The sequence below is a fragment of the Phalacrocorax aristotelis genome, chromosome 1 (assembly GCF_949628215.1).
Source record: "Phalacrocorax aristotelis chromosome 1, bGulAri2.1, whole genome shotgun sequence".
NCBI lineage: Eukaryota > Metazoa > Chordata > Aves > Suliformes > Phalacrocoracidae > Phalacrocorax > Phalacrocorax aristotelis.
Window position 1 is genome coordinate 24,413,493 of NC_134276.1, and position 144,179 is coordinate 24,557,671.

A 144,179-nucleotide genomic window follows, 5' to 3' on the forward strand; every position below is an offset into this window, starting at 1 on the left:
AGCAGTGACATGGTCTTCTCTCTGTGAATAGTAGGGAAAGCCTTTCTTAAGTCTGATGAGGGTGTCCCTGGAGTATGTAGCATAGTGGCTGTGCTTGGAGAGGGAGAAAGAGCCTCTGCTAGCACAGGAGGTAGGGTCAGCAAACAAAATGATGCCTACCATTTTAGAGGGATGTGAGGGCATTGGGGAAGTGTCTGGAATTGGGAAATGGAAGGGGGAATGGGGAGAGGATGAGGAACATGGATGCCTTTGGTAGCCTGGCCAGAGCAAATGAAGCTGAGGTGTTGCTTTTCCATCAAAGGTGACCACTTTTTTTAGCATGGAGCACAACTCTTCAACTCCCCAGTCCAAATAAAAGGATTCTGAAAGAGCAGAAGTTCAGGATAGTGGCACATTGCATTGGGAGTGGGGCTTTCCTCCTAGCTTTAACCACCTAAAACTCTGATTCCTGCTCCCATGAAGGTGAGACATTGGCTCAGTGCTAGGCCTGGCACTCACAGGGACTTGGTCCCTTCCCAGTGATGTGGAGCCATGTGTCTTCTTAAGATACACCTGAATCAAACACCAAAATGGCTTGTTTCCACTGGCCAAGTCTAAGTTGATTGCCCCTCTAATCTCATGATTAGAGTCCCACTCTGTAGCCAATAAGCAACCAAGCATAGGACTGAGAGCGCCCTTGGTGTCCAGGTTCCCAGAGAACCCAAGCACCAGGGGTCAAAACCCAGCATTGCACCAGCAGGTTAGCACGGAGGAAGGAGACACTTTGTCACCCTTGTGAGTACAGAAGCAGCGCAACAGGGTTTGCAACAGCACAAACTGCCACCTAGGCAAGAAAACTTAGGATGGGATCTGAGCATCTTAGCAGCCCCCAAAACTGTTAAGCCTATTTTACAGATGTAGAAATGAGGAAGAATGAGATTAAGAAATTATCTCACAGAAAGCCTTCAAAGACCAGGAAACTTGACTGCTGGGCACAGGGCACGCCACCCTTGAGCTGCCTCAGGAATCCCTTGGGGGTTTGCTAATCGGGGTCAGGTCACTGTCTCTAACGTAGGAAGATGAGGTTTATGCTGAGGACGTGTACTGAAAATGTATCTGCAAATGACATAATGACTCTGTGTTCAGCAAGTGTCACCAGGCATGGGAATCAGGGAATGTAGGAAAAACCCTCCTGCCTGAGAAAGATTTTGCATGCAGAAGACAAAGAGCATAAAGGGCTGGGAGTTCCTTCATGTATGTGGAGCCCTGATGGCACCACACAGTTTGCAGGGCTGATCTAACAGCACCCAGCTGTGGGATGACCCTGGGAAAGATCAGAGGTTGCCTCACACCTCCACAGAGCCTGGTGGCACGATTTAGCAAGGGTCTTCCAAGGCAGCCGTGCAATTCAGGAGTAACTCTCCCTCTCCGCTGCGCTGCCCCCGGCCCTGGCACATCGACGGGCACCCCGGTGCACAGCCAGCCCGCCACAGAGGAGCCACCATGGCAGTGTAGGCTTGCAATAGGCTCCGAATTGGAAGAAACTGTTTTCTCAGCATTTTATTTCAACTAATGTGTTCAGGCTAGTATCACACTGTGCTATTAATGCTGCCCCGGTTTGTAATTCTGCTTTCATGTTGGCTCCATTTTTCTCTTTTTAATACCACTATCTAGCCTTCTGGTTCTTAAATGTGAGACCTATTTTTCTGTCTGCTGTAGCAGAAAGAGCTAATTTGGTCCTTCTGTGTATAAGCAACAGGACTGTGAAGTGGAATAGAAGGCGATTTTATCTCTGTGTACGCCCTTGGTCAGATTGACACTAGAATACTGCATCCTGCTGAGGTGCCATATTTTAAAGAGGACATCAAAAAATTGGAGTGGGTGAAGAAAAGAGCCATAAAAAATGGTTTGAGAGCTGAAGAAAACCACTTACAGGGAGAGACTTCTAGAGGTCAGCCTCTGTAACTTGTCAGAAGGAAAACCGAGAAGTGATTTGATGATGTGTATAAGTACATGTGTGGAGAGAAAATACAGGATGCTAAGGGGATAGTAAAAATTTAGTCTGAGAAAGGCACACAGATAGACAGTGATGGGCACCAGAGAACACACTGAGCTGAATTAGAAATCAGGAGTACTTTTTAACCATAAGGATGTTAACCCTCAGAAGAAAATTGCAAAGTGAGTGATGGGTAGTGCTTTCCTTGAGGTGTTTGAGACATGTTTGGGCGCTAATTCTGCATGTCAGGTTAGAGGCAGACATTCCTGGGGGGTGGAAATCAAGGAGAGTTTTTCTGAATACAGCCTGAGAGGTGACAGAATCCAGCTTCACAGAAACAAAATTGCACGTTTAATTTCATATGCCCTTTTTTTCTGGGTGCCCGTCATGTGCTTGGACAAAATCCTTGGGGAAGCAACTCAGTCCCCTAATGTATTAATAAACTATCAGTAATAGTAAGCAAAGTGGTCACTTTTAAGGCTGGGGAGGGAGAACTGGGCTATCGAGGATGAATGCTGTGAGGCTGCTCCCATGTGAACACCTTCAGGACCGTGGAGTGATGCTGGTGCCCCAGCCAGACCTGGTATGTCCGCTCAGCAATGCTCTGGCTGGTATGGTCATACCCAGAGATGCTCATCCTACCTGGTGAGAAAAATGTCATCAGGCTCCTGAAACTGAGCTTTTCCCACTGCCTCTGCTGGTGGTTGCCAGCAGCAGCTCCATAAAGCAGCTCATAAACTCATGTCTTCAGTGTATAGGAGAAGAGGTTAAAGGTTGTAAAGCCCAAATCACAGCACAACTCATCAGGACCAGGTCTGGAAGATCACTTAGTCTATTCCCTTGCTCACAAGTAGAATGGCTCCTCCAGTGCCGTCCACGTGGGACAGTTTGTAGTTCAGACACACCTTGTTGGGATGGGGTCTCCACAACACTTCCAGTTTTTCCTGTGGGGATGTTTGTATTCTTTCGCTTGATATTTAACACATATATCCCATATGTTAATTTGAGCCTGTTTCCCTCTGGCTTACCCACAGCAGACACTGAGAAGGGTATACCTTCTTCCTCTTCACAAATTTTTAGTATACTTTCCTTTTCAGATTTTTTAAGATTTTTTTAGAATTTTTTTTTTAAACTATTAATTTAAACCCCTTTAAAGTTTTCTTCTTTACACTTCTGTAGCTACTCTCATTCTGAGCATCCTCCTCCACAGACCATATTTCTCTGCACCTCTTCTGCTTCTTACTGCCTTTCTGTGGAGACCCTCAGATCCCCCGTGGTCTCTTAACCTCAGTTAAGACTGCGAGGACTGGAGACAGATGCCCAGGGGACAAGGACAAGAGGCCCATTCTTCCACCAGGAGAGCAGGATGCTGTTCCTTCATGCCCAGCTGGTGATGCCCTGAACACCCAGACCCTTTCCTGCACTGCTGCTGCTGCTCCAGTCACTTCCCCATCCTGCAAATGTACACTTAATAAATATATCCCCAATTACACAAGTCCTCATTAGTAAACATGAACGTTTTAAACAGCTCCTACATGTCTGCATCAGAAAAATAACACATCACAAAGCTGCAAAGAGAAACTTCCAATTAAGCTCACTTTGTAAATCATCTGCGGTTTCTAAACAAGCCTGGTGCATACACATTCCTTCCTGGTTTTTCTCCTGGTAGATATTTGCAGTCAGCACTTTGCACACAAACTTTTGCTGTTGCTTTAAAGCTAAAGCTGGTCAGAGCGAGACCTGCGTGCCCTGAACCAAGCCCCAAGGCCAGGAACTGCATCCAGCCCCCAGCTATAGCTGCTAGACACAAACTGCAAGATGCTGGGCCTGTAAAGCAACTATTAAGCTACTTCTATCTCTTAAAACTTCCTCAAGTGCTTATGAATCTCGAAAACAGTTCGAACCCTTTCTTTCCCCGATGATTTCTTGGTCTCTTAAGGACATATTTCTGCAGATGGCCGCGTTTGGGAGGTTTCTTTTGGCTCTAGGAGTTAAGTGGTCTTCAAGACTTCGGAGCTCAGCAGGACTTTGAATCCCTTCCAGCTGAGCTCTTGTGCTCTGCAGCCTCTGCGCAGCTTAGGAAATTTCAATATTTACCAATCTGGTGCAAGCATCATATCCCAAGGAGCCCTAAATCAAAGGGGTTATAAGCTCCACATACATGGTGTAGAAAACCCCATTCAAGGGATTTGTGCTGGCTGAGCAAGCAGGTTCTGCACACTCAAAGAGCTTCATATTCCTCCCTGTACAGGAAAATTACACAGAAAACTCTGAGGTTTAAATAAAAAACAAGGCTTAAATGTAAATTCATAATGAGTCCTGAGAGGCTGGAGGAGATATTGCAACATTTGTTTCATAGCATGCTAAACTCATTCTGAAGGAAAAAAAAATAATTTGTCTCAAGGTAAAGCTGAACGTGAAGAGCTGAGCTTCCCAGAGACACAAGTGGTCCAGCTTTGTGCTGTGTAGCAACAGCAGCTGAAAAAGCCTGGTGGGAGCAGGTGATGCTATGCCCACCAGAAGAACAGTTTTCTTCGCACATGCCTGTAATGGGACCCTCTGTCCTCCCTGCCCTTGAGAAGAGGTTGGTGCATTGTTCCACTGCAGGGCAGACGGGTGGGAGAAGGCAGCCTGGCAAGAAGCATGCAGTCCAGGAGGAGAGTCTGATCGCCAGCAAGTGACAATTTTTCATCTGCCTCGTGTCTCCAACTGCCTGTTATCAGGCAGTGACAGCATTTCCTTTGTGTTCCCCTCTCTCCTTACAGGGAGCAGGCAAAGCTCCTGTGCCACACAGCAGCTGACTGACCCTTGGTCTCCTCATCCACGGCAGGGACTCGGGCAACACGGCAAAGGCACTCCTTGACTAGGGCTTCTGCTGCAGCCCCCCACCATGTGCAGCTCATTCCCCCCTCGGCTTCAGCCTTCCCCTGTATCCTGTGCATTTGGTGCAGGGATCAATCTCATGGGTGACAGCCCTGGTGTTCGAGGTTTCACGGTGAGCTAGAAGAGAGGGCCTGGGAAAATACAAATAATGAGCCTTAAGAAAAGAATCAGTCCGTAGACCATGCAGCATTATTTCATTCCCAGTAGCTCACTTAGCAGCTCCGATGTCTCTGCTGGTGGCCGGCTTTAATTTCCATCTTGGACTTGCTGAACAGAGCCAAAAGGCTGAAAGTCTTCGTACATGGTTTACGGGTATTCGCTGGGCAGGAGCAGAGGATAACAGGCATACAGGATGGAAGGGAAGATACCACATCTCCTTTAAGACGTGTTTGTATTGCCAGAAGACAGATAGGAGCAGGCAGCCTGGCCATAAATATTTAAGCCAGGAGAACAGACCATCGCTGGCCACAAAATGTTTCCAGTACTCTTCTGAATCAGCCTCAAGTCTCTTTTAAGAGACCAAAATCTAGTGTGCTGTAAGGAGAGACAAGGGAGCAACCAATTCTTGGCAGTAGCAGGGGGATTCTTGGAGTGAATCGCCTTACCCCAGCTGCAGGGCACAACCATCTATCCAAGCAGGAGAAGGTGAGGGCATCTGAGTCCTTCTGTGACCCAAATCTATGGATTGGTTTTAGCATGCGCTAGCAAAACTCACCAGCTATGAGAAACCATGGATTAACCACCAAAGCCATATAAACTGTTGTCTCAGCACATAGGCCACAATCAGAGAACAGTTATCATCTCCCTTTTAGTGCATTTGGTGTAACGGTGTTTCTAATCATCTTCTCCAGGAGCACCGGCAGCTCTGTGCAAGGTAGATGTAGCTGGAAATTAGCTTGACCACACCCTGGAGGATGGGGAGACCTGGCTGTCTTCATGCATCTCTGCAAGGGCACCGCTCAGCACCTCCTCTCCTCAGTCTCCACCCCTTTTGCCAGGATGAAGGAGAAGACATGAACCCAAATGATCTTTATGCTGGTTGGAGCACAAATGCCGCCTGCCTATATCCTGCCAAAACTCCACAGCTTGAGAGGAAAGACCCCAAAGTTATATATCAAAGAGGGGAAAAAAGGCTTCCCAGCCTCACAGGCAACCAGAAGAAGCTATGCAGGACAGATTTATAAAATAAAGCATGGTGCAAAGAAACACCTCTTTCCAACACCCCTTTCTCCTTCGTCCTCCCCTCCCAAGGCTCAGATTTGTTAATAAGTTTTGTTATGGAAGGAGCAGACATGGGCAGTGTCCATCTCTTACCACCTCTCCTAACCTGGTTGTTGCACTGCAAGGTACTGTCAGAAAGCCACTTGCTTACTCTGGCTGGACCATGCTACATGTGAAATACATGCTGTCCCTCACCCTTCCCATCGCCAAGGAAACCTGCACAGCAGATCTACTGGCAACTGCTGGGCAGGAGTGATCCGAGGGAAAGGTGACTGTGTTTTGGCATATGAGGGATGCAGTGGTCCGAGGGAAAAATGCTGCAGAAATTATGTGAGGAAGCATCTGTACAACAGTCAGAACTCTGGATGCTCAGCCTTCCCTGGGCCCTTGATAACTTCCAAATTTCCCATTCCTCTCCTGCTAAAGGAAGAATCCCCTTTGCTGTCTCCTGGCAGATCCTGCCTAATTAGTACCAGTATCTACAGCTGCCTGGAAAAATGTCTCTGTCCTGTCTCATCTGCCCCTGCTCATGGTGTTTGCCAGGAGGGGCCAGGAAGAAGGTGCACAGCCTTGGCGTTTCCATGGTACTAACTCAGTCTTACTACTTCGAGTGTGTGCTGGTCCCACTTGGCCAGGCTAGGCTAACCTTGGTTGGGGAAAAACTAAAACCAGGACCCTTGCAGGGAGCGAGGAGGGGGTTTAAGCACCTGCAAAGGAGGACTGCACTGAGACAGAGCTTGGGATCAACTCAGGCTGGTCAAGGGTGCGTGCGCTCTGTGTCTGCACCCAAGCTACTGAGGGACCACAGGACATCTGAAGGTAGGTAACCACCAGGCTGCAGTGCTGGTGGGACAGTGAGGACGAGGGGCATTGAGGAGATACAGACCAACACGGAGAGGTTCTTCTCACCCAATATTCATCATCTAAACTGCTTCCCCTTGATTCCATGTATAATAAATAGCACTCTGGAAGCCCTGCTCATCTGATCCTGGAGAAGGCATCTCAGATGCATTAGATAACTCTCATCCTAAGCTTACCTGTTTCACTCCACCAACTCTACAGGGACTCTGGGTGACCAGCTCAGACACAAATATCTGCAATTGGACAAGAGGAACTCCAAACTCGGCCCCCTAGAGGAGCCATGGATCCTAACTTGGGCAGTTGCATTGTCATCCCAAGTCTCACTCCAGCAGCTGGATCTCCTGCTGCCAGTCTCTTCCCCATCCCACACCACAGTTGTTCCCCAGTTATGTTCAACACCATCTCAAGCAAGTGTGACTCCCCTTTGGGAAGCTGTGTGGTGGGCTCTGTCAGGTGCGTCCAGACATGAGTTTGTTCCCATGCATTACCAAATCCAGCTGAGCGTTTTTTTCTTAAGTGGGAATTTCTTTGATCTCTTAAAACTGCTCTGCACCACTAGAGGAAAATTCTGGCCAGGCAGCCTGCAGGTAACTCCTAGCAGAAGGTCTGAGAGCTGAAACAAGGTATAAAATACCTCTAGTTGGAAGAAGTCTTTGAGATGCAGAGCTGCTGGGACTCTAATGAGAGGCAAAACCTTCATGTTCCCTGGGTCCCCAAACCCTCTGCAGCAAAACTGTGGATGTCTACACACAGCCGCTGTGGGCTGCCGGCACACCCACACACAGTCCCAGCAGAGCAACTTGACCGAAAAACCACAAAACCATCCCTGTCGCTGAGAAGCAGAAGCGCAATAACTTTATTCCCACCTTGGCCGTGACTACCACCACCAGATACGAAAGGAATCTGCTGAACAGACTCAATCTAAGTGGGTTCATTTTTTGCATAATAGGGTTTCTGGTGCCAAATGCTTAACAGCTCCCTTTGGGAGGCCACAGTTTGGTTTTGTTTCTGGGCAGCTCAAGAGGAAGGAGTGTGCCCTGGAGAACCATGTGCCAGCAGGGTCCTACACAGAGCAACAGGGCACTCATGGTAGAGGGGACCTGAGTGCAAGTGCCAGGATAACCCAGGTCTGGATGGCTCTGTGCATACACAGGAGAAAGGCAGAGACAGGGAGACTGGCAGTATGTAGATGTGATCCATCCCGTCACTCCACACTTACACTCATCCCTGGTTACTGGTGGCTGTGCTACCCCCCGAGCTTGTTAGCTGGTCCCAAATCTCTTCTTCCCCTTTGGCCAGGCAACATCCAAACATCCCCAGAATGCTGTGGTCTCAAACCCTGTGGGTGCACTTAGCTGCATCCCCTGCAAACACAATACCCAAAGCTTTTCTCCTGCCACCGCCTGTAGAGCTCCTGCATCTTCCCCTCCTTCCCTGTGTATCCTACTGCCTACCATTGTCTCAGTTATCTAATGAGCCCTAGCTGCTGTGCAACAACAGTATACCTAAGCCTTCTGCCCTCCTGTAGGTTATACGACCAAATACTCAGTGTATTTGCTTGATTACAGCAACGCACTGTGATGGCAATTTGTTTTTTTCCTTGCCTTACTGGGTAACCTGCTATGTGCAGCTTACGGACCCATCGTGTACACTTCTGGTGATGTGTGTTAAAAAACCGAACAGGCTCAGGTGGAAAGAAAGGCTGGTGAAGAGGATCCATCTTATAAAAGAGACCAAAGTAGCTTGTACTGTCTAACAAAGCACAAGGTGTTGCTTTATATGATGATTCTATAAATACCTTCAGGGATGTAGGATAAATATCAGGGAGTAAGAACTATTTGTTAGAACATGACATTAGCACAAGATTAGATGGATACAAATCAAGTGTGAACTTATTTAGATTGGAAACTAGTAGGCTTCCAAATCGTCTGTGAGAACACAAAACATCTGGATATGCCACAGAGCGGGAAAAGGCCTCCTGGGTCACTGGCTGTGGTGGGCTCTGCTCCATCTTAAAGCTGTTTAGTTTTCCATTTGTTCCTTTGTTTTAAAATAAGTTTCCTGCTCTTCTCCCATCCATGTCCATATTGCATACCTGGGGGAGTGATTTTCCTCTCCTCACCATTGATTTCCCTTGCCCAGTCCAGGTAGGCATGTGGGGATGCAGCCCAGCGTGCCGTCCTACCCAGCCACTGCCCGACCTCTTCCTCAAGCACCTCCCAGCCGAAGCTGTTTGCTCTCACACATTTCACTTGGGGTTGTGTCTTGCAAAAGCACAGCTGCCTTGGTGGGTGAAGGAGGTGAGTGTGGACAGGGTGCCAAGCGTTTTTTTAAGCTGGGCAGGTTCCCGTTTTAAATAAATCTAGATTCCCAGGATCTAGAGAGGGAGGCTGACCGGGCAGTGCTGCCGGTGTGCTGCTGGCAGCCCCGCCAGCGGAGGGGCAGCCGCCTGCTCTGCTCCCCCACAGCTGAGGCATGCGGCTCCATCACGCAGGGGAGGAACACATGAATCACAGCTCTCAGCTCCTCGGTGAGGGGGAAAGAGCCTGATCCCCCAGCACCGTGGTAGAAATGTCTAATTAGATATGACAGAGGGATAGATATGCATACTCAGGGACCTTTCTACATCGGCATAAATTAAGGAAAGCCAAATATTTATTTTAAATGGCTCTGCCATATGCTGATGAAATGTTAATCAGCACAGGAAAAACCACACTGTAAATAAACTCACTAGAAGCACCTCACATTCACTGAGCTTCACCTTTCTGAGCAAACTAAGAAGAAAATAAAATCAACAGCATCCATTATAGACTCCCTTCCATAAGAAATTCAGGCAAGTTTAGGGTGACATGGGCCGGTGCTCGTCAAACTGTCATTTGCAGCCCCCCCGGAGAACCACAGGCGATTCATTAAGGGCCTGCAGAAGGTATTTAAGAAAAACAAACTTGCTGTGTTTAATTCACAATACAGGGATCTTTGGCCTCAGTAGAAAAAAATGCTAGGGGGCTGCAAATCAAAAGCAACTGAAAAACACTATTGTATGCTTTAGGATCAGGAACTGGAAGTCAGAGGGACAGTTTTGTCTCCTCCACTGACCCCAGGACCTTGGGTGAATGACTTCACCTCCACCTCTCTCCTCATCCTTCTACCACCTCAACTCATCATAAGCATTTGCAGCATCTCTTCTCGTGCAGCCGAACGGCACCCAGCACAGCAGAGCCCCAGGACGCTACAGAAACACATCACTATTAACACCCCCTTATTCTCTAGCCTTCCAAAACCACTCTGGCCCCAGCATATCCCAAACTTTGAAGACATTTCAGGATGGGAAGCAAGCTATTAGGAAGTCAAATTTGATTACATAAACGGAAGTTTTTGTAGTGGCCGTAACAAGCCGGCCCTGGAGGTTGGCACGTTTTTAAGCAGCAAGACTGGGCGACGAAACCTATCGGCAGCGCCTGCAGGTGGCTTCCTTTGTTCACCGAGCCACTTCCACCCTCTTACGTACATTCTCCTCACTGGCAAAGACGCAAAGAGCACCGTTTTTATCAACACGCATATTGCAATGTTGTCAGCAGCTCCTTAAGGTTATTCCCTTTTTCTTCTCCATTATATTTATAAACGGGTGCAGAGTTGCTATGGTTGCTGTTACCGCCAGCCCGATTACTATTCAGTGCAGTTCCCCTCACCTTCACCATTTGGGTGACCTTTACTTCACAAGGAAGATCTCATGCCATCAGCCCATTCAATTAGATGTCACACAACATGCTGTGCAAGAACACCAACGGCTAAGCAAAAGAGGGCTCTGTGGAACCAATTCATCTGCAAAGGCTGTCTGAGAGACGGATAAACAATGGTAATTATTTCAAAACAAATTGGAACCAGAAAGTGCAACTCAGCAGTGTAACTGCTAGACAAAAAGGAAAGCCACAAAAAGAAGACATTTCAGCTCCCAGCATCTTGCTCTAGGCAAATATTTTTCTACCTTTCTTGCTCTCCAGGCAAGTTCAAGAAACTCTTACTTTCAAGACAGTTTCTTTTACATCAGTTGAACAACTTATGCATGGGACTGCTCACGAATGGGAGCCACACGGTTGTAATCTGGTGGTAAGAATTTCTCTCTTTGCCAAACTAATATTCTAAATATTAGATTTAAGTGACTTTGCACAAAGCTACGCTACTTACCAGACAGCCAAGGAGAACACATGATGCTTTCCTCCAAAAGTAAGCATGCTGGGAATGGGCTCAGCAGCTTCATGTACCAACCAGATCATGGGATCACTAAAACCCTAACCCAGATACTGAACAAAAAACCCACGGCTTCCCGCTAACTCAGAGAAAAATATTCCTACTACAACAAAGAAGTCACAAACACACAAGAGCCAGAAAATTGAGCTTGGGCATGATACAACCCTAGCTCTGCCTGTGCAGTAGGAATGGGAACACTTTGCCTCTTCGTAACAAAGCCAGAACTTCCCTTGTGGCGCTTCCTTGCCTGTTGAGGTAAGTGTTCTTGCAGCAGGCAACCAGGCCAGAGAAGACATCTCATCCCATACGATTTTAATGCTAGTTGGGGCCTTCTAAAGAAGCAGAAAATTGCCTGGATCTTTCCAAGACACCGAGGTGCAGACATGGGGGAGCATGGCGCTTTAGCTGATCAGAAGACAGCTCTGCACTGCACAAAAGGAACTCCTCTGTTATAGGTACTGAATAACCGTATATGTGGTAAGTGGGTCAGAAGAACAGGTCACAACCAGCGTACAAAGCCCGGCTGGCTTAGAAAGCAGAGAGGGCCAAATGCCCCTGTGCTGGGGGAGGTGGGAGCATCGCTTGCTGCTGCTGCAGCTCTCTTAGCTAAGGTTTGTGTGGAAGTCGGGCCCTGAAACACCAGTGATTGATGCATCCGCAGCCACAGCCAAGCTTTTGCACAGCACTCTCATGAAACACTTAACATGAGCAGGCAAAAGACCGTGTGCCACATTCTCTGCATTGAAGCATCTCTCTGCTTTTGTTATCACCAACATGGGTGGCTTCATGCAGCCTGCGTTATTCTGTCAGACGGCTACCGAGGCTACTCCTGCCTGGCTTGGCTGCAGCCTGCAGCGACAGCGCTGCTCGGTGGGAGGCTGACACAGAGCTGGCCCCAGCTGCCACCACGGTGCTCACACCCACTTCACACCAGTGTGTTGCTCTGTGCTCCCAGGCTCCCTGCTTGCTCCTGGTAGCACTTTCACCTGCATGTTCATCATGTTCTTATCTGTCACTATAGATCAAAAAAAATTCTCAGGCCATGAACTGAATCAGGGTATTTATTCGAAAAACAGGCAAAAAAAATCTTCACTATTTCCTCTGCTGCTTCCACCTCCTTGTGCCTGGACTTACAGCTAAGTCTTTGCTCGCTTGCTGGAGGGCTTCTTTACAGCACACAAGCTCTTTCATCTTTATCATGATCAGAACAAGTCAGTGCACCTTTGCTATTTCACAGTCTCTTTTAAACTGGGGTGAGCTGAACTTCCTATGCAAAGATTTGACCTCTCCTGAAATCCCTTGATCAGCAATTTCCCTTGCTCGCTCTTTCATGCTGGAGGCATTATGAAACACTGGAAACTACACATACTTTCATAAGGAAGTTAGTGAGAAAATTCAAATAATCAACTCAGTCCCAAGAGACTTGGGGTCTCTCTCCAAGGTTGAAAGTTCTTTCCTAACAGAAGTTTTGCTCTTGAAAGGTGTCTGGTTAGCAGGCAGCTGATGATAGAGCTTCTCTGGAACCTGATTATACTTCCAGCCCAGGGGCAAGTAATAAAAAAGCCTGCCCGGCTCTGTGAGGTCTGAATCAGGTGCTAACAATGAACATCTGCTGGGGCCTCTGCTCTCCTCTCCCCCACCCTCCTTCCATGTGCTGGGCATCACAGCGTTCCCCATTTTATAGCTTGTGGCAATGAAAGGCCAATTTAAAAGGGAAAACAGCATTATCCAAAAAAAAAACCAACAAACCAGACTCTGCTTTAACTGCTCTTTGTCCAGGGCTTCAGTGAATCCAACACCACCGTGACATGCTGAAAAAATCTGCATTGTGTGGCAGCCTTTGGCAACAGTTACCAGCAAAGCACTCGCAGCCCAACTCGAGCGAGACAGACAGACTCTACACGTACGTTTATTACTTCATACAACCAGATTGCTTACTGTACAAAAATCAACAGTGCCACCCAAGAAGGCGTTCACAGATGTTTAGAAAGAGACACATAAACACAGCTTTAAAACATGTTTTTTATGTCATTTAGGTACAAACTACTGAAGCGCCACATGTGAACGTATACGTACACACACACGCGTGTGCACGTGTAGCTCTGTACAGGCACAGGCTGAACAAATTGTCGCAGCGGCTGCAATATGCTCGTAGCTTGCTCTCTGAGGAATCCAACATCCCTACACAAGTGTTTCCCCCAGTGGGACACAAACTGGATTTATGCTGAGCCGTAAGCTCACCCTTAAGGCCTCGAGCTGCTGCCACTCTTTGCCCAGCCTTCATTCCCTGGTTGCTCCTTGCTGCACCCCACTGCTGGCTCCTCTCTTGCGTTAATAACCCAAGCTCCAAGCCCACCTAGGTGACTGCACCAGAGTGACTTGGTAAAGATGTGAAGGTCAGAACACAGGGTCAGATCCCTATCCTGAAAAGTCTCAGCAGGGAAGAAATGGTCTCCATCTTGCAGGGTGCCTGACCTAGTGGGGCCCAACTCACAGGTGGTGTGCTTGGGCACAACCATCGTACATCTAAACATCTACAGCCTGGGAACTTTCACTTTTCTGTTCTGCAGCAGTAAAGGATGAACAGACCTGTACAGGAAAAACATATTTGGGGTAGAAATCATGACCTTTACAGAAAAAGACCACAGCACCTGAATAATTCCTACTAGATGGAATGCCCAATACAGTGAACTTCCCTCTTGGATGTTAAGCAAAATTAAACACCTTAAGACAGAACGTTCATCAAAGAGCTAAGGAACATCATTTTTGCGAAACGCTGTGCTTTTGTCAGCAGGAACAGCACTGCCGCTTGCAATATGAAACTGAGAAGACTGGTACATAAACCTTTCTAAGCAGCAGCTGCTGAATCCCAGCACTGCTCTTGGGCCGCTGAACAGGGCAAGTTATTGGCATTCAAGTCTATTCCCTTCTAGATCTTGCTTGTGTAGACTAAGCTCCTTGGGCAGCAATGGCGTCTCCAGTGAGGCACCCTGAAGTGCTAATCTGGCATTGGCCACAACAGATTTGGGTAGCTTTACTAATTTCTGCTGCAGTAAAACAAATAAACAAACAAACAAAAGAGTAACAGCTGCAGCCTACAGCTTTCATAAGGAAGAAATAACAGACTGTAGCAATGTTTTCAAAGCTTTCTCTATATAAAGTCCAGTTATTCCCTGGGAGGCATAGACTAGCCTTGGTAAAAATTTATCCAAAAATTATAGAGTCAACACAGCTTCTACTTGTTCATCTTCCAATGCAGAAGAACTGTTCCTTTTAGTCTGACAGCAGTAGGTATGGTGAATCCCAAGGGCTCTACTGTGCAGTTACTGCAAACCAGTCAGGAAAGAGGCAACTGGAGATTTTATTCAGCCTGTAGGTAAAGGGGGTAAAAGCTGATGTTCTTCCTGCACTAACCTCCCTGTCCAGGAGTGTAACAGGACCTAACGTTGACCAGGAGAGATGCTCTGTCTTTCAAAAGATATCAACAGCAGCTGTGCCTCAACCAGCCTGGGAGCCCTAGAAGGTATTTTTCTGGAGTGCCAAATGGAAACACGTTTCTAAAGCCCCAACTGATTTTCATGTCAAATGCAAGATTGACAGAATCTCCATAGTGTTCCTCCATGCAAATTGGGACAGCTCTTTAAAATGACAGGATCAACCTGAGACGTAGCCTTCACATACAAAGAAAGAAAAAAGGAATACTGACAAGACAAAACAGCAATGGTAAAACAGCTTTGAAAGTTGCTCACATAATCAGATAGATGCTGCAGAGCTGTCAAGTATGTATCCTGACAGTCCTTGCTATTGAACAGTAGACAAGCTTGAGTGGCATTTGCCTTAGTGGTTCACATGTCATGGCCCAAAAGACCAGAGTGCAGAATTACTGACATTATTGGGAACTTCCAAGAACTAGCAAAAAGGAGCAAATAAGGTTAAATTCCCATTCAAGAGGAGGTGTTATCTCTTTCTTACTCCAATTTGCCACATCTGGCTATGCCACTAGGAGTCTCAGCAGAGAGCTGAAGGGCAGAATACCTACCAAACCTGGCGGTGGTAAGCACCTGATAGTGGCGAGCAACTCACATCCACCAAGATACTTCGGGCCTAGCTCACAAAAATCACCAAAAAGTTTGAGAGCTTGCATATTCCCCTATACATTTAACCTCTCCTTCTCATTCCTACCATGGGAAACCTTCATATGTCAGACTCGCAGCCAGAGTCTGTGAAAAGCTCATATAGTCAGCATGACAGTTATACTCTAGAGAGAGGATTTCTCATGCCAGAGTTTATAACCCAACCTGTCTCATCCCTGCACTTGTACGTGGGAAGGGAGGAAACAGATAAGAACATGAATGAGATCGTACAGATTATTTACCCCTAAATCAATAACATTTATACATTTTTAAGAAATCTTCATTAAAAAAAATTAAGCATGAACAGTTCTACAACATAAACAGGTGCAAATTCCATTGCCTAGTAAAGCTAGGAAAGAGTTCATGTCTAATCAGAAGTAGAAGTCCACAGCCATATGTTTTAAGGACAGCCTTGTGTTTTAAAGATGGCCTTGATATTAGTGTCTTTACTGTATTAAACTCTTCGTACTTAAATAACAGTAATAATATCTAAACAGCACACACAAGTATAGGATGATACATAAGCATAAAAGTGCAAGACGTAACTTAAGTCAAAGTGTCTACTGGTCAAACTGGTACAAACTATGTTCAGAGATCAAGCATAAACCAGACTGAGAGCAATAAAGGCCCTTTTCTTTTCCTCTCATTTCCATCAAAAGTCATCGCAGATACATCAATGCAGTCTGAAGTGACATCGATTCCATATGGCTGTACATGAGAGGACAGCTGAGCCCATGCCTTGATGGAGAACTGATCCTCCTCTGCTCTGTGTAATGCCAATTAATCCACAGACTTTGCTCTGAATATCCGAGCAGAGAGAGAGAGAACAGTATCTTCGATGCCACATTCAAGGGAGGCAGAGTCAGCAGCTCAACAGAAAAGAAGCACTTAAGAGCAGGGTTTACAGGAAGCCCTTGTTAGCTCCTCTGGAGTCACACACCCCGGCTGATTTATTGATTCCAGCCATGAAAGATGACTACGAGGAGGTTAAGTAACACTGCTCTTCATGGGGAAAAATAAAAAAATTATCCTCACAAATATAATTTTTCCCTTCCTGTTTGTCTTACTTTACCATTTCAGAGATAAAATATCTTTTACAATATCAGCTCATTATTGTGTTTGTTCCTTTTAAAGGCAAATGGAGTTTAAAAGATCTTGTCACCAGAAGGGGGTGGGATGGGGGCAGAGGCAGACCTTTTATTAAACCTTTAAAAAGATGTCTAACTCATTTTGCAAACGAAAATGACAAAAGCCATAGAACTCTAGCAAAGGAGAGCTGTCGCTGAGATTAAGCAGATCCAAACTCCACCATCCATTTTTCATACTTCTCCAGGTCTGCAGCAGAAACAGATTTGGAGATTTTCTTCAGAGCCAGCTCAAAGTCCCCCTTGGTAACAGGCATCTGAAGCTCCTCTTTAGAAAGTGCACGAATCTCTTCTGGAGTTAAGCCATTAATACGTCGTCTCATTGCCATTAAAGAGGCATCCCTGGAAATACAGGACAATGTATGGGAGCTAATTACTAGCAGCATGTGCTGTAAGCCTATGAATTTTGATTGTATTCTCTTGCTAGAAACCACTGGTAGGAACACTTGAGAGCATTTATTTACCATAGAAAATGCGGTTCACATCTTTCTTAGCTTCCATGTTCCCAGATCACTACATTAATTCAACATAAAGAATGCATTGGCACCAAAACCCATTTAAGCATATGGTAAATGTGCAGAGATAATTAAAACTATAAAACTGAAAACCTTTTACAATGATTCATAGAGATGAAATTTTACAACTTCAGTGCAGGAAAGGGCAGGGTGGGAGAGGAACTGCACTCAAAGACTTTTTTTTTTTTTTAAAGTAGTCTGGATTTTGCACCCCCGTCTCCTTAGATTTCAACCTTCTCCCCACCATGTAGCCCAAAAGGACAGTCAGCAAGTGTTCAGAGTACAGGCCAGCTCTGTTGCCTGCTTGCACGTAGCACCTGAATCTGTAAAGGGCAGAGCAGGAGGCATCAGACACTAGTGTCGCATGGCCCTGCAGAGCTGAGGCCATCGGTGCCTGCGGTTCCTCATGCTCTACCCGCTCCACGACTCCCCCCCCAGCTCAGATGCTGCCAGTGTGGCCCACTGGCACAGAGAACCCTGCTCATTTCTCACACCACAGCCCACAGGCAGTCTGAAACTACATTTTCTCTTTCCCCAGGTTTGTCCCAGCAAGGGATAAAAGAGGCCTCAGGGAGAAAAGGTAATTTAACTGTTGCACTACGTGACACACACCAAGTTTTCAAAACCATGGAGTCGTTTCACAATTTCAGCAAAGCAGCAGGGGAAGAAAAAAAAAAATTAAAATCCCAAGCCATGTTTTAAAGGATCAGTCTCTCTTGGCAGAGATCCCAACATAGTAAGGGATGTAGACTTCCTACCGATAAGTTTTTCCAAATACCTATTCTCCACCAGAAAACCCTCATTTGTCAAAAAAATGAAACAAACTGTGGGAACAGGGTGGAAATAAATTTAATACTAATGCTATAAACTATCTGTATCACCCATGCACCTAGAAAATTCAGGCAGAAAACAAGACCATACTGCAATGGGGGCTGTCCAAACATACAGCATATAGAAGCCCCAAAGACATATTCTGTGAAAGGTTCCTTTGCATCACAGAACTCTAGCTCTTAAACTCATGGGATTTAAAAAAAAAAAAAAATAAATCCAAACCTGTTTTGCACTTCTTTAACAAATATTCAGTAATGCAGACAATGGTAACACGAGATTTGCTCAGAATTTTTTTTTCTCTTCTGAGCCAAGAAAACTTAACCACATCTCATACAAAGACTCCATGGTCTTTAGGCTGCTCCACATGACAGTAACGCATGGTTCCAGGAAATAGACTTGGGCCTTCAAACATAGTCACTGTTAGCATGGCTTCAGCTGTAGCGGGTGTTGCCTTTTATCACATAATGTAAATGATGACTTCCCATGCAGTTCTAGTTGAAAATTAAGGGGGATGGGATACCTGCAAACATTAGTGATGTCAGCACCAGAATAGCCTTCAATCTTCTCAGCAATTTCTTCAAGGCTGATATCAGGATCCAGTTCTACTTCACGAAGGTTAATCTTAAGTAGTTCTGCTCTGCCTTTTGCTACAACATAAAAATACTTGTTTGAAGTCTTGCAAGAGTAACATTAAAAAACAAACAAAAAAAAAAAAAAAACAAAAAGAAAAAACCCACAACTTAGATTTTTCAGTGAAAAGTACAAACAAAAGGGTTTCATATAAGAGACAGAACAAAACATAGTAAATTGTGCAATCAAATACAGCAAAGTATATGGTTAAAAGTAGTATATTAGAACAGCACACCCTTGAGACATTTTCCAAAGCCATACGTCATTAAAAATGTCTGTTATGTCTCAGGTGACGAAGCATTTGGTCACATACTACCCAAGGGCACAAAAGCACAGTCCTACAAATGTCTGCTTCTTCTCACGTCCCTTTGGATTCACTCGCTGTTCAAGTATTTGATTGCATATTATTCACAAAGTTTCATTAGAACCACAATGAGTATTCTATTAACAGAGCTTCAGACAGCACAAACCCCTTAACAATAGGCTGAACTTTAAGCATATGTTTAAGCACTTTACTCGGTTGGGACCCAAGAAAGCTGCTGAAGCCTGACAGCCTCGGTGTTACTCTGCACAAGGGTGGTAAAGAGGAGGACAAATGCTTTCCTGGCTTTTACTGTACAGAAAAATATACCAGCTCAGCATCTTTATTTCCATAGTGACCAATTTTTATGACCTAGAAAAGAGGACTACCACAACAGAAGAAATACCAGTAGGAAAGGTTAAAAGTCTTAAGGAAATATCCACACCTATGTTTTATGTCCCTAATGAAAAAAAAGGAGAGGGGAAATATAAAAGAAAGTAGAAAGCTTGTCTAAAGCTGCTGGTTTTGTGCGCTTTGCAGAACTGTCAAGAATAGAGTTATCAATCACACACAATTCGCACTAGCTATAAATGGGGATTTATTATTTACAAAGCACAATGCACATACAGCATACCTGCAGAGAGTGTCCTGTATCAGAGAACATTCTTCTAATCTTTGCTATGGGGCTAAGCAAGTCCTTGCAGTATTTTGAAAATGAAACATGGTAGAATATATACTTGCATCAAATTCCACAATATACAGGTGTACACATGATGTATCATATCACTTTATAAATTAAAATGCCTGACCACAACAAATCACACAGCACAGTTATAAATGCATCATTTAGACTTGCCCAGAACAGCTCAACATTCTTGTTTACAGAATAGATGAAACAGAACATAAGATTGGAAATAAAACTGGAGCACATCTCATATGTTGTCCAGGGTGTAACACACTGTGCCCAAACCCAGTCTGGTTTAATTAGAAACAAGAGCAAGAGCTGATAGGATTTTAAACTAATTGGTCATAAAGACAGGCATCCTGTTAGGAGTTGTTACCGCCTGTAAGCTGCAAAGACAAGCTGTAGAACTATTAAGTGTCCTTATACCTGCTAAACTCAATCACAACTGCTGTCACCATGAACACACGTCCTCTTATCTTGAGTGCTCATGCAGGGAGATGAGGCATCCACTACACCAACAAGAAACGAGGCTATGCAAACTTCAAGTGATAGGAATCTCAAAATTAATAGGACAGGTGAATGACAGCTAGGAAAGACAATACAAGCCGAGACGTCTTAGGGCAGGAAAGCAATCAGCCTGCTGCATTCTGAGTGACTTGAAGAACAGTCATAAAGGCGAGCAAGCAGTGATTTACAATGAACTAAGCCTGTAAGTGAAAATTCATGGATCCACTTCTTTGCATTTGTCTGCAAGGGCACGGAGTGCATTTGCAATATTTCTGAATATGTCCAAAGGCTGCCTTTGATGATCACTCAAGGACTGACTGTTAAACATTTAAAATAATTCCAGGCTCATTAAAACTAACTCTCTTTCAAAATGTAAGAACCCATCAATGGGCTTGCAATGAAATGCCGCAGCTCTTTGTTTGTAAGCCCCCAAGCAAGTGGTATTTTTTTTTCTTTCTCTCACTCTCTTTGAAAATAAAGCAACCCAGCAAAATGATTAACCCCTGAATTTCACTGCTCATCACAAAAACATCAAGATTCGTCCCAAACCCAACAGTCCCGCACTAGTCCTAAAAGCTTGTCTTGCAAAGACCATTTTAAAGGAAAATGCTCGTAGCAAACATACCTGTGGGCAAAGGTATATAAATCCTCTTCTCCAGCCTCCTTCGAAGAGCTTCATCAATATCCCACGGAAAATTTGTAGCTGCTAATACCATAACCATCTTGGAAGGGTCATCATTTTCCAGAGCACCACCTACCCCTGCAAGCACAACAGTTTAGAAAAATTTCACTCCACAGCTCTTATTGATTGAGATTCTTGCTAAGAAACACTGCCCCAGTATTGCAAAAGCCTGGACAAAGCTAAGCAACAGCTCTGTGTAGTCCTAGTTCTGCTTTCCAAACTCTCCATAGCTTAGGTGTGACAAGACGATCAATGTCACAGAGAAGGGGAAAGTTCATTCTTTTGCTGAGTCAGGGGAGGGCTTTCTTTGACAGTGCTAATAACACAGTCACATGTGAGTGCAGCCCTACTAGACCCACCGAAGTGCTATCTCTGTCATATCAGGCCATAGAAGAAATAGGAATCCCTCCTTAGCCTCCCAAATGAGGACTGCAAAGAAATTATCACTTTGGGGCAAAAAGTTGCCTACTCTGGGTTTACCACAGTGAGCCTGCACAGTTGAGGACATTATAAATAGTAACTACAACTGCAATACAGAGGTGGTTATCAAACTACTACACCATGCAATATTCCTCAGATGGTCATCCTCGTTATGTGCACCTGCACAGAACAGGTACAAAATCTGACTAAAAGGGAATTATTAGTTGCCACCACAGAATACAGCAAAATCAGATCTCACAATGGGATCCCCAAGCTGGAGACTCTAGCAAAGGGGAGAAATTTGTTTAAATTGCATGAAAATTAAAGACCTGTATTAAACTGCACAAATCTCCATTATCTGCTTCTCCCAGAGTCTGTGTCTCTTAAATATGAGTTTTCAATTTACCATCAAAACAGCCATTTTAGACAAAATGAAGTAGAACACCCTTTTCAGGCATCTGCCTTTGAACACTCCAAAAATACTCTACTCTCAAATTCTGCCTTATTTTTCTCCCATCTATAAAGCCAGGTTTTCCTGATCGCTCAAGTTCTTCTATTCCCACCTGTACAGAAACAGCACCCCAGCCCCAAACTCAGATCTAAACATTTGTTACCGTCCATTTGCACAAGCAGCTCTGACTTGACTCTGCGACTCGCCTCATGCTCATCGGATGTGCCTCTGCGGCTGCAGATGGAATCTATCTCATCAATGAAGATTGTTGTTGGAGCATAAAACCTCGCCTTTATTCAAATGAAAACATCACTATTAAGGCTGCAGCAGCAAGCACAGGCCCTCATCAGACCACGACCCAGTCCCACTAGACATAATACATACATCTTCTCCCTGCCTGTCACAAGAAAATAATTCAAGGTCTTGATTTACAAACTGTTTGGCATATGGTTAAGTTTAAATTGTACTCCTCAAGTCAGGGGTCTTTCAGTGTTTGTTGGTTTTCCCCAGCAACTCGTCTTGCAAAGGGCAAAAAGGAATACAATCAAAATACAGGCAGTTTTTCATGCAGGACATGTTTTTTTAAAACATGTCCAGTTTTTTCTGCAGTGAGGGGAAAGCCCAGGGGACAGAAGAGAGCTCAGCCTGTCTCAACAGAGACAGGTTTTAACTGAAAGTATGGTAGAAGTGCAGCAAGGATCCCAAAGAGGTGAATGACCCTTCAGCATAGGTCTGCATGGGCATGCTTTTCACATACCCCACATGATGGATCGCACCCAGAACTTCAGAGAGGCTTGTGTCCATCATTCAGAACAGAAACAGAACCAAAATATGTATTGCTTCTAGACTAACAGTTTGCAATCCCTTCCAATTTCAAAACTACTTCCTATAGGCTTATCCCATAACCAAGCAAGAACTGAATTTCTGTCAAGGTCATGACTCTACATCTAGCCTGGAAGACACTATCCTAAACATGGGTGATGAACCATTTCCTCCTTAATCCTCAATGACATATCAGAAAAGGACATAAAACAGAGACTGTGCTCGGCTATCTGGTTGAGGGCGTGTCAGTGCAATGAAGTAACATGCTTCCAACATGCTACCAGAGGGGCAGGAAACCAAGAGAGACATCCTTTCTCCCCCTAGCAATCCGGATCACATCATTTGAACACATACCATTTCAAACAAGAGGCGGACCAGCTTCTCAGACTCGCCCCTGTATTTAGATGTCAGGGTAGAGGAAGACACATTGAAGAATGTTGTTCCGCATTCTGTAGCAACAGCTTTTGCAAGCATTGTTTTGCCAGTGCCAGGAGGACCAACCATCAGCACACCCTGAAAGGTGAAAACAAAGGTAATGAACAACAAATAAAGAAACTTTGCAATTGGCATTCTACACTATATCTCAATATGATCCAAGATCTGTATTTTAATTGTTTAATAACATGGTTGCCATCAGTGGGAAACAAAAGACAAGAATCCTGCTTTTAAGGACAGCGTGGAGGTGCTCTGGGATTTATTCTTCTTACCACTCCACTGGAATATGAATCACAAAAGCCAGTAACCACTGCCGCACCTATCACCTGGGAAGTAGACAAGAGATTTACAGCCTTGCTCTGAATCAGACAGCGCCTGGACTTGAACTTAGGCCGTTCCCAACTCACGAGGGGCTGTACATGCAGATGAAGAGAGGGAATTCTTAATTTTGAAACAAAGGCCCCTTCATGAAGAAAGTTTCACAGAAACCAAAATACTTTTGCAGAAAGTTGTGTTCCCTCAGTAGAGCATTTTTCTGCATAAAAATATTTTACCAAAAAATCCTGATGATACGTATGTACGAATGTGCTTGATTTTTACATTTAAGTCTGAATAAAAGCATTCACAGAAAACAAGAGTTTGTCACACTGTTTAATCTCTCCATCTCAGTATTTCTATGGCCATACTACTTCATCTTAGCAATTCCTGCATGAAACACCATCCTCACCACACTGTTGGACGGCAGAAGAGCACTGCTATTTCTGTGGCTCATGTGAACTAATGCTCAGTCCCACAAAAACCCTAATAAGAACCTCAGTGATTATTCAAAAAGCTTTAAACTAGAAAACTAAAATTGTTAAGTCTCAGGCTGGCATCCACATCATCAGACTGCCTTTCTATCTGTGGTCTGTCTGAAAGAGAGCGTAAGGAGCACACATCTGTGCAGCTCAGCACATTTACCCGTTATTATGCAAGCAGGTTTTTTGCTTGACACACAGTGCTCTGAGGACCTGTGTTAAGGTTGTAGCACTGAGACTAGTTAATCACTCTTGATAATATTTCTAAATACAGTTAGCTTAATGGACAGTCTTTCCACCCTTTCAGCAGCAGTGCTGGAGAGGGACAACACGATACTCCATCCCTGTACAGCAGCAGAATAAGGCACTGTGATTTTGAGCATAGCGCTATGAAAATGTAGTGCTCAAGGAGCTTGATTTTTTTCCCCCATCTCAACCACAAGATCTTATTACATGCTAACAAGAGTTTCCTAAAGTTGTACTGTGTTGCAAGGGTAATCAAATTAGCTAGAATTAGAATTGCACATCATAATGTGCTTTGCAATTAATAACTTACATAAAATGCCACAGCAATAAAATATCCGTTAAATGCAAGCCACACAGCAAATTAGATTTAATCTGTTCCTCACAAAAATTTACTTCAAAAAGTCCAAAGAATGACATGGAAGAGATCTATAAAAACAAATCAACCGGGAACACAATTATTCAAAAATGTACTATTCAAAAGCAATAGCCCCTCTGTACTCCATTTTCCATTAACTCTTAATACCTTTATTGTCGTTTAACACTTAGCTAGTGCAAGCTCAACATACATTCATTGGTAAATTAAGTCAGAAACGTTCACGCTCCATCCATACAGCTAACAGTCCAATGCCACTCCTCAGGTTGCCCAAGGTTTCGTAAGCTCCAGAGCAGCAAGCATAAAACGCAAATGGACTCTTTTTCTCCCCAAGAACATTCAGACATATACTGTGATTTGAGTTGCTGCACAGTTGTACTGATATTATAATAATATTGCAAGTTCAGTCCTGGAGTAACTGGGTGGAAATTACTCAGCCTGTGATATGTAGGTCAGAGATGACTTACTGTTCTCTCCAAGTTTCACATGTGTTTATTTAATATTTTAAAACAAGCTTCACCTCAATTCAAATCACACTTGACGCCTGTGTTTGACAAACTGCGTTTACTGCAGGACCTGGTTTTTTTGGATATTGCTTTGGTCCTCCATTACTATGGAAGGTCAAATTCTGGCTTCAGCTACACATGCCGCCCACTGCCAGATCGAAGCCCACTGCTTTGCACCTCCAGTATAACTATTACAGTGAACGTTCCCTACCACATGATACTGGTGGCATCATGTATGCCTAACACAGGTGCAAAGCAGCCACACCAGGTGTGAAGCCAGAGTAAAACCAAAGCTCTCTGGGGATAAAGATGATAGAAACATCAGTTAAAAAAAAAAAAAAAAAAGAACTTCAGTTCTCAGCAAAACAAGATGTTCACGGTTTCAAACAGAAATGCATAGGATCAAATTGCTTTCTCTCTGCAAACTAGAAGGCTGCCACTTACTCACTAGTTAAAATCCTTGACAAACACAAAGACTTCTTTATTCTTCCTCTAAGGCTCTGTTAATCCAAAGTATTCCAATAAGAAGCTGAAATGCACCGCAGGGAGTAAGTGTTCTGATGAAATCACTGCAGGGTTACTTCTTGTTGTTGTAACAATCGCTAGCAGAGCAGTGGGAAGCACAGTGAGCAACCAGGCCTTCTTGGCAAAAAACGGTTTGGAGAAAAAGAGCAAACAAGCCCGTGGACACTCAAAAACCCATGGCTGCAAATACACAGCACCTGTGTTGAATCAGGGAAGACAGCTGGCTCCTTCATGCAAGGCTCTGTCCTCTGAATGCAGGCATAAACTGTGAGGGCTGTCTTGGGAATTGTTCTCAGGAGAGTCTGAACATCCAAAAACAGATCTGGCTGCCTTTTCCCTGAATTACTATCCTGAATGCCTAGGCTCAACAAATGCCTGCTGCTACACTGATTACTACAAGAAACAGTCCTCCCTTCAAAACTTCTCATCCTTGTAGCACAGTCAGAGGTCAACAGTAGGGAAAATACATGCTGTTCTGTGTGAAAAATAAATTCAGAAGAGTTACAGCTTCACAAGTCACCAGGGAAAAGGCTAACAATGAAGACTCTTCATGGACTCGTCAGAAATCAATTTGCATTTCAGACTGAAGAGAGGAAATAATCTTAGAATTTTTTTCCTGTCTACAACCACCTAGTTTTCAGCAGTGACGCTGCTCAGTAGGAAAAGATAATCTCATGCAAAGAGATGGAGACTGTAACTCTTTCAAAGACCAAGCTGTTATTTCTTTATCCACTGCCACAATACTTGGAGACAGGGCCAGTGGCACTCTTCGTGTTCCCTGCAGTCTGCTGAGACACCTGCCTTAAAGACAGACAGACACTACATCCTCTAGGCATATTAATAAGTGAAAAAAAGCACAGCAGCTCTTCACTCCCTTAAAAGTTTTTGAGACTGGAAAGATGGGGGCCCTATATCTATAATAAGGGTATGGATCAACTTGCTTATGCCAAGAGGAAAAGAGACAGATTAAGCTGTTCAAAAGACACTAAAGTCTCACCCTACTCTTACAATCCACAATATCTAGGCTCTGTCCAAGCTGATAGCTTGGTTAACCTTGAGGTTAACCTCAAGCCCACCAGTAGTGACCATAAGCACTCTAAACCCCAAAGGCCGTATAGCCTGCGGCTAGGTTTGGGCTGCCACCCTGCAACTCACTAAAACCTCCATGAACAGCCCTCAGGCGCAATCACCAGTTCTCGCTGTCAGCTCCCACTCTTTCCAACTTCCCCGCTTTACTGTCTGTAAACACAAGCCCCAAGAATGACAAGTCTTCCAGTCATCATTTCCCACAGGGCTTTGGTTCATAAATAAGCAGAATAACGGGGATCTAGAACTGGATCAGGCTGGAGGAGGACAGCTTTGAGGGTCAGACCTAAGTATAAGCCAGAGAAGTACAAGGACCAAGCAGGAAAAGGCAGGGCAATTGTTAGTAATACAAGATGTGACATATACTGCTGAACCAGTGTACTAAACTAAACCACAGAAACTACTCATGTACACAGCATTCTCTACACATGCCATTGCCTTGCAGAGTCAGAATAACAGACAATTTGCAGCAGCCTCTTTTCCCTGGTAATCCTTCTCAGTAACCAGAAAGCCCTGGAGTTGTGACTAGTTATTCCCAAAACAAGTGTCAATCCAGCTCACAACAAAAGCAAAATAATTTTCTTTTCTGTTTACAGAAATGCTCAGCAACCTCCTCCCTCCTCTTCCTTTTTAGCTCTAAGCAAGGCCCAGACTGGGCTTACCTCTGGTCCATCAGCCAGGCCAGCACAGTCCTATAGCCTTCCTGTTGCTCCACTTGCAGCTCATTCTCCCACTTTGCATTTCTCCCACTCCAGCAGCAACTATGCCCAGCTGCAAGTGTAACTGCAAAGCTAAATCATCACTCAGATTAGCCCGTTCTCTCCATGCTTCCTTGCAGCATCCAGCCTGCAGTTTGCAGTCTTGAGTGAGAGACAGTTGGCACATGCCGAATAAAACATTCCAAGGACTGCTTTCCTCTGTGAAATGTTGAAGAGTGTCCACCATAATCCTAAGCAGAGCTGTTACGTATTTCTGCTTCTGTCAATACAGTCTATGCTTGCTCACATACACAGGCTGACATATAGAAAGTATTATATAGTCAACAAACTATAACTGAGTAAACACAAAAGAATTATTATTTACTGAAAACCCAACATACAATTCCAGCTGTTTCTTCATTGCATTTTGCATGAATCACTATGACAGGATTTCATTAACAAATACCTCATTTTCCCCATTTGCCTTTTTAGCCTTCTGCTACAGGCATCCGCATGTTACAGCAGCAGAGATATGTAACTACAGCTTGCCATTTACTAAAACACCAGACAAATTCCCACCTTCCAAGGTCTCCTGATCCCTTTGAAAAAATCAGGCATCCACATTGGAAGAACAACAGCTTCTCTTAATAATTTCTTGGCTTCCTCCAAATCCGCTATGTCATCCCTGTGCAAGATGAAGAAACTTGTATAAGAAAGATTCCCATACAACAATATTTCTTCTATTTTTATACAAGAAAAATAGAAAAGTTTTTCACTTAGTACCATCTCTTTTAGCATGCCAGTATATGCCTCATGAGAGCACTCCTATAATCCAGCGACCTAAAATTGAATCCACTTTTGGAAGGTAGGGAAAAATTATTTTCAACTCAAGTTATCCAGAGCTGCTTAATTAAAAATTGGTTTGGACACCAAAGCAGTATCTTTAGAGTTCTCTGGAGTGTACTTTCATTTCAGCAGTACCTGTAATAGATGTACTGCACATAATACCAGTTAGCAACAAAAGCTTAACTGACATCAAATTAATAAACTGTTAAAAACCAAAAGACCTTGTTTTGCTTATCTGTAGAAGGCTATGATGACTCCCTGTTTGAAGAGTTAGAAGGAGAATAATTTCTCTCCTTTTCCACACTAGCAAAAACACTTGAATTGAGAAAATCCTCATACCAGTGAATGCTTGGATTCCTTGATACAATGTCCCTTTCAAGAGCTTCAACCAAGTCTTTGTCGTAACCGGCTCCATCAAATTTTGGTATTTCCCCATCACCAACTTCTTGGGGTATTTTCTTTCCCTAGAAGTGAAAGTCGTACAGGCTCATAAGGACATTATTCTTTCAACATATCCTTTACTAGCAATATATAGCGATATTGTCTGGTTCACCTCTGTGAACCAGAGGCCACAGGAAGGTTAAAGCTTGATACCCAGCTACCTCAGCACCACGATGGCCAGCAAAACCGACATGTTCACACCCTACAGTCCACAAAGAGTCCCCAAATACCTGTGGTTGCTTTCACCACAACAGCACCATACTTCCTTCATAAATGCAGTTCACAGCAATAAAACCCCATCAGAGCTCATTACATATCACAGTGGGGGGGTTGGTTGGTTGATTGGTTTTAAAGCAGCAAACCAGACTCTCTTAATGGTGCTAAACCACTCTTTAGGCAACTGACACACTTCCTGGCCAGCCGAAGGCATGAATGCAGAAACAGCCTCACAAAGCAGGCCTTGTCATGACTTAATGCTACATTAACTCCTGGCTGAAGACCAGAGCATCCAAAGCATATTTTGAACATGCTAGACCTGCCTCACTACCTGCCAAAGCTAAACAACTGGCACCCCATCATCACTGAAAAGGAACACAAAAGCCGTTATACTCATTGTCTCTGATGGAGGAAAGTGAAAAAGATTCTCTCCCCTATTTTAATTAAAGCCTTCCTGCCCAGCAATTTCTTCTTTCCTTGACTGCAAACTATCAATTTCTCTCCTCTCATTCAGAGGCCAGCTCCATAAACAGTTAAAATGCTTTTTAAAGGTCATATTTATTTAAGGGCTGCACCAAAAGCCCTAAAGAAGCTCCCAAGTCACCCAGGCTTCTGTGAACTACAGTAATTTCTGCAGCATGCCGTGCTCATTCCGCTATTCTGCCTCTGCCCAAACGGCCCAGAGTTTCTGGTTAACACTTCCACAGTGCCGTTAAGCTTATGGGGGTGAAGTGACATTTTCCCTTTGAAGCATCAGGGCTCACACTCCTCCTCTCCCACTTCAGAAGGAAACTGCTTCCCCTCCCAGCTCAACGGCAGCCTTCGGCAGAGCCTGAAAAGCAGCTGCACTGTTTTAACGAAGGAGGCTGAGTAGGGAGCTACTTTAGGACACTTAACTCAGCTTCTAAACACTATCAGCAGCAAGTTAAAGAATCCCAGCTGGCTGGACAAAAGCAGCCTAGGCAAAGGCGGGCCGAGAGGCAGCTGGAGACACACAAATAACCTCGCTGTGGAAAAAGAAAAAGGTAGTGATTACACCCCTCCCAGTTGCTGTTTGCCCACGAGGCCTGTGAGGGAGCAGTTTATCTTCCCACTATTTTTATTTCTTGCTTCCAAGTGAACTCTGTGTTGTTTAGCACTCCCAGATCAGGTTGTTGGTTTTTTTTTTTTTTTTTGCAATGGAAATGAAGCTGAAAGTTGTGTTTAGACAAAAAGCTGGTGTCAACAATGTAATGGTCTGGCATAAAAAGGAAAAGGAGAAAAAAAGCCCTGTAGAGTTTGGCATATTTCAGGAGAGAGAAAATGGAAGCTAAATGTAACCATAAAAATAGAAAGAAGTAAAAAGAATGACAATGAAATTAAAAGTATTTGCTGTATGTCTTTGTTACAGACTTGTCTCCTATCCCTCTGCAATGGAGTGGTTTTCCTAGTGGAAGAATTTTTTGGCATATCTCAAAACAAATCTGATGTTTGGGGTTTTTTTCTGGGTAAAACAGTTAAGGCAGGCTTTAAAAAGCAGGAGAATGCAGGGTGGGTGGCTGCAGTGCGCTACAGAGGAAGCTGAAGCAGCAGCTCAAGCCCCTGTACCCAAGCCTGGCTGACAGATCCACGCACAGCCTGCTTGCTGTGTCAGAAGAGTGGTGAACAGGCAAATGGGGCAATGCAGGTGACACTGGTGGCGGGTGCAACACAGCTCAAAGAAGCAGAAAAAAAATTTAAAAAATAAGTGAAAGGGGAAAGCAAGGCCCCGCGGGCAGGAGGGCGCTGGCAGCCGGGTCGCGGCCCCCCAGCCGCACTTGGGCCAGGCCCCAGAACCCCGGTTACTGTTCCCGCCACACTCACCTTTTCCTGGGACTGTTATTTTTCCTGCTCCCTGCGGCGTGGCTTGCCAACAGAGGGAGAAGTGCAGCCAACTGGGAGATGAGCTTGCAGCATCACCTTGGCTATCACTTGAGTGATACTGGATGTTTCGATTTTTTTTTTTTTCCCGGTTCCAGAATTAAACAAAGATTTAAATTATTTACAGTTTTCACATGTAATAAGATTATTAATGCTGGTCCCAAACTGGTCCAATGTGCAATCCTCAGTCAGCAGGTAACTGAACAGAGACTAGAAAAAATAATTTCTAAAAAAAGTCACTGAATCCAGGCAGTAGGAGTAAGCATGATTTTTCCAGTCATATCCTCATCTCTTCTTGTGCAATTACTTTCCCAAAACAGCTTTAATTAAAGCTGCTGCAATGGCTTCTCTCTAAGAATGTATGCCAACAGGCAGAGGTATACAGGACTGCAAGAGACTGCTTCCACCAAGTGCCCTTGGCAATCCCATCACGTAACCTTCTCCTCAGCCAACCAAGTTCTGACTTAAAAATTAAGTTTCAAAATTTTTCTCAGCTTTCCATCATGAAGAGCTGTCAGACCTGCACTAACCCACTGGAACAAAAACCTCATTTCCAAAATGAATGTATTTCTACTCTTGTACTCAGGTTGTGCATTAGTTTCAGCAGTTGCTTGTCGATGTGTCCACCACCCTGATGTACCTGCAGCATGTGTGTGCTCTGCCTTCATTTACCAAACCAAGTAGTCCCCTCTGCCCCTTGCTGCCAAAGCCAAAGGTGGCACCTGGCCGTGCCTCACTCCGGCAGCCAGCCCTTCCCATCACTGCCAGGAAAATGTGATGTGCCAAATGAAAGTTCAGCCTGATCTGATTTCTGCTGATACGTCCAAATCTTTCTTCTCCTCCACTGCTGAGCTCCCAGCTTCTAGCAGAAATTCTTGTTTTATTCCCCAAATACACAGCCTACTGCTCTGCACCGCTGAACATTATCCCATTTCCATGACTCCAGGACAAAGTCATCCAATTCCTTCCACACAACAGCCTCATTTGCCTCTTCTGGTGATGGTGCTTCCCAACTCAGTGTCATCAGCAAATTTAATTAGCAAATCCCTCTTTTTTGTGCCAGGATCATTAATTTAACTATAAAACAAAAGTCAATCCCTACTCTTGAGGATATCCATAAATGGTTTGCCAGTTGACTGATAGTTTTCCTTTCAGTACCACTTGTTTACATTCCCCTTGCTGCCTAATTCATCCCCACCTTACAATTCTTCTACACCACACTTGGCTAGATTAACAATTACTTCCCACTTTCTAAAGTAAGTGCTGGCAAAGGCAACACCTTTGTTTAAGAAATCATATTTCACTTTATTCCACTTTCCAGTTAGTCCCAAGTCTCACTTTTTCCCCCATTCTAAATCTGTTGTAAAACTTTACATGCTGTTTCGGTAAAATTAACAACTCCAATCACCTGGATCACCTTTCATTTCCCCTTCTAAATAGAGACATGTCAAAACAACTCACCATTCACACAAGACAACAGCAGACCCAATAAATTTTACTGGAAATCTCTGCTCCCAGCCCTGCAATCTCACCTACTGGTTCTTTCAGCGTTCTTGGATGCAGTATTCCAGTCACAGTGCATGGAGGTCTATGCCTCCACCTAAATACAACTACCTCATCTCACATCCGTATTCGTGCAATCTACCTTGCCTTTGCTTCTGATGATGCACATCAGAATAATCAAGAAAAAAAAAATTAAATTTGTAAAGTCATATCTTCATCAATTTTAATATTCCCTTCACTGATATGGCAGCACAGCCGTTGGCTATTTCATATCCTTCACAATATCTACCGTCTCATCCACTGGCAATCTAAAATAACCTGAAGAGTACTCCTAAAAAAGTGTTCTAGTGCTTAGATATGGTATTATGTAATTTCTAAAAGCCATACAGGTAGCACTCAGGCTGCCTCTTTAAGCTGAACTACTGAACAGAAACTAAGATTCTTGGCAATGATCCAGCAGAAGGTACCTTGAGAACAAGCCTAATAATTTCCAGTGGAACTAAGAAGGAAAAAGGACTTGAAAGCAGTGTTTTAGAAAAAGGAACACATAAATATAAGGGTTTAGTGGATAAACACCATCCAGTGGGCTGCAGTTCAAAATTATTTTATATAGCACTATAAAGGGTCATTTTACAGGCACAGTCAGGTTAAAACTCCTTATCCCAAGATGTTTACAGTCAGAATGAAAAGATTATATGTCTGGGGAGGAGAAACTGAAAGAAGGCATCACATGTAAAGTGAGACAAACCACTTCTAAAACATATATACTGTAGCTATATTTATCATGAAAAATATTACAAATAAATATGCATATTGCATTGTGATATTACAGTCAGGACAATGTGCAACCTATTACACTGCACTAACAGGAAATGGGCATGGCATCCAAGTTTATTACATGTTCTAAGTAGTCCTAGCCAAGAACCCAAACCCAAGAACTACAGGGCTTAAGCACTTATTATGAGAAAAGGGGTATCTGGTTACCTGGTTTGAAGCTTCAGTTTTGCCTATTATTTTTAACTGAACATGAAGAATTACTGAACCTGTTTGATTCAATATACTAGGCTACAGAGGTAAGCTACTTGTAGCTTTAGTTCAGAAACTGAAGAATAATGCTTGCAAACTAAGAAGGGATAAAACTGAAAGGGATGTTAAACCTATTTTTATGCCTGTGTGTAAAATACGGAAAGTAGCATTAACTTGTCTCAATTCCCATTCCTGGCTACTTTCTCTCTCACTCAAAATATTCTTCAAAAGAAAATCATGGAACCCATACCAAAATCGTCATACAACACATGAGAATTTGTAACCTAGTGTGATTTTTGCATACATACCCCAGACAAAGAAAGTAAAACAACTGCCAAGTAACTAGACAAAGGTGAAAACAAGAGCACAGGTTGGCATTTTTTGAACAGTAGCCATATTTTCCTTCTGCCACCTAGTGACCAATTTATTCAGGTAAGGGTAGCGTTTAAAATATACCATATTAAATGGAACACTTTCACAACTCTTCCTCTACCTCACAGCAGTAGTGCTACTAATCGCATTATTCCCAGAGACAAGTATTGTACAAGTCACGTTGTTGTGGGCTCCTTATAGTAAAGCCCTATAATGCTCATCACCAGAAAGCCTGGAGAGCAGAGTTCACCCTCATTAGAGCTAAGGCTTTGAAGGCTGCCTTACACAAGCACATCTGGTGAACCTGTCACACACCATGACTCCCAATTCCCTGTATAGCGGCCAGAACTGTAAATAATTTCACAGATCTTCAGAAGCTTTTTATAGCTTGCAGGATGCACACTTGTTATTTTAAATCTTATCAATCCAGGGTAGAGAGATTTCTAAAATGATTAAACTTGATCTGTGCAGTCACTCAGTGGCACTGCTGAAAACGTCCCTGGCCCTACCTACTGAGGGCAGGTAGGTAATAAGGGCTGGGATTACTTAATACTTTTCCTGTGTATCAGAAAAGCAATTCGTAATGGGAAAAACGTATCTCTGACTTCTTTCTGAGCTGTGAAGAAGCAACCTGTAATAGAAAGACCATGAAGGGACTAACCAAATTAATTTGGAAGAAAACTGGCCTAAATATTTTCTTATTCATCTGTCAAGATTTGTACAATACTGTGTGCCCCCATAGGAAGAGGCTTCTTGTACCTCTGCCAGGAAAGTAAAGCTGCTTCAGTACACTCTCAACTTGTATCATTTATACGACAGATTCCTTGGGTTCCTGGCACAGACTCCACAGTTAAATTTAAAAATGCAAGTGTCTCAGAAACAGCAATTTGCACCCAGACATTTTTTCAGCCACAAAACAGTCCTACCTTTGACATCACTACTTGATAGTGAATCACTGTTTCTCCTTTTCTTTCACTTCAGCACTGCTTCTTTGTCACGGGTCTTCAGTGGAAAGAATCTCTAACATATTCTAATTTAATCCTTTGGGTTTATTTTTAAAACAAAGCCTTTCCAAGATACATCTTTCTAAACACTATAATAAATGCAAAACCCTTTTCATACACTACAGAAAATGAAAGTGGCCAAGAGTTTGCATTTACTACATTTTCCTCAAATCACATATATAACTTCAAATAATTCAGCACAGATTTACCTAGCATCAATGGATTTACAGAACTGTCCTGGACTTCCAGGCACACCTAAATTTTACTATAGTATGGCAGAAGCAATGGTACTGTGGAACTTCATTCATAATGCTTAAAGTCTAGAGAAGGGCACTGGTCTCACTTTTGCACTTTTTACATGGAAACCTTTACAGAAGACCTAAATTAGATTCCTCTTTTTTTTTTTTCTTTTTAAAAGGGTGGGGGAGAAGGAGGAGAAGTGACTTTATGCCTGATTGACACTGACAGATTAGAGTCAAGCCCATGATCTAACTGAGATAAGAAGAAACACCCAGCAAAAGGCCAACATGCTTCCTCCCTATCAAAAAATCTGAAATCAAGACAGAGCAAACATGACAGAACTTTGCTTAATTTAGTGTCATTATTACTAAATATCCCCACAATACATGCTTTGTCCATGAGTCAATGGGAAAGCACCAATTTTTCTTGCACTGGATTATTGTGGCTTATTACTATCTGTATTAAATAGCTAACACTAAAAATGTTTCCCTTTGCCACCTGCTGCATCGTAACTCCTCCCCGCCATGTTCTTTCCCACTTCTTACCTTGTCATCTCTTCCTCTAGCTCTAGATTCCCTTTCACGACTGCCTGAAGACTTCTCACTCTTGGATACCGCATGTGCTCTGCCTGCAGGCCCACGGGGCTGCAGGCCTGGTGATTCTTTCCTCAAAGGTTTTACATCTCGGTTGGGACGTTTTATCTGAGGTGGAGCCCTAACAACAAGTAACCACAACAAAAGCATGCTAAAAACAGTGAAAAAAGAGCAACAGGAAGAAGAAAGGAGTCTTAATATTTCATAATTTCCCCTAGTGCATTATTCCTAAAGCTGGCAAGCCCCTAAGTCTTATCTACCTATATCTGCAAATCAAACAACATATCAACAATGTCCGGCAACACTGCTGGATGCAAGTGCTACATTTTGCTTTGTATATGTTTTTATCAAACTTAACAGCATGGAAGAGTTGCTGATTTTCCTTACTTATTTGCACAAGATTTAAATTTCAGCTTCAAAAAGCAGATGAACTATTGGGCCTTTATGTCTAAGAAAGATACAAGAATAAATATGTCTTGCACTTCATGTAACATTACGACAAACATTCTGATAATAATTTCTACCACTTACAAAAGTAACCAGCGTTAATATAATTTTACACTTTACATTCTTGGGGTATTTTGAAAAGTGAAGATCCGTTTGTTTGATAATCATAAAGCACATAAATTTACAAATAAACTTGGCACTTCTTTCTGTTAACCAAGATCTCTCATTTTACTTTGTTCCTTTGCTTATGTGAGTATACACACATTAAAATTCTTTGCTATTATAATGTTAGAAAAATGTTGGCATGATAAATGTTATTCTTGACTTTAAATTGCATTTGTTTTTTTCAACAACCTGTGTCAAGCTCTATTAGGGTGAATACAGGGATTTCAGAAAATTCACAAGCATCTATTTTGAGAAAACTATTAGCTAACTAAAGTTACCTTAAAGGTGGTTACAGAAGAGAAACACCATGTATAACAACATGTTTAGCAGTAAAACAAACCAATGGATTAAAGAGAGGTCATATTATCTGTAGCAAGGGAACGATTTCTAACCACCGTGCCCTTCAGGATCCTTCAGTTCCAGCTCCTTACTAACTCCTCAGCCATCAATGAATTCAACTGCTTAAATAAACTGAAATGGAAGAGTTTTCTCCCTGCACACGAGAAAGGCAACTGTCACTAAAAGCCCACTTACCTCTCCAGCAGAGTCTAGTTCCAGGCACTTAGCTAGTCACTCCTCCCAGAATAAAGAAGGGGCTTTCTTTAGAACTTCAGCAATAAATCTGACTGTAGTTCAATTACTTTTTTCCCCAGTTAATTATATTTATTCTTTATTACAGATGTCTAAGGGGTAAATGAAATGTGATTTTCATGTAACAAATGCATTCAAAAAAGAACATAAAATTACGGTGACCCAACTTTCTTCTACCCACTCTCATTACCTGTGTTCAGCTGGAACAGGAGGGGGCCAAACAGCGGGATCTCTAAAAGGCTCATCTTGACAGGATACAGGGATATCTGCAGGTCTGTCCATTTTAAAACTCTCTAAAGTGCTGACAATGCTCTTAACTTGTTCATATTCTTCAACTAATTCTTGTCGGACCTTGAGAAATACATATATTATTTTAAAATTGTTACAATTCAAACTTTTTTAAAAAAAAAAACAAAAAACACAGAAAGTACCTCAAAACATACACTACCCTCAGAAGCTGGGACTCCCAAGCCTTTCCATTCACAAACCCCACACCTATCAGGCTGACAATAGATCTTTAACCACAGCATAAGCAATTGAATCTCTGTTGAGTTTATCTTCCTGCTTGTAAATGTCATGACCAGACATGATTGCTAACGCAGGGATCACTCTTCCATAACACGTGCTGATGCTTAGATTTATGTGTGCATGTTGACATGTATGCACACATACTTCTATACTAATAAGGGTGCCGTTGGCAGTTCTTCAACATATTTGCTACTATTCTGTCATAGAACTTCTCTGATTACAGTCTCAAAGGTCCTAGTTATAAAACTGGCTAATTAATCAAAATATAATATTACAAAATTGACTTTGTGAGGGGCACAACATCACCATACAGTTAAATCACAAGCCAATTCTTTGGCAAATTGCAAAGATTAAAACAGAAGATGGGAACTTTAACACCCATAGCATAAGTTCAAATGGTAAGTAAAGTAAGTGCAATAAAAATGAGAGGAAATTATGTCTCAGAAATAAATCAGGTTGCACAATTATGCAGCTGAATTTTATACTTAAAGTTTCTATTGCCACTAGTCAGGGAATTAGAACTACTGCAATAATTTCAAGATTATTTACTTGGTATTTGTTCATTTCAATTTTTTTCCATGAAGCCTAGGAAAAATAAAAATCTGTTTAGAAATTTTCTAAGTTTTAAGTGATATGGCTTATTACAAGCTCAAGTTTTGTATGCTAAGGTCACTGGTACATACCAGCAGCAAAAACTGCATTGTACTTTCTTACTCAGAAACATAAGCTCTCTGCATTAGCTTAAGATGTGCTAGGATTCACCTGAGTGCACTTGTACTGCATTTTACCAGTCTTCCTCCTACCACTCAACGATGCTTTCCATCCTTTGGGATCAACCTCCATGCTTGCTTTGGTTTTTACTTGCTCAGGGGTCATAATACCCAGATGTCACCTCTTCACTGAGGTGTTGGTGCACAGCTAAAACTAATTCATGCATTGCTGTGAACACCTGGAAATCAGTACTGGCACTCTGCAGCTAGGATTACCTTAGGCCAATGTGAATCTTACCAGTTACAGGCTCACAGCTGGAGCTACAGAGACATCCTGAACCTTTCCATCCACTGGGAAAGTACATAGCCTCTAAAAGCTCTTGTGAAGAAACACTATACTGAGGATATTTACAGGCTGCCACTAGGCACACTACTGAGCAAGGCTACAACTAGCATACGCTGCAAGGCTGAATCAAAAGCCAGAATCTGAAGTGAGCTTACAAGAAAGCCAAGGAAAGACACCAGGCACCCAGCTGCTCTCATGTCATGCGTCCATGTGAAAAAGAGCTGGGAAGAATATTGCCTGGGAATGCTGCAACAAGGCTTCACGTTGTGGCAAACAGATGAAGGCAACTGAGGACAGTATTGACAGATGCCAGTGATGTTCCCTGAAATCCAGACTCTCTTTGCTGTCCAGATTCTGAGTAATCGAGAGGATCCGGAGAATGGAAGTTTGCAAATCCAGCCTGTCTGCTGAGGCTATAACAGCAGCAAATCAGGGAACTAGTACTAAACAGCATTGCATCTTATGACTTTTCTTCCTAATGGTGCTTTCTGGTGAAAAGATGTGGCCACTAGCCTGAGATCTTCCCGTCTTCCTGCATGCTTGCAAAGGAACCATGCTGGGCACATGCAGGGTGCTGTATCTTGTCAGCACACTTTCAGAAGCATGCCTCTTCCAGCCTGATTTTCACCTGCTCATCCCATTTCTCTCTCCCATTCTCATTTCCCCTCTCAGAATGGCATCTTTCCACACCTGCCCCACTCTACATATTCAAAACAGCAGCAGCAGCCCCCCACTTTTGGTGGGGCAACTTCAAGAGAGAAAATGCTATCTGACATAACTGTTTGGTGGGTAAGGTGCATAAAAGAATGAGCGATTAAATCAACAGCACTCAGCAACAAACACACATCACCTCTTTGTGGAAGCTACACTTCTCCTAAAATACTACCAGGTACTTTCCACAGCAACGCATCATTCTGCTCTGTAATATTTTCCAGGAATTTTCCCACTACGGGAACAAATTAGGAGATTTCAGCAGCACAAAGAAATTCTTCTCTGATTTAAAACCCTGTTTAAGAAGAATATATGTGACTGTCATCAGCAAGATACCAGTAAGGACAGAGGCAAAGTGAAGGGTAAATCCCCAGGACCCTGCACAGTTCTTGCAACACTGCATTTACTTCACCAGGAGCTCTATATGCATCTATACAAAAGGAGCCTGAGGTATGGGAAGAGCTTGATGATTTCAGAGGGCAAAGCAGCCTTCTTGCTTGTTCCAGATGGGGTAGCTGTATCTTGCTACAGACACAGGACATCCAGCTCAGGCAGGATTGCTCTAGTAAAGACAGTCAATGCTAGACATGCCAGCCCTGCTTTCCTCTTTTTGCTTTCTCATCACACAATCAGCAGACAAAACCCCCAGTGCAAGAACTTCCAGCTGAGTTACAAAAGTGATTGATTACTAACTTGGTTCCTTCAAACTGTCTAACACACATCCCTCCTGTCCAAAAATAAATCCAGCCAAACAGCTGCTGTGAGGTACAAAGGAATGATCAAGCATAAATCCTCCAGGGCACCACTCCATGAGCAGCAGACGCTTCCTACTCCAGTGCTCCAGGAATACAGACAGGATTCCTCCTATCACCCTTCCAACATATGTGGAAAAGTTGGTGGAAAACAACTTGCCAGCACTGAGGGCTGGAGTGCTGTCTTACAGCTCTCTTAGACCACCAAGGAGGATGGCATCTGAAAATTGAGAGAAAGTGAGTCTTTGATGCCTTGGAAGCTGAAAACAGATGAACGACTGCCGGCCATCTCTTACCCAGACCTGAGCAGCCAAACTCTGAAATACACACCCTTGCCACTTACTCAGTAACTGGCAAACCAACTAACATAAACCCCTCAGTGTACTCAGACAACAGGACCACAAAGGAAAACCAGCTGATAAATTCCTAGAGGCCTTAAAGAAACCAAGTGAGATGAAACAGGTGCAGAAAGAGTTTCTTGCAGCTGAGAAACAAATAAGCCAGACATGAGCCAAGAAGGGCTGTGCCGTAATTATGGAGGTGACTGAGCACTGCCTTTGAGTGATCAGTGCTACTCTGAAGTAACCTCAGAAAGCCACAAACAGGAAAATCTCTGATCTGGACTCACCCAGTCTTTTTGCCCTCCGTCACACCCTTCCCTGGGGTGCCAGAGTCCTCAGGGGGTTCCAGCTCAGGTTCCAGAGAACCTGAAAAAAGCTTTTAGGTTATTCACGTTCAAGCAGTTTCAGAAGATAGCGTGGGCCAAGTTAACAGCTCACCACTGCCAAATTGGAAGATCTTGCTTCTCACTCTTTCTCCCCAACCACACTCTGCCACTGCTCTTTTGGATTCAATTCTGGCATGTCAATACAGTAGCCCAGCTTGTTAAAATGGCAGCAAATTAGCCTAGAAGGGTAAAAAGAAAATAAAGGACACTTTTGTTGGGTTAGCAAGCTGCACTGGCTCGCTACCCTGTGATCAGGTGAATCCCAGGACAAAGAATGGCAGAGTGCAGAAGAGGGAGAGAAGCCGGTACAGCTGGAGGGAAGACTAGGTGGGGAAGAGCTTGGCCTCTCTGGGCATGGCAGGATGTTAACTGGGTTCAGCTACCGTGGGACACTGCCTGCTCCCCAGGGCCACGCTCTGGTCCACCAGCGACCCCTACCAGCCACATCACCTCCTCCACAGAAGCAGCGTCATGGGCACTCGGTGATGATGGTAAGCCTGATAAAAAGCCTTTCAGCCCAGTGGGTGGCTTCACAGCTTTGTTTTGACGTTCCAGCCCTAAGGATTTACAGGAACCAAGCAGAAAACACATCCTAACATATAGGTATAAAACCCAGTGACCAAGAGTTGAGTTCACTCTTTCTTAGTGGTGGTTCCAGAAACCATTTCAGTGAGTTACTCTGTATTTCACAATCTGGCAACTGTTGTACCTTTGGCATCACCAGCTTTTATTTGCTATGCTAGAGCTTGTACTTCTACACAGCTTACCATAGCAATAAGAACGGGTATTTGTACTTTCATAAATACAAATAATGGGGGGTGTGGGGGGGTGGGGGGTGTGTGTGTGTCATGGTTTATTTTTTTGTTTGTTTGTTTTAAATTATACCATGCTGGAACAAAACCAATCAAGTTTCTATAAAGGTGTTTTCCAAACCTGAAATTACTGCCTGCAGTGTGTTAGTTATTCAACAAGCTCCATTTTAAAAAAGTGAAAATAACAATTCCCTAAACCATACCCAAAACGGATGCCTCTTAATACAGTCTGATCCCATGGAGCAAAAGTATAGCTCCTGTAATCCCAGTTCTTTGAGTTACCTGCAGAATATACCTAATTACTCATGAAGTAACCTACAAAGTGTTAATAAAGCAAGCATGAAGCAGAAACAACACAAGTATAGATTGACCGAAACGTGTTTAAAATTAAAAAAGTAAAATGATCCTTTATTCTTTAAGCAAGAATACAGTTCACCTAATCACCTGCTGCAATGACCATGGTCAGTAAGGGTGCCTTTCTGGCTGCTCCAAGCATTCTGAGGATCACTAAACTCCTGCCTCAGCTCTGGCTGAGGCTCCTGTGCTCTCAGATATTGTGCAACACGGAGCACACGGTTATAACATGCAGCAGGTTTTGCTCGACAGCCACTGGCCTTGTCATAAGCCAGTACTATCTCCCGGGGGCATGCTCTGCTGTCATTCTGCAGCTGCTGAACTGTCACTGAAGCAGCTCTTTCCTTCAAGCCAGCTGTCTAGTAAAAAGACTGCCACAGCCAAGAAACTCTCTCAGAATAAACAGGGGGAATGTCAACACAAGTAAAGTTCACAGTAGCGGTCATGAGAATAGACCTACCTTTTACTGTTGTTAAGTAGAAAAAGAGATGAGTTGCTTCTGATTTTGAGTCTTTCCAGTTTCAGCCTGCATTTACATGGATGAATATACCTACATGTCAGCCAAATCTCAAAGCACAACAAAGAAGTAACTTTTTCAAAAGAGCTTGAAGGCCCAGGAGCGAGGATAAGTATGGAGCTACACTCAGCTACCCAAGAGAAAGCTGGGAACTCCCTGGATGCAAATCAAATAAGGGTCTCAAGAGCAGGTCACCCTTGATATCCCCAAGCCAAGCTAGTTACCAGACAATTGATGACAATGAATTTTCCAAAGGGTCACAGGAGTTCTTATGTTGTCACACCGCTGCTTTGGTGGACCCTCCAGGATGCTTCTTTTGCGCTTTTGAAGTTCTTCAGGTTGTGCCAGACTAGTAACACAATCCCTCTCCCCCAATCAGCACTGATTTTGAAGTCCCAGAAGCAGTATTGCAGCAAGTGGAACTGAGCCAGTCAGTTGTTCCCAGGGGAACAGATGATGCACATTTGCATTCTTCCTCCTCACAACTATCAGCACCAAGCAGAAGAAACCCTTGAAACCTGGGTGCCCAGTTGCAAAGCTGAAGCTGTCTGACTGTGCGACATGAAATACAAGTGACCAAATACTTGCACAGAATATCATTCTGTCCAGACCAACCTGTAGAAATTTGAAAACGATGACACCTAAGCAGAGAGAGGTAGATCAAGAGTGTTTGGGAGTCTGACCCAAAATCCCAACCACTTCTGGTTCACCTCTGCTCTACATTGCTCAATAAACTTCTGGAAAAATCCCGTGTAGTATGCAGGCAACAAAACAGATCAACCGAGTGTGAGGCACCTATTTAGGATGGAGCACCCACTGCAGAGAAGTGACCAGATAGAGAGAACAATGGTTCATGTAACAGGTACGAGCTGGTCAGCTGCAGAGCTGTAACTATTCTTTGAGATGGTGCTTGTATGAATGTTCCTGTTTTGAAAGGGAACATGTATGACAACAACTGAAACTGAGTTCACTGCCTCAGAAGTACCAGCAGGACAAACACCTGTTCATGAGCTGTGCACAAACGTAGAGAAAGGAAGGACATGCTTCATACTGCCAGGTCCCCTCAGCAGCAGTGTGCCACGAATCCTTCAGGAGGTTCAAGATTGTGAATGTGCATGCAGACAGTACATCTCAGAGAAAGACTGGTTTAAATAACAACCTTCTCCTCTGAGCACGGACGCTCATGCAGTGGACTGCTCCCAACTGTAAAAGCTCTACCTACACGCTGTCTGCTAGAGATTGCTAAACTCCACCTCCAAAAGGTTCCAGTGCTGGTATCCTCCTCAGAGGGTGGAGAAGCTGAAGAACCTAAAGAACAGGCTAGTTCCATATGCCAGCAGAGGCAGAATTTCATGTAAAAATTAACTGTATTCACCCCCTAACCATGACGTAAGGGCTGCTTTGCTTCTCCTGCCACTAAGAGGCATACAGGTATGGGAATCTTTTGCTTCTGCACATTACTGGTACCAAGTGGGCTAGACCTGAATTTTGCTAAACTTACGTAATGTGTATGGCATAACTCTCTTCATGAGAATGATCTAAGAAGAATATCTAAATATTATTTTAATATTGTGAATGAGTGTTTCTTGTGATCCAACTTTTAGTTTCATTTTTTTCAGAAAAGGCTGTCTCTCAGACAGCTACTGAATGTTACTGACAGTTGGGATGTAGCTACTGTTGGAGCTGGAAAGCAGTGCTAACATCCAGATCATCAGACTTCCTCTTAGTCTGTCTCAAGGAGTGAGAAAGCACAACAATTATTTATCAGGAGTCAGAAAGAAAGCAAGCCTACCTCTATAGGTCTCACCAAACCATTCAGGTGCAGGTATGGAAAAGCTAGTGATTCCAGGGCTGCATTGTTTGCTCTCAGGCCTATATAATTTTGTTCCCAGTGCTAAGGATAGTCCCATAAATGAGCAAGAAGGCAAACAGCCTGGGGATGAAGCACTTGTTTTATTTAATCACGCTTCTTACTTTTTGGTGTTTGTCCCTGAGCTGGGGCTGGCACCAGTAATGGCAAAGCAGTATTCTGACAAAACTCATCTGCCGCTACCGTGTTTGGAAATTTCAGAATTAACATGAGTGCACAGCATGACAGGCACTACCCCACCTCCTGCTGATCTTCCTGGGGACAGTTCTCTAAAGCATTTATGGGACACTGTCAGGGGCCATTCTGTTTTTACCTAAAAGGGATAATATCTGAGAAGGTGCCAACGTCAGATCCTCTGCTAAGGAGCTAGCTGCCTTCCCCAGGGAAAAATCCTGGAAACTGTGTTAATGGTCCTTTTTCATTTGAGGCTGCCTCCAACGTACAGCACACATTCTATGGTGCACAGGCTTCTCCGAAGCAGTTCAAACAACACACAACATGACTAGACTTGAAGTAACCTTCACAAGATAAGAACTGTTAAAAGTTTAATGGAAGAATCAATGTAATCGGAGGAAACACTAGAAGTGAAGGCAATGCAGTGATGCAGCTGCCAAACATGGAAAGCCTCATGTTCTACCTTCACATCAGCTACAAGTTCTGCAGGAACTAAGGACACGCATGGGGAACCAATGCCTCGTATCAGCATCCCCTGGGGTGGGGAAGAGCTTGAATACAAGTACTTGAATGTGAATATCTCCTGTACAACATTCAGCTTATTACATCACCAGGAAAGCTTGGCACTACCACTGCCACTTGTACACGCACATGCTTTGCAGACAAGCTATTAATAAGCAGACAGACTTCTACAGTTCTATGATAAACACCCACGAATAGTATTGTCATTACCAAATGATCGCTGACAGTGTGGTAGCTATCAGGACACAAGATACTCTATGTTAGTGTCAGATGTTTTAAGCACAAAAACATAACCAAAGCACCTGCTGCAATCAAAAGGTAAAATTTGCTTCTGTTTTTAAGTAACATCATTTAAACATATGATATTTAGAAAAACTCTTCTTGAAATAATCTCTTCAGCTACTTACTGCAAAACTACATGTTTTACAGGGGCTATGTTCTTCTTTAGAAGCCTAATATTTATGTAACATGAATCTTTCTTCTGGATTATGCTTTTATATGTTTATCCTCCTTTTTTTTCTTTTTTTTTTTTCGATGGAACACGTTTTGTGCAATGAAAAATGGGACCACAAAATGTAAGGAAGACTTAAATACTGTAAGTGCTAAATGGGGGTTCTTACATTTCACTTGCAGGTTACTTCCTTGGCTTCAACAGTACTCTGCTTAGCAGGGAGATGCAAGACTCCAACTAAGGGTATTACTTGGATTTTTAGAAACGTGATCCAAATTTGCACACTGCAGCACTATAGTTAACCGCTACTCAGACAACCATTCTAGTGATACTAACCCATCCACCCACATCTTAGTTTACGGGACATTAGATGGTCAAAAGATAAAACAGCAAAAGGAAGTTTTCAGCAAAACAGTTTTTCCAAAGTATGCAATCACACACCAACAAACCAGCGATTAACCAGACATCCTAAGTGAAAACAACAAAAAAATTGATTCAATTAGAGCAAAAGGATTCCTTCTGAACGCATCACAAAAATTATTTTCCCATAAATATCAACAAAATATTGTAAAAGAAATGTTGTAAACTTAACTGAAATATACGTCCTCCACATTTTAAAAGGTTTGGGAAACACAGTGTGTTTTTCAAATATCAAGTAATAAAATAAAGACAACCTTATTTCACCCTACCTGTTGCCATTTGCCCTTAATTGCTGGATCTCTGATTGACTGGCAATGTCTCTGGATTTGCTGGATGACACCCTGGTAATACACCATAGAAGAGTCATAATTCCCAAGGAGTGCATATTCTCTTCCTTTTTTGGCATTATCGCAAATCTCTGCTAAATTCATCTTCCCTCAGAAATCTAAAAGAGAACATAATCATCAGAAAAATTAATTTTACATGCTGTAGAATAATTCAGACCATGACACTTTAGTTTTATTTTTTCTCTGATAGCTGAATTGTGTCTTTCCGCTCCCCATTCCCATCCAGTCCCCCTCTTTTTCAACCATTTAGCTCTGGAGCATCTCTTTACTAGCCTAAGGTTTGAGATCATGAATCGTAACTCTTTTATAGTGATAAAAAACACTACTACTTTGCTGCCTTAGGCCCCAGTCCTGTTAAATTAATGCAGGAAAATTAAATGCCCTGCCCACACTGAACCTAACAAGCCAAACTAATTTGTAGATCACCACAATATATTAGCAGCCATCAACCCGTGAATCACAAATCACACGAGGCATTAAATTGCTTTTTATACTGTTGTATTACATACGTGCCTAAATGTGCCAACCAGCATCAGGGAAGTCTGTACTTAGCACTTTCAAGAGCCCTCACCCTAATGAGATTACAATACGGTTGAATGACAGCTCTACTATAGACAAAGTTGAGAGCCTCATTCCGTTTAAATATTCTTTCAAAGTACTCCAACATCCACATGCTGACTTGGATTTTTTTCATTAAATTTAACATGTCACTTTGGGATTTATGGCAGAGTTAGCAATCCAAATTTAAGATTTCTTAAAACAGTGATTCCCAAAGTACAACCTTCCCCCGGTTCCCAAAACGATTTAAGATTTACAAATTTTACTAACTTTTTTATACAAGTAGTAAATCGCAGCATGACTTTAAGGCAAATTCATAGCCCACCTTTTCCCAGTCGCCATTCAAGAAATCAATATTAAACAGCACATTCAAAAGTGAGCTATGCTGTACAGCTAGGTTTGTAGTTAATGTTCAAGATCGAAGCAGTGCCTGCCCCTTTATCTGAACCCCAAATGACCCAAAGTCTAGGTCCTTACCACACAAAAAGAGCATCAGTTCCTTTCCCTTGCACTCTGACTCAGGATGGGTGGGGTCCCTGACATTCACCCAGATAAAAACTTCTGGAAATCAAAAATAAAAAATTATGATTCATAGCTACGCAATGTTGCATCGACCAAGGGGGAAGAAGCCAGCTCGGGAGGGTCGTCCACTAGCTGCATCGAGAGTTTGGCAAGACCAAGGTGGTGGAGAAGAAACAGGGAAGGAGAAATAGAACCAGAGGGGGAGAGAGCAGGGTGCAGGGCCTGGCACAGCACACAGTTCAGTTCAGGCTTGCACAGCTGAAGATAGCCCATGATATGGGGTGTATGCAGTAGCAGCAGGCGGTAGCAGAGAGAAGCCAGAACAGGGAGAAACAACCTTTTACATCCTAGTGAGTTATAAAAATGTTAGTAGTTTTTATAGAACAGATAAGACAAGATCAAGATGGCATTAAGAAGGAGGTAGCTTATGCCCTTGTATTCCCTTGTGCTTCACAAAATTCAAACCTCTGACTATAAGTTAAACATATAACCACATAACCTTCACTCCACCCTACCTGAGCGCTGCCTATAGCACACACTCTGCCTCTCAACTGTGCCAAACTAATGGTCCTCACTGCTGCCTGCAGCTGCACACCAGGTCTGCTCCACCACTTCTTCACTCCCACTCCCTGCAACTAAGCCAAGGAAACCTGCTACCCTCACTTAAACCCACAGGTCACACTGCTTCCACATGGCGGAAGCCTGTGATGGCAAGAACGCGCTGTGACCCCATGGCTGGCACTTCACTGAGCACAGCAAGATGCATGGGGGCTAACTTGCTCTCATGCCGTGCCACACATTTCAGCATGCAGATCATTCTCGTGGGCTGTTATGAACTTCTGGGAAGCAGCAGAACTAAGGTGGAATGGGCTGCCACCCTAATTTTGTTTTCTCTTGGTGCTGAGGAAGGGCAGGATACATCATTGGAAAGCTCTAGCTCTATGGCAATTAAGGTGATTTAATTTTAAAATACAGAAGATGATGACTGATAGGAAAAAATTATATCACTTGCACTGGCCTGGAAATGGATAAAAAGATAGGAACTGAATATAGGTTACAGCCCATTTAGATCTGATGAGTCAACTTATAAATTAACAAAACACCACCTGGGGCAGAATCCATTGCCCTGTCTTCAAACACATCCAAGCTAGGATCTGCTACACAACCAGCTTGTCCCCATAAGGAAAACAGTTCTCAAACCTCTGGAGGTTTTCCCCAGATGTAGCAAAAAAGCGAGTAAATAAAACATTTCTAAGGAACTGCTGCATTCAATTCCTAGAAATCCATTAAACACAACACATACTTACTTCAGCAATCTATTGTATCTGTTTATTACAGCTGGTGCCCACCCTGCAAGTGTGTATTTAACTCCCTTTTGCCTTAAGAGGGCTGAAACTCACATCGAGCTCCCCTTAATCCCCAGAAGAGTGCCCCAATCACCAGAGCAGACAACCCCCTTGTCTCTAGTGGAGGCTGGCCCAACCCATGGGCAGGAGGCAAGGTGCAGCAGCCAGACAAACACATGCTCACTTCAGAAAAGTGGTTAGTGCTGGGAGCTGGGAAGCAGGAGGCAGAAAAATTTACATGGTCTTAAAACTGCAGGGGGAAACCAAATGACAGTCTCCCATTTCCTCCATCAACTGAATCTGGGGGCTTCTGGCCTCATGCTGGTGACACTGATGCGTAAGCAAGAGCTTGATGCCTGGCACGTCACGCTGGAGAGCTTCTAAGCATCAACAGGCACTAAAATTTGGAGCATACAGGGAGGCTGGTGGATGTACGCATATGTACCTACTGAGCGGTCCATGCCACCAGAGCTAGGCTGACAAAAGCCTCTGGATCTTTCTCTTGGATTTAGGCACTTCAATTTTTACTTATCACCTACCCTAGACACCAAAGCAGGTAATATAGCTTGAGAAGGTGAATATAACATTACCCATATGAGACATGTTTGAAACAGCAGCTGTAGACCTCAGTCCTAAATCAGCGCTCCCCCTGACCCCCAGGCAGTTCTTTGAGGTCCTGCCGCAAAAAGACTGGCTATTTTAAACTAATGGCTAAAAATGGTTTAAACAAACTACAAACCTTTTACACACACCAGCGATGGTAACGTTAGTTCAGAATAGCCAAAGCAAGTCAAACCAAATACATCTGAGATTAAGGAAAAAATATTTTTAGGAAGGAATCCCTTCCTGGATTGTTTCCTGGACAACCCCACTCTTCAGCACCAGGGCTGGGGAGGAAGAGGCAGTCACAACTAGGTGGGGGCATTTTCATGTTATGTACTTGTTTTTTATTACCTGGTCTACATTATATTATAGAGTTCATACAACATTGCACACATCCAAGAGAACAGAAATACAGAAGTCATAAATAGTGCTTTTGTTGTTTGGTTTTTGTTGTTTGAGGTTTTGTTTAAATATTTGGTTTCCCTACGTATCACAGCCACATCTTTTAAGTAAATACACAGCCAGGGACAATGGTTGTCAGGTACATTTAGAACAACTTACACATTACTTGTGACACCAGCTCTTCATTCTTTCATTGCATGGTTCTTTCCTGTACTAGACCATAACAGCTCCACAGCACATCAAGATATCCTTGGAGATTCCTTAGTTCACGGATCATTGACATTACAGACATTCATGTCGGCATAGCTGCCACACATGGGGTCTCAAGCCCACTTGTTAAAAACCCTGCAGCAGCTAGGCTAAAAGGTCACAGGGGATATTAATCTCTATTCTTTGGAGCATAAGCTGAGCTGATCCCTATCTGGGGTCAGAAAAGAATTTTTCTCCCAGAACTAAAGCAACACACAATTCAGCAAGATCCAAAAGACAGTCTCTATTTTAACGTTAAAGCATTATACACACACAGACATATCCACAGGCAGTGGCTGTGTGAATGGTAGGCAAAGAGGGACAGCTTGCTAGCGCACTGTTCCAAACTTGTGTGGAGCACCAGCAGGAATGCAGGATAACTGTTCCACTTCAGCCCATCTCCCACTTAACCTCACCCCAGTGCTACCAGAGGCAATAAATGTCCTCCCTTAGAAATGGGGTCTGCAGTAGGGGTTTTCCTATTGCTTGATATTGAACATGCAACTCTGCCAGAACAAAAGGCATCGCTGCCATCTTTAGACATCTCTTTTATGCCTATGTGTTTTGACACCATCAGTACACAACTGCATCCCATTTTCTCCACAGGTACTCAGCTCTTGCACAGGATGGATGACAGTCATTAAATGAGCAGTTACTTATTTTTGCTTTACTCTCATTGTTTCAATAGTCACGTCAAGCCTTACTTACTGCCTGCTAATCAGACTTTTCCTCAAATCAGTTGTTAATTCCTCACTGATAGCGCGATAACATACCTGTTTTTTTCTGGACATGTGTCTTTCTCTGACCAAAATTTTACCCAGGCAGACCAAAAATTTTCCACAGCTCCCTGAGATTGCTGGACATATGGTCTCACGTCATAGCAGCTGTGCAGTATTGCTGACTGGACAGCTGAACATCTGGAAAGGCCTGGGTATACACAGATGAAGACTGGTTACTAATCCTGTTTCTCATTTTCTGTAAATCAGCCCCATCGCATGATGTCAGGCATCCCGAAATGCAGTGTAAGAGCCCCAGCTAATGTCACAAGACAGAGAGCCATGCCATTAGGCACCATCTTCTAACATCCAGTGCTGAGGTACAACTATACATTTTCCACATCTACAAAATAGAGCCAGGATGGCCCTTTGCTGCTGCACAACCCCAGAACAGATCAACTGTCACACAGAGCAAAGCGAGGAAGCAAATTCCAGTGTGAATAGGTTTTGATTTTTTGATTTATGCACTTTCTGTGTGCACCCATTTCTATTACCAGAGCCTAAGCAATGAACTGAAGCTATTCCTTCCTCAAATTCTTCTTACTGCTTGGAAGCTTTTGCTTACAATTAATCTAAACCTGTCCTTCTTCTTTTAAGACCGTATTGTTTTTGTAAGCCAGCTTTGACCAGTTTCGAACAGCTTCCTCTCCCTCGATTATATTTTCCACTTAAAATAGTACTACAATCCTATCTTCCATTTTCTCTTCAAACTTAAAACTATTTTACTATAGAGGCATAAAACAATATGAGAATACCTTACCTGGAAAAGCATAAACTGCAACACTAACTGGAACATTATCAGAGGAAGAAAAAAAAGCAGTTTTCTCCCTTCATATGCCATTCCTACCAGAAGCCTACAGAAGTCTATTTCTGACTGAAATACAGACTGTATTTCTTTTTCATGTGCTTGATGTATTTTATTGGACTTTTAAGATTAAATTATTAAAAATGCAATTATTAAAAAAAAATTTAAATAAGTCTTGCTTGCTCTCTTAGAAAGACTATCCCTTTTATTTTGGACTTGGGTGCAGAAACAACTGGTCTTCATTTCTAATAAACTGTCCCTGTTCAGAAGCAATCGCTGATGCTGCGGACAATTATCAGGCATTACATTCGCATGACAAAAACAACATTTTAACTGATCTTTGTCAGACGAAATACAAACAAACAAAAGCCTTGCCAAGTTCCACAGCCAAATCTCTCTTTCCCTGTTAACTTGGCTTTGTTTAAATTTGCAGCTGTGGTCCTATGGACTGGTGTGGAAGCTAATGATCATTACCTCACAGGATCACAACTCCTGTTAAAAAAAAAATATAAGAATGTGGCTTAGTTCCAGCAGATTTGGATTTAAACTACATTTAAATGGCTTCCTGAATCAAAGACGAGAAGTGTGCTATGCCAGTGCTCTTTTCTATTTTCCTTTTGCTGTGTGCATCAGCAGCGACAAGAACGGCTACAACTGCAGCAGCGGCACAGGGGGTTGCAGCAGGTGTCATTGGAGTGTTCACTCCCCCTTTGACATGTCACTTCAAAGCAGCGCACACACCACATAAAACATACACACACACCGTGGTCCAGGAAACCCAGCACCGTGGGATCTTTCAATTCAGTTAACTGCTTTCTGTTAACTGGTTTTTGGCTTCTTTGCGCTGAAATGCTGTTTGAAATAGCAGACGTGGAGTTAATGGGGAAATGTGTATGGAAGTGGGAAGGAGAAGCAGCACGCACGCGGGCCTCAAACTATTTTTGTGTGGAATCTTCCGAGAGCTAACTTCAAACAAAGAGTTGAAGGTTACTTTAAATGCAAGCAAAAAAAAAATCTTCAAATGAAATAACGACATTCATCACAAGTTAACAGTAAGCACAAATACATAAGAAACCACTAAACAGTTGGTCAGTGTTTTAATTAGAGATAATACACTATTGCACTGAACAGAAAGCAGCCTGGAGAATGAAATGGCCATTTGCAAAGCCTTTGAACTACAATTTTCTGAAGAACTAAAAAAAGGAGAATCAGAGATCGCTGTGCTGTTCCCAAGACTGACTACAAAAATATATTCTTCTCCAGAACACCTCATGTACCAGCTTCAAGCCCATCCATACAATCACATCTCTATTATTTAGGATAACGAGGTGTTCATCAGCTAGGCTGGATAAAAAAATGAAAATAGCTAACGCAAACACTATGGGGCTCTCTAGGGAGTGTAGCTCCATGCACATGCAGTTTAGGCAGCAAGACGCTCTCTAGCGTCTCCTCCATCTTAGCCCTGCTGGATCCAGGCTCGCTCCACACGTCTCTCTCCTCTCCAGCACAGCGTCCAGGGCTTCTGGCATTAGTACCACACCAAACCCAAGCCCATGGCACCAGCCCTGAGGCGACTGATCCCTCCTCTGACAGGATGCAGGGCTGAAAAACCTGAAGGATTCTGCAGGGCCTGCCTGGAGCTCAACAAAGTGGAACTCAGCCCAAATCAATAATCCCCCTGGCCCTTTGTGGAGCCACTTGCTTCTCTGCACATCACACGTGTACGCACTTCTGGTAGAGCAAATGTGCCACCAAAGGCTCCCAAGATGGGTCTGCGCAGAGCCAGCTTGCATTCTAAGTGTTTATTAGGTTGGGCTCTTGCCAAGAAAGGCAGTTAAACTGCTTCTGCACCTGGCCCGGGATACAGCATATCCACATTCCCACAGCGCTGCAGCTCACGGCCCTGCCAGACCATAGTCAGCTCCACAAAGATTCAGTTCTGGTGCTGCTACATTCCTAGCACAGCCAATCTGCAACCCAGATAAACTTTCCATGAATAATTGCAGGTTTAATGGACTCACACATGTGTTTATAACCCTGACTCATAAGGTCAGAATTTAGGCCTGGATACTTTTCCACCTTTAGAATTCCCCTCTGAATTTCAAAGAATTGGCTCTTTAGGACTATGAATGTATGGGGGTTTTTATTAGCATTTTGCTTTTTAAAATTGATCTAAAGAACAGTATCTATTTTTTAAAATATACATTTATATGCATATTGCTGTTAGTGCTACAGACATCAAGTCTTCCAATTTCTCTGCTCATCCCCAGAAGAATCAGCTTGGGTTTTTTTCAATTTTTTACACAGCAAACAAGATAAAGGCCTACTGTTGTGTCCTTGTCTTCCATTTACTTTTCTGACTATCTTGAGATTGTGATTAGCTCAGGGCAGAATCCATTCCTCTCCATTACCTGCTCAAAAGCCCAAATCTCCAAGAACAAAGCACCCTGGAAGCAGCGATGTTCACTTCTGCAGCCTGCTAAGTACCAGGAGCTGCAAGAAGCCTAAGCCTGCCCAGGGTGCGTCTGACATGGGGGTGGGTGGAAAGAACAAAAAGAAACTGCCCAAAAACCTGCAACTGCAATAAAAATCAAACATCCATTGGAAGGGAACCCATCTCTGTGACATTTAAAACTATTAGGAATAGACATTCAATATTCATATACAAGGAGTACTAGTGCACTGATGCTTTTAAGATACAGCTTTTCAGGAAGAAAAAACAACTCCTTCTAATATATCAATCATAAATACTATATGGAGCAGGAACTGTAATTTTACCCACCCCCCCGTGCCTGTTGGAGAATACAAGATAAAGGATAACACTAGAACTGTCATCGAAGGAAATGGAGAGGGAAAAAGAGACCAATACTGACATGAGAGAAACGTGGGCACAATAGAAATGAAACAAAATTATTTTAAAAAGTAACGCTGTGTCTGCTCGTATAAAGATCCCCTAGTGCATCAAGCTCAACAGAGCCTAAGTGTGGTAGGGCACGTGGAAGTGCAGACCATGAAGTTAACTGGGTTGGAGAGGCTTCCCAGGGCCCCTCGCTCCCGGCTCTCTTTGACCGCCGCCTCCTCCGTATCCATTTCCCCAGCCTCCAGCCTACTCTGCCTCCGGCACAGCCCTCCCCTCACATCTGCTCGGCCACTCCTCCTCCAGCACATCTCTCCCCTTTCATCCATCCACCTACGTTCCCAAGTGCCCCTTTCCTCATCCTCCAGCAGAGTCATCCACACGCCATCCATCTCCCCACAACGCACCCCCTAAGTGCACCCACCCACCCGGGTTTCTCCCGCACACCCCCACCCCAGCGCTCGCTCATCCTGCAAGACGCCTCCCCTTCTGCAGCCATTTACCCACCAGCACGCCCCTCCGCCCCGCCACCGAGCCCTGCCTGCCGCATACCCCTCCGCCGGCATACTCCTCCCCCTCCTCCCGCACCCGCCCCTGCGCCCACCCCCTCGCTCCTACCCCCGGCTGCGGTGAAGGGGCACCCGGGACCCCCCTCCACAGCGCTCCGGCCCCGCCATCCCCTTAGAGGAGGTTCGGGGGTGACGAGTCGTCTCCCCCGCCTCATTCAGGGCGAGCCTCCCCCTCCTCACGACGCTCTCCAGCGGGGGCAAAGCCGTGGTGCCCATCTACCCCCTCTCCCCCCCCAGCCGAGCGCACTGGGGTTTGTAGTTCCCACTCGCCGCCCCCCCCCTCAGTGCCCAGCGCCCGGCAGGGACCGCAGGACTACACTTCCCGGCAGGCTCCGCGGGGGGGGGGCCGCCCTCCGCCAGCCTCTCCCGCCGCTAACCCCCCCTCCCCCTCCGCCCCCGCCCCGCCGCCCCCGCCTCCCTCAGCGCGGCGGGATGGGCAAGCGGCGCCGGGGCCGGGAGGGCGGCCGTTGGGTCCGAGCCGCCCGCCCCGGGCAGCGCCGTGAGGGGCCGCGCCTTGTAGCCGGGCCTCTGCCGTTACCTGGGAGAGCCGGGGTGCGTGTCCGCGGACGGGAGCGGCGCGGGGAGGGGGGCGCAGTCCTTCTGCTCCGTCAGACCGGGGAGGAGGGGAGGAGGGGAGGGGGGGGGAGAGAGGCACGGAGGGGGGGTGCGCGCGCGCGGCGACGGGTGGTTGCCATGGCTGCGGCGGCGGCTGCGGCGGGGAGGGGTCGGGGCGGCATCCCGCTACCCCGCCCCCGGCAGGAGGCCGCCGGGTCCCCGGGCCGCGGCCGCCGGAGCGCACCGGGCGCTGCCCTGGCCGGGGGGAAAGGGTGTGGTTTTCCCGGCGGGCTTAACAAAGGGAAACGCCGAGGATGGCCGCGGGCGCCGCCTGCCCCCGCCGCCGCCCAAGCCTTCCTTCTGGCAGTCCTTGGGAGGTCCCGGTATTAAACATCCCGGCTGGAGGCAGGCACGGAGCCTCTCCCCTCCAGCCCGCCACGGCCGGAGCTGAAGTGGCGCAGTCCCCGGCTAGGGAGGAGGGTGTAAGCGCAAGAGCAAACCCCTCCTCGTCCCGGCTGGCTGCCGAGGGCCGGCCGTGCAGCGTCCGCTGGTCCTTGGGGGCTGCCTTTCGTCTGTATTTAGCGTTTAGTGGATGAACACGCTCAGAATACAAACCTCATCTGTTTCCGCTTCAGCTGAGGCTAAAGGTAAAGCTAAGCTTTTCCTAAAGCTAAGGCTAGGAAAGGGAAAATGTGCAGTTGTCCTGCGTGGGCACGCAGAAGGGGGCTCAACACCGTGTTGGCTAGCAGGTTTTATTCCTCTTATATCACAGCGAAGGAACAGATCGGGAGATTTGCCTGTTCCTCGGACCAAAGCGATACCTGGGGATCACTGGCAGCCTCACGGGACGGCACCACCCAGTTTGTATCCTCTGCTGAGGGCAAATGTTACCTAGCATTTCTGAAGCCTGCATCTCAGTTAGTATGAACAGCCTGGTCTCCTGCGAGGGGAGCAATGCGGTTATAAACCTCTGTAAGGATGTCGTTTCACAGTTAATGCAAGCCAGCCTGTGTCTGCATTGCCACCAAAAGGGGCAGTCCTGCCTTCCTCTCTGATCATGGCTTTGCTTTTCTGTCTGTTATTTACACGGCAATAATGCTTATGTTGCCATCTGGCAAGGCAAGCCTGGGCTCTGATCCGGTGAAAAGCCAGTTACGCCCCTCAAAAAAATTACCAGAGTTCAGATGGATCAAGTTCCTGAACTAGGAACTGCTGCAGGCTCAAGAATGCAGAGGAGACACGGAGGCAGGAGCAGCCCATTGAGATCCCAGCGGATCTGAGCTGCGTTTCTGTGTGCAGCTGCACCACTGCAGTGAGTCCTTACTGCTGGAACTGCCTTGTGACAGCTCTGAGTGTCCCACTGATGATGATCTTGTGATTGTTCCTGGTAATGACACGTGATTTCTTCGGAAAATGTCAATTGTAGTTACCCTAAGGTAGCAGCATGAGGTTGTATCTCACAATAAGGTTCTCAGAAATGTTAACTGACACAAGTGAAAGAGCAGGGATTGAAACTAAAAGCTCAGTATGCCTCTTAAACGACACAGCATGTGTGAATGTGTCACTCATATCTACAGATCTTGCTTCCCTCAAAATCATGTGGAGATTTTTATGCCTTTGTGAGTATTTTAGAACTGGGGCCAAAATCGTGATGAATTCATAACAGCTGCAATCCTGGCTTCCCCTTTTTCCAGATTTCTTCAAACTTGCCTGCCCATAACATCAATTCCTGCTGTTTTTTTCACATACCCAAAAGCATAGATGCTGTGCAGACCTTGCAGAGCTCAATGCTTCTTGGGGACAGCAGATTGTAAGCAGCCTGCTCCCAGCACTGCCATAATATCCCTTCTCACAAGACTATATACCCCTTATCACATTAGGCAACATATTAACTGCTTTGCCTGAGGATTGTATCCCCCAGCTAGGAAATGGTGACACAGAGAAGGTTGGTTATTTAGTTGTAATCTCTGCTTGGTTTGGGATATTTTTTCCCCCATCCCCTTTTTGGTAATCCTTGAGTCAAGTGGGGCTGCTTCCTAGTGGCGTAGTATACCCCTACTACTGCTGACCTCCCTTTGAAAAGTAGTTGCTCAACACCAGAGCAATACCAGTGTCACCCTAGTTGGACCCCTCAGAGAGAAAGTTTAGTAAGCATTGGTCTACACAGTTTGCCAGGATTTGTGGAGTGACTGGGCCAGCAGGAAGAGAACCACATCTCTAGGTTCCCAGCCCTGCACACTAGGTATATGTAAGGATCATAGGATAGTTCACATTGGAAGGGACCTCAGGAGATCATCTAGACCAGCCAGACAATCAGAAGTTCATAAACTTGTTAACAAGGCAAAAGAATGGCCGCCATGAGTGTGAACCTTTATAGCCTTTCCTATTGCCGCGGTGACACAAACTCCAGCAAATGTGGCTGGAGTGATGCAAAACATACTGCTTCCTTGACCATCTATTCTGCCTCCTTACTGAAGGTTCCTGCCTCCACAAGTCCTTGGATTGGAAAACACTAATGTTTCTAATCCATTTTAATACAAAATATGACATTAAAGTCATCTTTATCAGCAGTTCAAGCTCATTTGCTGGACCCTGTATTGAAGCAGCTGGGCCTAGTGCATGTGTTTTATTCCACCAGCTGCTGTGAGGCAGTAATCTCAGGCAAGGAGAAGGTAAGAAATTGCTGGGAGGGGGTGTCACACCTTAAGCCACCCAAACTTGTTCTACTGTAAGTATATTCTCACGGCTTACATCTTTCTATTTTTTGATAGAGGCTATAAACCTAGCAGTTCTGGATAAGATGTGATGTCGGCGGCTGTGCTTAGGCGGGCCCCAGCTGTGTTGGTGGAGGAGAGCATTACTCACAGCCAAACCCCAGAGACTTATCGTGCCCCTTTCCAGCGATCTGCAAATCTGCCAGCAGAGCTGATTGTGTGCCCTCTCTCTCTGATTTATTCTAGTCAGTTCCATCAGAAGCAGATATAAATTAATGTAACTCTTTTGCTGTGAACATTTGATTTGGTTCAAAAGCATCTCTTCAGCTAGAGTAATTGCAGACACTGTCAGATAAGTTTAAAGCTATCCACTCTTAGGGTCTGTGTCAGATTAACAAAACCGGTTTCTGAATTGATTTGGTTATCGTTACATAAATTCCATAGACTGTGTCTAACTCAGATGGCTGGCACAGGCTTTCAGCACAGAGTAGCAGAGAGCTTCATTTGTAACCTCCTCCCACACACAAAAGTTCTGCGGGAGGAGGCTGAAAACATATGAGATATGTGTGAATTATGAACTGCCCTTTGCTTTTGTCTTCCCTTCCCCTTGCAAGGATATTTAACTAGACTACAGGATTTATTGTGCCTTCATAATAATCTTTAATGCTCGCATGCAAACATAACCCTTTACCAAAGGTCTTACAGGCTATGTTCAGAAATGCTGTAATAATGGAAGGTGAAAAACAATAGGGAAGCAATAGGGAAAAGAAGGCGCATGTTACATATTCATGGACATTAACCTTCCAAGGGAAGTTATGCACAACGCAGTAAAGGCATCAGTAGACACACACTTAATTTTCATGCACACATAGTAATTGTTCTTCTGCGTAGATATTTTCATGGAATTATATTTATCAGTGTGACACATCCACCAATTTCTTTCCTAGGAGAGAACCTCAGAGTCTGAACCTTGAGAAATTGTGATGGAGTGGCAACACAGAAGGATTTAGTCAACATCTTTCACACAAGGTATATCTCAAAATGCTATTAATTGATAATAGAGAAGAGTTCAAGGGAAGGCACTTGATTTTCAAATGAGATTTCAGTTGAGCCAGAAAGTGAGAGTAAGAATGGACATGTTTGTATTTATCTGGCCAAACGTAGACATCTGTCTTCTAGAGCTTTGCCTCTGAGTTAGCTTTCCTCTAAGTTTTTTCATGGTAGAGAGAGAGGTACTTTGGGGATACAATTCCCACTTCAACGAAGGTGGACTGTGCCCTGAATATGTTTAATTTTTTCCAGTGCTTATAGCAGAGTTAGCTGATCAGCATAAATATAAGTGTTTGCACTGCAGATTCCTAAAGGTAGGTGAGTGGTGTGCCTCCTAATGTGTTTGCTGCATTGTTAGAGCCACAGAGAGATAAAGCTGTCATGGCCGTTATGACTAGATTGATTAAAATTATGAAGAACAAGCCAATGCCAGATCAATGGAAAATACAAGTAGAAGAGAAGGCAGATCTTTGAGATGGGTTGAAGCAAGCCCACAGTAGATTGAAGCAAGCCCACAGTAGGTTAAAAAACCAGTAGTTCTACTTTGAGTCTGTGGACAGAAGTTAGAAGAATTAACAGGAACTAGGCTATTGTGTTTCTTTTCTGTACATGCTTAACGTGCAGAAGCATTTTGCATATGTTGGAGCATTACTCTTTGGAGAAGGAATAACAGTGGAGCTTACAGTAGTCAAAGCAGAGAGGAAGACTTAGAAACCTCAGAAAGGTAGAGTCAGGCCTAGGGAGCTGTGTGTCTGCAACTGTTAAGTGAAAACCAGGACAGGGAAAGAAAAGTTTATTCACATCATCTCAGTCCTGTGGCAGACCACTAGACAAGTATCAAGTGGCAAAGTTCCCTTAATCTGTCTGCTAGGGTTGACAAATGAGAGGAAATCTCCCGTGATGCACAATTAAGCAAAAAAACCCAAAAACGTTGGGCAGTGTAACTCTTTCGTGGTAGGGTGTGAAGTTTAGGCTGGTTTGCTAAAGATGTGACACTTCTGGAATTGCATACTGTCTGTCCTACTGCAGTAATTTGGAACCTCGTTGGCCAATTTCAACTACATTTACAAAAGCCTGGAGGTCTTCAGGGTAACTCAGTTCCTTTTAGTTTTGTAGTAAGTAGCATGGTAGAAAAGGTGGGTTCAGCTGGTGCCCCTACTGAGCACAAGGTAGGCAGAACTTAGCTGTTAAAGATTTCATCTGGCAACAAGCTACCCAGTCTGCATGCATAAAATGACTGATAGCTTCATGCTTACTGCTACTTGCAGCACCCACTTCTGTGCAAAGTTGCAATACCATGTATGACCCATAGGCAGCTGTTTTATTGAAGGGATGAGGGCTAAGTGGAAATGGATACAAAACCATAGGATACTAGGCTCTGATACTTTGAACCAAACAGTTACATCAGTTGATCCTGTTAATTCAGGCATAGCCATTAATTTTAAGTCATGCTGGTATATATTATTCCCTGTAGATATTTCTCTGACTTAAAAGGGCAGCTTTTTGCACACACTGTTTAGATGCCCAAACCACTAGAATAAACAAAGCACAGTCTAATACATATTAATGGCTTGCCCAGTGTTTTTGATTTCTTAGGCATGTTAGTTCCAATTCTGCAGTATGAGATATTAGAAGATGAATTGGCTTTAAAAATCCACTCTTGTAAACACATTCATCCAGGACAGAAGATAGCTATGTTTAAAGAGCATTCTTTAACGTATCGGTAATCCTTTCCAGGACTGTCTCGAACAGTCCTTTGAACAGTGCTGTGATCAATGGCAATGAAGGTGGTTATGTTGGAGAAAGATTCCCTGAAAATTTGTGTTCTGGTTTGTGCCTAAGTATTGAGATTCTGCAGGGCAGGAGGTAAGCACGCCGGAGGCCATGCATCCGCATTGGAAGAACAACTTCTGTAACTTACCGATAACTTCTTAAACCCCCATCACTGAATGTGTAAAAAGTTCTGAGTAGGTAGGAGCAACATAGTAAATGACAAGATGTAATTACAGATTAAAGTTTAGCCAAAGTTCCTAACTGAAAACTTTAAAAAAATGTTTAAGGGGAGCAAGAAAGTTGAATAAGATATGCCGGTGAACATTCTGAAGAATCTCTTTTCCCTTTCCGGTCCCCTGAAGCGATTACTATAGAGAACATGCAGTGGTTTCCATGTGAGCAACTTAATCTGGTTCATATTTTGAAAGTAAAATTTGGAATCTTTTTTTTTAACTTCAAAATTTGGACTATATTTGGATGATGTGTGTTTTGTTAATGCTGTTCATTTATCTAATAAATGAGAAACATGATTGTGTCATTAGAGGTTCAGTGGCACAAAGAACAGTATCTCATAAAAGAACAGACATTGGTATCACAGCTTTGGTTAAACATATTTTAAATTTTTATAACATCCCATTCACATTCTCAGGGGGAATATTCACTGCCTACATTTGAACATCTAACTTAGATGCCTAAATTAGGAGGCTTGTCTCCCTAGATGCCTTGCATAGTTGAAGGAGTGAGAGAGGCTCCTCCAGAGAGCAATTCAGACTGTTAGTTAGGCTTCTGCTCTGAATTATCATCTGGAGGAGCCTCTTAAACTTTGAATGTTGTTCTGTGCTATTCTTTGCATCTTTTTTTGGCAACAAAACTGCCTTAACTGGTCCCACCCCTCAACACTTGTTCTTGCCCTCTGTTTTTGAGTATCACTGTCGCTTGTGCTAGTACAGCTGTTGATGTGGTGGCACTGTCAACTAGGTTGATGAAATCATCTGGGTTAAAAGAAACCATGAGAAAGAACGTGTTACTTTTAATCTAGATCACGTCTCTGATCTGGTTTATTGCATGACCTTGTAAACAGTTAAGCCTGCATACCTGAGGAAGTGATAAGCTTTCGCAGGAGACAGAAATGAGTTGTTGAACTCGGGGACCTGTTTGCCAATTGTGCCACGAAAAAGATAAATTCAACTTCGGGATGTAAGTTAAGGAGATTGAGTCTTGCATCTAAGCAACATTCTGTTCTAGTACATATTTATACCATTACAGTTTCACAAATACCATGGAAATTTATTATGGTTTGCATCACTGTAAGAGATAATCTAGCCTTATATCTCTGTTATCCGTGTAAAAATGGTCATAATTTAAACAAAATAACTTATAGGATTTACAAATGTACTATGAAAAGGTAAGCTAAACTTTATAAATGAACCTAAAATCATGGTGTTTCCACTAACAGAGCAAACGCAATCAAGTTTGAGTAGCTTAAGAAGTTCTCCACCAAAAGCTGCTAATGTTCCAACAGACACACTGAATGCAATTTACCTAATGTGAATGTTTACAGTGCAGACATCTGCACATAAGCTCATTGCCTTAAGATTCTTTTCAAAACCATTGGAAAATCTGGCCTTTTAGATGGTGCTTCATATGAACTGTATGAGGTATTCATATTAGATATGACATTTCTGCATTTGGCCGGCTGAATCCCACCCACAGGCTATGCAGCATACCCTCATTGAAATACTTCTTCATATCACCTTAAAAGAAAAAAAGGGGGAGCAGGGAAGTGTTGCATTTAATTTGCATGCTCGATGCATTTTTAAATGTAATGAAGTTACAAAATGCGTCTGTCATTGTTTAACCCCAGTAGGCAGCTCAGCCCCCCACAGCTGCTTGCTCACTCCCTGCCCAGGGGGAAGGGGGAGAGAATCAGAAGTGTAAAAGTGAGACAAGTCATGCATTGAGATAAAGACAGTTTAACAGGTAAAGCAGAAGCCGCACACGCAAGCAAAGCAAAAAAAGGCATTCATTCCCTACTTCCCATGGGCAGGCAGGTGTTCAGCCATCTCCAGGAAAACAGGGCTCCATCAAACATAACAGTTACTTGGGAAGACAAATGCCATCACTCCAAACATCTCCCCATCTTTATTCCCCCAGCTTTATATGCTGAGCATGACATCATATGGTCTGAAATATCCTTTTGGTCAGTTGGGGTCAGCTGTCCTGGCTGTGTCCCTTCCCAGTCCCTTGTGCACCCCCAGCCCACTCGCTGGCGGGGTGGGGTGAGAAGCAGAAAAGGCCTTGGCTCTGTGTAAGCACTTGCTCAGCAGTAACTAAAACATCCCTATGTTGTCAACACTGTTTCCAGCACAAATCCAAAACACAGCCCCGTACTAGCTGCTATGAGGAGAATTAACTCTATCACAGCCAGAACCAGCACAGAGCCTCAAATCTTCACATCATTTTACAGTGGAGAAATAAATGTATGATGAGGGTATTTGTGCATATGAAGATACAAGATTTAGGTTCCATAATTACAGGTTACAAAAGAAGAACAAAGGTTATTTAAAAAATTGTTCCAAAAGCACAGTAGAATAATAGTCTACAGTTTTCTCAAGATGGAGAAGGTGATCCTGTGCTGTTTCTCCTTGTCACCTTTACCGTTTGTATACTGGTTTTCTGTTTTGCTGAAATACCAAAAAACTCCCCCTCCTACTAAGACAGTCCTTGGGACCTTTCTACGTTACAAAAGCAGCCTCCAGCACCACTGTTCAGTGCAGTGCTGGCTGATATGGGCAGACTCCCTGTGCCATTATTTGCAAGTGGCTCCAAAGACTGTATCCACACAAGAGAGGTAGCAGTTTTCCATCCCAAGGCTCAGTGGTGCACACTGGCTCACACCCAAGCTGCTTCGCGCTACTACAGACTGCTCTGTCCACACCATGCAGCTGTCTACCCTGGATCTCATATGTGCATCTTGTGGTGTCCCCTCTCTGCACTTGAAAGACTGCAGAGCCTGTGGGAATAGCGTGGAAAGACTAACATGGGTCTGAAGGAGCCAAATATAATGTTCTTGGCCTTACTGCCATTTTGGGGGGAATCCTGAGTGTGAACTTATCCAAGATCTGTGCCTTTTCTTGAATCCATAGGATGTACCTAAGCAGGTCCCCAGGAGAGAGCTAACAATTAAGCAGAGAGGGCAACTGGGTCCTCAGGCTTGTTCCCTGGACCTCAGCGTAGGACATAGTGTAGACATGTCTTAAGTGCCCAGTTTTAGTCCTTTGGTGGAGTGAGTACAACATAAACACATTAAGTGCCTACAGATTATTTGAGTACTTATTTTAATTGTATACAGAATTTGAAAACAGAGGTGGTTAATACCATATATCAGAAGCATCTTAGTGTTTCAAACATACTGCTGAAATAAAGCTGCTTACATTCCTAGTTAGTAGCTCTGTACCTGCAACTCAGCAGAGCTTTGGCTGGCTCTTAGATCTAAAAATAAAATTCTCCTTCCTGAGACACCATACAGTTCAGTGATAGTCTCAGTAGGAATAGCATGCAAAAGTGGAATAGATTATATTAATTGTTGTGTACAAGCTTTCCATCCATTGCATAGGAAACCTTCATTACATTCTTCATTGCACCATACGGCATCTAAGTATAATGTGATAAAATTACTAATACAGGACAATAAATAACATTATGATTATGTGTTATGGGTGCCACCTCATACATGCACAAATAATTATAGTTTGAATGAATAATGGAAATTTGAGTGTTATATCTAGGAATATATTAGATTTGTCATTAAGGATGGGAATTGTCTCGTCTGACTTTAAGGATTCAATAAGTAGGTGTCCACATCAAGCCAGTCATCTGTGACTGCATCTGTGATCAGTGGAAAGGAACAGGCACTTCAGAAGATAAACGGCCCCTCTGGTCTTACACAAATATTTCCAGGGGAATGCATCACAAAATCTCACACAAACAGAGAACCTCCAACAATGTCTTCCAGGGGGAAAAAAAGAAAATGCATCCAGCAAAGCCTGGTCACACACTGTAACCTTTATCAGATGAATCTCCAAGTCTGTTCTCCGCCTCAGTGGACGATCAGCAGTAGTGAAACTTTTGATGATGATTATGTAAGCCATTTTTGACACTTTCCAGTGATGAAAGTTTCACCATTTCGCTAAGCAGTCTATACCAATGCTTAATTTTCCTTAATCCTGGACAGTTATCTAGTGGTTTAATGTAAATCTCCTTTGCTGCAATTTATCCCCATTGCTTGTTCTAACAGACACAGACAACAGTTTATTTCGTCTGTCTTTGCAACTACTTTTTACATATTTAAAGATTCCCCCCATTTTCTCTGCTCTTGACATCATTTTTGTCTTGACACAGAACTAAAGTACTAGTAAAGTGATACTAGTAGGGTCTATGTACAGTTAAACCTTCCCTCACCTACCCCTTCACGGCCCCCCATAACCTCAGTGGTCCACTGACTCCATGATGGCATTGATATATCTTGCGTAATGCTGTTAGTCTGTCACCCCTGGCTAACTTCCAGTGAGCATGCCCAGTTCATTTTGTCCTTCCCAGTAAATTGAGTAGAGGAAGGGGTTAAGTGTTTGGTTGTTTCTGTCACTCTTTTATGGACACTAACTGGTTCACAGCTTTCAAAGGCATGATGCCCACACTCAATAGTGAAAATCTGGGAGCTTGTTAGGCAGTGTTTACAAGTGTAATGTAGTTTTTGATTCATGCCTGCCTTTTTTTTCACTTGCCATTTCCACAGAGCTTCCATGCCTTCTAGTTTCTTTACCGTGATACCTTCATAATTTCCACAAAGTGTTAAATCTAGCCATTTTGTTTGTGCGTACTGAACTAGGCTTAAGGATCTTGTGAGTTACCCTTAACACAGAACATTTCACAGGATGATAAATTATACCACAAAATTATTCTTAACATGTTAATTTAAAACATATTTTTCTTTACATTAGTTCATAAAGAGAGAGGAAGGAAGATATTTAGCTACAGACAGCACTTGCAATAGAAATCAGTTATTTCTGTACAGCATCTTTTCTTTGAAATATCACTAAATGATTTCCAGAGAGAGGAAGAATGTAATTTAATGATCCCTTGCACAGCTCGAACACCTTCCATCAGAGCGTCTCAAAGTATTTCAGACAAGCCTGAAAGCTTGCCTGTTTTTTGCCAACTATATCAGTTGGCCTAATAAAAGATACTATGTCTTCCTACACACCTTGTATTGTTTAGCACTCAAAGCATTATCATACTTGTTTTACAGATAAGTAAAAGGGCACAAAGAATCCACGTAGTTTTATTTCAAACAATGAATCTAAGATGAACTCTGTGGGGTCCCGTTTTCACTGAGTCTCCAGGACTTGCAGAATACATGTTCTCAGATTACAGGCAGACATGTGGAGCGAAGTCTTCGTCCCACTGACATCAGTGGCAAAATTCCCATTGATCTGAATAAGGCTGAAATTGCATCCTAGCTTTTCTAACTGCTGCCTGCCAAAATCGACTTCAGACCTGTGCATCCTTCCTGCCTTATGCGTCACAATTAGTAAGGAAGGTTCTGCAGTCCACGCCATGTCTGCCGTTCCTTTCTCAAGAAGTGATCAAGACAAATCTAAATGAAGAATGAGAGACCCCAGCAACAGGAGGGGTCTCTGCACAGTGAGCGTATGGTGTGTGGTTAACAGTCTCCTTGCAGTTACTGCAGATGGATCCATCTGCTTGTTATGCATGCACTCTGTGCTGACTAAAGGAGCCATACGAAGAGCTGTTTGAATTGGCCTGCCCTGACATGGACGTGTGCTGTCCTTGCTCACCAGCCTCCCAGGTTGCAGGTGTGCTGCCAACACCACTGCAAAGACTGTGTCAGGTTTCTGCTATCATGTCTGACCTTTTCTAATTAAAGGACAGTCTAACTGTTTTGAGAAAATCTAGAGGTCTCTTCCAGCTTCATTTTTGCCTAATTAAGACTGTGGATTTGGGTACACAGTGCCACATGCACCCAAAGCAAGTGCTGTCTTAAGGAATGAGTCTCAAAAAATGATCAATAAGTCTTCCTACTTATATCTGTGGAGTATGCGCTATTGTCAGAAGCCATATTTTACCACAGAAATATAAACACTTTAAAATATAGATTAAAAAGGGAACACAAAGGGAGAAAATGGCTGTGTATGCAGTGTACAGATGTCGTCTTCTGCTGTTGAGCATGGCTGAATATGGTCCTGGTGAGAAAAAGAGGATTTGTTCATTCTCACTCCCTGTAATGTCCATTTGTCCCTTGCTGCAGGGGTCTTCTCAAGCTTGATGGAGGTGCGGCCACCCAGTCTTAGTATATTCATGATGATTTTCTAGCAAAATGCTCACTGAATCCTCTGGCTGTTGTGCTCGACTGAGAACGGAAAGCTCTTGCTCATCTGGTGTTTGTTATCTACAGCTGCCTTTCGTCTTTCATAGGTATTTCAGGTTATGGATAAGCTAGAGAAAAAAAAGTGTTTTTCGTACCGCCAGTGTCAATTTGAAGCTAAAGAACACCAAACAGGCGAGGTCTGAGAGTAACTCCTAGGCTCACAGAAACATTCTCATGTCTTTTTGGCTGAATTAAATGTTGGTCTTTCTATTACGTCCTGTATTATGAGCTGCTTGCAAATCTTAATATCTGATCATTCTCTCTCGTTTTGGAAAACAATATGTGGGAGTTTCTTTCCATACTAGATCTTTGTGGGTTACTTGCTAGTAAACTAATTTTACATGACTCAGATTTAAATAATAAAAAGGCTTAACTCCAGTCTGAGAAGAGTTTATTGTCCACAACTGTAGCCTAGAGACAAACTCCAGCACCTTTGGGACTCAGCTGAGGCAGCAATTAGGCAGCATTTTATTGTGATGCAGTGAGTGCGCAAAAGATGAAGCTGGACTACTCTCAAGAGCTTAGAAACAAAATTGGCTTCCTGGAGAGAGAACATAAGAAATCTGGCAACCTAAAAATATTTAAAGAGCTTAGGGCTCCCAGGGGAGAATTTCAAGCTATTGAAGTGGAAAAGACTGAGCATTTGCTAAGATTGAAAAAAAAAAAGGGGGGGGGGGGGGCGGGGGAAGGGTTACATGAAAAACGACAAAGTGTACAGATTTTTTTTTTAACTGTAGCATGTTTCAAAGGGGAAAATATAATAAACCTGAAATCAATCAGTAGCACAGACTTCAATGCAGTGTTCCAAATCAAAAAGCCCTGGCTTGAAAACAGGAGTCAAAAGAGATTTTTTTTTTCATTTCAGAATTATAAGGGCTTAAGGCCAAGAAACCATTAAATGAGGTGAAAGGTCTAGGCTAGAGGGCATCTTGAGCAAGTCTAATGAAGTCATGGTTGCTTCAGCGGCGACATTCCCAAAGGGTTTTGCCATGTCTGTCACTGCGTCTCTGTTCCTCCTCTGAATTGGGCTCCCTGGCCTCTGCGGTTACATGCCAGAGCATTCCCCACCAGGCACCCTGTGAAGCCCTGCTCCTAGCAGCCCCGTAGCATGTAGCATCCCTGTGTCAAAACCAAGCCGTAGGAAACGTGATTTATCTCGCCCGTCATTTGATGTGTGTCATACAGAGATTTACCTGTGAGCTAGCCGTGCCTGACTCCCTGTATTGTCAGCGGGGAGCAGCAGGAGTTTACAAGGCACAATTTAGCTCAATTGAGCATAAATTTCTATCATATGCCAAAAATGCCTATTTCTCTCTGACTTAAAATGGCATCCTAAGGTGAGAAACTCACAAATGGACACCTACAGTTTAAACATCTACATTTGCTCAGTGAACTCTACCCACACAACTAGCATTATGCCAGTGCAGACTATATATTAGAGGTTTCTCTGCTGCGTTCAGGCTATGCCTTCACGCACCCTGTATCTAGGACTAAGACAAATTAGCTGAAACAGTGTAGCTTATGGCCCAACAGTAACAAGAGGGCTGGAGGGTGCAGAGTATTTACTTTATTGTAGCCTCATCCCTTTCTTGACACTGTTCTTCTGCATTATCCTGACAGCCCTGGCCACATCACTGCTCCAGCCAGGTTTGGGGGCTGCGGGGCAGCTATCTGTAAGAATGAAGGGATAGGGGACACTACAAAATGGGAGCAGAAGCAGCTGGTGGAGGGAAGGAAGCACACAGAGGGAGGGAGGGCCAGGATGCTTTGTGTGCTGTGGTAGGTAATAGCAGCCCAGTCTGTGTCTCAGGCATCCGCAGGGCAGTGCATTTTGCAGTCCTGAGCTCTGCGTGTTTAATGCAGCTGAGGGATAGGTCAACCCAGGTTCTTCACCTGGGTCCTGGAGCAGGAACACCTGGGGCTGCGCTGCAGCTAGGGAGCGTGCCACACTTTATGGCTCTGGCATGAAATAAACCCTGTCACACACATCCTAATGCACCTTGTATTACGACCCTGCCTCAGTTGTACAGCTCCGTTCATGTGATTTCATGTCAGAGGCAAGCCCTTCAAATGACAGAAGAACCCCCAGATGATCTCTGAGGGACTTCTACACGAAGGGGCAGAGCGAGACAACTGATCAAAGTGGAAAGTCTTGCTCTGCTCTCCTGTACCTGAGTAAACTTCATCTGCACAAACTTTTGGTTTCTCTGTTGACTTTGACAGAGCTACCCTAGTAGACAAAACTAGTCAATGATTTTCAAATAGTCACCTGAGGAGTACCCATTCTGTGCTGAATGTACCCAATTCCTTCTCATAGTCCCAAGGCTTCCCTTTCATGTATTTAATGTCATAGGCTTCTCATTCGGTTGCTAGTTTGGAGGTTTCTATGCTCTCTGACTGCGGTTAGCAGGGCAGACATGGTTTGCTGCTGTTATCTTTAATGCGGCACTGTAGGGGCCCAGCATCAGCAAGCTCCCCAGTACTGCAGGCCTTTGTTGAGACCTACATGGCGCTGTGCGTATTGTAAAGCCATCCTGCTCATCCTGCTCTTGATTATTGCTAAATTGCCCAGAATCCATCTCTTCTGTTTGCCAGAAATTAGGCACCTCTGGTAAACAATAAACAGCAGGGAAAAGGACGGCATTATCCTCTCTGAATCGTAGCAGCGTAGCAGCCAATTTCTGGATACACCATTCATAGACCAGAAAGCAGAGCGCTGGCTGGTGTGCAAATGTAACAGCAAACACAGCATTCCCCGGAGAGGCTGAGCTGTAATGTGCACAGACAACGCGGAGCAGTTCTGGATGAGCAGAGGACATGCGTATCTCGGCGTGCTGCAGACGACCATGGCTCCAGTATTACGTGGTGCAAGGCCAGATATATATTTAAGGCATTTCCTGCTTCAGCAGTGTCTGCTAGGAATATGATACACATTTTCTATACGTCCAAAAGACCTAGTGTAAATGCAGTCACGTCTGTGGGAGAGGGGGAATCAGACCATATGCCCAAGACCAGCGTGGAAATGCTCCCAGGCCACTGCTGTACCAGTGATGAGGAGCACTGCACACTGCATGGCACCCCATGGTGCTGAAGAGGGGCCAGCTCTGAGGACCTGCTCAAATACACCCACCCCGGACTTGACCAGTTAACCTGCTTTGTGCTGGACATCTTGTTGCTTTGCTAAACTGATGCGGAAGAGAAAGCATGGTGGAGGTCAGGTTCAGCAGTACGTGGGAAGGCACAGCCTGGGCTGTGAAGGGAGGTGGGTATAACTTACACGAGTTGTGATGCTGACAGCGCCAATCTGCAGCCTCCGAGTCAGGGCCTCATGGTAGGAATCCGTGCCCCTCTACATTACAGCTGTTGTGGCTGGAAGAGGATCCACAGACAAAGCACATTTTGCAGCAAGGCTTGAAAGAAGCCGGTAAAATCCGTTGTCACCTTGCTAAGTGACAAGAAAATAAATGGTTTTATGCCTACCAAGATGTGACTAGCTTGTCAGTTATGTAACCTGCTCATTCATGCTTTGTCATGATCTATGAGTAGTTTTTATGACAACAGACCTTACACAGCTTCTTGGCCTTTGGAAGCAGTAAGGATCCGGGCTGCATTGCAGTAAACATGATGCATACCTACAGAAATGTCGGAGAGACTTCCATGAAGTGTGCTTGTGGCCATACATTTAGTGTTCTCAGATTAACCTAAATCTGTGATATGCAGTGATTTAAAAACAAGCAGAATCTTTTGAAAGTCTTTATTATTGTAAAGTAGTGTATTTAATAAATACTTCACCCAAAACGCAGCTTATTTTAAAGCAGAGATGTGACGGGACCAGAAGTGAAAAGTGTCAGGTCAGAAAGGGTTAGCTTAGGGCATGCATCACACACTTTAAAAACACCAGTAGCGCTTTGTACTTTTGTTGAGATGTGCTTTAACCATCTCAAAGTGTTCTAGAAGCTGAAGTAGCAGTTGTGCTTCTGCCATAAGAGATACCAGTATTACTCCCATTCCAGATAGGAAAATTAAAAACAAAAGGGGCAGGATTTGTCTCTTGTCGGTGGCAAAGCTGGGATTGGATTCACTTATCCTGATATTTTACTCTAAGCACCAGTGTTGTTTCTGAGGTGTTATCTCAGCCAACCCTTAGCTGATGAACAGTGGGGCAGGAAGCAAAGTAAAGCCTAATGAGGCCAATGTTCATCTCAAATTAGATCAATACTAATAGAACTCAAGTAGCTGCTTTGAAATTACTACAGGTTAACACCTTAATAAAGTCAGGAAGATCAAGACCTGTGTATTTTGGGGAGGAAAGAGGTCCTACAGGCAAAACTCACACTAACAAAAACCAGACTGTAGCTGGAGGACTAATTTCCAATTATGGTACATACTTATCTGTTCCTCATGGTATAACTGAGTTTGACAGATGGCATTACTTTCCTTGTTTTACAGTTACTGTATTTTGTATCTGAAAACCCCAGCTAAAATGAACCTGTTGTTTGCTAGGTGCCCTGAGAACACAGTGAATGTTGTGGGGCCCCATGACTTTCCTGAGCACCAGATGCAATAAACCTAGGCAAGGAGATGACAGGGGCAAGGGGACTTGCCTAAAGATGACACGGCCCAGGTCTCTGGATCCCTGGACACTGTCTGCCTTTGCAGACGTTTACATGGACAGACTTGCTTTCAGAATTACAGGTTTCAGGGCATGGCACAGAGGGAGAAGAAACCAAGTAAGATGCCTTCCCAGGAGGAGAGGAGCCCAGACAAAGTCCTTTGAGTGCCATTCTGGTGGGGAACTGCTTTTTTAGCTTCTGTCATGTGATCCTATTGCAAGAGCGCCTTCCTCAGAGTGTCCCTCTTGGCTTCCTCTCTGCTGGTCTCCTCTTCCACTGCTCCCCCCACCCCTGGGCAGAGGCTGATGCCATCTGGACATGCCTTGTGGAAATGAGCTTCTCTCTGGGACAGAGGACTGCACGCTCCCTTTGGAGAAATTGAGGCCCGTGACTATTGCTCCCAGAAGAACTGGAATAGCTATTTACCCACAGCGAGAAAATGTTATTTTGGGGCGAAAGGGAGCTGTAATGTTTTCCTGTTACAGTAGTTGGCAGCATTTCTCTATAGCCCAAACAGTTCCTTCTTAATGGGATGTAAGTATACTAAAGGGAGTGAAATATATGAACAATTTTGGAATTCAAACAAAATATACTGACAGTAAGATAGGTTTAAACCCTGGGAGCTCAATAGCGACCAAGAGAAAGAACAGCAGAGCAGAACCCAGAATGAGGAGGCCGAGCTGAGGGGATACTGGTGGCTAGGTGAAGTGTTGTATGTACAGTGATTTTCAAAGTGTAGGCTATTTGGAAAAGATACAGTAAGGACATCACTTGCAGCTTTTTCTGGGCTCATCCAGATGTTTCAGTGTACTAAATTTGAGTGATGGCATGGAGAAATGGGAACCAAACGAGTTAGCTGAGACAACTGGACTTGGAAGCTGAGGTAGCTAAGTGAGCTGATCAAAGGCACAGAGGTACATTTCATGGAATACATAATATGAAAGTTAGGTAGTGACCTGCCTCTCCTACAGAACTGATTATAAGCCATCCTATGACCTTGATTTTCCTCTCCCATTAACATCTTGTCTCTAATCCTCCTTTGCTTCAGGGGAAGGTTACTGGAGAGGCTGCTGTGGGTTAACCCTGGCAGAACTTGTCTTGCCATGTAGCTTCATTTTACAGTGGCTGCACAAACCTGACACACAAGGGAGGAATGAGCTCTCGCTTTAGGGGATGATGGGTAGTCTCTTGTTCAGCTGGTAGCCAGTGTTTGCCCCCCTTTTCCCTTATTGGTGTGAGCACTAGGTCCTCTTCTCCACAGCCCCCCATGCAGCTGCAGCACTGGCACTACACCAGGCTCCCTCCCCCAAGCCAAGGCACCTACCACAGACACACTCTCCCATCAGGAATGCCATCAGCCATAAACGACAAGGAAAGCCACTTGATTTTGGGCATCATTTTCTTCCTTGGAGAGAGACTGTTGTCCATGTTGTGGCACGGGTAGCAGACACAGCCAGGGTATACGCTGCTGTTGTAGCTATAACCATAGTGCAGCAGGTGTTAAATGTAGTGCATGTGTTGCACTGAACACATTTGAAGGTTGGGTGCATAGCTGGATGGTAAAATAGTAAATACCTTAGGCCTAAATACCACAGGAAAAACCCTCACTTGCACGTATATCAGATGTGTTTTCCTCATGGCACCATTCTTTAACAGATAGTTGTTAAACCCCTTTCCTCTGTGTTCAAAGGAGTAGAAGAATGTTTCCATTCCATCCCATCCCAAGGCAGCTGCCTGCCCTGACCCCCCATGGCATTTGGGGAGGTTTGCAGGGCACCACAGAAGCCTGCCGCGGGTGCACAGCCCTCACTGACTCCTGCCAGCTGAGTCCACGCTGCGTCAGAAAGGCCAGTCTTGCACTTTCCATCTCAGCACCCCCCCACTGTCTCCTTGTGCCAGCCCCAGCATCCACCCAGTCACTCGGCCAGCCAATTCAGCAAACTCAGCCTACTGAAAATTAACCCTACCAAAAGTGAAAAAAAAAAAGGAGGGGAGGATTGTACTGAGACCAATCAGCCCCCAGCACCACTGAACCTACGGCCAAAGGAGCACAAGTGTCAGCAGAGGGGAGAGAGCTGCCTTTTGGCAGGAGCCCAGCTGTAGGTCAGCTTAGGCCAGTTGTGAAACTGCACATTCGCTCAGCCCCTGAGCTGCTGCTGAGGGAGCTGGCGTGATCACCGCCAGCCGGCCGCCCAACCCCTCCAAACCTCACCATGGCAAGTTTCGCTGTTGGTGTGTGTGCTAGGGAACGGGTAACATCTTTAATGGATCCAGGTACCTCTGCAGTTCATGTCTGAGACCTTGAAGAGTTAATGTGCATTTTCCCAAGCAAGAAAGGAGAAGATTCTTACTTCACACGCGCTGTGAATGCCTGCCAGGGTGATTTAATGTTATCCTGTGAGAGTTAAGTGCCTCGGGGCAGAGCTGGATCTTGCTCTCCTCCAAAGCAGGAGGCATAAATAGTTAATAGAAGAACAAAAGAGGATAGCTATGCTGTGGTTTACACCAGGGAAAGTGAGAACACAAATTAACCTTATGGCTTGCCTTTTGAAGAACACCACAGTTTTGGACATTGTTTCAGTATTTTTGCAGTAGTGATGGTGTCAGGCTATAAGCAAGGCACAATTTATAGGAAGAGAGAGGGTCTTTTACTAGACCAGCTGACCACATTGTAGAAAACAGGCACCCTTACAGACACATAAGCCCTTCTTCAGGCCTGTTTCAGATTCAAAGAACTTGTGTCTCTGAAAGCATGCTTCTCTGAAAGCATGTTTCTCCTAGGAAATAGGCTGGTCTAATAAGCCTCTTTTCCACCAATCTTGCCCCACTGCTGATTTAAGGGTCCTCTTCAGGCAAAGGTTTCAGCTTCTTGAAAATGAAGTTGCTTTCAGCTGTGCATCCTATTCCCGATTCTGGAAATTCAGTTCTCACCCTTGAAACGTTAACCCGTAGGTCCACATTGTTACTGGCACATCGGAGGCAGGAGTGCAGCGCAGCCAGTTACACACTGAATTAATTCTTCTCCCTTCTCTCCCCCCTACCAGGCACAGCCACACGCCATCTAGTGAAGTAACAAAGAACGCTGCCTGACATATCGTGCACATGTAGGTTACATTTATCGTATTAAGCCATGAAATGATGTCTACTGGAGAGCAGGGTATATTTTTCAAACTCAAGTTATTTGTTTTAAGGTATCTATCCTAAGGAAAAGGCCTTTCCCAGCCTTTGTTGTTACGTAAACTGGGGCACTTACCGACCATTACTGTGATGGGATAGAAGCAATAAAAAGGCAAAATTTACAGAAAAATGGCTTAGTATACGTTCAATAACCTTGAAGGGACCTGTGAGGTAGCTGTTGCCTAAAATACTTCCTGGCTAAAGGTAGCTGCTGTTACAAAAGTAACCTTATCACTGTGTAACTGTGGCACAGAAGTGAACTGGACCTCTTGCACCGAAAGCCAGGTTCCTGCCATTGGTGAGCCTGCAGCCTGCGCCGAGGAGCTGAGGAATCCCTCTGAGTCCTTCCTGCTTCAGGCTGTCGCACTGTAGCTGCAGCCAGTGGTACAGGAAGCAATGCTGAGCACACACCCTCCCTTTGTGCTTTATGAACCTTACAAAGGCGCCAAACACTTGTCTTTTGTCAGCAAATAAAGCAGAGAGTGTAAGACACAGAAGATTTATAGGTGTAACGTCCCAGCACTGCGCGCTTGGATTTACCCTCACTCAAATCCCATTTACTTTAATAGGAATGTTGCTGCTAAAACCCTGCATGATGTTTAAAATATTTACCCCATAGGGAGCAGATAATCTGGGAAGTAACAAGGTGCCATTTCCTACCAAATGTGTTCTCTGACTATAACCACATGTTAATGGTACAATTTAGGGCCATGCTAGAGAAAAGCGTTGATTCACCGCTTACCGGCACAGTTAAACTGTGCCGCCATGTGAACTGGGAAGGTTCTGTTTGCTGTCACGCTGATATTTGTCAGATAGGAAAAAGAAAAAAAAAAAAAGCAAATTAAGACACCAAAGCTGGAACATCAGGCTTCCTTGTGTGGCTTGCCTTTCTTACTTTTCTTTTAATCCTCAGAACAAACCAATTTTATATTGGAATCCAACTCTGAAGTTTATTAAATTTCTGTGAGCGCTGCAACGGTGGTTTTCACAGGTGACCCACGCAAATGGCATGGTGGCTCTAGGGACCACGTTAAGCATGGCCGCAGGATGCTTCATGTGACAAATTCTGTCTTCCGTTCCAAGAACGTCAAAATGCTGCCTAGCACTTGATTTTGCTGGGATTCTGCCCATTCTGGTGTGGACATCAGCAGATTTTACTCTGTCCTTTGTAACATGAAGCAAAGATGGGAGCCGAGTTCTCCCACCGTGTTGCCTATCCCTTGCTCAGCTCTGAACGAAGGCACGTCAGCACAGCACAGCTTAAAGCCTCTGAAGAAGCCATAAAGCCCAGCAGTCCCCATGAAGCCCAGCTCAGAAACTGTAGCTCCTCTCCTACCAGGACTAAAGCGGTACTTGGCTGACTCTCCTTGTCGGTGGACAAGGAGACACGTTTTGGGATGTACTAATGAGTGTTTTGGGAGGAATTAACCACAGTCCCTCCCCTTGAAATGGCTTCAGCTTGATTTGCTATGGAAATGAGAGTCGGTGATTGCATGGGCAGCTGTAAATATATATATATGTCTCAGTCTGTGCTTTTCTGTCCCTAGTAACTTCTGAATTCATGGACCAATTTCAGCAATCTGTAACAGAGGAGTAGCAGTCTTAAAGATAATTAAGCTGCTACATGTTCATTAAAGTCAGCAGTGAAAGAACTTACTGTCATTTAAAATAACAATGTGGCTCAACACTTACTTGCCCCAGAGAATCCCCACTGGGGAGGATGTTATGCAAACCCTTTTTTCTTCCCCACACCTGTGTTTTAGCAGAGCAGGATCCAGCCCGAGAAACTGATGTTTCTTTCTAGATTGTTTCTAGGGTGGGGATCCCAGATACATTATTCCATAGATAATTAACCACCAAGCACTAATGAATTCCTTCAAACATGGTGCAAGGCTTAGCAGAGAGCGTGCTGTAACATCCTGCCAAAGGAAGACGTTCATTCAAAACTGTAATGGGATCACTAGCAGTGTTACCTAAACCGCTAGAAATAATCTAGCGGGATTAAAAAAGTTTATTTTGATGTGGTGTACGTGGTAGCATCCAAACTGTTTTCATCAGGTCTTTGCAACGAGCTTAGCATGCATGTTGTCATTCACCCATTTTGTACTCTAACCCCATCCATTTTGTGCGTGCTGGTGCGGCGGCAGCAGCACCTCTGTCTCAGGCAGCAGAGGAGAACCACGTTACCCAGTTGCAGGGAGGAATTGTCTCACTTTGCAGCCCTGCCCCACAAACACGAGACAGCAGAGTCCCCAAGCACAGCTTGAGTAAGTGGGTGACATTGGTTCTTTGGGAGCCCAAAACCCCTTGTGTCGTGACACAGAGAAGTAGTGGGGGTGACAGGCATTCCCTGCTCAGCCCTGAGCCCAGAGCTACCACTTAAAACAGATGTCTGTGTAAAAAAGGCCCCACACCTGCCAAACCACCAGCCTCAAGCTTCCTTCCTTGTTTCTTCAGGCCTTAGAATAACAAGAGCATTTGTGCAATGTACAGTGCACCCTGTGGTTTTCTGTTCTCCCTAAAGACATACTATCTAATCTCCCCGGAGCAAAAAATGAGACAGCAAGCCTTACAAGACTGAAGAAAAGAGGTGAACAGTGAAGCAATGTAGCAATGTGCGCTTTGCTCAGCTGGCTTCACTTTTCAACACCAAAAAAAAAGGAGGAAAAGCGTGGGTCAGTGTTGCAGACCTTGCTGGAGAGGCATTTGAATCTGATAAAAAGTGCGAGTGCCTCATTTGCACATATACTGCAACACAGCCCCCAAAGCACTAAACTAGAAAAAATCCGTTAACTGAAAAGTCATCTTGAATCGGAAACTCTCAAGGGTTCAATTTTAAACTACGGCGAGAATTTAGTGTGTTATTGCTGTCTTGCTTTTGGTTCCTGTTTTTGCTAGCGTTGAGAAATGAGGTGCCTTAGGAAGCTGCGTGGTGTGTAACATGCAGTATCAGCCTGTATACAAAGGAAGGAAGATGATGTGGCAGAACATTGTTGAGGAAAGATCCTGTTTGTGCAGGGAGCTGGAGAACAGTAAACCAGAACAGAGCAGGGATGCAGAAAGACCAGAAATGAAGAGAAGTCAACCCAAAACGCTCATGAATCCTGTTTGTGTGCAAGAGCCTGCTAGAGCCACTGAAAAAAAAAAATTTTGGTTTATTTGTGTTTTCTCAGATTTCCTATCCTGTAGAGGAGGGGAAGAGAGAGAAGAAGAGAGGGGAGACACACTCAGTTGTGTTCCCCTGCCAGTCTTTTCTCCCGTGGCAGTCCTGCAGCAGTTGGGCATGTGACTCCAGCAGCAGTTAGGTTTGCATGAGAACTGGCAGAGCTGAACCAAAGTTCCTTAACAGTAATTCCTTGCTATGGTTTATCCCAGGGATGCTTGGTTTCAGGAACAACTTCTGCAAAGATCCCGTCTACCTTTATGATTTTTGTAGATGTATAAAAAGCCTTCTCTTAGTTTATTTCCGTGAAATAATTAACTGATTTGATAAGCTTCAGTTTCTGATAAACATTTGCCTGTTTGCAGATGCTGTATGTGTAACAGAGGGAAATTACTTCCCTGCGATACATACCCATTTTAGATTTCGTACTTGTTAGCCTTTTTAAAGCACAGCAACTTAAGGTCATTACACTCTCAAAATAAGTCTCTAATATGATTTTCAATAAACCCATCTTTTCAAAGTCATATCAAACATCTTGATAACAGAGTATCTTGTCTCTGCAACAGGAGGATTAGCCTGTGAGTAATCTGGGTGGTGCTGCAGCAAGTGGGTTTTTTTTCTGAATTGATTCAAGTGGTTTATGGTCAAATTTAGAGACCAATATGTACACAGCGGCAAAACCCTGCATCCAAATGTCCAAAACCCCTACATCCAAAGACAAGTATTTGTAGTTCCTTTTTGCTTGTATATAACCTTCCTGTGTTGGTGGGAGCAACTTTTATCTTTGATACAGTGACCAGCTTCCTGCAGTAGGCGGAAGAGACATTCTTAACTGTGTCTGCAAGCTGCGTCAAGAATTTATCGAAGTTGCTGACTCCTAAAATTCAGGCGAGCAATGCCACGGCACATATTATAAATGACCCTTTTCTCCTGACCTGCTGGCTGTAAACAAGCTTGATGCAAATTTAGGCAAGGAAAGCACCACGCCAAGGTGTTTACTGGTTTCTTTGTGTTATGACTCTGGTGGTTTGGGTGGACCCTGTTAAAGCCCTCTATAAAAAGGCAATGCATGAAAATTCCTCCCCCATGAAATTAGCAATAATTTTAATTGTAACAAGCCAGAGACATTCCAACGCTCATCAGAGCCTTCCTGGACCCGAGTAAAGAATAACATTCTTATGCCAAGGCACATGAAATGCAGTCAGCCACTGCTGAGTGGTGAGTGAATCACAGGACGTTCTTGTAAGCATTGAAACAAGCCTGTTTCCTCAGGTGACTTCCACAAGGAACTTGCCTAGTTTGAGCTTTTCTATGCCTGATGAGTGATGTCACTGGATAATTTTGGTCATTCTAATGGCAGGTGCAATATCGGGGTGCAAGGGGAAAGCAAAGAGGGGTAAAACCCCTCATTTTAGGTCCCTCATCCCCTGCTCCTCTGTGGTGTGGCTGGCACCACTCACTCTGTGCTGATGGGATGGGGTGAGAGGAGCTACTGAAGACGATTAAAGCTCTTGAGCATAGCTGCAGGAAGGTAGGATGGTGCTGTGGGCTCCAACAGCTCTCTGCCAGGTATAGTTGGGTGTCATATGGCTACGAGGTCCCCAGATATAGATGCCATATGGCTTGGGGGTCTTGGGACCATGAGGCTTGTGGGCAGGTACAGGCTCCAGGCAGCAAATCCTGCCTTCCCATGTGGTCCATACATGAAGTAGACCTGTTTATATCAGGGATGTGTTACGTCTATATCCACATGATCTCTCCTAGAGGTCTCATCCTGTGCTGGGGACGCATAGGGGCGTATGCTACCCCAGCACACATGCAGTCTCTTTCGCCATTAGCAGAAAATGACCCAACTCTCTATGAGGCAGCAGCAGTGCTGCAAATTTTAAATAAAAAAATGCCCCAGCATGCTTTCCGTACCCCACGTGCTGATGTCTCAGTATGCGAGGTGTCATCCCAGGAGCAATGTGACATCTGGACATGAAGTTCACGTAGCCATCAGTGCCCAGTTGCATATCTGCATGGTGTAGGTGCAGGCACCTGACAGGACATTAGGGAGCACTTGCCCAGGTCTGCCTCTGCTGCTTCAGTGTTGACTAGGCACAATAAAAGCTTCACTGTGGTAAGGAATGTCCTCTTCTCACATTTTTGGTAAATTTGTGCAGCTTCTGTGGGTCTGTATGATGCATGTCTGAAAAGGAAACAGGAAGGAGCTGCAAATGGAAATTTCAAGCCATCAGCAATGGAGCAAACCCCAACCAACTTCCCATAGCATGGGTGGAAAACCCAGGCCCCGCACTTCAGCTTCAAGTTATAGGAGATACTGAATGTTACACAGACTCTTCTGAAATAAGCAAGTCCTGGAGATACTGTGAAAGAAGTGACTTTATCCTGGTTGTATCTGCCTCAGGAGAGGGGACAGTCTCAGGCCCAGGTTCGAGCATCCCCCAGCACAGTGCTGCCCTTTGTCTCTGAGCCCTCCCTGAGACACTGTTCCTCTGGGCCAGCCACCCTTTTTTGTTTGAGGGGTGGCTGTGGGAGGGGAGCTTGCCATACATAAGAGCTCTACTGTGGCACTTGCTGACGGGTAAGAGAACACACCCTGGTCTGTTTTGTTCACAATATAAATCACAGTGTCAAATTTGTCTTTAGCTTCACTAGAGATGTACCAGAGAGAGTTTTGGCCCATAACAGCAGTACGCATGCCCAGCTGCCATGAAAACATGTGAATAAAGCAGGGAAAAAGATCTACAATATAAGAGCTTAATATCTGTATTGTCTAATTTTTCTGTACACCCATCACCTCAATTGAGAAATGGTCACCATGAGCAGACAGTGATGAGGAGTATTATTACAGAATCTATGCTCATCTCCAGTTAATTAGTTTCTCACCCAAGGACTGCTGACTCTGTCGTCTCATCCCAGAAAGAGCCACTCCCACCAGCAGTATAATTTAATAAAGCTACGAACCAAATGAGTTGCCAGCCTGCAAAATCCTCTTACCAATGGGATTCTCATTCCCCGCGAGGCGTGGTTTTCAGGTGAGCGCTTTTGGACTCTCAGATTACTTTGCTAGGCCAAAGGGGTTTATGCATGGGTATCCCTAAGTTGAGATAAACCCATCTGAGATTTGCCTGAAGAAAAAGTTTAGCACTGAAAGCATGCAAGTTTTGCAGACTTGCGGTGTCCCACACAGGTGGTCATGGTGCTGGACTGCATTAATACAGCTAAAGGCTTCCTTCTGTGCATGTGCAAAGAGGAGTGAAAGTGAGGTTGTTCCATACTGTTGCAGGTTTGTAAATATAATTTTCTAGAGCCACGAACTCCAACGCTAGACTTGGTGGAAGGGACAGAGAGAGGATAAGCTCCCTTGGAAGGGCTGGATAGCTGAGTAGGTGTTCTTTTGAATATGCTGAAAGTAAGAAGGCTGTAAGAAAGCTTCATACAGCCTTGCTGCCGGGCTTGTTTTCTGTGCTAGTGGCCCAGGGAACTGGTAGAACTGGACTGGGACAGTAAGGGCTGTAATCCCATTTCATCATTTATATCCTGCTTGTGTCCAGGCAGACACATCTATCCCAGACTTCTCAGATACAGTGAGCTGCTGCATTTCACAATCATGGGAAGGGCTTCCCAGCTGCACGATCCAAACATTTTGAAGTGAAACATGGTGCATTATATTAACTTGGTTCAGACAATCAGCTTTAAACATCTGAATCTCATTTCTTCATGCTAATTCCTCTTGCTCAATCTTTATTTCAGCTGTGTGGAATTCTCAGACCTTTCTGACCCCAACTTATCGTTTCCTGATGTTTTATTGCTAAGTCATTGAGGTTTCAGGGAGGCTGATGTTTCTAAAACGTGCACACCTTTGATTGTATGCATGGCTGGCATGTCAGACTGAACTTTTCATATGCTCTGTATATATCACTGTCTCCACTGCTGTGTCGTCTGCAGTTTCACCATTCGGCGCGCTTATCTGCATGCCCCATTAGTGCAGTCCTCCTTAAAATGTGGTTATTATTTAAGGCTTTTCAAAAGCTCAGCCTCTGCACACTACAAAACTAGATCTGAGCCTACGTCCGCTCTTGTCACTCATGTACAGGTTCCATCTGTTCCCCTTTTCCTCTCCCGTTGCTGCTTGCCACATCCAGACCACATGCTGCTTATACATTGTACAATAGACATTTCTGCACACACACTTTTGAAAATGTGGCTCTTAGCGCTTTATTGTTCACATGTGTCTTGTTGCTTAAGGCAAGTTTTATCAGTAATGATTTTGTTGTTTACTGACACATAGAATAAAATAGGGTACTGTTAAAATGTGACTGGAGGAGTGAAGGGCCTTTGATACACCAATTACATAATTTCTGCCAGCTTTCTAATCATTCCCCCCTGCCACCGCTTCCCCAAATTCTGTAGTTGCCCAAGGATAAAGCCAGATCTTAACATCACTTACAGCAATGTAAGGGCTGCTCCACGCTGTAGGAGACTGCTCCATGTTTGTAAGGATTCACCAGCACCTCCTACGCTCCTGTGTCTGGTGAGGAGAGGGGATGGGACCTTCTAGCATTCCTTTCCAGCAAGGCAGCCCCAGCTTCTGCTTTAGATCTCCTTTACAGGTCCCCAGTGGCACCTTTGCATAATGGCTATATTCTTCCACTTGGGAAAAAGAAAATCCTTACAGAAACTAGTTGTGGAAGTGAAATTAGTGCTAGGAAGGTCTATGAAGACACTTCTCTCATAGGAGCTGAGCTGACTTCTAGCAGCTACCCCAGTGTGCAGACTGGAGCAGACCCAGAGGTATGCAACGACAAGGGAATTAACGCAGGCAGATCCCTTGGGAGCCATCTCAGGTCTTCCCATCACACCTTGCTCCATACCTGTGGTGAAGCTGGAGTATCTGCAAACAGATCACACTGGGTGCAACTCCCAGTAACGTTCCTGGGTGTCTGCAGTGGGGGTGGCACAGATCCCATTACACTGGATTATTGCCACCAGGGGATTTCCCACACCAGGAAAATCCCCAGCTGCCCAAAACATCTGGTTTCCCACCTGGAGAAGCCCAAGACCCGCTTATGGTGATGATAATTTCTGCTACTGGGGAAAGCAAAGGCTACAGAAATCCACAAAGGGTAGGAATAGAGCCAGTTTCTATCAGAGACTTGTTCTGATTGAAGCTTTCCCTACCGAAGACAGTGTCTGCTTCTGACATGGAGGCAGTCTGCTACTCACTTCCCAAGAAGAAAGGCAAGCAGCCACGCAGCTCAGCTTGCATCCCCCGTGTGCAACCAGACACTGCGTGCTTGGCACCCAGTCTCCTGGGCACAGCAGAGGGCACACCCTGAAGAGCTGGAGAGCCTCATTTGGGAGGACTGCTGAAAAGAAGACATGAGCACAGGAACATAAAGATCATTCCACTTCTGTCCATGGACTACAGCTATGGCTCATAGGGTGCCTCATGGCTCCTGTTCTACCCTGTGGCTCCCGTCCCACCCAGTCCCATCTGCAGATCAGCAAAAGTGGCAAGGAGACCCAATGTCTCTTTCCCCTGAGAAGGGCTGGGCAGGAAGTGCTAACTTTTGTTTGCACCAAAATGTTCATCATTTTCAGATACAATATGCTGAATATTTTGTGTACCACCCTGTACCAAAGTCTGAGTCCGTTGATCGGCCAGAGGGCAGGCATGAAGGATACGAAAGAAGGGAATGGAGCAGAGCTCTTGGCAAGACGTTGTAGGTTAGAAAGGTGGCAGGTAGGAAGAGAGATGAAGCAAGTGCTTGAAAGAGTTGTTCAGGAGAAACAAGGGCTTTAAGTGACATTTGAGTATGGGAAAGAAATCAGTATCCGTGGTTTCCATTGGTGTTCGGAGTGCTAAAAGCAGAAGTGGTTGCTGGAGTCTGAACAGGAATCTGAGGCTGAGATCTCAGCTTCCTCCCAAATTGGATGAGAAACTACTCACTTGATTTACAGGCTCACTGGCAGAAGAGGACTTATTTTATAGAATTTCGCTTTTTTTTGAAACAAATAGTTTTCTGAACAGTGAAACTAATGGCACTTGGTTTCCTGTGGGTCTGTGACCCTTGCTTCACAGTCGCCTCCCTTTTCCCCCCTCCTCCTAAAATAAAGTAGCTGCAAAAAGCCCAACTGTCCCCTCCCTATATGCTCTAAGACTCCCCATTGGGCAGCAGTCAGGTACATATATATTGGCTGACCAGCTAACACATACACTGTCAGCCAGCGTGCACACACTCACTAGGCAGTTGGCTGCTGTCCGCATTTCTCTAATTAAAGTCTCTATCGCTCACCCAGCCATCAATTTGCACAAAATTTAGAAAGAACACCGATAGCTTTTGAAACTTCTACCTTTCTGTCCTATATGAAATCAGGTAAGAATTGCTGATGGACAGACAGATTGAATCTGAGCTAAAAAAGTTTTCTTGTATTGGCTTTGGATGTACATGTAGGACATCAGTCCAGGTTCTGGAATTCATTTCTCTCTCTCTTTTTTAGCTATTTTTAACTTGGATGTGTTCTGCAATTTGTTTCCCACACAGCATTGAAACTGGCACAGCTGAGGGGTCAGTGAGTAGTGGGAGAGGGGATGGGGAGATCAGGGGATGCCTATGTTGGCGCTGCTGCTAAAAGAAATGCTCATCAAACGATAGCCTCAGTCTCTGCCTCTCAGTTCTGTATAATGTGGAGTCCCACATCGCCCCACGGAAAAGTTGTGAGGATAAATATATTCACAGTCTTTAAGTGCTCAGATATAGGGAAAAAAAGAGCTAGAGAAATCAAGGCATCCTGTAAAAAAGCCACCAAAAACAGTGGCCAGTTTTGAAATGCAATGTTTTCTGTCATAGTTCAACATCTCAATATTGCCCACATTCCTGTGTATACATCTCAAGACATCCCTCAGTGTAGGGTCTCCTAAGAAAAATTTTTGTGGCAGCCCAGTCACTGTACAGAGTGTACATTGACTCACAGGATCGATTCTAGAAACCCTTTATCCAAGTTACCATCCATGCAAACCTGGTGCTTGGAAGGACAGAGGTTTTATCTGGAAAATACATAGGAAAAATCTTGAGCATTAATTTACAAAATGAGACCTCTAATTGAGAAGCATTTCTTCTCTTCAGTTAACTATAGTTGATTATAATGTGTGAGATCTGCCTTTTCCCCGTGTTCTGTTTAACACTGTTTGTTAGACATGAAAGGAAAAGAGGATTAAAAGGGAGAGATGGTATCGTAAACAGCCCTTCAGGGTAAGTGGGAAAACAACAGTAACTCTCTCAAACAGAACACAGGGATGCCCTTAGGAAAAGGTTTTGAAAGTGTCCTGCATTTGAAAGTTAATGAGTAAATGGATCTCAAACATCACTTTAAAGACTGACAATGCCAACTTTAACATCTCAAGCATGCACCACAACTGAGAAGAGACAAAGGGAATTTTTAATGGGCAATAAATGGACTAATATTTTTGGATGCAAAGCTAAAAGTGGGTTAGTTCTGATGGGATGTGGGTTTGTTCTGTACTTCCTGACACAGCGGCTTTACTGTATTGGGTTTGTTTGCCTTACACTATCTTTTGATGAGCCACCACTTTTTCCTTTAAAAAGGAAAAAAAAGGTAGTCTTAGTAAGTAATCCTCCTTTGAGCTACAGTAAATCCATTGGGTATAGGGTTTGCTGGTTTTGGAGGTTGTGTAGGCATGTGCCAGACCATCTCACCGCTCTCCTGTGATGCCTTACTTCACACCTAGCTCAGGTTGCTTGGTCATCTCTGCCCCTGCAGTGTTGCAAGATCACCTTGCATAGACATCCCCACGCTGGTGAGAGGCTGGCAGCAACACCCCTTTCCACCAGCAGATAACATCACAGGCACTATTAGCCTTACTGCAGACATATCCCCCTTGTGCCCAGTGGATCCCACCCAAGGTCCCGGACTTGACATCCGCCTTTGGAGCAGTCCCGTACCGTCCCATACTGTTGCACTTCAAATGAATAGACTCTCGATTACTGTGTTCCTGGATGTCAGGCATTCTGGAGGAAAGCTGGTCTTATCTAGAGCTGCTGTCACAGCGTCCTGACCCCCAGGGTCCTCTGTGCATGGCTGTCATGAGCATTCCGTAGCTACCGTGCTTCCAGAAGCATGACTGCACCTTTGTGGCCACAGGAGGAGCCCCAGCAGGAACTCCCTTTCCTTCACCCAGAGTTGGCTCAAGGCATAGGCAAAGTCACCTTCTGAGGTGGCAGACTTCCTATTTCTCTTATGCGCAGAGACAAAACCAGATGTTCCAGATCTAAACAGCTCGTCTGTGCCCACTGCCCTCAGATGAAGGGAAGACACCCAGCCTCTTGCCTATTCCCAGCAGCCCTTGTGGGGAGGAAAGATCCTCTGCAGGGAGAGGAGGAAGGGGAAAAGGAAGGATCTTGCTAGGGAAGAGGGATGGGAGGAATGTGTAGGTTGGAACGGAAATCTTGTGTTAAGGGAACTGGCATCAAACTAGAGTTTAGAGAAGCAGGGCAGGAGAGAAACAGAGACAGAAAATCCTTGTTTCCAGCCAAATGCCAAAGCTATCGAAGTCCCCATACTCCTGGCTATGCCTTTACCTGCCTAGAATCATTCAAAACTCCACTGATGTCCTCCAGACCCTTTACCTATCCAGGGTCCCCAAAACCATATCACCTATTCCCAGCTGACTCTCACTTATCCTCACACCTCAGAAATGCATGGGTCGCTTCACAAACCTTCTTCGTACTTCCTATTTCTCTCAAAACTCTTCTGCCATTACCACAACATTGAGACAGGCCTGCCTACACCAGCACAAGTTGCCAGACTAAAAAAAGAAGAGAGAATCATCTCCCTAAGCTTTAGATACCCGGACATGAGGGAGCACATGCCAGACCTTGACAGAACACATTAATAGCACCTCCACCCCCTTATCACAGCTGCTTTCTGGCTCACTTACCCTATTCCTAAGGGTCAGCCATCACCTTGCAGTGCTTTCTCAGTTGATAAAAAACAGTTTAACTTTTCTGCTCATTCATTATGTTCTACCTCTTCCAGAGCAACTGAAATCTCAGTCTGCTCACACCTTCATGCCAGACTCAGCTTCTCAGAGACTGTACTGCTCCTTCAAAACCTCCCATCCTTTTCCCTGTACTCGACCTCTCGCCGTGTGATGTCCCAACCTAGTGTAGCATCTGTCCTCTCTGCAGGAGAGGTGCCTGCACTCCTGCCCAGATAACTTGACTCCCTGTCCCTGCAAGCTTGAATACTTCTACACTTAGACAGAGGAACAGGCTTGGGTCCTCTGTGTCTTCGTCCTCCCTTTCCAGGGCATTTTTCAGTATATTCCCAGTCTCCTCCTTCTCATTAGCTTCTGGGTTAGTCTTCCTTGAGCTTATCCCCATCTAAGGGACAGGCTGCCGAACAGGAACAGGCACGTAACCTTTCACTTGACTTCCACCAGGGAATGCAGCTTTGAGCTGATAAGGGTATGACTGAAGCCAGTTCTCCTGCCCCGTCAGTGATGACACCATGTGGGGCCAGCTCTGCCATGCCTTCTCTTTACCCCATGGAAGTTACCACCAGCAAAAATACTAGCTTTATACTGTCCAAAAGCAAGAACTGTGTTTAGCCCTCCTTTCATACACAGACACATACCTACCCACGTACATATACAGACATATATATATATTCACTATACTGAACCCTGTCCAATTTCTGGCACCCTTCTGACCAACTGGAGCACGAAAGTACGGAAGGAAGAGGATGCTGAGCTGCTTTATGTGTTTATGAGTGAGAGAGACTGCTTGCACCAGTGGCCATGTTCTCCTGTGCAGTCCCAGCCCCAGCACTCAGAGGACACAGCCAACTAGTGCAAGGCTCTAGACAAGCTTGTTGTGACCCTCTTTGAAAAAAACTCAGCTTTCTTCTGGCTGATAAAGTCAGTATTGTGAAGAAACCAGAAATACGAGTCCTGCTCAAGAGCTGTGCTGTGCCCCAGGCAAGAATACGAACACAGGTTTCTCCCTCCAAATAAAAGTGAAAGAATCAGATGTTCTCAGTGCAGCCCCAGGTGGAAGGCCCTGCTCGCTGGGGTGGCTGCAAGGGCGATGATGTGAGACTGGGGACATGTGGAGCAAGGGAACAGAAACCCATCTGGATAAAGGGTTTGCTCATGGTGCAGAGCCAAAGAGGAGTTTCACCACTGTGCCTTTCCTAGGTAAAAGTTGGATTTGACTGACCGAGAACAGCATCATATTCAGTACAAGGTGAAACACGGGAGACGAACTGCATGGGCAGGTGTATGCAGAGAAGCAGATGGAAAAAGTGGGTGCTCCAATACTGTTACGGCAAGCATTGAAGAAAAAGGGAGAGTGTGAAGAGGGCTAAAAAAGCCCCTCAAAATTCTCCTTACCGTGCGTGAGATCAAATATAGAGCAAGGGAAAGTCTGGAACTTCTCAGTGGGAGGAGGAAGTCCCTCAAGGTAAAAACTATGCTTCCATTTTGCATCCTCATCCACTGCCCAAAGACTCATGGCAAGCAGCAATATCAAGTATGAAACACCAACTTTAGTGGATATTAGTTTATCAATCCCCAAATTCAAGCAAATGCCAAAACCCATCACAGACCAGGGGATGGCCAGTTTCCCAGCTTGTTTCCTGCTTCTTCTGTGCCTTGCCTCATGGATTCATTCAGAAAAAGACAGTTGGAATAAACAAAACAGTCTTGTTACCACCCCTGAAAAAACACACCCTGACATCCCTTCCCTTCAGTCCCGTCACTGCAGTGTGGTGTGGGGCATAAGTCATCTGTCCAAGTGCAGGTGTCAAACTCAGATAGAAAGCTCCTGGGACTCCAGTAAGTGAACCGGCTGGATCTCCACTGACTGTAATTGGCAAGCTGTACTCCAGGACTCACCAACACCTCCCAAAAACCTTGTAGATGCACAGTCAGAGACCGAAAGCCAGACCTATAATGTGCTACAGAAAAATAACAGGCGTGGTGAGTGTCTCACATCCTGCCATAGCAGGGACTGTTTGGCAGTTAGCGTGAACACATCTAGACCCCAAACTCTATTCCTGCCCAAAACTGGTGTGTATTTTTCCTTGGACGATGCCCAATCTGCAGAGTTAGTGTTTTCCACACAAAAATGCCTGGTTGGTAAACTTCCAAGAAGTTCTATTTTTGATTCAATGAAGAATGGCAGCTTTCCATGGAACTTACTTTTTTCTTTTTTCGTCCTTTCTTCCCCCCCCCCCAAATAAGACTGCTAAAAACCCCATACGTTTGCATTTGGAAATGGTACCCAGGAGCCCCGTGGATGTCAGAGTTCAATTGTTCTGCAGGGGGTTGGATGGTTTCTTTCGTAGTCCTTTTTTTACCTTGAAAAAATAAGGGGGGGTGAGGGGAGGTTCCCCATCTTTACCTTTTCATTGAACTGTTTTTCTCTCCTCTTGAAGAGAGTGCAGTGGAGGCTCTGCCAGAGACTTCTGAAAACTCTCATGTTCTTCAACACTATGCTGCTGCTCCTGAGGCCATATGGTCACTCGTGATCATGAAGGATGAGGAGCAGAATCAGAGCTGTGGAGAAGCCACTGGGATACACCACTCCATGGTCAGAAAAAAGATCTGCTGATGTGCAGTTGTCTCAGAGTGGGAGATTCATACAGATCTTGCAGGAAGCCTCTTATTCTCCTGTATCCAGGTTCACCTACTTCTGCATACGAGTTGTCCCACAGCCTTCAGACCATGTCCTAAATAGCTGAAATTTGCAGGGGCGTGCCAGTTCCTTAGCGGCTCCCACATTCTGATACATTTCTCTACTTTTTTTGTCCCATTCTGTGTTTCCAGAATCCTCAGTGAGCAAGAACTGAGCTTCTTCCAAGTCATAATGATCCTCACTTGTTCGTTCTCTCACAAACAAAATAACTTTGGCCAACAGCCAGGACTGCAACGGGCCAGGCACATTCACGGGCAGCTTAAAAGCACCTCAGCTTTGGGAAATCCTGCTGGGCTGTAAAAGCTACCCACAACCCCAAATCATATCAAGCAAGGCCTGTCTGATAATTCTTTGGCACAATCCCCAAACTCGCTGAACTGCTTTTCCATACAAAGTATTTCCAGGTGGGTTATTAGGCCCTGTATCCCTTCCATCGTGTATCCTCTTGCGGTTGAAAAAGGCATTCCTTCGAACAAACTACATTTAAAAGGAAATCAAATATTCTCCTTTACATTTCTGGTTCCTCTAAACCAGAAGGATACTTTGCAAGTTTCTGCAGAGTAGTGCAGGGGTCTTATCTCCCTACAGTGCCCATGACTGTACAGGTCTTCAAGTTTGGGAGATAATTTGTATTTTCACAAGGAGGTTGATACTGGTATGATTACCAGCATGAACAGTTACGCTAGTACAAAGGTGCCATAGTCTGTGAAAATTCCCTTCCTGTATTTTTACCACAGCATCACTGCAGCCATGTGCGAGGCTGTGCAGCTTTAATTGTACCAGAGGAGTTAAAAGGAAAGAGCTGAGCCAAGCGTGTCCCATAGCCAGCTGCTGGCCTAGCCATGTGGGTTGGGGTGTGAGGAGGCAGGAGCCCAGCCCCATGCTACTCTCCCAGCTTTGGATACACGCACTTACGCCGTTTTACACGTGTGCACACAAGATTCATCAGTAAAGCTTAGCTTTGCGAGGAAAAGCTGCTTATCCATGAGGACCTCACGGTGTCAGACACCAAAGCTTTGATTGCTTTTTGTCTGGGAACGCTGGGTTCCCTGCGATGAAAGAGGCAGGTAGACCGTTGGCTGACCTAGTGTTATTTTTGCCCACTGTGATAATCTGACATGAACAGGACTATTGAAAATGGGCCCCAATTGTAAGACCTGCAGATCTATAATTATATATTGCATGAGAGAAGTGGGCAAAGAAAAGGGTTTTCATTTGAAAATTGTCAAAACTGAAAGTGGATTTTTTGTTGTGTCTTTGGAGTCTCTGCCGCCACAGAAAATGAAGAGAGGTAGAGACAGACCAGTACAAAACCCAGAGGTTTCTGTGAGTTGAAACAGTTTCACTTTGAGACACTTTCAGAGAAGATGTTTTTGACACGTGTCTTTGGAAAAATAACTAACTGCGACCAGTAAAATCTGACCAGGCAGTGAGTGTTCTGGTTTTGACACAGACCTGCCAGTGAGGCCTCCCTCTCCAGGGAGGCCTGCCTTGTTGCTGGCTGCAGGATGCACACACCAGCCAGGATTTCTTTCGTACCACCAGCTGGGAAGAGGTAGGTGTTGGTGGGAGCCCTGTCGGCTGCATGCCGCCTCAGCAAGTTGGTGCTCCCAGCTACAGTGAGGTTAAAGGGGCTGCAACATTGCACAGGCACAGTGCATTGGCGTGACTCAGGTTCCCTGTCACGCAGCCGCCCTGCACAGCCTTCCTCCCAGCGTCACTCGCAGGGTTGCTATCTTGACACCTCCCACTCCTGATACCTTCATCTTTTTCCCCAAGGCAGCCCAGCTAAGCCCCGCTGCCTGCCTCTCACGGTTGTGCCAGGCTCTGAGCCAAACCTTCCGCCCTCAGCCCACTCCAACTCAGACTCCAACTCAGCTCAGTTGATGTGACCCAGTGAGACAGTATCAAAGCTAGTCTGGACTGCAGAACAAACTGGGGTCTGTGAGTTCTGGAAAAACTGCGGCATCACCAGCCCTGGCAGAGCCCAGAGAGCCTCATGCTCTTGAGGGAGAGCAAAAACAAGGCAGGAGCTGTTGCAAAGACGTTATTTTTCCTCCCAGTGAGTCGTAGAAAACCCCACCCAAGTTTCACTCCTCACTCCCACTTTATATTAAAAAACAAACAAAACCAAAAAAAAATCAACTTTTGCTACTGCATGTTGCCCTTGCTGCCATGTGACCCAAGCATGTGATTAAGTTGCTGATACTTGTTTTTTTATAGGATGAAATTCATAGCTGCTGTGGAAGCCTGCGTAACTTGTCAGAGCAATTCTCTACCCAGGCAAGTTACACAAGGTGGGGAGCTTCTCCCTGCCCCAGGGTATCCTACCTATCTCTGCCTTCTCCCTTCACACATGGCTCCTCCTCTCTGTCCTTTTGCAAAGGCAATGGCTATACTCATTATTAGGAAAACGGGCAGAATTCCTCTTAGCTGCACCGTGGAGCTTGGTGAGAGGCCCCCATGATAAAGCAGTAGTTTCTTCCAGCCTTTCTTCCCATTGGAAGTGTTGCTTAAATAAAAGGGACGGGTGAGCCTCCACTCAAAAAAAAAAAAAAAAAAAAGACTGGGCTTGCCAACCTGTGGCATGCTCTCTGTGTTTGATTTCTGCTCACAGTCTGCACGGCTCTGCCTGTGCAGATCTGTTGAGTCATGTTGCATGGCTGGACTGGATAGGGCTGTTGGCTTCGGGACTGGTGTTTGTTCCCAGCTCTCCTGAATAATCAAATGTTACTGGTGCTGGGGAGCTACCATGTTGTAATTGGGTCCCTTCACTCCTTGGCAGGCAGGAGCTCCAGAGGATGAAGGGGGCCATGCAGAGCCTTTGGAGGAAGCAAGAGGACACCCTTTTACTGAAGGAGTAGGAATAACCACAGCCTTACTTGTGGCATCTTTGTGTGACCAGTGTGCACTGCAGTGGGCCAAGGGCCAAGTCCCAGTCTGCTTCTCAGGTCTAAATAGTTCCTGTGAATAATGGGGGGAGCCCCTGCTTCAGTGACTGCGTTTCCTAGAATAGAAGGGGCAAGCCTTTGAGATACCTTCACAATCGTCTGTTGCTAGAGTTGGCCTGGGACCAGACCAGCACCTGATCTCAGGTGAAGTATTTACAATCCTGGAGCCCAGCCACGGGTTCCTGGTTACATAGAGGCATGAACTGGAACCAGTGCTGCACTGGTTGTCCTCAGCACCCCAGCAAGGAAGCACAGGAGGTGTGAAATGCCCCTCTTTACCTCGGTGGTAAATTGGTAATTACCAATTACCACTTCTGCGGCTTTTTGAGGCAGAAGATTAAAGGTACAGCTCAACACTACTGATCTCTCCGGTTTGCCCCAAATCTACATGTGCTTCCAAGTGATGCAACACACGCCCTTCCTGGGATTTAACTTTAATTACAAACGAACTTTTTGTTCACAGTAGTAGGTGCCAACCTTTCTTACGGGCTTTAACTGCTCACGCAGTTGTTCCTAGCAGCCTGGGGTGGCTCCTCCACTCTTTCTCCAGGGCTCACTGTTGTTAGCTTGCTGGTGGTGCTTGTACCTGCAAACACCGCCACACTATGGAGACACTACAGTGTTTTTGAAGGAGGGATCAGGTGTAACAGTCATTCAAAGATTGTGATCTTTATCTCCCCTGTACAGAAATCGTAGCTCTGCCCCATCCACTGCAGAAAGCAAATGTTCACCTTGGCCATATGACAACAATACAAACTCTTGTTGCACTCTCCCACTGCCGTGTGACTTTAGCTAGGATGTTAAGCTGTGTATTTCTCACTGGAAATAAACAACTGTTTTCCTGAAGGTGGTTTGTTTTGTTTCTGTTAGATATAAAGTCTGGAGGCAACAGTGGACAAAGTGTTTGCTTTTCATCTTCCCCCGTGTTTCCCCTTTTCTGTACTTTTGCCACTCTGTCTTCTCTTTTCATAGAAGGATACATCTTTGATCATAACGATTTATCATCACCTCTTTTCATACTGCCTGGATTTGAATAAGAAAGTCACAGACTTTAAAACTCATTGCAAACTCCTTGAGTTGCCCCATTCTTTGTATAAAAAAAATCTGGTGTTAGTGCTTTTCTGGTTTTGGTTGGTTTTTTTTTTCCTAAAAAACAGTGCTTTTTTCTAAAAAAAAAAAAAAAAACAAAAACCAGAGCTGATATTTGGAAAAGCCACATTGCTTTTAATGGTAGTTCAAGCTGTCAGAACCAGCAAATTTCAGGCTTCTAATTTCAGTACTTAAGTAGGAAATCAAAGAATCATAGAATTGATTGGGTTAGAAAAGACCTTCAAAGATCATCTAGTCTGCCCCCCCCCCCACTGTCAGCAGGGACACCTTTCACTTGATCATCCAACCTGACTTTGAACATTTCCACTGATGGGGCATCCACAAGTTCCCTGGGCAACCTGTTCCAGTGCTAGGGTGTCCATCAGCATACATCACACACACAAAACATGTCTATTTCTAGCTGGTTTCGTTTTGCTGGCCCTTTTGCTTGCGGCCTGGGTGAGGACCCAGTTGCTTCTCTGGGCTCTAGAGCTCTCTCCTGTGCAGATCTGTCTAAAATTCCTTCTTCTTTCCTGAAGATCTCAGGCAGCTCATGTCTGGTTTGCATCTGAGCTCTTGTGTCTCTGACACAAGTAAGGGTCTCCATGCCCCATGGGTTTCTTTTTGCTGAGCAGGAGCCTGCAATTTTTTTTTATATCTTATCCCTGTGGTTGGAGAAAGTTCTGTTTTGCCAAATCACCGAACCATCAGCATGGCGATGCCAATTATCTGTATGTCCCTAAGTAATTAGCTCAATAGGGTTCAGTGGGTGGTATTCAAGAGTAGTCAGTATCATTCCTCGGTTTTGTCAGATCTATGTAGATTGTTGTTGCTTGTTGAAAATTATTTTCTGCTTTTAACAACCATCTCTCTTCTCAAAACTGGTTTTTTACCTTAGTTTCCTTACCAGCAGAAAGCACATGTATGATGGCAGATATAAATATGGATAATAGACCTTCAGTTTTCCAAATTTCCAAATTAAAAGTTGTTTATTTTTTAGATTTCAACAAAAAGATATCTAAAATATTGTGAGATGGCCTGTCATTTTCTTGAGGAACTCTGTTAAAAAATATTTTTTAGTTCCTCCCTTTTCTCCATGCCAGTATTCTCCAGCAGGCGGGGTTTTTTTCCTGGCGGGGGACACAGAGACGTCTGTTTTCCTTTTAGCCTGCACTATGGGCCAAGGATTGCACAGACTTTTAAGCTAGTGAAGGGAGAAGCACTGAAGATGCTCCTCAGTCGTCATCACGATTAACCTGAAGCTGTTAGCCAGAGCTGCATTTCATGAGCCCAGAGCTTTGCTGTGCCGGAGGCTTTAGCTGCAGTGAGGCGTGAGACAAGCTTCCAGACTCTAAACAGCAAGTCTGTTGCAATAACTCTGTTGATCAAATAAAATTTCTGTTCACAGTACAGAGCCAAAAACAGTTTTTGATTGCAGCCTTGAGGGGTATTTCTTGGCTCGTGGTCGATGCTTTAAGCAATGCACAACTCTACAAGTCATTACCAATGTTTGAAATCTCTTCCTCCTTCTTATCCTCCGAGATGTGGAATGAAGACTATTTACCTTCCCCTCATGGTTCATTATGATTATTAAGCCATAGGAATGAGGACATGTGTATGAGAGTTGGATATAGCAGGCCTGTTCTGGCTGTTTCAACATTATTTCCCTAAGAAGAGAGTACATTCAGCAGTATGGCCAAGTTTTCCTTTTATCACGTTATCCTCCTAACTCTATTTGTGTACAAAGATTTCAAGATTTCAAATGCCCAGTTATGTATGCACTGTTTGCTGAAGCAGTAATATGAGGTTTCTCATTGCCACATTACCAAGACACTTAAACAAGTCCCTTAATTAATCTCTTGCCTTATGCCTTCAGATTCCAGTGTCTGGCCTTACCTCTGCTTGCTGTCTCAGCTGCCTTCCCCTCCTCACTGGATTTAGGGCTATTTTAGTTTTCCCACCTGCTCCCCTGGGCCGTATCAGCTCCTTTAAAATGGATCCTCAGGCCATCTCTGTGAAGGAGCAGCCAAGGCCCCAGCATAGATGGGGTGGTGTAAGCGCTGGCAGATGTGCCCACACTGCACCCTGCAGCAGCTGTTTCCAACTACTATCACCACGTGCTGCTGTGCAGTGCCATGCAGAGGTGCTAATGCAGGGAGGATGGGAAGTATATTTGCGTTAACACTGGGTTATGTGGCAGCAAAAGAGCATCGGTTGTTCAGCCAGGCTTTGACCAACCTGGCTATGCTGATCCTAGCCCTGGGGGCAGCTGGGGCTCTGCAGACCACCTTCACTTGGTGTGGTGTAGGTACGTTCTGAAGTCCTTCATGGCTTTCAGCTACATGGTTGGGCCCTGTTTTCAGAACACACTAATTTACTTGAGACTTAAGACAGTGGCATTCAGGCTCCTCCATGCCAAAATCTCTTCGGGAAGTTAATGTTACAAATCACCGGAGGCAGTGGGGGATTTGTTGTTGTCATATCTGAGGTCTGCAAATGTTAGCCCCTTCTTCAGAGGATGGGAGGTTGCAGTGGTGAAGACGCTGCTGTTGATGGCAGTGGGAACAGAGAGCTCAAGCTGCAGTGGGTGCAGAGCCAGAACTGTCCTGTCCTTCCCAGATCCTTCTAAATTTAGGCTTGGCAGGTCACTGTGGAGGAACATGGCCACCTCACACGTTTGTTCTCTAGATGAAGAGGACAGAAGTTTCTTAGGCTATTTATCTGTCTCATTTCATAAGCACTACATCCACCTTTAAATATAAATGAGATGTCTGCATAGCCCATGTGTACTTCCATGCTGTACAATTTTTCTCCTGAAAAGCAAGATTTTGCCTTCTCTGAAGAACGTGCTTTTTTTCTGGAAACATCAATTTGCACCTTCTCCCCATTGTACGTATCCTTTATCCTCTGCTTCCAGGTCACCGTGACACTACATTGGAGTGTGCAGGGACTGTCTCATGACTTGTTCATGTAGCACCTACAAAAATGAAGTTTTAATCTAAATGCACATCCCTAGTAAATAATATGCAATAAATAGGCATAGTGAAAATGGATAAACTGGGAACTCAGCTCATTGTGGAAATAGTACCTAATATGGGAATAATTCCTAACTCCTCAGGGTTCCAGTGCTCCTTTCTGCTTTGCTCTAAGCATTCAAAAGCATGCTTACCGCAAGATGGTTTGTGTTAGGAATGATGACATTTGCTTAATTAAATTTCAAAAATATCTAAGTGGCAGCCCTACTGGGCCTGAATCGAGAACTTTTATTTTCCATGTTTTCTGGTGCTTAGACGATGTTGTTGGTTGGTGGCTAGTGAGTTTTCAGTTCATACATTTAACATCACATTGCTGATGGCAAATGTCATTTAACTCTTCACTCCAGAAGCCTTATCAATACAAATATATTGTTATATCTTAGTTACGCTACACTAGCAAAAGAGAGAGCAGCATTAGCTAATAATTCTGTAGCTTTTGTTAATACTATAATCAAGTATTTTGTCAGAGGGATTCTACTAACTTTGCTAATGTCACTGCTACGGTCCCCAGGAGTCAATACTCATAACCAGGATCATGCTGCATTGGACTCTAAACAAGGATCAAAAGAAAGATGCTCCAAAGGAGTTGACTGTAAGAAATAATTGATGGATATGGGCAGGATAGTGGCACCAGGAGCAAGTAGAGCCAAATGTAAAGTATTGTGCTCACTTGGGCTTTTTCCTAGTAGCACTGCATTCTGGCCTATCCACTACTTTATAAAACAACACCCAAGATCATCTCCGTATGTAGGTCAGGACTGAGTTGTCTTTTAAGCAGTAGCAGATGTTCAGATACCGGTAAGATCATGCAAAGCTGTGTGTACATATGAAATGTCGTCAGTTCCCAGCACTGGCTGGGTACTCCTCTGGCTCCAAAGCACGCATACAGCGCAGCACGTGTAGCAGCTCCACCCAGCCCCCATGCCAGTCTCCCTGCCAGCTGAAAATGTACATGCAGGTGGGCTTTCTAATTGCAGCACATTCCATCAAGGCGCAGTATTTGGTGCTAGTGTAACCCCGAGGGAACTGTTGCCACTCCATGTCATCCTTCTATGAAGCCATCTTTGCCATCCCTTTTGGGGGATCCCTTTTCCATTTGGTCTGTTTTAATTAGGACCATCATAGCTACCACAATACCACTGCTGCAAAGAGCTCCCCAGAATGACTGGCCCTCTCAGTGTACCTGGGACAGTGAGCAGAGGTTGTGGGGCTGCTGTCTGCCAGGTGAGGAGGACAAATGGAGCTGCCGGGAGCAAGTCGTTGTGGGCTGAATATAGTCTGGGGTGAGAAGGTTAGCACAGGCACCCAGGCTGCCAGCATGCTCTTGGGTGGAGAGAAGCCCTGAGGCAGCACTTTTTTGCCATGTCTTCACTTTGAGGTTTGGATCTGGCCTTGAGGGCATCTCAGAGCCCTGGGAGGCATTGAGGGTGGTATCGGGCTGTGTATGCGTGTGCTGTCAACTCAGTATGGAATTCAGAAGGCAAAAGTAAAGCTTTTGGTCAAGGAAACAGCAATTAGTGAGGAAGTGCTTAAAACTGGAGAGAAAGACAGAACAAGTAACCCAGATGCAACCAACTGGACAAAAGAAGTTGTGTATAAACAGTCTCTAAAACTCTTTACAAAGTCCAAAAGAAAGAGAAAATACAAGAGATTTTTTTTCTGCCTGAAAGCAGAGGACACAGACTCTAGTTCTTTGTCCCATCCACCAGTGTTGGGCAGTTTGCAGCTAGTGGTGACAAGGTCTGTGCCTGTGGCACTTTGGGGTGTGGGGCTCCCCATATTCTACAAATTCCTCCATTAGTCATCTAGCCATTTCTGCAGTCTCTGCCAGATGCATCAGGAGGAGCATAACCAAACACAGGCAACCACTCATTTGGCTTTTTTCTCTTCTGCTCTTTTACCTGTATCAGGAGCACCGAATCCTCCACTGCCCTGGAGCAATCATTAGCAACAACCTTGCTACTGCCAGGGTGCTTCTCAAGCCGTTGCAGTCAAGGATACTTCTGGGAAAGACAGGGAACAAATTCGATTTTCAGCTGCTGCAAAAAGGGATGAATAACCATTATAAAACCCTATGCTTTTATTTTTAACCACTGCCTACACAGGGCAGCGCTTTAGGGCCACAGCACTGCAGAGGGATGGCTTGTCAGAAGCTCTAGCCACTGCTGTCATGATGAGTTTACTCTGCAAATAGGTCCTCTTTTCCCAAGAGAGGGGAACATAGCAGAGGACATACAGAGGATGCAAGGGACTAGCAAACATTATGAAATTTGGGGTCTGGAGTTGTTAATCTCTCGCTAGAGAGAGCAATTGCTTCACACAACGAGAGGATGCTTCATGGTCCCTCTGTTAGCAGAAAAGGAGCCTGCTGTAGTGCCTGTGGAGTGGTGTGCATGAGTGGAAGCAGTAATAAAGTCACTATAGCCAGAAACCTCAAGTGAACTGAAGCTGCTGCAAGGAGGCATGGTCTGGGTTAGTTGACAACAAGCAGAAATCCCTGCAGCAGTTGCCTCCTGCCTTGGGATATCTCTTCTTCTACCACTTACCTCTGAGTGAAGCAACTGGACTGTCAATACTCATGGCTAGACCATGCCATGTTTCCAAGGCAAAGAGGGGGTTGGAGGAAAGCACAACATGCTGCTGCTGGCTGTGAGACCTGGAGGCAACGTGGAGGAGGGGCTTGGATTTCTTAACCTTTACTGTTAGTTTTTTGGAAGCTGCCAGCTTATTATACCAGCAGAGGAAACCTTGCTTGCTACCTTGCTTGCTTTTTTCCCCCTCTATGCATGGATGACACCCATTTTAAATTATCCTCCTTAGAAAGGCTGGGGAATATGCCAAGAAAAGAAAAATGTGGTGGGAGAGCAGGAGGTGAAGCATGCAACACTCAGCAGAGCTGCTTTGCCTTTCATTACTGCCTCCAATTCACTAGAACCAGCCTCAGCTTTGGTTTTCCAGAGTGCAAAGACAGCTTTTTTGAGCTCCCTGGTTTCCCAAGGCAGGTGTAGGGCCAGCAGAGTCTTCTTCATACTTCTCACTTGTGTCCCAGCATCCTCTTCAGCATGGAGCTCAGAGATATTGTTTTGGGATCCCGTGATGTACCCCAAATTAGGATGGGGTAGGTGGTTGTCCCTACCTTTGATAAAACATTCCATCCTACAAGAAGAACAGAATATGTTGGAGAATATTTGTGTGATGGGACAATGTACTGATACAACTGTTATAAGTCCTTTGCTTGACTCTGCTGCTTTTTGCCCAACTTGTCCATTTTAACTTTTGTTACAATCTGGTCCTCGCAGTCAGTTCTACCCTTGAGGTTAAGAGATCCTCTTTCTCTAGGGAGAAGCATCGGACTTCTGCTTGTGCATGTGCACATCTTCTGTGTAACTATGTTTGTCTTCCTGGAGCCCAAACTGACATGGTGGAGCTCAAAATTGTGGCCACCATGGCCCGACACAAGATTGCCCTGAGAACTGGTACTGGCCCAAATGTGAGGGACTGTCCAGTCTTGCTTTCTGACTCCGGATGACTGAGAGCTTGCATCTGCCAAGGAGGTGGTGGTTCACAGCTGAGAAAAATCCTGCACTTGCTCTCATTTTTTTGTGAAGCCAGATGTTTCAGACAATTTGTTTCCAGAGCTTTCTGTAGCAGACTGCAGCTGACTGTGTGAGCAGAAGAAAGGTTTCCAAACCAAATTTCTGAAATGTTTTCTAAACACTGTTTCAGGACTTTCAGACTGCAGGACCAGATCCTTAGACAGCATAAAAGGACACAGATCCATGGAACTGAACAGAGTTCACCTCCTTCACTAGAGAAAGCACAGAAACACAGAAATGTTGGTTGGAAGAGTCCTCTGAAGGCCCAAGCTCATCCAGGCTCACGCTTAACACAGGGCTATTGCACTAGGTCAGGTAAGCCTTGGTGTTGTCTAGCCAAGTCTTGAAAGTCCCCAAGGACGGAGGGTCCCATTTTCTGGGAGATGTTTTCCCTAACATCCATTTTAATCTCCCAAGCTCCAGCCTGGGCTTGTTGTCCCTCATTTTTCCATCTGCCACTCACAGGAGGCATTGGGCTCTGTCAGTCATGTAACTCCCATCAAGGGAGGTGAGATTTGCAATACGCTCATGTTAGATCACCCCTCCACCTCCCCATCTCTGGACTAAACCCACCCAGCTCCCTCAGCCTTTGCTCATAGTGTGTGTGCTCTGCTCTAGCCATCTCAGTATCCCTCTTACTGGGCCTGCTCGCACCAAGGGGACCAAAGTGACACAGTGTGTCACCAGTGGCCTATGGGGAAGAACAGCTTCCCTCGCACTGCCAGCTATAGGCCTCCTCCTGCAGCCCACCAGGCACTTTGTCCCGTTGGCAATGCCAGCACACCCTAGGCTCTAACAAGGTATGATGTATAATTTGTAGCAGTACGAATAGGAGCAGTACAATGAGCAAGCAGTTTCAAAATCCAATTTCATAGACACAGAGATTACATTAATCTCTTTTAATAGCTAAACAATTCAGTTTTCAAGATAGAACAAAGCATGGGATATTCTTGACAAAATTGGTGCTTCAAAGCTGCCTACATCAGATTTAAAATCCTAAGTCCTAAGCTCCTAATGATAGAATTGATTGTATCTTTTCAGACAATAGCACTGCAAAACTTGCATTTAATCTCCTCTTTTTATAACACGCTGTAGCTGCCTGGACTTGCCTGTTGGGAAGCAAATGTAGATTGACTTTGCCTTCAAACACCATATGAGGAAACTCACTCAGCCCTCACCAACTGATCTCGGGGGCCTGTGGAATGATAAAAGCTCAAGTTATCAAAGTATCTGTAAACTGCCTTCTGATTTCAAGCTGGAGCACCTCCCTGAATCTGGACCCTTTGATTTAAGGTGGCTGCTTTCTTTCACCATGTCTCAACAGGCAGAAAAGGGCATAACTTTAATTCCTGTTGGCTCAGTCATATTAGCTCAACATGACTGAAAAGCCCTCTTCACCTCCAGAAACGCAGAACTGAATGTGGATCTACATTAGAATCTTCTGCCTGTGTAGTAAGTACCTTGGAATATACAGGGATGTTTTCATACCGCCAAAAATATCGGTGTAAAAGTGCTTTTCTTGTTGACACTGTTTTGCTTGGAGAACCAAAATTAGCTCTCCTGGGGAAGGCACTATTTATTGGGCTAGACTAGACTGTACGTCTTCAGAGAATTTGAAGGTTTTGTGGTCTAGGCATATCCATTTCAGGATGATTTTTAGTGTTTGTGTTGTGATTTAGGGCTCTGAAAAATAAGCTCCAGCAAATGATGGTGAGGTGACTGAAGGGGTGACCCACCCAGATGTTCATTACTGCTCCGCTGGCAAATATTACCGTCCCTGCAGCAGAGTTGGCAGAAGACAACATATGTCCAGGGCAGAACTGCTCCAAGTGGCATTTTATTTGAAATCTCCAAGGAGGTGGGATTAGACTAGACAGAAGATTGTGAACTAGAGATACTAAGATGGTCATAATGGTTTCTGCCCATCAAGACCAGCACATCTGCCATGCCTCATGTCTTTATGGCTTCTGCCCCCTGATTCTGTCCCCTCTTTGCACCAGAACTGGCAGGCAGCTGATCCTAACAGGAGATGAGTCAGGGACTTCAACAGCCAAATGATCTCCTCATTCACCTAGAAGGAGTGCTGGGGACTGAAATACCACCAACTTCTATCAGCTTAATCATGATTCCTCTCTCTCAGGCAATGGTACAAGCGTCTCCTTCTGGTGTCTCAGCTCTACTGTAGCCTTTGGTGGTACAGCAGTATCAAGCAACAGCAGGTGATAGTCTCTTCATCTGCTCATCTGTTTTCCAACCAAATGGTAATCTGAGGCCAGAGGCTTACCCGATGCTCCTGTATGGCCAACTAGCAAGGCACCTGCTGCCAGGGAAGGTATCCCTTACCCTTCAGCTGTACTCCCTGTTTTGCTGTAGAAGTAACCTGCTATGTTACTGTACTGTAACTGTACTGAGTAGGTGCCATTGCTGTCAGAAACGGAGCTGCCGTTAGTGGTTGTCTCCTTCCTCTCCCAGCAAGGAGGGTGGCTAGCCAGAGACTTCCCTTACACTCCAATGCTGCAGCAAGCAGGAGCAACTGCAGGAGCGAATCAAGACTGACTCTGATCTAAGCAATACTGCCAGGCTAAAATGCATGAGAGTTTTCCTCTCCCTGGCCTGTTACTAACAGAAAATATCAGTGGGAAAAAGGCTGGGCCTTAAATATACAATGAGCCTTTCCCCACCCGTCACCACCTAACCGATAAGCTACTCTAGGCTATCTTGTTTATGTTTATGTGTGTTTAATACCTTTTACCATTTGTGTTTGCCTTGAAGCTACAGGCAGCTATGTGCTGTAGTGTGCTAAATATTTGTGCCATAAGTACAAACAGATGTCTGAAGATCTGCTTTGAAACAAATCTTTACCCTCTAGATTCTCTCCCAAGACTCCTCAGGAAAAGTATACATCACTATATTCACAGCAAAGCCCTGAAGGCCAGGGAGACAGGAGATATATAGGAATAGTCAGTAGTGCAGCAGGAACACGTACGCACCTCTCTATTTCATAAATCCTTCAGAGCAACAGTTTGGGTATCAGAGTTTTAATAAATTCATTTGCAGGTCCTCGTTCCTATAAAGCAGCCTCTGCTACATGCAGGTCTTTTAGGTTTGTTTTGACTCACTAGCCAGATTCTTGTCACCCTCAAGAGCTATTGCCTGCAAGCTAAATAATCTCCCTAATATCAAAAACTTAGAATAAGCAGAGATGGTAAAACCTGAGTGGTGTGCATGGATGGCTTTTGCTCACACATATTGCTTCTGTCAGCTGCTCCCAGGGATGGAAAGGCTTCACAAGGCAGACAAAAGTGGCATTAAGTAATTTGACTTTCAGAGTCAAAAACTCAATTCAGAGTCAAAAACTGAGAGGTACACCATGATACTGCGTGCCACATGCAAAGTAACGGGGAAGGTTAAACAGCCTCTGCCTCAGGCAGCTCCCAGTTTATGTCAAGATGCAACAGAAAGCCTGAGAGGGGAAGGGTAAGATGGTAGTGGTGAAACCAGCCAGGATTGTGCGGTGATTGCTGTGTAGGAGGTTGCAGCCAGGACTCTCAAATGACTTAAACCACTGTGGTATGGCTTTGGTTTTGTTTCTTCTTTTCTCACGTTTTGGGGGAGAAGAGGGTGTGTCTGGAAGTTCAGGTGCTAGCTTGGGACTTAGGTGATCTATGTCCAGGTTTCTGCCCCACTGACTCCCTGGGGCAAGTTGCTCCCGGCTCCTCTGCCTTTTGCCTCTCATTCTCCAAGGAAGAACAGCACTTCCACGCCCAAGAAGCGCATGAAGTTAATACTTCAAAGCCTGTGAGGCTCTCATACTCTGAGAGAGAACCGTATCAGGCCCTGATAGAAGAGATACACTCTGCATTACCTTTAGACTGTATGCCATGGGCAGCAAAAGGAATCCTTCAGAGCACTCAGTAGCTGACTTACAAATGCAAAACAATGTTTGACCTGAGCTACACAGGGAACTGATATTCTGCTGTAAATCTCTCTGATTCACTCTGCAGAATGCTTTCCATTCACTCTGCTTCATTTCAGCTCCCTTGCATTTCTTGCTTAAAACATGAAAATGATTCGTATCTTTTCTTATATCATTCATTTTCTCTTCCTAGTAATCACTCCTTTGTCTTGCCTAATTCCACTTCATCTGTAACTGTTCTTCCTCCCTTTCTCCTCCTCCTCTTCATCCATGAGCTCAGGCGAGAGCCACCCATTGCTGGGATACCTGTTAGGACCCTGTGGGCAGGTAAATCCCAGGATTTACAGACCCTTTGCAGCGAGGGGTGGCTGGCTGGGGCTGATCACAGGGTATATTGCAAGAGGGGACTGCTTCCCAGCTCCTGCATCCTGCTTGGTGCCTGGCTAAGGCTGATGTGTGTGGTTATTCCTTCCTTCTGCACCGAGTTCGCCATGTGCAGGAAAGGCCAACGTGTGCTGAGCAAGGGAGCTGGGGAGCAGCTTGGCTCCTTGATGGGCTAGGCCTCTGAGAAGTGCTGCGGTGTGAAACAGGAGCTTGCTGGAGGGACAGCTGGGGAGAGACAGGGAAAAAAAAAAGGAGTATGGGATAGCTCTGGATTGAAGCCTTTAAAGGGACTGCCTCTGACTTCTCCTTACCCTTCTTCCTTTCCCTGCTTGCAAGAAAGGAGGTCTAGCTGCTAAAATCATAGCACAGGACTCAGGAGGCTTATTTGGTTTTCAGAGTTAGATTTCCCTTGGTTTAGATCCCTGAAACCATGTCCTCAAGGTGGGAGTCAGCAAAGTGCAAAGGCAGGAGTGGGTGCACAGGACCAGAGCCGGAGAGGAGCCTGTCCACGTCTACAGCAAGAAGCTGTTAGACTCAGCTGTAACATAAAAATGCATCTTCCAGGCAGTGGGGCAAGCCTTTTTGTCATCCTGTGCTCCTGTGCCTTGTTGTTCAGAGAAAACAATATTTTCTTCCCTTGTGGGGATGAAGTTTGGGAAGATGAAAGAGTCTAGTAAGGACTGTAGCCGTGATAACAAAAGTGCCTGGCTGGGAGCCCTGCAGCCTTGCAGCCACTTGCTGTACCCCTCTTTACTCAATACCCCACAAAGTGGTCTGAGTGGGAGAAAAGATGCTGTTTTGGGGACAGCTGTACTGCCATGCCCTCCCACGAAGAATATGCTGCTTACATCAGTGCTGTAAGTAAAAAATCTTGTCAGAGGTGGTGGACCCTCCAAGTCATTTACAGCATATTTCCTTGAGGTAGCAATGAAATCTGTGATGGTTTTGTTTGACATTTGCAACCCCAGCGGAAAGAAAACAGTGTGGCTTTTTCCTTGCATTTGCAGCTGAAGCGTTATCAAGGACAGAAAAGAAGATGCACCTCTATCTTTTTTTTTATCTTATGCAGGTACAAACAGTGTGTTCCTGGTGTGAACTGAGAGGCACTGGGCTCTGTGGGAGTGATCTGCTTCTTGGAATTTATTTCACATGGCTGTGAGTGGCTCAGCAAGATAGGATGGGAAAAAAGAAACAGGCCCAAACCTCCAAATGACTCTGAAAGACTGAAAGAGCCTAGCGATGAGTCCTCACATCTCCTGCTTCCCCAAGAGAATGGAAACCTTTCCAAGGGAGCTGATATATCTACCACCAGCGTTAAGCATTTTGTGTTTTGTTTTTTTTAAAGAAAAGCCAAATTACACTAGGAAGTATCACCTGCCCAATTTTAAGTCAAAACAAATAAATAGTCTTGGGTTTTGCCTTTAATTTCCTGTCCAGTGCCAGCTTTCCTGAGCCCAACATGGGTCTTTTGTGAAATGCTCTGAGGATTTTGGGGACAGGAAGTGGCCCCATCACCTCCACGGCAACTGATGAAGTGCAGAAGAGCTCCAGCAGCTAAGGAGCCCGCATCCCAACAGGTTGGCTCTCCTTTTTTGCCCTCACCAGCTGCTCTCAGCACAGGGTTCCCTGCTCTGTCTCACATTTCAAGGAGGGACTATGTCCAGTTTCCTTTTAGAAAAGGCAATTTTTCCAATTGTCCTTGTTTGAAAGAAAATACTGTGTTCAGCAGCAGTCAAAAGAGCGGGCTAAGTACTCTCTGGTCTGTGCTGTGCTGATGTGATGAGGCTGGGCCATGAGTCCAGCAAGTTTTACTTATTTCTGTACCGTGTAGTGATAATCTGGCATGTACTGTATTTTTCCTTTACCGTAGAGCTTCCTCCCAGGACTCTGCCTGTAATTTGATCCTGTTTGATAAACCATCACGCAAACACTACATGGAACCGTAGCCCTAATGACCTGTGTTAATTAAAAATCAAATGACACTTTCTCAGGAGAAAGTTGTTTAGTTCCAGTGTTTTCCTAAGATAATGATACCAGGCCAGCCTATTACCCTCCCCTGTAGTGTCATTCATTGTTCACTATGTCTAAACTCCTGCATGCCATTGCACCGCATTATTTTGTCATGTTCCACCCCATCGTTTCAAAATAGGTTGCCTCTTAGTTTAAAAGTACAGCAGAAGCTTTAAAGTCTTGAGGAGAGAGATGCCATATCTTTACTGTGATGATGTACAGTCTGCCGGTTCAATTTCACTGCCTTTTAGCACCAAACCGAGAAACACTTTGACTTTTCATCTCCCCTGGCTTCTAAAACAGCAAGAGATAAACAGGAAAAAGGGGAGACACCTTCTGTTTGATATTGTTTGACTCTCAAGTCAGTTCAGGCTCTGATATTAATAACTTCCTGTTTTGTTGTAAGTTTTCTGACAAGTGAAGAGCCTCCATGTGCGTTAGCATTTCAGCCTCAACTTGGGCAACTCCATGACTGGCATGTTCCTGGGCTCTGGACTACAAATGCCAGTTTTCTGCTTACCTTCAGGTCAAAATTTTAGAACTGGAAGTCAAATCACTAAAGATCAGGTACCTAAAACCACAGTTAGCTGCCAAAATAAAAATGACCTGATTGTCATAACGGTTGAACACCTGCAGACCATCTAAGTGTCATGGGACCTGAGAGGGCAGAATCTATACAAATCAGTCTAATTTTATGTAGGAACTCAAATAAGGATCTTAATTTGAAATTCTGGACATCTGTTCATTGCTAAGGATGAGCTCAGTAGCTAGAAACAGAAAAGAGGATCTGGAAAAATGTGGAGAAAGGTGCATTTGTGTAATACCACTTGTGCAAGATGCTTGTGAAATGTGGTGCATATTGCATTGCATCATTTTTCACATACGCTTAAATTAGTAAGACTCTCTCTTTTCCAGCTATCCAAATAACTTTCTCTGTGAACGGAACTACTTCCTCTGGATAATACACTGTTTTGCTAGCTGCTGGAGAAGTGGAGTCCCCCCAGATGCCTAATGCCTGTGTACTGCCCATGGCTGCTGCTCTGTGAATGAGGAACCATCTCCCAATCATGGTGTGTGACAGCACAGCTTGGACTTAGCAGTTCTATGAGATTTGAAAAATCAAACCAGCTAATCAAGATTTAAAACAGTGCTGGATTGGAAAGACTAGCAAGTGGTCCAGCTGTGAGTTAATTCATTAGTTGCAGTAAATATTGCTTGAGAAGATTGTCAAAAGGAAATGTGAAGCATCTGAAAAGAAATGTCCTTAAAGTGAATGTCAGAAGATTTTGCAGCTGTCATCCCGTGGACTGGGAGACTCTGGGCTTTGGAGGGAAGACGGGTGAAAGAAATAAAAAATTGAGTAGACGATAAAGTACCAGTTCCCACTGAGTGATTATAAAGGAAACAATCTTACCACTACAGGGACCTAATTAGAGACTGAATCTCAAAACTGTCTAATATCTCCTCCAGGACACTGAGAAACCCAAACTAGCTAAAGCAGTCTGTTCAGACCAGCAGCATTAGGAGACTCTGCAGCTTCAGGGGCACACTGAAATTCCAGGCTTATATAGCTGTGGGTGTTTCCAGTGTTCCTGAACCCTTTAGTCTGTTCAGCGCTCACTTCGGACCAGGGAGGCAACTTGATTTTCTTGCCTGGTGTGGCCAGCACAGCATCATCCTGGTCCTACAGAAGGCAACAACAGGCTCTGACTGCTGTGTGCCTGAGCCTTCTGTAGGAAAGGCACCAGGACCTGTTTTCCCAGGCAAATATAAGAATTAATGATCAACATTAACATGAGAGAATTTCAGCTTTCTATGACTGATCTGATGAATCACTGCTTCTGTTGGTCTCCATAATGTGCAGATCAGGTGTGCGTCCTCAGGCCTTCCTGGAGATGCCAGTCCTGTCAGTCAGTGGTTGCATGCATTGGTTCGCTTAAGCCTTGGTGCAGGGCTCAGCTCTCCCACCTCGCTCCACCTATTGTCCACCTGAGACACTGTCACCCTTCTCCCCCTCCTTTTGGAAATGTGGAAACACTGGCCATAGTCTGAGGCTAACTTTTGGCAGCAATGCCCATCCCTGCTCTAGCTGCTCACTTCTACCTCTGAGATGCAGTGCATCACCTCTTCATCACTGTGCAGAGCAGGGACCTCCCCATGTTAGGTGTTTTTTTTTTCCTTTGTTTGGTGATTTTTCTAAGCAGCCACAAGTTTTTGCTGGCTTTTATTTAAGACTGGTCAGTTGTGGGCCCTGGTCCTCAGCACTCCCATCCTGATGCCACGAAGGGCTGCATTGGCAGGAGCCATGCTCTGGTGTGAGTGAGCAGCATGGTGAGCAGAAAGGAATTATTTTAGCTGGTATTGCCATTAAAATCCCTTTTCGTGTAACCCTGCCCCCATAGAGTAATTCTGTGCAGGTGAGGCTTCAGGGGTTTGTTCCAGTGTCACTACTACTAGCAGCCATGTTTTTCTGTAGCAGGGTTTTCCAGGCGTAGGGAGGGCTGTGCATACTGAGCCCACTCAGGGAGCTCAGCGCTCCTGGGAAGAGCAGGGATGACCGCTTGGGATGGGTAGATGTATCATGTATTGGGGGGAGTGGTTTATGTGTCTCCTCTGGGGTGGGGAGGAGGTAAGTGACCTGCCCAGAGAGAGCTCAGCGCTGCTATCATGAGACAAGGACATTTTCATAACCGAGGTAAATAAACAGATTACTTTTTTTGCTCTAGGGAGATAATTTCTTCTGTGCTACTAGCCTGAGACCGTTTCTTGGCTTAGCCTGTATTCCTACCGTATGCAACAAGCCTTAACCACTTCATTTGAGGCTGTTATTCATTTGGGGCCAATATGAAACATTTCTGGCATTTCTTTTCCTTTTTTCTGGCCCTTACAATGTTGCTAATGTCTCCACTTCTGTATATATGTTTTCTTCTCTAACATTTCAGTTCTCCTCTCTTATAATATTTTAAATCCTTAATTGCCTGGTGCTGCAGATGGAGAGTATTAGTTACCTTCCATCACCACTCTGGCCATGATGACTTCCTTCACTTGACAAGTTGATTACTTTGTCAAGGTGAATGTTGAGTCTGTCTGGAGCATCTCTGTGTGTCTTGTGCCAGATTGCAATTGCAAGCTGGTTTCTTATCGGACATGCTGTTTCTCCAGACACAGAATATGAGGAGTAAAACTGGGATTTTTGAGGGGCTTTTTTCCCACTTCCCTACTGAGACTGATGTTGCTTCAGTTTATAGCAATAGGATTTAGATGGCTATATCTCTAAATGTGACAAACTAATGCATGGCAAGCAAACCCAACTGATGAAATTCCATTGATAAAGAAAATTCCCATCCTGGCAACCACCCAGCAAAGTCCACAAGTGGCGATTAGGAGTTAATAATAACTGCACCAAGTCTGCCAAAGCTGCTGGAGATGTGACTAACAGACACCTCCATGGAGCCAAAGAATTGTTGCAGTGCCTGCTCCCCGCTGTCCTGCATCAGCACGTGCAGAAGGGGAGCGTCCTGGGTGAGCGGTGGGGCTGACAGGCTCCCCAAAGTGCCAGTTACAGGCAGTAGGGGCCAGAAAGGAGCCTTTGAGAAAGCATTGCAAAATTGGCTGAACACTATCTAGGCTCTTTAAGGTAGGAAAAGATTTCCTCTCCATTGCACAGTAGGATATCTCTGGGGTTCATGTCTCAGATCTTGCCATCAACATGTGAGCCCCTAGCTCCCCTTCACAGATCCAGTGCACAATGCGGGATCCAGTTATGTCTCTGTCTACCAAAGTGGCTATGCACAGCACCAATCCTTGCCTCCTTACGCCATGCACATGCCATCTAAGCCTCCAGAGACCTTCAAATGGTTGTGTTGTGCTTGACCCCTAAAAGAGGGTAAACAGCAGTTGCAGCATAGAAGCTGTAGCATTAACATTGTTTTCAGGTGGTCCAGTGGATATAATTGAGGCAAAACAGCAAAACCCAAGTAAATTAAATGCATTTCATAGCAGCTCCTGAGGGGGAATGGGTCGCATTTTTTGTGAGCTGCAAGCCAGGTGAAGAGGGCTGGATCTTCAACAGAGAAATTGCTGACATTGGCCCCAAAATGTCATTTTTAAGGTAAGAAAAACATCAAAATTTCTCTTAATTTTTCTTAGTTGATACATTATAAGGAAGTGGCATCCAGACCTCTATAGGTATTAAGAATTTGGTAAATACTAAGCAACACAAAGAACAGAAACCAGGGGGTGCTTTCTGAGAAGATAGGGAAACTGAGCCCTGTGCCACTGAATGCTTCACAAGAGTGAGTCCTAATAGCTACCATAGCCAAATGTCACCTACTCTTTTGTGGTATTACTTAGCAAATGTCTCAGCTTCTTGAGCTTGTTGCAGAAGATAAAAGGTTGGCCAGCATTATTATCTGATGGCACAGGAACATTAATTACTCTAACCACGTGTGGTGGTATCTGACTGACAGATATCTGAGCAGGAAAGTCAAAGGAAAGCAGTGTGGAGACCTGATTTTCAAAGGCACCTATTTCTAGTAAGTGTGAACTTCGTTTTCTTTTAAGGATTCATTTTTATTGGCATATTGTAACAGGAATAATGAGATAAACAAAAGCATGGTACACTTGTAAGATGAACCTCAGGACCATATCATCTACAGTCAAACCAGCCCTGGGTGCAGTGTTAGCACTGAAGGCTGATGTTGGGCCACTCTTCTCCCTGGCAGGTATGGAACTGGAGTTGCTTTCCTCACAGGATCCCTCATGAGACCTTAGGAAGAGCAGAGCCAGACCTTTTCTTGTGTCATACCATACATGACAAGGCAAGGATGTGTTTTGTACCTATATGTTGACCTACCTCAGAACAGCTTCATGCCAAGCATAGAAGAAGAGTAACATGTGTCCATCTCCTTCCCCCCCAACCCCGCCCAGTGTTTGTAGAAAGGAAGAAAAGCACCTCTTACTGTTTGAGTTTATGATATTCCTTTTTTCCTGGCTGGAAAGGACAGGGACCTCTCTCTGTCTATGAGGGAAGCACTGACTATTGGTGCGAGTGATGGGTGAGAAGCTCTCTCAGGGCAGACCTTTCTCTCCCCAGGGACCTGTACCCTAGCCACTCCCTGCCCTGTGCTGGTGTGGCTGGTGTGCTGGCACTCCTGGCCTATCCCCTCCCAGGCTCCCCCCTCTTCTGTAGCTCCAAGCCTTGCCACTTTCTGTCCTTGGAAAGGCAGAAGTGGGGGAGCAGGCTCCCAGGGGGTCCAGGGGAGCGGAGGGTCTCCATCTCCTTGCAGAAGATGAAGAAGGTGTCTCCGCCACAGGAGCCTTAGGCGGGAGCAGTCACGCACTTCCCTCTGCAGCCAGCAACACTCTGCTTTTTCCCGTCATTTATTACCTGACGACTGTTTTTGTGTGTTTCCCTCCAGGCCGGGAGCCAGGAGGGCTGGCGCTCAGGACACCTTCTCCTGGGGCATTGCCAAGGACAGTGGCAGTATCCTCCCACGGAGAGTGGTGGGCCCCGGCCCTGGACACAGAGCATCCATCCCCAACGCTCACCCGACCCTCCCCTTGAGACCTACTTTTGCTGGGAAAGGCAAGGTAACCTCACCACTGAAAATAGCTGGGACAGCAGCCAACGGAGATTAATGGCATCATTAACGTCCGCAGTTTATTTATAGGCTTAAAAATGCCTCGGACCTGCAAACTGAGCAGAGTTGCTCTGTGGTAGCACAGGGACTACCAGGTCTCCTGCTTCTGCCTTTCCCCTTCCTGCTATTTTATCCTGATCGCTGGGACTGTAAAACCTCTGGAGCAGGGGTTGTCTCTCATTGTAAACCTACTTTGTAAACCTTCCTAACTAGGGGGGAACTCACAGATATCTTTTTTTCCATGAATGCTGCATTTGTCTGGTCTCCTTCCTCCACCCAACTCTTCCTGTGCTCACTGTCCTATGGCCTCTCTTTGGGAAAACTCTCTTTTTGACAAATTCCTGAGGCACGGGCTGAGCAGTCAGCACAGGAGTTAGTGATTTTCCACCTTGGATTTTAAACTGTGAGCTCTGTGACAGGAGGACTGGGAATCTTATACATGTGGAGAGCACCTAGGACATGTGGGGCTCTAGTGAGACAGGCAGATGTAATTAATGACCATGGAGGTCTTCCTATGGGAGCCAGCAGGGCCAGCCCAGCTCCCAGGTGCTCCAGGAACCTCATGGGACTGGCAAGAAAAGAAAAAAACACCCTGAGTGTGTTGGTCCCAGAAGAGGAGTTTTCGGCACATGACCTGTGGCCGCACCACCTGGCCTGTTTCCCAACACTCAGTGAAAGGTAAGTGAGGAAGGAAGCTTGTTGTTAGCAGGCAAAAATCCAAGGGATCATCTTTGTGACTGGGAGATGGCTCCATGGGTAGGAGAAAAAAGGTAAAAATGCCAGTAGGGGCACGTCCCACCCAGAAACACGGATAACCAGCATGGCACCCCACGGAGGTGAGGTTGCTGCAGAGGGCAAACATCCTTTACTTTGCTGTTGGTTTTTTGTTGTATCAATCTGAGATAAACTGTGTCAGTCTCTCCTTCATCCTCAGTCTGCCAGGGGCTGAAATAAAGAACCAGCAGAGAACCGCTCAAACCGCTGTTGTCTTTTTTTCTCTGGGCAATGAGACTACTTCAGGGCAGAGTAAAGGAGCCCAAAATGCTAGAAGGAGAATTTCTCTGCCATGGCTGCGACAGGTGAAACCACAACCTTGGGATCCCCTCACCCACCTGGCATCTGGTGGGTTTGAGCATCTCAGTACCTTGCTTCCCTTTCCCCTTTCCCACTTGGGTTCTGGACCCCGGGTCCATCGCCTCCTGGCCAGGACCCAGCTCTCCACGGCAGTAGGGAGGACAGTGCCTGATCAGCACCTTCCATGTCTGTTAAATGGCACCATGACACTTAACCAGCTTTATATAGTCCTTTGAAGGACAGAAGCATAAGAGCAATTATTCAGTCATCCAAAGATCATAACTGGGAGAATATTTATTCCTATGTCTGATATACGTGAGAACCTGCCCAGTTTAAAAGGCTTCAAGAAAAAGGCAGGTCATATGCAGTGTCTGAGATAAAGGGGGGAAAAGGTAATGTTTTAATTGTACTTTACTTATCCTAGGAAAGAGATACCTCTTATATAGTTGTTTCTCATGTAAATTCCTGAACATCTAACCAGAAAAGTCAGCAGAGCTTTCTTTCTAGGCTGACATCAGTCTAGAGAAGTGAGTTGTGTGACCAAAGAGGCCATCTACATCCCAAACTGATTACTTACTTTGAAAGGTGAGTATAAAATGTGGAATTTTTCTTAACAAGATGGCTAAGCCACATTTCAGCTGCAGGACAGCAATCCCCTGGACCTCGGTGCTGCACAGCTGCTGTGGAATTACCCCAATACAGAAAGCAAGAGCAGGGCTTTTTTTTCCTGTTTCACTAGGCTACACCCAGTTGTAACCATATTTAACCTTCCTTTTTCTAGCTGCCAACACTGGGTGGCACTAAGTCCTTCAGACATATTACAAAATCGACTCTAAAAACATGAATCACACTGACTTGGCTCCACTCTGTCCTGACAGCAAATGTTTTGTTTGAGAAACTTTTGATCATATGGTTGTTGTAGTAGAAACATCTGACTTGCATGGCATGTTTTGTACTTCCTTGGTTTGTTAGGTTGTTAAAGCTCTACTGAAACTCTGGCCTCGCAGGTTTGGTAAAGGTTCAATATGCTGTTGGGCTTGAAAGCCAAATGTCCTGTACCAAGGTGAGAATTGATGGAATACTTGAAAATAACTGTACTTTATGTTGGCGATTTAAACAGATCTCACAGAATCACAGCATGGTTGAGGTTGGAAGGGACCTCTGGAGATTGCCTAGGCCAAGCGCCCTGCTTGAGCAGGGTCATCCAAAGCAGGTTCACCAGGACTGTGTCTAGTCATGTTTTGAGTATCTCCAAGGATGGAGACTTCACAACCTCTCTGGGCAATGTCTTCTGTTCAACCACCCTCAGAGTAAAAAAGTATTTCAGTTTTTGCTCATTGCCTCTTGTCATGTCACTGGGCACCGCTGACAAAAGCCTGGCTCCATCTTCTTTACTCTTTCCCAACATCAGGTATTTAAACACACTGATAATATCCTCCCTGAGCCTTCTTTTCTCAAGGGTCAACAACCACGGATCTCTGAGCCTTTCCTCAAATGTCAGTTGCCCCAGTCGCTTAATCATCTTCGAGGGACTTGCTCTAGTACGTCCATGTCTTTCTTGTACTGGGAAGCCCAGAACTGGGCACAGCACCCCAGATGCATCTCACCACTGCTGAGCAGATGGGAAGCGTCACCTCCCTTGACCTGCTAGTGACACTCTTCCTAATGCAGCTGAGAAGGCTGTTGGCCTGCATTACTACAAAGGCATATTGCTGGCTCACAGTCAGCTAGTCCACCAGGAGCCCCAGGTCCTCTCTGCAAAGCTGCTTGTCAGCCCAGTCAGGTCCCAGTGTGTACAGGTGCATGGCGTTATTCCTTCCAAGGGGCAGGATTTTTTCCCTTCATTGAACTTGATGAGATCACTGCCAACCCATTTCTCCAGCCTGTTGAGGTCCCCCTGAATACCAGCACAGGCAACTGGTACAGCAGCCCCTCCTCTGTAAATATGTTAAGGGTGCAGTCTGTCCCATCATCCAGGTCATTAATAAAGATGTTAAACAGAATTGGACCCATTACTGACCCCAGGGTACTCCACTAGTGCCTGGCCTTCAGCTGGACTTCATGCCATGATCACCACGCTTTGAGCCTGGCAGTTCAAGCAGTTTTCCATCCACCTCACTGTCCACATATCTAGCCCATACTTGATCTTTTTGCTTATGCAGATGTCATAGGAGATAGTGTCCAAAGCCTTGCTAGAACTGAGATAAACAACATCCACTGCTATTCCCTCATCCACCAAGCCAGTCATCTCATCATAGAAGGCTATTGAGTTGGTTAAGCACGGATTCCCCTTCATAAAAACATAACGACTTCTCCCAATCACCATCTTGTCCTCACTACCTAAGCCTTCTCCATGTCCTGTATGGCCAGGTTCCACCTTCCCCATTCAGCAGCAGGCCCACATTTTCTAGCCAGAGGAGTCCTTCATGTTGCTTTTTATGTCTCACCAGATTGAACTCCAGAGGGGCTTTGGCTTTCCTATCTTTATCCCTGCACGCTCCAACAGTGTATTTATATTATTTCTAGGGTTACTTGACTCTGCTTCCACTTTTCTGTGCTTTTTTGTGTTTGAGTTTTGTCAGGACCTCCTTGTTCACACATGCAGGCCTCCTATTGCCTTTGTTTGATGTCCTGTGTCTGGACAATGACCAATCTTGAGCTTGCAGGAAGTCATCCCTGAAAATCAAACAGCTCCCCTGCACTTTGCTTCTTTCCAGGTCTGTATTCCATGGTATTCTTCTAAGCAGCAACTGGAAGAGGTTAAAGTCTGCTGTCCTGAAATCCAGGACTGTGGTCCTGCTCTTTGCCATGCTCCCTCCTCTCAGGATCCTGAACTCCACCATCTCATGGTCACTGCAGCCTTCACATTCCTGACCATTTCTTCTTTCTTTGTGATTCTGAGGTCCAGCAGATCATCTCCCCTGTTGTCTCTTCAATCAGCTATCATCAGTGTATTCCAGAAGCCTCTTGTGTCTTGGTGTGTTGCCCTTCCAGCAGAAATTGGGGTGCTTGAAGTCTCCTGTGTCCTCATCGGGCTGCAAACACGCAGCTTCTTCCAGTTGTCTCAAGAAGGTCTCAACTACTTCTTCCTGATCAGGTGGTTTACAGCAGACATCCACAACAATGTCCCATGTTTGGCTGCCCACTTACCCTGACCCATAAGTTCTCAGATGGCTCCTCATCCATCCAAGGGAGAGCTCCATGCATTCCCACGGTTCCCTCAAATCAAGAGAATTCACACCTTTGCCTTCCCAGCCTATCCTTCCTGTAGAGCCCATATCCATCCCTGGCAGTATCCATAGCAGTGCGCTATTCATCACAACTCATTATATCAATGAGAAGGTAGCCTTACAATGGCACAGACACCTCTAACTTCTCCTGTTTGCTCCCCATGCCATGTGCATTAGTGTACAGGCACTTCAGTGAGGCACCCAGTCATGCTGATTTCCCAGAAGAGGTATGAGAGCTTCCACCGTGAAGTTCTCTCATAGGCACTTCCTTGTCTATGTGCGTACTCCTGAGGTTTACCCCCTTCAGCCCAGTTTTGTTGATTACAATGGCTCTCTTGTCCACATCACACTAAACCTTTTACTTGCCAGCCTGGTCCAGCACTTCCTCACTTGACGGTGGCTTGCCAACTCCCTCCCTCATTGTTCCTATGTTGAAGTTATTCCCCAGCAGGTTGGCCAGCCTTCTGTCCCACTTTTGTTCCATTTGGTGAGGCGGATCCCATCCCTTCCCAGCAGTCTTCAATCCTCAAAGAGGATGCCACAGTCATAAAAACCAAATCCTTATTGTCCACAGCAGCTGCACAACCAGTAGCTGCACTGCAGGATCCATCCACTCCTCCTGAAGCCCTTCCCTGTCAACAGAAGGACTGAGGAGACAAACAGCTGGGACCTCATGCCCTTGACCCTCGCCCCCAGAGACATGTAGCCATATTTGAGGCGCTCCAGGTCTCCCCTGGCTGCTCCATTGGTGGCCTCATGGAAAAGTGGAACAGAGCCCCGGCAGGCAGCAAACCTCCTTAGATGCCAGGCTGGGTCAGCAGATGGGGGCTTCTGTGCCCCACAGCAAGGAGTCTCCCACTGCTGCCACTCACCACCTCCTCCCAGTGCTGCTGGGCTGCTGGGGCAGCCAAGCATCTCCCTGACCCTGGTGAGAGATCCCCAGTGTCCCTCAGCCCCAACCTTGTGGATCTGTACCCTCCTTCAAGATCTCAACCTGGGCCAAGGCCGGTGGTGCTGCAGGAACTGGCCAGGATCCACTGGAGGCTGCAGCATTCTCAACCACAGCAGCACCCAGGTAGTCCCCAAAGGGTTCCAGGAGTCTCCTGTCAGCCCAGAGGCTTCTTGGAGATCTTGAACCAGATCCTGGACACTGTCATATTTGCTGGACACTGCTGCTGGCTGCGCACTGTGGAATTCCTGTTAAAATAAATCAGCTTTAAAAGGAGCACAACTACAAATGCGTGGCTTTCACACCCTGCAGGCAGTGATTACCCTACAATGCCAAGGCTGACATTTTAATGGCCTGTAATGGCTCCACTGGGCTTTGTGGGACCCTGCTGACTGATGCTGGTATGTACGGTGATGGAGGCGGCAAAAAATCAGGGCCAAGTAGTGTGTCCTCAGAGGACGTGTGGCCATTCTCAGCTAAGACACCCATGGAGACCCATTGTCATGCCTTGATTACAAAAATTAACATCGCTGTTGTTTGTACCAGTCCCTATGACGGTGTTTAAAATATAACAGACAATAGATGGTATAACCTGATGGGATCATAAACATTCGTGTCCTGAAAGCAAGGACATAGAAACACCAATGATAGTAGCTAAAAATCCTCAATATAGAAATTAAGCTTGGTAACCAAATCTTTACATGGCCATTCTGATGGCAGCAGGAGAGGTGCAGCTGAGGAAGAAGCTGCCCACAGCAAGAGATGGAGACTACGGAAGATCCTCGGTGTCTCCAAGCAGAAGAGCTGGCAGAGGGTGAGACCAGCTGGTGGCTACATTAGGGCCAGAGCACAGCTGACACGTACACTGAGCATTACCTACAACGTCCCTGCTCCCTCCTGTGGCAGTGGCAAGGGGGGTCCAAGCAGAGCCAGTGATTTCTGAAGAACAGTTTATTCACTGAAAGTGCAATTTCTGGTCGACCAAAACTATCTACCAATTGGTGTGCAATCTGTTTATCAGATTTAACCCATAAAATTAGAAACGTCAAAATGGCTTGCTTCGCTATTTCTGAAGAGAAGCTTTTTGACTGTTTTTGAAACTGATCTCACAAGAAACCCAGATAAGTCACATTGGGAAGAGAGGTTTGAATGCCCTCCTTGCCTCCGCCAGAGCAAGGTTTTAACTGACATGTGGTACATCTTAAGACCGTGGCCAAACCACAGGCTGTGGGACAGCCTGCAACAGGGCTCTCCTAATCCTCCTGCCGGGGGTATAAAGTTGTATAAATTATTTACACTGTTTCTGGAGCAGATAGAGCTGGAATTTCTACAAGGCTAATTGTGTCCACACTGCTCAGGGCCAGCCCACATAAAATAGGTTGGCCTTGGCACTTGACTCCAGCTCAGCTTGGCCCTGTGTGTTTTGCTTACAGACCTAAGAGAGAACTAGTATTTTTGTAGGTTTAGGGTTTTTTTTATCCCAACTCAAGATGCCCAGGATAATGAAGATGATGCTGTAGCTCACCAGTGTTGGTTTTCCATAGTGTAGAACAGTCAGGCTGTGTTGCATGCCCTGGGCTGAGGCATGAGAGCATTCAGGAGAACTGGAGGATGGAAAGGCTGGTGGGACCATGCTGGAGGAGCATCATGAGGGAAGGGAGTAGCTATGCCCAGAGAAGTGTTGCTTGGTGGTTGGAGGAGATCATAGGCATGTGCTAACTGACATAATGGGGACAATCAAGGATGAGGACCCATGAGTCAGCTGGGGAGTTGTTTCTGATGGCATAGGCACCTCTGATCGGCCTGTCTACATGGCCAGCAAAGAGGGGGTGGTCTCCAGCCCTGGACTTCTGCTCATTCTCAGCTGGACTCTCTGCTAACTCCAAAGTTCAGCTTTGGACCACTTTAAGTAGCTGTTTCCAAGACAAATTTTCTCCTCAGGGAGCAAGCATGGACATGGTGCCCATGAGCCCAGCAGTGCCACTCTGCATAGGCTTGGCCAGGCTAAGGAAGTCTCCTTCCTTGCTCCAGCCCCAGCGTGCCTCCAGCACTGCCCAGCACACTGGGTGTGATACTCCTTCTAGGAAACCTTTCTTTTAACTTTCTTTCTGTATGAGAAACAGAAGGGGTTTTGAAATTGCATCTTACGTGCTTTGAGCCTATGTCATAAGTAGTGGAGTGTAGTGGATGATAGCTTTTCTTCATAAGCCTTGCAACAGAAAGCAAGGTCTCCTTGGGGTCCACCCTTCCATTCCTGTGAGAGTTCTGTGTATGTTTAGCTTTTGGTTTGACTACTGAACAGAAAAATCAACTATTGACAGATCTGCCTTGCCAAAATAGTCAAGGACCCACAAAAGGCTGAAGCTGATTGGAGAGAGGACTTGACTTTGCAGGGATCATGGGGCTCTAGGCAGAATTCAGGCAGAGGATAAACCCTGCTATCCAAGGGGATAACTTGGGGAAACAGAGTTGCTCAGGGTTTTTGCATTGCTGTAGGAGCCTTTACTGTAATTCAGCTCATGTTGATTAACCCTGAATGCTAGATTCTTTAAAAGTCATTAGTGAGATCATACTGGAAATAGAAACAGATGTACCATCTGTTACTCAGTGTATGGGGTTTAGAGGGAGGTTTTGCTGAAACACAGTTGTTCTCAACACTGACATGAGCCTTCACTGCTGTCACCTTCCCTTTACCTCCCCAGAACACCCCTTTGAACATATGAAGTGAACTGGTGGGATTTGCTATCAGCGGACTGGTGGTGTAATTCTGGCCAGTGACTAGGTTGAGAGCTGAGCTATGGTGGCATCTCAGCCTTCAGGGTAAGCCATGGTATAGGACTTTGCCTCAGAGAAGCTTTCCAAATGCCTGAAATCCCAGAATGGGGAAATCTGGCCTTCAGTCTGAACTTGTGCCTGTGCCTCAAAGAATCTTTTCCTTCAGTGAAATGTAGCCAGTGAGAGGTTAGAGGTGGGTTTTTTTCCAATGCTTCTGCGGAGTTGTTCATATGCTGTACCCCTGCCCCAAAATACTCTCCGTTTGTACTGTAGTCACTCACTGCAGGTCTCAAGGATTATCAGAAGCACTAAGCGGCTCTCAGACAACAATTGCAATTATGCTTCTGCAGCTGTGATTGTCCACAGCTGTGCTTTCTGTCTTCATCCAGAGCAACGGAGGATTTTAAGGAACAGTGCAAGGCTGGAGAAGGCAACACATCCGTATGTGCTTCCCTAAATCTAATCTGGCATCCTTCTGGCTTTCATAGCATCAGAAGAGCAAAGTGCACGTTTGTGCTGTTCATAGCATTGCTGCCTGATAACTAATATCTGGTCTAACAGATGAAGCGTCGTGGCACCTGGGGAAAACAGGAGCGGGTTCCCTTTGATCTGCAGGGCACCTTTTTCAGCGCAGCTGCACAGCCAGGTAGAAAGCTGTCAGGGTTCTTGTGTTCTTCCTTTTTTTCAGAGTAAATCTCATGTCTCATACTGAAACTTTCTGGCAGGCCCCCATTTACAAATATAATTACTATTTATTATTTATACAGAACCAGAGAAGGGCCATTGCTTTATGGCCTTGTAATGAAATGGGTCACTGCTCCCTGTGTGCTTTGAAGCCCAGGACCTGATCCAGTGAAGGTAAAAAATGGGACTCCTAAAAAATGGGACTCCAGGCATGGGAAGGGGATTGCTATTATGGATCCCTTTGCAAAGACCAGACTTAGATACACAACACAACAAAGCACACATACAGGTTCCCCCCTGTAAAAAGGGAGGAAAGGAGCCAAGGAACCGGCTGCCCTCCCTCGAACAGTGGTGTTACAGGGGAAACTTAGCACTGTGCTCCAGCAACACCCTTGAGGATCTTCTGAATGTGGGACCTGCTGGCATTGCACTGGTGTTACCTGGGTAAAGCCAGCTGCCCCTTAAAAGAAATTACTTATCTGCCCCTGCTGATGCTCCTCTTGCCCCACCACTACCCTCCATCAGCTGTCCTTGTCCCTGTGGTCTCCACTGGGACCAGGGAGGCGGATCAGAAGATGATGTGCCAGGAGGAAGAGGGTGACCGGATGGATTCAGCACATGGTTGTACTTTACGTTTCCAGTATGCAATCTCAACCCCTGCTGCCACCCCCAGCTCCAGCCCTTTGTGGACGTCCCTGCAGCTTGTTCCACAGAGTGCTAGGAGGAGCTTGGTTTGGGATGCCAAAGTGGGAGGGGAGATGGCCTGGAGAAGGCCAATTGGTAACTGACCTCCTGGAGGTCAGAGCGTGTCTAGGGGCAGGTATAACCTGCTCCAGCTGAGCTGCCACCTCCTCCCAACACCACCTGTGTGGGGAGGGATTTGGAGCACCCCACCAGCTCCATCCACTCCAAAAATCCCCCCTGCAGGGGACAACCATGGCCATGGCACTGAATGGAGCAAAGAGGGTGTACCAAAGTCTGAGGAGCACGGCATGTTAAATTGGCTATTTTCTCCATACGATTATTTATTTCTCTTGCTTTCTGCCTGCACCCTGGGACATGCCACTGCCATCACCCTTCAGGGTGCTGCAGCGAGGCAGTGCTGCCTCCCCTGCCTGTGGGTCCTGCTGCCCAGCTGTCTTGAGGTCCTGCTGCTGGCAGGCTGCCTGTCACGCTGCATTTTGGGCGATGCAAACCAGTTTAGGAAAGGAATTTCTGCTTTTGCTTCTTGCTTTTTTGCCCAACATTTTCTTCAGGGTTAGGGATTTGGGGAACAAGCATGTATGGTGAGCAAGGCGGGCTCGGTTTTGCTCCTTGGTTCCCATATAGATGTATTTCAATGCCTCACAGAGGGATGAGAGGACAGGCCAACACAGGGCAGAGGGAAAGCAAGGCGATGCTCTCTTGGTGGTGGCAGCCCTTCATCCCCCATCCCACGCAGAGCTGCTCCCCAGTGAGCCCAGCTCTCCCGCAACGACAACACGACTCCCCCAGCCTCTCACTTGTTCACACAGGGCTGATTCAAAAAAGATGTTGGCAGACGATGTTACAGACCTTTCAAAATCTCTCTTCATACCCCAGCACTTCCTCCTGTCCGTCCTCAGGCAGGAATCACACAGGTCTGGACCACATCTCCTGGCCCTGGAGCCCCAACAAGCAGGACCCAGTGCCTAGCAGTCAGTCCTTCTGTTCATTTCTTATAAAAACACTTTCACCAAATAGTTGATTAATCCTACAAAGTGTTCTTCCCGAGCACTGTGTGCGGTGCGCAAGGACCGTACACCCACCACCCAGGAAGAGGAAGGGGTCTGGCCTCCTCACATAAGCCCTACTGGCTGAGGAGAGAAGGGACATTCTCAGGAAGGGCATGTGCAATGGTTACCCCGGGGGGAAAAGTCACGTAATATAAATTTTCTTCCCTCCAGATTCCTCATATGCAAGCCATGGAAACAGACACCCTGACTCTCTTCTTCCAGGGAAATTTCGACAGAAAAATGGAAAGCGTGTTAAAAATAAAAAAGGAAGGATGTGAGGAGTCTTACTGAAATTGTCTGAAATCTCTGAGCGTGCCTGCCTGGCTGTGTTAGCACTGCCGGGCTGCCTGGGCTTGGCCCCCACGGACTCCGTGCCCCGGAGCTCAGCGATGGTCAGGGGCCGAGGTGGCTGTCCCCAGGAGGGCTTTTCCTCCGGTTGGCGCTTACAAAGCTTGAGCAAGGACACAAAAGAAAGTGCTGGTGGTCCTAAACGCTTTGCCTGAGCAGCTGAAAGGAGAGTTGTTTTCTCCCACAGTTTACTGGGAAAAGTATTGGAGCGGTGCGGCTGCCAACACAGCTGCAAGGTCCCCGCTCAGTGACGAAGGTCTGCACCCAACGGCACGCTGGGGCATGCTCTGACATGGCAGCCCAGCCTCCTCGGGGATGGAAACCACTCGATGCGGAACCTACAACAACCTACAACAACCTTGCCTCTGCCCCTAGGGCCTGCCCGCCCAAATAATTCAGTAATAACTTACCACCCACCCACACCCCCCCATGCACCCAACTATTACCATGCTATTTTTCACAAGTGTTTAGCAAATGTAACCTCTATGTTTTATACCTTTTAGTCATTGATCAAGCTGGTGTGTTTCTCCTTTGGACAAATAGTCATTACATCTGAAAGTTTACGGCTGGGCTTTGAAGTTAATGTTCTCTGAGATGAAGGAGAAAGTTCACACTTCTTCTATTGCTTCCAGCCCCTCTGGCTGCAGACCAGATAAGACAGCAATGCCTTCAATTTACAAGTGATGACTATTTTTGCAGGCAGAAAAGCCAAAAAACTTTTTAAAATAATAATGGCTTGAATCCTGTAGTACTCAGCAAAATGCTGGGAAAGGAGGGAAATGAATCCAGGAAACATATGGAAGTTTCAGAACTGTTATTTCTCTGTTTACTGCCTCAGCTTCATCTGAGGCCGTGTCTCCTTTCCTCCACTTTTGCTGCTGTTACGGCCACATTTCCTTATGTTGTCCACAAGCTGCTATCTTCCACCAGCAACCCATGGGGAAGAATGGCCACTGCAGGCAAGAAGTTTTTCCCTGGGTATTAACTGGTCCCTCCCTCTAATTCTTCTTGATTAAGTAAAGGAAATGTTAAGCTTAAGGCATTCTTCATTAACAGCCAAGACCGAGCATTTAAGCTGGGGGGTGTTAAGACATCCAGTTCCTTCACACTGATTTGGAAACAGCAGCCTTGACATGACCTTTTCAAGTCCTCCTTCCTACCCTCCTTCCTACCGCAGCATCAGCTAAACCCGGGCGAGAAGGCTTCTCCAGCCTTTGCTGGCAGAAGGCTTTTAGCATCTCTGCCCGAGGGGGTTTTGAGGGACGTCCCATATGTGGAGCGCCAACGGGCTCGGAGTCAGATTGTCACTGCCTACAAACTCCATGTACAGTAACTGAGGCTGAAAGGGCTTTGGAGAGGGATGGGGTTTTCCAGGGCCTCATCCAGCCAACTCTGGGAACTGTCCAAAGACGGCGGTGGATCCACCACCTGGGCAGCGGTGCCTGTGCTCGCCTGTGTCCCGCTCCCCTGCCCACTGCATCCCTCTGGGCCTCTTCGCTCAAAAGTGGCTTTTCCATTTGACTCCACTGGCCATGGGACTGGCCAAAAAAAAAAGAAAAAAAGAGGTGCCAGGAAGATCCATGTGTACTCCACAGCTGGGGTTTTCTGAACCCGTGCTAGGGAGATGTGAAATGTAGTTATGTCAGGAACTCCTGCAGAGCGTACCAACAGTATTTTGATACAGCTAATGAGTGATGAGCTAATGCTGATATAAATAAAATACCTTCTGAAGTGTGATTTACAAAAGGGCAAGGTTTCCAATATACGCTGTCTAATTTACAACTGAATTACATTCCTGTTGTAGTACATTAAAGGAAGGCTCTGTACCACGGCTCACAGCTGGGCAGCATGTCAGCTAAACCTGCTTCTCCCTTTCAATTAGGAGTCTTCAGTTTGTTTCTCTTAAATATTCAGCTGAAATTCATCTGAAAGGCATCAGCCAGACTCAGACCAGTAAGGCATCATTGGATGAACGCTGGTGCTCCTTGTAAAGTGAAACTGGGTACCTGACTGGAGGGGGTGCTTGACTGGAGGGACCATAAACACCACCCAGCAACCCCAGTTCCCTCCCTATTGCGGGGGACAAGCACTGTTTGGGAACCAACAGCTGAGCAGCACAAGGCTCTCAAGCTGCCCTGGCACGACCACAAGGACCAGTTGGAAAAGCCCTCCTGGGAGGTGATGGCAAACCCCAGGGTGCCACCAGCATCCCCTGCACCAGCCGAGAGTCCCTCAACTACTGCAGACCCACAGCATCCTTTGCCAAAAGCAGCGGTTCACTTTCGTTCACACCCGCGCTGCTAATGTGGCTCTGTTAGCGCGACCAGGTGACTGGACAGGCTCCGGGGGATTCCTGCTGATACTCCTCCGCATCTTGGCCATGGGATCTGCCTCGCCAAACACTCAGGAAACTCCCCCCTCCTTGATTTTACTCCATTTAATCCTTTGCTGCAACGCTAAATAAAATCTGATTATTATTAACCCCTCCCCGGCAGCGCTGGTTATGTTTGCTGCTGGTTTAGGTTCCAAGTAATTTAAACGAACAACTGAACCATAAGGACAAACTATTAAACATTCTCTTCCACTGGACATCAAGATGTGCCAGGCCATTAATATCTCTTTATCACTGCAGACTTCGAGGCTTGAAATCCACGCCTTGGTTTGTCAAATGGGATAATTATTAAATGTTTTCAATTATCCAGCTAATTAGCACTAAATCCTGCGTTGCGGTGAATGCTACATTACGTGGTGTTTCTCCCACTAATTCCTTTGGGAGTTTGGGCCTGTAATTTGGCGTAGCCTTTGCGCCGGGGAGGTATTTCATCTTCTAGGACGACATCACCCATTTTTGCCCTGGCTTTAAAAGGCAGCCAATATCCAGTTTTCCCAGGAAATCAGCAGCCAGAAAATCAGTGTTGTGCTTGGGAACATCAGTGTCAGGAGGCACAAAGGCAGCTGTCCTGTCACTGATCTCGGGGGGACCTTTTGGGAACAAGCCCCACTGTAACATTGCCTTATTTCGGTGAATGCCTGGCCTTTCCTTCAGAAGCACCCGTGAGCATCTGGCAGCGTGTTGCCGTGCTGGGGATGCGGCAGATGCATCCTCTGCCTGGGCACTTGGGGGTTGGAAGCTGGTTTAGGAGACTTGATGCTTTTCCCTCTGTTCCCCTGGGGAAGGCTGGGCTGGCAGGAATGGTGTCCCAGGTCCTGGCAGCGCCGGGGCGTCCTTCCAGGTACCAGTGGCACCAGGGCATCCCTCGCTGCGGCTTTGGCCCCGTTTTTCATGTGCAGCCCACTCGCTCCCTTTTTCAGAGGATGGCACAGCTGAAAGCGAAGCTCTGTAGCCCTTGGGGAAGACACTCTGGAAAACACTGGCCTGTTCCCCAACTCCATCGCAGAGTAATTTCGTTTCACCGTAAAACGATCTTGCTGCCCGACGCAGAGCAGGTCTGGAGCAGCCCCCGAGAGGTGCAGGGCTCTGCATCCCATTAGGGCTCCCCGGAGGAAGCCGGACAGAATTTTTATTAAATCAAGCTCAGAGTCAACGCTTAAAGAAGGGCTTTTTTGAACTAGGAGCTGAACCTCATGTTTGGTGCCCTGCCAAGCTCAGGATAGTGCGAGGAGGAAAAGGAGATGTATTTTTGGACCGCATGTCTGCGAACAGGCTGTTAGATAAAATTAAAGAGGCTGTTTATAAAGAATCCTCTGGTGGTGAAGCAGATGTGGAGGCCTGAGTTTATGACAAGATGTATTTCTGGTGTTCGCATGAACAATCATTTTCATTCAGGACTTTCCTCGTGCTGTAATAATTTGTTGGTTTGGGGTTGGTTTTATTTTTTTTCATTTTATTATTTTAACTGAAACTGGCATGATGCCCTCATCGCTTGTGATAAACTTGTTTACTTATGTCTTTGTAACCAGAGAGCTGGACTTGGGCTCTGCTTCCTCAGATGCTGGTCGTTTCCTACCAGAGCACTTCAGGCTGTTTGACACAGGTAGCCAAGCAGGAAAACGGCATTTCGCTATTTTCTTGCCATGTTGCTTGTGGATGGTGAACGCTTCAGCTTCTGCAGGCCGCTGAGCAGGCCCCTGTAAGACCTTCTTTCACTCAAACCCCACGGCACAAGGATCCCCAGCCCTGCTCATCCCTGGCCTGATGCAAAGACAAGGTAACTTGGCGCGAGGAAATGGAGTTACTTCATAGAATCACAGAAGAGTTTGGGTTGGAAGGGACCTTTACCAGTCATCTACTCCAATGCCCTGCAGTGAGCAGGGACATCTTCAGCTAGATCAGGCTTCTCAGAGCCCCGTCCAACCTGACTTCGAGTGTTTCCGGGGATGAGGCACCTCTCTGGGCAGATTCCCCACAGCAAACTTCAGGTTTGCTCTGGTGCAGAACTGGAGCTGAGTTTTCTTCTGAACCGATGCTATTCTTTACTGATCTGTGTTTAGCATCCTAGGAAACACTTTGGGTTATGCTTAATGTTATATAAATACATGGAATGTGTTTAATAGATGCTCCTGCAGCTCTAAATATGTTTTAAAAATACGCTGCTTTCCTGAGCATCGTAGGCAGCAAAGGCATCGCTGTGCTTTTACAAGAAAAATCAAGAGCGCAAGCGCACGTTTGTAAGTGAAGACACATTATCATTAATTATACATGGTTTGAGTTTGTGCTGACTTGCCATTCCTCCTTGGATCCTACACCAAGTCCTGCCTTTCTCATGGCACAGATAATAACTTAAAAGAAAGAAGCCCAACACAATTGCCATGATCTACAGCAGGGCGTCGCATATGGAAGACATAATATTCGACGGTAAATTTTTGCTTTGACATTGTAGTAGAAGTTAAGCGAAAAGGTGTCAGCTTTGGCCTAGAGTTTCACGAGTGCCACAGGCGGAACACGCTTCTTCAGGCTCTTTTAAACCTTCTCCTCCTCTTCCAAAAGGAGAAACTTACAATCTGGACTCAATTGAACCTTAAAGCTGTAAAATTCCAGGTTCCAATAAATCTTCGTTTTATAAAAACACATCCAGCATATATCAAAACAGAGACTGTAAAAGAAATTAAACATATGTGGGTCTCATACTCTGCTGGATGCTCCTTAACAGTATTGCAAAATGAGTGCAATAACGAGGTGCAGTTTTGCTATGAAGTTTCGGTACCTCCTTGTAGCTGCCCAGGGCGCCCACCCGGAACATGAGCAAATGCATAGAAGGAGCTAGAGTCTTCACTCCTGTGTCCCCTCCATCATTCCCAGTGCAGGCAAGCTGGGCTCCAGTGAGCATCCCCATGGGCTCGGTGCCTGCACTCGGCCGGGGGCTTCAGGTGCTGGGGAGATGGGGTGCGCCGGCTGCAGGACGTGGCCCATGGGCATCCCACACACCTTCCCTTCAGGAGGGACCCAGCGAAGTGGGGATTCACTCCTCCAGCCCCAATGAGTGCTGAGGCCGTGGCAAGAAAAAGCACTGTAAATCAAGGGGAGAGAAAAGTAGAGCAATATCTGGGGGGGGGGCGGAATTTGCCTGCCTGTTCCTGTAAAGTTGAAATGCGAAGCAAAAACAAAAGCAGCTGCGATCACACTGCAGAGAAACGGGCTTTTAATAAGCTCATTTTCAAGGCTTTAAAAAGTTCTGCCTGTGATGTAATCATGACATTTCCTGGCTCACTGGCGATTTCCTCGGATCAAACACCCGGAATGCCGGGGAGTCGTCACCGTGCACAGCTCGCATTACTCACAACATCCCAGCAGACATGGGAGGAGAGAGGCGCAGGGTGCCGGCCAGCCGGGACGGGGGTCAGCACCCTGCACCCCTCTCCCTGCACTCCTCGGCCTGGCTGGGCTTGCTCTGAGCACACACCTTCCCTTCTAGAAAGGCTTCTCCATCCTGGGCAGCGAGGTTTAAGGATCCTGGCTGGGGATCCTGCATGCCAGCAGCCTCAGCAGAGAGACTAAAGCCTGCGAGGGCCCAGCAGGGACAGGTCCTCAGAATTTATAACAAGATATAATCTATTTTTTAAAATCTATTGTATTATGGGAATTATATGAACTTCCAGGTGACTTGCTGAAGCAGTCACAACCGGGTCTGAAAGCAGGCAAAGCCCTACAGACTTCGGGAATCTTCTTCTGCAGATTTATCAAGTTTCTGCTAGCAACGTGCTGAAACTAGAAAGTTGGGGGGAAAGGGGGGAAAAAAATCCAGCACACTTTCTTTATTAGCATTTCACAGAAGTATTTCAGTTCATATTAAAAGTGCATTTAACATTTCCGATTCTCGTGAATCCAAGTGGCCCCTGGGAAAATGCCTGTGGGAGCACTGGGATGCCTGTCTGGGAGGCCCAAAACCATGGGACCCAGCAGCATTTCCCAGCAGCAGGGTGTCACAAGTCTGCCACGAAATCATAACCCTGGGATGAGCAGTGGTGGGCAGGTGGCACATCCTGGGCTTCCAAAAGGAGCCCCATGGATGCCAAGAGCCCCTGTCCCCACCTGCCAGCCACAGGGACCTGGGGATGATGGGGATGATGGGGCCGTGGGGACAGCAGGGACACAGTGGGCCAAGGCCCAGGGACTGGGTCGTCTCGCATGGTCTTTTCTTTGCAGTTCCCTCGGTATCCAGCACCACGAACATCCCCGTGGTTTCCATCAGCCCCTGGAGAAGGAATATATTAAATCTGGCAGCTCAGTTACAGCAACAAAATATGAAACCGGGGGACTTTCATCATGCTTTTAGTGCAGAAACTCCACGCAGTCTTACTTACACCCCACTGTGACCCACCCCGGGCAGTGCCACCAGTTTGGGTAATGTCTTGCAGCTCCCGCTCCAGAGCACCCGCTTGGAGTTGGCTCCTCACATCGCAATCATGGCTCCTCCCTAACACAGCGATTCACCACCACATGATGAAAATAGTTTTTCTGGGCTGTAAATCATCTTGAAGGAGCCTTGGAGAACTGCAGCTTTTGGGAAAAATATCCTTTTAGCAGAACTGCGTTGGCAGCACGTGGCTTGGCCGGCCAGCCAGGGCCACACAGCTCCCGTGACCTCCTGGGGCCATCACCATGTGCATCCTTGGGGGATGACGCTGGGACAGGACCAGTCTCCCCAGTTCCACAGCAGCGTGGCCAGAGAGGGGGTCCAGCAGGGCACGGTGGCAAACCCCCGTCCTGACTTGAGATCCTCCAACGTCTGCTATAGCGGGTGGAAGGAGAAAAAACCCAGACTCCTCCCAAATGTTTTTATCTGGATCTCCAAAGACCATCCAAATTTGGGTTGCTCAGGAGCTCTCTATTACTAATTACCCTAAAATAAATAAAACCAAAGGCAAGCAATGAAGGACCTATCTGGGGAGCACTCGTACCATCACCAGAGACCTCAGGCAGCTCTTCCCCACCTCTTCTTCCTCACCAGGGAGTCGCTGGTAAATCGAGCTTCTGGAGATGAGTCACTCGGAGGCTGTGAGCCCCGGCGGCTCGGGGCTGTGGACCCGTGGGGGTCACCCTTCTCCTCCTGGCCAGGGGGCACCTGGCTGTCTCGGGCTGGCGTCCCCTTTGCCGAGTTTAAGCATGGGAGCTGCAGCTGAGAGGTTAATGCAAGTGCCTCTTTCTCTTAAAAAGTATTTAGAAAGGGCATTTAAAAGGATACCACCAACTAATTTAGTGCAGCACCAGCACAGCTTTAGAAGTAGCATTTTAAAAAAAGCTTCTAATTTAAAAAATAATACATATAATTTTTTTATTATTTCCATGCAAACAGTGTAAATAATTGGCCGAGGTAGCCGCAACTCCATCCTGCACAGCAGAAAGAGAAAGCGAAACAAATCCAGCCGTGCAAGCTATAAAACGCCCTGGGCCAGGCAGGGAGAAGGCAGGGAGAAGGCAGGGCCAGGGGGAGCCTTCAGCAGGGCTGCTGCCTGCGGAGCGTGGCTGCGCCAGGGTCCCAGGCCCAGGCAAAGGCTTCGTACTGGGGTTACAGCAGGGATTAGTTAAGCAGCACCACAGCTTTGGCTATCTAGGCTTTCATTCGTATAATCCTCCATGTCTTGTATCAACACAAATGTGTTGGGTTCGGTTTTTACCTTACTTGTATCACATGCTCCAGCTTTTTATATTCACTTACAGGCATATTGTGGTATTTTCAGACTTAGGTCACTTCATTTTATTACTGCAGGTGGCCCAAATAAATGTTCATTAACTCTTTCATGTATTTTTTCTAAAGAGAACTGCAAAAGGAACAGTTTGGAGTTTTGTTTGAGTTTTTGAATATGGATTGGGAGCAACTTCCCCACCCGTTTTACAGTGATGCTCTCCATTTCGTCTCAATCCTCGCATTCAGTGCAGCATCCAAAGGCCAAAAAAATCATTCGTACTTACGTGGCAGGTGCAGGTATTCAGATACACAAACCAACGTTTTATTAAAGACATTTCAGGCAATGAGAATTGTGTTACACATCCTTGTTTTTGCATAGCTTTCCTACGTTTTCCTTCACTAAGGACCTTCACAAAGCTGTATGTGCATAATCTGCCTCACGCAAACAGCCTGCTTGAAGCCGTGGCCCTGCCACAGCCTCTCCCAAGGTTAATTTATTACCAATTTATTTCAGGTGCTCAACACCTTTGCAAAGGCTGGCGTGAATACTCTAAATCTGTAGCTGGAAATCAAATATGGGTAAATGTCTAATTAAAAAAATAAAAATAAATAAGGAACACAGTAATCTATCAGATACCAAACCCAAAAACAATAGAAAAAGGGTGCGAGCCTAATGCTCACGACTCCTTTTAGGAGCAAAGCTACACACCGAGCGGCGCAGTAGTTTCTCTCTGAAGCATTTTTAAAAGTCTTCTGTGGGATGGTGGAGTTGTTAAAACTTTTGTTGTTTTAAAATTAATGCAGAAAAATGGGGAAAAAAAATAGAGTTTCCTCTGCAAAAGTCGTGGGCCGATGATTAAGCACTGGGGATATCAAATTGAACTCAAGTTTGAGAGTGCTGGATAGAGAAAAGTCCATGTAAAGTTCACATTTTGCATGTTTGCCTTTGAAAAGCCGCCCGTCAAGTCTCCTCTGCCTTTGCCCATGCTCATTAGACCCCCAGACATCTTGGTGCTGTGCGGTTTCTGTACACCACAGGTACGAGCCATCGCTCGGAGCAGTGCTCTGGGACTTGCAGTCTCCGTGTTCCTATTTCAGCGCTACGCGTGATTAATCCTCCATTTCATTCATTGTCTTTTTACTTCTCTGCTGCTGGGAACAGTAAATAAGAGGGAAGTTGTAACAAGAGCCTCCCTTTTATTCAGAGACCTTCTGTTTCCTGCAGGCTGGCAGCTTCAAAAAAAATCACAGCTCCATTGTGCTCTAAAGTCATGTTAAATGATTCAGATGGAAAGAAAAACCCACGCCAGTAGGAACAGGGGACTGAAAGAGGAGCTTCGAGGCCAGCGGACCAGGGACACAGATCCTGGGCAGTAGCACAACCCAAGAATGCTGCACGCTATGGCAGCACCAACATTATTGTTTTTCCCCCCCATTTTGGGTCTGTGGAAGGTGGGAGCTGCTCCTGGCATTAGGAATGCTTTGGTGGGTGTCCCCGAGCACCCCAGTGCCATGGGAATGGCATTGATTGCCTGGGGTGGTGGGGCAGCAGGACAACCCTCCTGTCCAATGTGGGGAGCACGGACCCAGCCCCCAGCAGCCAGGGTGAGGGGACTTGCTCCGGCCTCCCCGGAGCACAGGCAGGGAGGCAGAACCCGGGTGCTCCTGCGCAAAGGCAGCGTGCAGCGCCCGAAACAGCAGCGATGTCGCCAAACATCTGGTACAAATGCTTCCCCAAAAAAGATCATTTCCTTCTTCCACCTCAAAAGAATCGGTGTTGGAAGGAGGCTCAGTCGCAGCCGGGCCGGGCTGGTGCAAGGAAGGGTCCCTGTTGCAGGCGGGTTCGCTGGCAGCCTCCCGCTGGGAGCCGGTCGCACATCCCAGAGCAGACTCTGGCACAAGCCATCAGACCCAGGCAGGTGCTGTGCCCATCAGCCCCCACGAGCAGAAACCCACCAGCATTTTGTCATGGGTGGCTGGTATAGCAAAACCAAACCCTCCTCTCCCCAAAACCTGCTGTTAAAGCTGCTCCCACCCCGAGGGGCTCAGGCTGTGATCAATCCTCTCCTGCGTTTTCCAATATCAGTTTTACAATATAGTGCTTGTTTGTGGCATCTTCCTTATTGGAAGGTGTCAGGAGAAACCTGTGTCAGCACAACCAAAACGAGCGTAAGCACCACTACAGTCAAGTCTGATGATAAAACATGAGTCACTGTTATTCAATCATTTAGTAATGCACGTTTTGCAAGTTATCTCTTCTAGGAATCATCACCATGCAAATCTGAGAGTTTGTTGTGTTTTTTTTTTTATAAAAAGACTGCCGTGATTTTGCTTTTTACTGCGTAGCTGAGTCTTCACAGGGCTGGTGCCTGTGATGCCAACCTGCAGCCCATCGCCCCGCTCCCCTCGTACCTCCATTTCAAGCCCCCCTCCCTGGGGTGACCCGCCACTTACACTCTGCATCACACGGCCGTGGTCAGGAGCCTGCCAGCCTTTCAGCGCTGTTCCTCCTCCCAGCAGTTTTCACACCCAACCCTGGCACTAGGAGCGAGCCGACAGCAAGGAGGGGGCTGCCGGGGCTCCCCTGGCTGACACAGGCACCCCCGCACTGCTGCAAGCCTCCATCACCTGTACTACCGCTGTCTGGCGCTAGTTTAGGGGACGGGCACTTTCCCCGCGGGCAGGCTGAGGAAGAGTGTGGTCACCCCAGCACTTTGGCGACGGAGACTTTATTCCCAGAAGGGCATTGCTCGCGTTGCTTTCTTGCGGTTCAGTTTGTAAAGGAGCAGGGGGGTGTCAGGGATGTCACGCCTCGGCTGGAATTTCTTCCCAGACATTTCTTCAAAAACGTTGTTTTTAGTCTCGATAACAGCCGCGCTCGCCAAGCATCACAGCACGCGTCCTCGGTTTCCCCTCGATAAGCCTAATTTTTTGAACAGCGTCTTGCAAAGAGCATTTAAATGGTGACCTCTTGCTGCTGGTAAGGCGTGCGGGGAGCTGGGTCCCTTCCAGGCACTCAGGCTGTAGCGTTTGGTCTTTCCTGTTTTTATTGGAGAACTTTTGGGAGGTCAGAAACGTGTGATCTGAGCTCTCTCCACTTTAACAGATGAAAGGCTGATGGAAGCATCGGGATGAACTTCCTTTGTGCCAAATGCCCATCATTTAAGTCAAACGCATTTTAACAATATAAGCAAGATTTTAAAAGGTGCAGCTAAAAATCCCACACTTGCCTGCCTTGCTCGCTCCTCGCTGCTCCGCCATCTCACCGCTTAGCTTGATTTCAAGCACTCCTGCTGCAGGGAAGGCTTGAGCTTCTGATGTAGCAAACAGGTAGACTAAGCTAATTTGTAGCTTAAGTCTTTTATTCCATCATAAAGTAGCAAAGGGAAGGCTTGTCTGTCTCGCAGGTCACCTCTAATAGCAATCACTCCAGCAAGATGGATTTCAAAATTAGGTGCTCTGGGAGCAGAAGCCACGCTGTATTTTTCAATAGAACAAAGCAGCTGTAAGAGCAATCATCTGACCTTCGTTCTCAATAATAAATTCATTTGGGGAAAAAAATCCATCTTTGTTTTCCTGCTTGAAGTACTGTCAAAAGAAAAGGCGGGGCACAGCACATACAAAATAAAAATATAAGACAACTTCTGCAAAACGATACAAAACTCTCGGAGATTTACTTTTACTATTTTTTGTACTCAAACATTGGAAGAAAGTCTGAGAGCTTGTCTACAAGTACATTATTTTGGAATAAAGGATGGCGTTAATTTAAAGCGAACCTATTCTAGGCTAAATTAATACCATCTCAAAGTGTTTTTCAGGTGTGGGGTGCAATCCAGTAGTGACGTCTGGGGAAAAGTTTGTTGATAAACACCCCGATTTAGGCACTGCACTGGACTGGCTCATTTGTAAAACGTCCCTTCACTATTTCCGGCGCTAAAACAATATCTCTCACAGCCTGCTCAAGTAAAATGTCACATTTTCTTTTAAAGCAGCCCCAAAAAGATGTGATCAGGAGTCCGCAGTCAAGCACAGCGTGATGGCAAGCTAGAGAATATAACAAGGGAACGTGGTTTGAAAATACTTGGCATTTTACTGTTATTAATAAAACCATCGGTACGTTTGTGTCCTGAAAGCCTGTAGCTGGTCAGCTACTACAGGCAGAGCCTGGAAATGGTGAGAATTAATCACCTCTTGTATTAAATACTATCTTTGTATTTTGCCACGTCTCTGTTACAGGCTTGGTGTTGAATAACTTATTATAACCCAGTGCAGTACATCGGCTTTATTCCTTTAATCTTCAGTCAGGCATAGCTGGGAAGGCGGAATGGGAAAGTTTATTCTAACTAGCAGGTTCAACCCTTAGGCTAGCAAGAATTAGGAAAGGTTTTTTTCAAGCTCAGCTTGTCACCCACCCAGAGAACTTTATGCTGCTGCTGCAGTCCACCCGGATCCTCTTCTGGCAGTTACTCAAACCCATCCTCCCGCTTTCTAGCAAGCCTAAACCCAGCTATTACTCAGCCTTTTCTCCTTCACGCTGTGCTTGTTACACCGATAAAAGGTGCTGAAAAGGGGCTGAGCGTCAGCAGTGCCAGCATCACCCTAATTAAAGCTGCAGAAATCTTTTCAGCCACTTGATACCTGTTATTTCAGGTATCTAGGGGCCCGCCCGCCTGCACAGAAATAAGCTTAACTTTTTGCTAGAGCTGGTGTGATCTTCGAAAGCAGGGCAGAAGGGATGAACGCTGTCTGTACGTTTAGTTAAACCAGTTTAAAATCACAGAGCAAACCTAGAAAGCCGGTGGCTGCAACTGCAGCTCCTTTCAGGCCCAACTGAGATAAACAACCGTAAACACCGGTATGGCTCCACTTGGCATTCAAGACACAACTAACACTTTATTAACATTCAAATTCCCTCCAAACCAATCTGGTTTTGTTTAGAATAGGAAAAGCCTTTTTTTTCCTCAATATCAAGCCTTCATGTAAAGGTTAAAGCCCTAGGAAACCTTTTCATTTTGACAGCGATGCCAGTGCCATCCAGTTCCCTTGCAGGGAGCCACTGCCTCAACGGTCGCCATTTCACCACTAACCACCCCTCAGCGAGCACCAGCTTCTGCAGATCACAGGGAGGCAGATTCAAGCAAAAGTGCCAGCCATAACTGACCTCAGATCAGGTAATCTTGCAGCAGTCAAGTCTGACCTATTGGTGCCGAGAATCAGGCAGTTTCAGCCGAGAGGATTACTTAACTGCTGGAGCTCGCAGGGGAGCACGGCTGGGGAACGGGAAGGTCCTTTCCAGCAACAAGTCTCAGAAGCTCCTCTTCTGTTCAAGAATTACTCTACCTAACTATGGTTATTCCCATCCAGAAATAGGGGTTTCTTTGTTACAAAAGTCTTCTAGAAGGCACAAGTGTCGACTTCAGGCCGATACACAGGCGCAAGCTCAGCTGATTTACAGACACGTACCAACTGCTCCTGAGAAAACCGTGGCCGTCCCGGAGAGCTGCGGAGGCTTTGGTACACCTCCCAGCCACCCTCAGCCTCTGCAGAGCAGTATCGTTGGTTCTTTTTCTCAGAAATTAGCATTTATAATCATATTACCTGCCCTCCTCAGCCTTAAGCATGCGCTGTTACCGATACGCTAACCCCAAAGATAAAGGCACCGGCCCTGCCTGGCTGCTGGGTAAGCGCTTGCCGCTCATCTGTTAAGATCAGCTGAATCTTCTAGGTTACTTCTGTCACCATCAAGCACCAAGAACAAAGACGCAAGGTTACAGGGATCTCATTAAGCATGTTTGTTCCAAGAACAAGAAATGTGTCTACTTTCCTCTGATGACCTGGGGAAACAAAAAAGCCCTTCAGCACAGAAAATTTATTTGTCATCAGTTACGAGCGTTTGAGTGGGTAATATCCAGTCTAAGAAGAAAAAAAAAAACAACCAGGATCTGTCCTAAGCTTCCTATACCGAGGCCTGGTGAACAGCATCGTTCTTCTGTTTGAAACAGAAAGCCGGGATGTACACGTCTGAAAACACCCACGCACAAAAAAAACCAAAAACCCCCAACCCCTTAGGATATTAAGTGAGCCATTTAACTAAGTATTTAAAACCTCTGCAATTATTAGTTTATTAGTATCATCCAGGATTCAGATGTTCAATATTTCTCCTGAAGTTATACATAAATGCAAATTGAAATAAGAATCTGAAAGTCAAAATTGTATAACAAAACAATACTCCATCACAAAAGCCTGTAAAATTACAAGAATGCTTTTTTTTTTTTCTTTTAAACACTGGCACTTAAGAGAACCATAATTTTGTAACCACAAAATTGCCAAATTGTCCCCCAAACTGGTAAGCAGGTATATGTGAAAATAGTTACAGTTGCCAGCACTTGAAGTTTTACTAAATATGCAAAAAAACCTTTAGCTTTGGTTTTGGAAGAGAACTATATTTGACCAAATTAGACATTGTTGGTATACCATAAACATTTCACTTTTTAATGCAAAATTTAATAAAATGTACTTTTCCATACAGCTATATTTAACTTAAAAATGGGCAAACATCAAGAGTGCGGTATAAAACCTAACAGGAAAAATACATCTTATCTCATTTTCAATTTGAGACAATATACAACTTTGTTTAAAGGGCTAAAACTAGAATTTCAAGAATACAAATATGAATTTACATAGATTTAACAAATAATAATGGTACCATTTATAGAAATCTTAGAAAGAAAAATCATTTCTCGTGGGCCATTCGCTACCAGGAGAGTTTCATGGTATAAAGCCCGTGGCCATCACCAGACCTGTCACCAAAAAATAATATGGTAATTTCATGCTTTTAACTTTACACATTTTAGGTACGCTCATCGCTCGCAGGTGTCCAGACATTTACAAATACCACTTCCATTACACGGTAACGGAGCCGCACGTGTAAATTTCTCCACACCGGATGGACATACACTCTTCCTATGGGTCCTTCTAGGACAAAAATTTAACATTCCCTCCCTCCCCGCCCCCACTCCCCCCCCTCCGCCCCCCGAAGTATTTAATTTCTGTAAAATTGAACTCTATACTTCTCAACTCTCCAAGACTGGTAAACTCATGCAACTCAATAGAATATTACATTTGACAAAAATCTGAACAAGTATCAGTTTGTTGAGACTGAATTTTTTGTTTTGTTTCCAGTTACGGAAGAATATTCTTTCATCATATGCCTATGTATTTCTTTTCTTACCCTATCATGATTATGCAGGGTATGCAGATCAAAGCTTTGTTTATCAGCTGGTTTATAGGAAAGATGAAAACTGTAATATTCCCGTGATCCCAAACGGGCATTCAATAAAGCAAAAGATGAGTTCCCCTCAAAAAAACAAAAACAAAAGAGAGAGAGAGAAAAGAAAAAAGTATGATTTTTCAAGGGCACCTATTAAAAGGACAACAATACTAATAAAAAAATTGTATTTACTTAGAAGCATTCAGAATGTCAACAAAACAGCTGCAACTCTTTTTTTTCCTTTTTGCAATTACAGAGTGGTATTCAGTTAACAGAACAACAATTTTTTTTATGATGCATCGGAGACAACTGAAGATGAGAAATGACCTACATCCCCGTATATAACTAATTTGTGCTGTGCACCAACAAGAACCTGCTTTAAAACTCCCATGCCAATTTACAACCCCCACACTGTACCAGGCAAGGTTAGTGGCCACTGAAATACCACTAAGGACAGGGCTATCTAAAGACACATTCGGTAGTGTGTTAACTATACAAAAAAAGAGACACTGTACAGTTTAAAAACAAATCTTACACAGCCTTACATTTCAATTTTTTTTTTCTTTAAAAGGAGTGAGTTTGTGTACAGGGGGGTTAAATGCTTTATAGACAAGAAAGAAATTGCTCTAAAAGAGACTTATTCATCATCATCATCATCTTCATCCTCCTCCTCTTCCTCCTCTTCATCATCTTCATCCTCTTCGTCTTCGTCCTCATCTTCCTCCTCCTCCTTCTTCTTCTTGCTCTTCTCAGCCTTGGCGACTACTTTTTTGCCTGCATCAACCTTCCCTTTGGCCCGGTATGCAGCAATATCCTTGGAGGAGAAAAGCAGGAAGAATCTCTCAAAGACTTAACCAGCCCAGAGCTGTGAGCAACCTCCAAACGGTGCCCACGAAACCAGAACCTCCCGGGTACCTGCCCCTTTTCTCCCCATCCACTGGAGTAGGACCAGGAGCTGTAGCTTCAGTCACAAGGTGAACTGAGGCCTGGTGCCAAAGAAAGGGGAACCCTCTAACGCAGAGATGATAACTGGCACACTGGAACACGCTGCTTATGGCCCCTGCGGAGTCTCCGCTGCCGGGCTTCTGGGAACAGGCTGGAAAAGCTGCTGCCTCAGATGGTAAAGGCACAGCTGAGCCTACTATCCCAGAAGGAAATGAAGTAGGGAGACCTCTTAAGGTCCCTTTCCAGCCCTATGTGCTACAATGCCTGAAGAAAAGCACAGGAAAATCCCAGGTTAAGGCACAAAACCGTAATTAGCCACCCAAAACGCATTAGAATGACACGGCCCAGTATTTGCAATGTTATGCCTCAGCAAAGAGCAATTATACAGAATTCTGCCTAACTGAAGTTTACAAAATAAAAGGTTTAAGAACTTGATTAAAGGGTAGACAGTGCCACCTTCTGCATGCAATAAATTTATTGTAGTGGTTTGTAACGCACAAAATTCAGTTCCTTTTATAGGGATGTCAAAACCGTACCTGGAAGACCAAGCCAGAAAAACGGTTAGACGTCCCAACTTTGGGCCAAAACAATGAAAACGATTACATAACTGCCTCGATCTCCAGGGCTTAAACATACTAGCAACAGAGAAACGTCAACACCTTTACACAGATGATCCGAATCTTCAAATGCTCCCTCCACACAGTAAACATTATACCGCTAATCTTACAGTTCCCTCAGACCCCCTTAAAGCTTAGCGTAAAGTTTTCAGAAGATAGTGATGCCCACTGACTCAAACACCAAGCAGTGAGATATTGAGTTTACTGCACCTTAACACGCCATTTGTAAGCGTAAGAAATAAAGACAATACTAGTGAAGATTAGGATACCTGGGAATAAAGAGTAATAATTCTACCATTTAAAAAGTCTCTTATGACCTGCCTTGGCCATGCATACAAACAATTACCGTACCGGAGAGTTTAAGTTGCACAGGAAGGACAACCGGGCAAAGCTTCTAGAGCTGCAGCTCCTCTTCAGCACATAACTAGGACTTGAAGAGGCCACCTTGCTCACTACAGCGCTACAGTTTTGAAGTGGTCTTGTTGCCAGCAGGAAAAATACCCAGAGGACGGTCATGGCACACCAACGGATATATGTGGAATACACTAGCTATAGGTGGCTGCTGACCCACTGTAAAGCATCACGGGGGGACGCTAACACACATCCCCATCTCCCTTGATTTTCTCATATTGGGATGGGAACCTGCCTCTGGAAATAAAAATACATGTAGCACTACTGTGCGTGCACAACACATTTCTACAGCTCCAGTAACGACGGTGGGATTTAGCTTTAATAATTCAGGAAGTTGTATGACATGCTGCTTCATATGGATTATTAACCATGTTAATAACTAGAAAGGAGATGGACACAAACTAGGCACAGGAAAAACACATGTCTAAAACTAGCATCTCATTAGCGCTGACATCCAAAGAATAAACTAAAAATAACATCTATGTGTATCAATTATCCTGATGTTCAGGGATGTTCATCAATACTGAACACCTCCAAACACAGGGACAACTGTTTTACTCTTTACTGGCGTTACTTAATACTACCAACTGAACTCAGATACTGCTGTGACCTGCTGTTTTAATAACACCACAGACACCATGGCATCGATTAAACCATCACTGATGGCCCTGAACTACAGATTAATACAAAGAGTTCAACACAAAGGATGGCAATTCAGTGTTATAGTAATAAACCGTATGCTCCCTTACATGATATTTTCCAACAAGTATCGTGATATTTGTCATTAGGGTAATATAATTTGCAACATCAGGTATCAGAGTGCATAAGAAGGGAAAAGAAACACATACAAATCGAGGCTTGACCACTGCAAATCATCTCTATAAACGTTGATATTACCTTTTCATACTTCTCCTTCAGTTTAGCAGCCTTTTTTTCATAAGGCTGTTTATCATCTGCAGCCGTGTTGTTCCACATCTCTCCCAGTTTCTTTGCGACGTCCCCAATGGACAGACCAGGATGTTCTCCTTTGATTTTTGGACGAAACTCAGAGCAAAACAAGAAAAAAGCCGAACTACAGAGGGAAGGGGGTGGGGGGTGGGGGAAGAGAGAGAAGGCTATTTTAATTTTAGAATTCACTATAACAAAGTTTTTTGACCTTTGTCACCATTTCTTAAGAGCGTTTTGGAAAAGCACCTAAAAGTGACACAAAGGTTAATTACAATGGAAGGTATAAGAACTGAATAAACTGCTTTGAAAACTTAAGACGCCCTTCTCTCTTAAGTAATGCCGCACATCTGGTCCCATTTTTGGCAGGACCCCAGAAGGGCAAATTTTATATACCATATGCACAGAAAATCTTAAGAAAGGAGAATGAATGAATAACTCCAGGGGAACGAATGCTATGTCAGAACCGTTAAACGCGAAGAAGCTGCATATTTGTGATGAAAATTAAGATTCCCAGATGACAGCATCAGTGCAAATAAGAACATTCACTTGTACAGGAACTTACCTATTCCTTTCAGCATCAGCTCCATTTAAAACACACACAAAAATATATCGCTACAAAGTACTAGCACCTAGTGCCAGGTGAACCTGAAGTGTGGACTCTCTATGTAGTGGCTGAAGTTTTAATTTTCCAAGCTCTTTTTTGTAAAAAAAAAAAAAAAAAAAATCATCCCCCTAACCTGTTCTGTGCAAAAGCACCTTAACTTTAAATGGACTGCCGATCAGAAATTCTGCTCAAGCCAACAGGTGGGGAGAGCAAAGCCCGAAATATTTTACTGCCATTTTACACTAGAATTACACTCTTAACAGAAATTGGAAACATGAGTCAGAAACACACGTCGCCAATTTTTGCATCCGCTTTTAAAGGCTGACGTTATTCCAACTTAGATAAAGAGGGCCAACCTGAAACCACAAACCTGTAATTCCTAACTAAAATTTCAACCTATCTTTACGCCACTAGTCAGGAAAATCATGTAATCTTGTATTTCTGAAGTTCCTAAACCTGGATAAAATAATCATTTTATAGACAGATGCCGGCGTGATGGTCCCGAGCAAGATAAACTAACTGGAAATCTACTTACGGAGGCCTCTTCGGTGCATTTGGATCCTTGAACTTCTTTTTTGTTTCGCCTTTAGGTGGTACATAGTTTTTCATTTCTTTTTCGTAACGAAGCTTGTCAGCCTTTGCCATATCTTCAAACTTCCCTTTCTCCTTAGAAGACATAGTCTGGAAAGCAATTGGAATCATAGATTATCTCAAGGTGGAAGGGAACTGAAAGTGTCAAAACAGTACTTTTAAGAGTCAAAAGCCCCTTCCAAATTTTCAGTTGCGGGAGCTAAAGGTAAGGCAAGACCAATGGAGAGTTACCACTGAACTTACAACTGCACTTCATACTGATCTAAAACCTGAACTTTTCAAGAAACAATGTACAGTCTTGAATAGTATTTTGCACAAAGCAATCATTTAAGGTTCTGTGGGTTTTTTAAGCAGTTATTCCCACCTTCCATCGTTCTGAGCATTTTTTTGAGAACTCTGAAAAGTTCACTGAAGCATCTGGATGTTTCTTCTTGTGCTCCTCCCGGCAGGTTTGCACAAAGAAGGCGTATGAAGACATTTTACCTCTCGGCTTCTTAGGATCGCCTTTGCCCATTTTTGATGATTTTCTGTAACAGAGCAAAAAAGACACCTTTAAAACTTCTATTTTTTACAAACAATGCGGGAAGTAAGCCACGATGAAGGATCATGCCAAAGACGACCCGTTGGAGCAATATCCCAAAAATCATACACAGCAAGAAGTTTCACTTCTGGAAAATTTACTGAAGATTTCTGACATCGCTGTCTGAGGTGACCTGGACACAAGCAACCCAAAATTTTTCAAAGGACCTTCAAAACATGCAGTTCTGGTCTTCTAAGAACAAAAATGTCCCTTCCAAGAAATGTGAAAGCAAGTACTAGCATGAGTGGAGTGGAGACAACACCCCTTGATTACTGCTGGTGTATCAATCCTATGCTTGGAAGGAATAAATTATATTGAAAGAAGAAGGGGAAAAAGTACCCGAGTATCCCGTCTCAGCTGGCTTTATGGGTTCCTAATTCTTTTTGTTCCAAAAGCTCGTATTCCCATCCCCCTCCCCTGTAGGCCTTGGATGCTCATTTGCAAAAGACAAATGTATATTTTTTCATTATTATTTTTGTATGCTATATATTATCACTCTCCTTTAAGTGTACTGCAAAAACCTACTCTCTCTTTGCATGTAATACCTAGAAATACAGGAATGGAACACTGCACTCGGTCAAACGTGTTATAACCAAGCCACGGACGTGGAAAGTATGACATTTACATATGACTAGCAGAGCTGTGCTTAGCACTAGGACTATCTAACTCTTTCAGGGACTGAGAGGGAATGAAAAATACCTTCCTGGAACTTTCACACCCAAGTCAGACATTCAGAGTATTTCTTCATAGCTCCCTGACAAACTCTGTGCTCGAGCAGTAATTAAAAAAAGTGACAAAAAAAAAAAAGCACACGCACCGCCTGCCTGTATTGCCACAGAAGCAGTATTTCCTATCGGTTTGGCGGATAGACAGAAACAGATTTCTGCTCTGTGACTAAACACGTCCGGTTTGAAGTTTCTATCAAGTAAACAAGAGGGCTGAAGAACCAGGAGCCGCTCCTGCCTGCCATGGAGACGTTTCCAGAGCCAGCCAGCACCCGGGGCTCAGCTAGTGGCCAGGGCACTTCCCGCTGGCTGTGGGGGGAAGGCGGTGAGGGCCGGGGGGGGAACGGGGCAGGGGTGGTCCAGAGGCGTGGAGTGACTGTGGGAAGGATTAGGCACCGCGACCCAAGCGCTGCGACCGTGAGCTGGCGTTTAAAAGCCTCCTTCCCGCCATTTTGGACGTTTCCCCTGCAAGGGGGGGCAGAGGAAAACTTCAGA

At 45.2% G+C, this 144,179-nt stretch overlaps 2 protein-coding genes and 1 long non-coding RNA gene across 20 annotated transcripts in view; 1 reads left to right on the forward strand and 2 right to left on the reverse strand.

The window, feature by feature from the left end:
* Positions 1–13,081: 13,081 nt before the first annotated feature.
* On the reverse strand, positions 13,082–54,875 carry KATNAL1 (katanin catalytic subunit A1 like 1). 7 transcript variants are annotated; one of them, XM_075084689.1, is made up of 13 exons: positions 54,786–54,875; positions 50,014–50,167; positions 46,596–46,679; positions 45,483–45,658; positions 36,510–36,670; positions 35,069–35,237; positions 28,162–28,286; positions 27,556–27,661; positions 22,665–22,823; positions 21,652–21,778; positions 20,561–20,695; positions 18,333–18,459; positions 13,082–16,808 (listed from the first exon to the last, which is right to left on the reverse strand). In XM_075084689.1, exons 4-13 carry the CDS (start codon positions 45,642–45,644, stop codon positions 16,610–16,612), a joined length of 1,470 nt encoding a protein of 489 aa, XP_074940790.1. In that variant the 5' UTR covers positions 45,645–45,658; positions 46,596–46,679; positions 50,014–50,167; positions 54,786–54,875; the 3' UTR covers positions 13,082–16,609. The 7 variants fall into 7 exon arrangements, with proteins under 7 accessions (XP_074940790.1, XP_074940747.1, XP_074940756.1 ...); XM_075084646.1 differs by having other exon boundaries at positions 35,069–35,267; XM_075084655.1 differs by lacking the exon at positions 54,786–54,875 and adding an exon at positions 54,297–54,461 and having other exon boundaries at positions 35,069–35,267.
* LOC142053300 (uncharacterized) lies at positions 54,663–109,175 on the forward strand. 8 transcript variants are annotated; one of them, XR_012659164.1, is made up of 6 exons: positions 54,663–54,799; positions 58,464–58,545; positions 100,271–100,455; positions 101,236–101,592; positions 105,510–106,017; positions 107,366–109,175. It is a non-coding gene; the product is annotated as an uncharacterized LOC142053300 (long non-coding RNA). The 8 variants fall into 8 exon arrangements; XR_012659170.1 differs by having other exon boundaries at positions 101,465–101,592; XR_012659166.1 differs by lacking the exon at positions 101,236–101,592.
* Positions 109,176–138,431: 29,256 nt separating this feature from the next.
* HMGB1 (high mobility group box 1) overlaps positions 138,432–144,179 on the reverse strand; it is a 7,524-nt gene continuing 1,776 nt past the window's right edge. For 3 of the 5 annotated variants that reach the window (XM_075084528.1, XM_075084554.1, XM_075084563.1), the window contains exons 2-5: positions 142,744–142,906; positions 142,324–142,469; positions 141,134–141,308; positions 138,432–139,077 (exon numbers count right to left, since the gene is read on the reverse strand). In XM_075084528.1, the coding sequence (XP_074940629.1) occupies positions 138,901–139,077; positions 141,134–141,308; positions 142,324–142,469; positions 142,744–142,893 (648 nt within the window). In that variant the 5' untranslated portion in view covers positions 142,894–142,906 and the 3' untranslated portion in view covers positions 138,432–138,900. Of the gene's footprint in view, positions 139,078–141,133; positions 141,309–142,323; positions 142,470–142,743; positions 142,907–143,776 lie in introns of all 5 variants that reach the window. The other 2 variants (XM_075084545.1, XM_075084535.1) reach the window with 1 other exon arrangement.

Coding starts and splice junctions, on each gene's coding strand:
- KATNAL1 (XM_075084646.1), bottom strand. CDS start 45,644: ATGAATTTAGCAGAGATTTGCGATAATGCCAAAAAAGGAAGAGAATAT. Junction 36,671..45,482: donor TTAAGGGCAAATGGCAACAG/GTAGGGTGAAAT, acceptor GTATTTCTCAAG/GTCCGACAAGAATTAGTTGA. Junction 28,287..35,068: donor CTAGAGGAAGAGATGACAAG/GTAAGAAGTGGG, acceptor TTTCACTTCTAG/GGAAAGAAAATACCCCAAGA.